Source organism: Hordeum vulgare, chromosome 6H (assembly GCF_904849725.1).
Source record: "Hordeum vulgare subsp. vulgare chromosome 6H, MorexV3_pseudomolecules_assembly, whole genome shotgun sequence".
Lineage (NCBI taxonomy): Eukaryota > Viridiplantae > Streptophyta > Magnoliopsida > Poales > Poaceae > Hordeum > Hordeum vulgare.
In genome coordinates, this window is record NC_058523.1 from 386,448,495 (window position 1) to 386,592,673 (window position 144,179).

General features: G+C 43.9%; 1 protein-coding gene across 1 annotated transcript; it reads right to left on the minus strand.

Annotated features, from left to right (window-relative positions):
• Nucleotides 1–45,099: 45,099 nt before the first annotated feature.
• LOC123401696 lies at nt 45,100–46,899 on the minus strand. The gene has a single exon (XM_045095547.1). The coding sequence runs from the start codon at nt 46,211–46,213 to the stop codon at nt 45,569–45,571; it is 645 nt and encodes a 214-aa protein (XP_044951482.1). The 5' UTR covers nt 46,214–46,899; the 3' UTR covers nt 45,100–45,568.
• Between the last annotated feature and the right edge of the window lie 97,280 nt (nt 46,900–144,179).

Sequence of the window (144,179 nt, forward strand, 5' to 3'; positions counted from 1 at the left end):
TCATGTAACAGCTATAACACGGAGAGATATGTAACTAGCTCCCGTTCATCAATCTAATGTAGGCATGTATTCCGTATGTAGTCATACGTGCTTAGGGAAAAGAACTTGCATGACATCTATTGTCCATACTCCCGTGGCAGCGGGGTCCTAATGGAAACTATGGGATATTAAGGTTCTCCTTTTAATAAAGAACCGGACCAACGCATTAACACGCGGTGAATACATGAACTCCTCATATTATGGTCATCTCCGGGAGTGGTACCGGCTATTATCACTCCGGGGTTGCCGGGTCATAACACATAGTAGGTGACTACAACTTGCAAGATAGGATCTAAAACACACATATATTGGCGACAACATAATAGGTTCAGATCTGAAATCATGGCACTCGGGCCCTACTGACAAGCATTAAGAGCATCTCCAACAGGCGCGCTATACAAGCGCCCCGCCGAAAAAAGGCTGTTTTTAGCGCGCGCGCGACGCGGCGGCAGCTCCAGCGGGCGCGCAAAAACGGCGCGCGCGCCATTTCCAATTGAGCGCGCTGGCCAAAATGCAATACCGCGCCCATTATTTGCTGCGCCGGCTCCCGCGCGCGCGACTCTCCCGCGCTCGCTCCTGCTTTCTTCTGCGCTCTCTCCTGCGATGTCTGTGCACTCTCTGCGCTCGCTCTGCACTCTCGCGACCGCCCCCATCCGACCGCGCCGCCGCCGCCGCTCGCGCCACCGTTCGGTGCTGCCCAGGCCTATCCCCGAGCCGCCGTCGCCGCCCGCGCCCGCCGGCGCTTCCCCCGCCTGTCTCCGCTGCGGCCGCTGCCCGCGCCCCCCGTTCAGGCGCTTCCCCGGCCTCCCCGCGCCGCCGCGCTTCCGCCCCACCCCTCCTAGTCCGGCCGGCCCTCGCACGCCTCCGACGTTCGAGGAACAGCGCCCGAGCGCTCGCGGCCGTGCCGCGCCCGCAAGGTGTTCGACAAAACGCCTACAAGGTATGTATTGCTTCAAATTTATGAATTTGGTGCATGTTTTGAATTGTAGTTTTTATAGTATAGTATTGAACATTGTAGATGAGTTCGTCGTATGATTCTTCCGAAGAAGAATTTGATATGGAAGAGGAGGAGGATCTTGCAATGATCATAGCTATGCATATCAATAAAAAACCGAAGCACGGTGGTTCGGTTATGGGTCGGGAAATTTTTTGGAGAGATAGGATTGATGCCCATAACAGATTGATGAAGAACTATTTCGTGGAGAATCCCACATACCCGGAGTCGTATTTTCGTCGCCGGTTTAGGATGAGCACAGACTTGTTCAAGCGCATTGCAGAGAAACTAGCGAGCCATGACCGGTTTTTCCAGCAAAGGAGGAATGCCGCCGGAGAGCTCGGGCATAGCACCTTTCTGAAGGTGACAGCCGCTTTGCGTATGTTGTCATACGGTATCCCGGCTGATTTAGTTGATGATCACTTGGCTATGGGTGAGAGCCAAGCCATCATGTGTGTCAAGCGCTTTGCAGTGGGAATTGTGCAAGTGTTTGGCGAGGAGTATTTGAGATCTCCCACTGCTGAAGACGACGCAAGTCTATTGGCGATGAACAAATCTCGCGGCTTTCCTGGCATGCTTGGCTCAATAGATTGCATGCATTGGAGTTGGAAGAATTGTCCAAAGGCATGGCATGGGCAATTCCACGGCCAAAAAAAGGGTTCCACTATAATCCTAGAAGCGGTGGCCGATCATGAGACTTGGATTTGGCATGCATTCTTTGGAATGCCTGGATCTTTGAATGACATCAATGTTGTCAACCGGTCACCACTGATGAATAAGATTGCGAATGGTGAGTTGCCACCGGTGTAGTTTGTAGCAAACGGCTGTACGTACAACTATGGCTATTATCTAGTGGATGGCATCTATCCAAAGTGGCAAACTTTCGTGAAGACGTTGAAAAAGCCAGAAGGTAAGAAAAATATTGATTTTCACAATGCTCAGGCGGCTGCTAGAAAAGATGTGGAGAGAGCATTTGGGATTTTACAAGCCCAATTTGCTATTGTGAGAGGACCGGCTAGATTTTGGGATCAAAAAATGCTTTGGTACATCATGCACGCTTGTGTGATCATGCACAACATGATCATCGAGAATGAGCGTGGCCAAGATGTAGACTACTCACAGTATGAGCTCTTGGGACATCCCGTGCGAGTGCGACGGAGGGCTGAAAGGGTTGCCCGTTTTGTTGCCTCGTATCATGCCATTCGGCGTCCCGCAACACACAATGATCTTCAGAAGGATCTGATTGAAGAGTGGTGGGCATGGCATGGACGACAAAGAGCATGATTTGATTGCATTATTTGTATTGTATTGTTCATGAACTATTGGTTGTGTTTATTGCATTATTTGTTGTACTGAACGATAAACTATTTGTTTGAGTTGTAATAACTATTTATTGTTGATTTATTTTGTTTGTTTGATCGTTTTTCTCACTATTTTTTGAAATGTATATGTGGTTTGTGCCTGCTGCGCGCGCTGCATTTTTGGGCACTGCTGGAGCGCGGCGCGCGTGCTGCATTATAGCGCGGCTGTTGGAGCCAGCGCCTATCCCTGCACTAAACCAGCCGGCGCGCGCGCTGTAGAAACATTTTTTGGGCGCGGCGCGAAGCGCGGCTGTTGGAGATGTTCTAAGCATAGCCAAGGAGTAGCAACATCAATCTAGAACATAGTGGATACTAGGGATCAATCCCCATCAAGAACTAACTCGATTACATGATAGATCTCATCCCACTCATCGCCGTCCAGCAAGCCTACGATGAGATTACTCACGAACGATGAAGAGCATCATGGAATTGTTGATGGAGAAAGGTTGATGATGACGATGACAACGATTTCCCCTCTCCGGAGCCCGAAACGGACTCCAGATCTGCCCTCCAGATGAAGAACAGGATGTGGCAGCGCCTCCGTATTGCAAAACGCGATGAAACCTTCTCTCTGATTTTTTTCCAAGCGAAACGGAAGATATAGGACTGAGATTGGGGGCGGTGGTGCCGCGTGGGCCCCACACGCCCTCATGGCGCGGCCATAGGGGGTGGTCGTGGCCCAGGGGCTTGTGGCCCACTGGCACGCCCCCTCACGTGGAACTTTGCGCAGGTATTTTTCTTTTATTCGAGAAAAAATCTCCGTAAATTTTCAGGACGTTTTGAGAACTTTCATTTCTACACAAAAACAACACCATGGCAATTCTGCTGAAAACAGCGTCAGTCCGGGTTAGTTCCATTCAAATCATGCAAATTAGAGTCCAAAACAAGGGCAAAAGTGTTCGGAAAAGTAGATACGACGGAGACGTATCAAATCCCCCAAGCTTAAAGCCTTTCTTGTCCTCAAGCAACTCACTTGACAAACTAAGAGAGACAAAAGAAAAACTTTGACGAACTCTGTTTGATCTTGTTGTTACAACCATGTCTAACTCATAACCAGAATTTCAGCAACATCACAATCAAACCACATAAGCAAATGACATCTAAATCTCACGTGAACCCATATCAATGGCATAATCAACTAGCGAGCAAATAATAATAAGCTTCAAGTGTCAACACTTCAATCAAAACAACATGAAGCAGTACGAATAGATGGTATCTCGCTAGCTCTTTCTAAGACCGCAAAACATAAATGCAGAGCACGTTAAAATACAAGGGCAAAAGAGTTCGGAAAAGTAGATACGACGGAGACGTATCAGTTCTCTCTTTGATATCATCCACGGGGTAGCGAGCCAGCGGTGCATCATTGGCCCGGACCCTCGTGTTACCCATGGTGCTTTTCCGCATAGATGGGACGACACTATCATCCAATGCTGGATCTGCTTGCTCCTATCACGGAGATGCCCTTTGCTGGCTAATTGTGTCTAGTTGCTCCTGTTGTCGCTTTACTATGCGGTACAACTCCTTGTTATTTATTTCTACCCTCTGAATACGGTCTGCATACTGCTTCTTTTTTCTCTGGCGGCTTCGATAAGTGTCGTTCCACTCCAAAACCCCTTGAACCCACGGAACAACGCCTTTGCCTCGTGTTCGCCCTCCATGTTCAGGATTCTTGAGGGCGCATGTAAGCTCGTCGTTCTCTCTCTCGAGGTGGAACACCCCATTTCAAGCATCTTCTATTGCGTGAATTATAGCGTCCGAGGCTGTTTTAAGATCTGCCTTTGCAATAATTTTCCATGTCAACGGTCCAACTTTCTCCCATGCGCATAAAACCAATTCTTGGACCTCTTGGGCCAATTTGTTGTAGCTGGAATAACCCCTTCTGCAACCATCTTGGCCTCAACTACTTCCCACTTAGCCAGGGCTCTCTTGTAGCCACATGTCTCGAGAACATGGTGATACTCCTTTTTCTCAGCATTTATCTTATTTTTTTCTTGACCTTTTCAGAGCTTCATACGATTCCTTGTACTCCACGAATTCATCACAGTGATATTTTATCTTTTCTAGTGCTCTAGTGAATTCTGGAGTCTTCTTTTTTGCCCTGATGTAGTCATTGTATAATCTTTTCTTCCAGCTCTGGAATTGTGTGGCCCTCTTCTTAAGAGCCCATTTCTTGATTTTCAATAGTTTGCTATCTGTGAGACCCGGTGGTAGGTTGAAATGTGACATGATTGTATCCCAAAGCAAATCTTTCAATCTTCCATCAACGTAAATAACTCCTCGATCTACCTTTGGCTGATTCCATTCTCGAACGGTGATCGGGATTTGGTCCCTAACAATAACTCCGCATTGAGTTATAAATTTACGGGCATTCTCATGATGAGCAATCGGTTTGCCATCTTCTGCGACTTCATCGATGTTTAACTTTATGTCATCACCCAACTTTTTGGCCCGGCCTCGTACCCTTCTAGAAGATTTGCTCAGTCCGGAGGGCTAAAAGAGGAAAGATTCGTTAATATATATACATAAATCAATTAATACAACTAATGATCACCAGGCTTAATATATATATACCTCGTCGGACTTTGTTAATTGTCTACCATTTTCTTGGCCATCATTTTCTTCGTCTCTTGGTTCTTGCGCAAGTCCCTCACCGGATTCGTTCAATAACTCTGAGTCATCGTGTCGTTCATTCTCTTGGTTTGGGGAGGAGTGTATGATGTCGAACATGTCATCTTCATGGTATCTCCCACTATCGTCCGTAGCTTAACTAATCTAGAAGAAATATAAAACAATTTAGTATTTAAATTAGAATGCATTTAATAAGCAAAAACTGAATCATAGTAGTCAGTTGGCGGCGAGGTTCAATCTGAGGGGCTTGAGATGGTGAGGAGGATTAAATTTTACTAATACATCTCAAATAATCCAGTTAATGCAATAATAATATCACTAATAAATCTCGAATAATCCAGTTAATGCAATAATAATATCACATATTATCACTAATACATCTCACCTAATCAAACTGATCACCCAAAGAGTTGTCGCTTTACTCAGCCGCGGGCGGTGAACACCCAAAGAGAAGGAACCATCACAGGATCAAAGCTCAAGTGAGATTCCTGAAGAAACTGCCAGGTATTGGAGAACCTGACATCTAGCGCAACCATGTAGCAACGGACGTTCTCGTCCTCCTCCCTCACACGGTGATGTACCACCTCCTCAGGGGCCAACTCCCTCTGCCGCGATAGTGTCCCACGCGACCGCCACCAAAGAAGCTCCACATCAACGACGAGACCCTGATTCTTCACCAAGTTGTGCACCCCGGAAGATTGCACCTCCCAGTGCCAGCTCGGCGGAGCCCAGTCCCGGACATGGGGCCTCTCAAACTATTTGTCGTTGCCGAGTCGATGACGAGGATGCGGGACGGACATCATCGTCGAGAACAAATTCCTATGAAAACAAATTCCTATGCAAGAATTTTCATTTTATTATGCTACTCATATTTAAACTTTTACAACTACTCATATTTATACAAACACTCTTCACGGGCGATCGTCGGTGACTCCTCCGGTAATCTTGAGGGACTCCTCACCGACGATCGTCGAGGACTCCTCCGGTGATCGTTGGGGACTCGTCACCAGCAATCGCCGGGGTCTTCTCACCGGCATCAGCGATTGCCGGCGACTCCTCACCGACGATCATCCGGGACTCGATCCTCACCGGCGATCGTCGGGGACTCGATCCTCACCGACGATCGTTGGGGACTCCTCACCGGCGATCGTCGGGGACTCCACACCGGCGATCGTCAGGGACTCCTCGGTTCAACGTTTTGTACGTGTTTTATTCCTATCGGACCAGCATGACGTGTCGAATGGTAGTAGCGGGGTAGCCAGAGGGCGCCTGATATGTCTCAAACGTACCTATAATTTTTGATGGTTTCACACTGTTATCTTGTCTTCTTTGGTTGTTTTATGTACCTTTTATATCTTTTTTGGGACTAACTTATTAGTTCAGTGCCAAGTGCCAGTTCCTATTTTTTCCGTGTTTTTGACTCTTTTCAGATCTGAATTTGGTACGGACTCCAAACGGAAGAAAAACCCCAAAATGATTTTTTCCCGGACAGAAGAAGAACAAGGGGCCTTTGGGCCAAGCCAGGTGGGCTCCAGGGAGCGCACAAGCCCCCACTCCGCCACCAGGGGAGGCGGCGGTGGGCAGGCTTGTGGCCTACCTGGTCGCCCCCTGACCTAGATCTTTGGCCTATAAATTCCCAAATATTCCGCAAAAAATGAGGGGAGCCTTGAAAATACTTTTCCGCCGCCGCAAGCTTCCGTTTCTGCGAGATCACATCTCGAGACCCTTCCCAGCACCCCGTCGGAGGGGACTTTGGAGTTGGAGGGCTTCTTCATCATCGTCATCGCCCCTCCAATGACTCGTGAGTAGTTCACTTCAGACCTACGGGTCCGTAGTTAGTAGCTAGATGGCTTCTTCTCTCTCTTGGATCTTCAATACAAAGTTCTCCATGATCTTCATGGAGATCTATCCAATGTAATCTTCTTTGGCAGTGTGTTTGTCGAGATCCGATGAATTGTGGATTTGTGATCAGATTATCTATAATATATATTTGGGTCTTTGCTGATTTCTTATATGCATGATTTGATATCCTTTTAAGTCCCTCCGAGTCTTGGGTTTTGTTTGGCCAACTAGATCTATGATTCTTGCAATGGGAGAAGTGCTTGGTTTTGGGTTCTGCCATGTGGTGACCTTTCGCAGTGACAGTAGGGGCAGCAAGGCACACATCAAGTAGTTGCCATCAAGGGTAAAAAGATGGGGTTTTTATCGTTGGTTTGAGATTATCCCTCTACATCATGTCATCTTGCTTAAGGCGTTACTCTGTTCTTATGGACTTAATACACTAGATGCATGCTGGATAGCGGTCGACGTGTGGAGTAATAGTAGTAGATGCAGACAGTATCGGTCTACTTGTTTTGGACGTGATGCCTATAGAAATAATCATTGCATTGATATCGTCACGACTTTGCGCGGTTCTATCAATTGCTCGACAGTAATTTGTTCACCCACCGTCTACTTGCTTTCATGAGAGAAGCCACTAGTAAACACTACGGCCCCCGGGTCTATTCACATCCATCGTTTACATCTCCGCTTTTACTTTGCTTTGTTCTTTGTTGCTTTCAGTTCTCACTTGGCAAACAATCTATAAGGGATTGACAACCCCCTCATAGCGTTGGGAGCAAGCTTTTGTGTTTGTGCAGGATCTTGTGATACTCCTCCACTGGATTGATACCTTGGTTCTCAAACTGAGGGAAATACTTACCACCGCTGTGCTACATCACCCTTTCCGCTTCGAGGGAACACCAACGCAAGGCTCCAAGGCCACGGGGGAAATCCTTTGCATACTTGCCTAGGAAGTCCCTTAAGGCGTAGCCACAACTGAAGGATTCCTGGTGCCGTCGACACGACTATTCTTGGCGTCGTTGCAAGGGAAGCACAGCTGACATCAGAAGTATTTCTGGCGCCGTTGACGGGGAGGAGGATCGCTTGCCGAGGAAATCAAGACAAGACTAATCTCCCGTCAACACGCCTATTTCTGGCGCCATTGTCGGGGAGGAGAAATCAAGATCTATCCAAGTAGGTCTCACAAAGTCTTCTCTTGCATTTACTTTTTTTGCCAGTTGCCTCTCATTTTCCTCTCCCCCACTTCACATTCGACGTTTTGATTTGCCTTTCTCCTTCGCCATTTTCTTTTGCCTTTTTGCTGTTTTCTTTTGCTCGTTTCACTCTCTCTTCCTGCTCGTTTGTGTGTGAGATAGTCCATCAATGGCTAGACCCACCACTCCAAACGACACCCCTGAAAATGAAGTTCTCAATTTCAGGCAGAATGAGGAAGAAAATTTGAAGGGCGCTTGGTACAGGATTTGCAATGCTCAAAGTAGATCTACTCGTAAGCAATCCACTACCGTCCTCCTTCGCGGTTTCTATGTTGGAATTTCTCCTTGGAATAGGTATATCCTTGATACCATTGTAGGCGGGAACTTTTTGGGGAGCCATACTGTTGACTCCTATAGATCTATCATTAATTTGGTAGGCTCACCCCTGCTCATGGTTAATGGAACTATCTTGACCTTGCAACACGTGATGCAAAGGCTTGATGCTATTGAAAACAAAATTGCCACAATTGAACTTATTGAGGGTTTGGATAGAAAGATCCACAATCAAATTTCTCAGTACGGATCCAAAAGTGGGAGACTTTTTGAAAAATTTAAAGGAGAAGGAACTTATAGTTAATGATTCTTCTAGAATTGGCAAATTAGAAGATGTCATAACCAACTTGGGTTCCGCTTTTGCCGCTGTGCAAAATACTCCAAATCTTACTCTCAAAAAGACCGTCAAACCTGTTTTTGTTCCTAAATCTAGTGGTGAGTCATCTAATAAAGATGAAAACCTTAAGATGATAAATGATCACACTACCTATGGTCTGAGCACCAAAGATGACTATACGTGATTCCATCACTTTCACCTAGCTAAGGGCGTTAAACAAAAGCGCTTGTTGGGAGGCAACCCAACGAATTTATCCTTTTTCTTTCTGTTTTGTGTTTTGCACACTTCCATAATTCTGTTATGATTGTGTTTTTTGTGTTTCTTTTTGCGTTTGTGCCAAGCAAAACCATTATGATTAGTCTTGGGGATGATCGTTTGGTCATGCTGCAAAAGACAGAAACTTTCTGCTCACGAAAAGAATTTTCATTTTTTTTATGTAAGAGCTTTTGAGTTTATTATTTTTTCTGCTGATTGCTACGCAAATTCTTCAGACTTTCGTAATTTTTTAGAATTTTTGAAGTACCAGAGGTATACAAAATATACAGATTGCTACAGACTGGTCTGCTGTTAACAGATTCTGTTTTTGTTGTGTTGGTTGCTTATTTTGATGAAACTATGGATAGTATAGAGGGGTATTAGCCATGGAAGATTGAAAGTACAGTAACCCAACATCAGCACAAGTAGAATATAAGTTTTCTACAGTACCTAAGGAAGTGGTGGTTTGCTTTCTTGTACTAATGTTATGACGAGTTTCTGGTTAAGTTTCGTGTTGTGAAGTTTTGAAGTTTTGGGTGAAGTTCTTGTGGACAAAGAGATAAAGAGTGGAAAGAGCTCAATCTTGGGGATGCCCAAGTCACCCCAACAGATTCATGGATGTCGTCAAAGCCTAAGCTTGGGGATGCCCCGGGAAGGCATCCCGTCTCTCGTCTTCAATCCATCGGAAACGTTAATTGGGGCTATATTTTTATTCACCACATGTTATGTGTTTTTTCTTGGAGCGTCTTGTATTGTAGGAGTCTTTTATTTTTGTTGTGTCACATTCATCCTTGATTCACACCTAGAGAGAGAGACATGCACACACCATGATTTTGTCGAGCTTCACTTATATCTTTTGGTAGACAATTCAGCTCACATGTGCTTCACTTATATCTTTTGAGCTAGGCACTTTTGCTCTATGTGCTTCACTTATATGTTTTATAGCACAGAGGTGTGTGGCTTGGTAGTTGATCTATGCTTTGAAAGTAGTCTCAAAAGGGGTAGTTATCCAAAGGGATACGAAAACTTCCACCTTCATGTGCATTGAATAGTTAGAGAAGTTTGATTCATCTCAATTAGTTTTGAGTTGTGGTTATGGTAATATTAAAGTCATGCTAGTAAGGTGTTGTGGATCTAGAAATACTTGTGTTGAAGTTAGTGATTCCCGTAGCATGCACGTATGGTGAACCGCTATGTGATGAAATCTAAGCATGATTAGTCTATTGATTGTCATCCTTTGCGTGGCGGTCGGGATCGCGCGATGGTTTATACCTACCAACCCTTCCCCTAGGAGTATGCGTTGAATGCTTTGTTTCGATTACTAATAGAACTTTTGCAACAAGTATATGAGTTCTTCATGACTAATGTTGAGTCCATGGTTTAGATGCACTTTCACCTTCCACCATCACTATCTTCTTAGTGTCGTGCAACTTTCGCCGGTGCACAAAACCCACCATTAGCCTCCCTCAAAACAGCCACCATTCCTACCTACTATGGCTTTTTCAAAGTCATTCCGAGATATATTGACATGCAACTACTACCATGACATGTGCCACCACATCTACATTGCCATTGCATGATTGTAAGATAGCTAGCATGATGCTTCCATTGATGTCTATGCCATGCTAGATCATTGCCATGGTACACTACCGAAGGCATTCCATATAGAGTCATAGTTGCTCTAAGTTTTGAGTTGAAAGTGTGATAATCATCATTAATGGAGCATTGTCCCATGTGAGGACATAAAAGAGGCCAAATAAGCCCACCAAAATAAATAAAAAGAGGCCAAAGAGCCCACCAAAAAAAAATATAAAAAAATGAGAGAAAAAGATAGAAGGGACAATGCTACCACTTTTTTTCCACACTTGTGCATATTAAGCACCATGATCTTCATGATTGAGAGTCTCTCGTTTTGTCACCACCATATAGCTAGTGGGAAAATCTTCATTATGTAACTTGGCTTGTATATTCCAATGATAGGCTTCCTCAAAATTGCCTTAGGTCTTTGTGAGCAAGCAAGTTGGATGCACACCATCTAGTTTTCTTTAAGAGCTTCCACATACTCGTAGCTCTAGTGCATCATTTGTATGGCAATCCCTACTCATTCACATTGATATCTATTGATGAGCATCTCCATAGCTCATTGATATGCCTAGTTAATGTGACTATCTTCTCCTTTTTGTCTTGCAACCTCCACTACATTCCACACCATCTATAGTGCCATAACCATGGCTCACGCTCATGTATTGTGTGAGAGTTGGAAAGGTTTGAGAATGTAAAGGTGTGAAACAATTACTTGGCCAATACCGGGGTTGTGCATGATTTAAATTCATTGTGCAATGATGATAGAGCATAGCCAGACTATATGCTTTTGTAGGGATAACTTACTTTTTGGCCTTATTATTTTGAAAGTTCATGATTACTTTGCTACTTTGCTTGAATTATTATTGTTTCCACGTCAATAGCAAACTATTGTTTTGAATCTAATGGATCTGAACATTCACGTCACATCAGAGGAATTACAAAGGACACCTATGCTAGGTAGCATGAAAGCATCAAAAATTCATTCTTATCACTTCCCTACTCGAGGACGAGCAGGAGTTAAGCTTGGGGATGCTTGATACGTCTCAAACGTATCTATAATTTTTGATGGTTTCACGCTGTTAACTTGTCTTCTTTGGTTGTTTTATGTACCTTTTATATCTTTTTTGGGACTAACTTATTAATTCAGTGCCAAGTGCGAGTTCCTGTTTTTTCCGTGTTTTTGACTCTTTTCAGATCTGATTTTGGAATGGAGTCCAAACGCAAGAAAAACCCCGAAATGATTTTTTCCCGAACGGAAGAAGATCAAGGGGCCTTTGGGCCAAGCCAGGTGGGCTCCAGGGAGCCCACAAGCCCCCACTCCGCCACCAGGGGGAGGCGGCGATGGGCAGGCTTGTGGCCTCCCTGGCCGCCCCCTGGCCTAGATCTTTGGCCTATAAATTCCCAAATATTCCGCAAAAAATTAGAGGAGCCTCGAAAATACTTTTCTGCCGCCGCAAGCTTCCGTTTCCGCGAGATATCATCTGGAGACCCTTCCCGGCACCCTGCCGGAGGGGACTTTGGAGTTGGAGGGCTTCTTCATCATCATCATCGCCCCTCCAATGACTCGTGAGTAGTTCACTTCAGACCTACGGGTCCGTAGTTAGTAGCTAGATGGCTTCTTCTCTCTCTTGGATCTTCAATACAAAGTTCTCCATGATCTTCATGGAGATCTATCCAATGTAATCTTCTTTGGCAGTGTGTTTGTCGAGATCCGATGAATTGTGGATTTGTGATCAGATTATCTATGATGTATATTTGAGTCTTTGCTGATTTCTTATATGCATGATTTGATATCCTTTTAAGTCCCTCCGAGTCTTGGGTTTTGTTTGGCCAACTAGATCTATGATTCTTGCAATGGGAGAAGTGCTTGGTTTTGGGTTCTGCCATGTGGTGACCTTTCGCAGTGACAGTAGGGACAGCAAGGCACACATCAAGTAGTTGCCATCAAGGGTAAAAAGATGGGGTTTTTATCATTGGTTTGAGATTATCCCTCTACATCATGTCATCTTGCTTAAGGCGTTACTCTGTTCTTATGGACTTAATACACTAGATGCATGCTGGATAGCGGTCAACGTGTGGAGTAATAGTAGTAGATGCAGACAGTATCGGTCTACTTGTTTTGGACGTGATGCCTATAGAAATAATCATTGCATACATATCATCACAACTTTGCGCGGTTCTATCAATTGCTCGACAGTAATTTGTTCACCCATCGTCTACTTGCTTTCATGAGAGAAGCCACTAGTAAACACTACGGCCCCCGGGTCTATTCACATCCATCGTTTACATCTCCGCTTTTAGTTTGCTTTGTTCTTTGTTGCTTTCAGTTCTCACTTGGCAAACAATCTATAAGGGATTGACAACCCCTTCATAGCGTTGGGAGCAAGCTTTTGTGTTTGTGCAGGATGTTGTGATACTCCTCCACTGGATTGATACCTTGGTTCTCAAACTGAGGGAAATACTTACCACCGCTGTGCTACATCGCCCTTTCCGCTTCTAGGGAACACCAACGCAAGGCTCCAAGGCCACGGGGGAAATCCTTTGTATACTTGCCTAGGAAGTCCCTTAAGGCGTAGCCGCAGCTGAAGGATTCCTGGTGCCATCGACACGACTATTCTTGGCACCGTTGCAAGGGAAGCACAGCTAACATAAGCACCATAGCGACATCGGTGGCGAGCGGGATCACGATGCGTGGTGGCAACAACGATCGTCGGCAGAGTAGTAGAGGCAAGTGGAGCAGCAGCAGGCAGGCAACAGCAGCCGCGGCAGTCAGTGTGGGCGGCAGGGCAGCACGACCATGGTGAGGGTAAGGGGCGGATCACGAGGGTATAGAGGGAGGGGAGGCCTGGGCCTTACTGGCGTTGCCTAGGAGAGGGGCGGCAAAGCTCGGAGGAGACTCGCGAGGAGGGGTACAGAGCAGCGGCGACAGGGTCGGGAAGTCTGGCGACATCAATTTGAAACTTCTCCGGGGCAGTGGCTTGCATCAGAACATTGGACACCTTATATACAAAATGCCTTTATTCCCGGTTCCAGCCACCAACCGGTACTAAAGGTCCTTTAGTCCCCATTGGTATCACCAACCAGGGCTGAAGGTCCACCTGTTCGGCGGCCCAAATTCCGTGCGAGAAGGTGGACCTTTAGTCCCGGTTGGTGATACCAACCCAGGCTAAAGGGTTCCTTTTCTTTTTTATTTCTTTTTTCATTTGTTTTTCTAGACATAACAGTTTCTATTTTTAGATTTTGAATAACTTTTAGAACATTTAGAGTTTTTTGTGAATCTTTTTGGGTTTAGGTCACAAATATTATAAACTTTCTGTTAGTGCAAGTAATTTTCAAATTTGAATGCTTTGAAATTGGTGTATATCATTAGTTTGTGGATAACTTTAGTTTAAAAATAGATTTTCGAGTGATTCTTTTTTGCTCATGTTTAATATTAGTGTGTTTTATGAGTATGTTCAATTTGGGAGTTTGTAGGATATGTTGAATAGGTGTTTTAACCAAAAACATATTCTTTTTAGCTCTTTTAGTTTTATACCTTTTTCCGTTGTTTTAATTATTTTAGTTTCTGTTTTCTTGTCATTCTTTTGCCAAACTATATTATGTTCATGTTAGTCAACATGAGGATTTTTAATTTTCATTGTGAAGAAAATATTTGACACATTCAATTTTACAGATTGAAATTAGTTCTTGTAAAATGCATAACAATTTGAAAAATAAACCAAATCGTTATGTAACCTTGGTAGGATTTCTGGGTCGATTACCTTCTGAGAACCTGCATTAAGGAATGCACATAGCTTCACAATGGGTACTCGAACATTTTTGGTAGAATCCCCCTCAATGCAAGCAAAAGTAATTGTGTCGTAATCACGTGGCAGTCATATTTAGGTTTTGGATTTTTTTTTCTCTGCCATATTTATTATTCCCTTTATATTCTAGGAGAAGCCAGACGTGACCTTCATACTTCTCAGACATTCTAAAAAGATTTCCTTCTCTTCTTTGGTAAGTGCGTAGCTAGGAGGACCTTGATACTGCTTTGGATGCATGTCGTCTTTTTCGTTCAAACGTTGTTGGTCCTCCCATGCCTCCGGTGTATATTTTGTCTTCTCATACACATCCAAGAAGCCTAGCAGGTTCACACAAAGATTCTTCGTCACCTGCATCATGTCGATTGCATTGCGGACCTCTAGGACTTTCCAATAGGGTAGGTCCCAAAATATAGATTTCTTCTTCCACATGGGTGTGTGTCTGTTACCATCATTCGGAACAGATTGTCCGCCGGGACCCGTCCCAAAGTTTACTTTTAAATCCTTGATCATATCAAATATATCATCACCAATACGGTGGTCACGCTTCTTCCGGTGATTTGCCTCACCTTTTAAAATGCTTGACTTTCTTTGTTAAGAGATGTCTGATCAGAAGAAATCGACGATGTCTCGGTACACATTCTTCCTACACTTATCCAAATGTATACTTTTAATCTCATGTACATAGTGCGTGCATGCATTGTATCCCTTGTTTGTCTGTCATGAGAGGTTAATAAGAGTAGACTAATCATTAATGGTTACAAACAGCAACGCTCGTAGATCAAAATCCTCCTGTTTGTGCTCATCCCACACAAGTAAACCTTTTTTATCCCACAACTATAAAGTTATTCAACTAATAGCCTTAGGTACACATCAATATCGTTGTCGGGTAGCTTAGGGCCTTGGATGAGCACTCACATCATAATATACTTCCGCTTCATGCACAACCAAGAAGGAAGGTTATAGATACATAGAGTCACACGCTAGATGCTATGACTGCAGCTCTGCTCCCCAAAACGATTCATGAGATCTGTACTTAGAGCAAACCCTAAGTTCCTTGCATCAACTGCAAAGTTCGGGAACTCTCTCTCGATTTTTATTCACTGTGACCCGTCAACGGGTACTCTCAAAATCTCATCTTTCTTATGGTCTTCTTTGTGCCATTGCAACTTGGCATGCTCTTTGCTTTGGAACAAACGTTTCAACCATTGTATTATAGGAGCATACCACATCACCTTGGCAGGAACCATCTTCCTGGGGCGCTCTCCCTCCACATCACCAGGGTCATCACGAGTGATCTTATAGCGCAATGCACCGCATACCGGGCATGCATTCAAATTATCGTACTCCTCATCCCGATATAGGATGCAGTCATTAGGGCATGCATGCATTTTATAAACCTCTAATCCTAGAGGGCAGACAACCTTTTTGCTTCGTACGTAATGGCGGGCAATTCGTTATCCTTTGGAAGCATCTTCTTTATCATTTTTGGAAACTTTAAAAATCCCTTGTCACATACACCATTCTCTGCCTTCCATTGCAGCAATTCCATTGTGGCACCCATCTTTTTCTTGTCATCTTCGCAATTTGGGTACAACATTTTTTGTGAACCTCTAACATGTGCTCCAACTTCAACCTCTCCTTTTTACTTTTGTAGTTTCTGTGTGCATCAACAATGGCCCGACCAAGATCATCAACGGGCTCATCTGATGCCTATTGATCTTCAGCTTCCCCCATTGCAGTATCACCATATTCAGGGAACATATGGTAGTTGTTGTCATCATCTTCTTCTTCATTGTCTTCCATCATAACCCCTATTTCTCCGTTGGTCCAACAATTATAGCCGGACATGAAGCCGGACTGAAGCAGGTGGATGTGAAGGATTTTTGAGGTAGAGTAATCCTTATTATTTTTATAGACAACACATAAAACTATGCCACTTGTTTGCCTCGGACACAAGTATAAACTTATGCAAGCCATTAATGAACTCGGGAGAGCGTCGGTCATCGTATATCCGGTGTCGGCTCATCTTCATTACACTACATCGAAGTGACCAAACTAGTACAAGTTCGTCACATGAAAACCAAAGTAGAGTCCTGACCAAATGTTATTACTGCAAAAATATATACATAAAGTTCATATATACTTCTCATAAAACAACATACAACTATCTAAAGCATTTAAATTCAACAACAAATGCGATCAAAATCGCAACTAAGATAATAATTGATCCAACAGCATAATGATAACAAGTCTCTTTATTAATGACATATTTTTTTAATATTTCTAATCTTCAAGCACATCGCATCCATCTTGATCTTCTGATCATCAACGGCATCGGAAACATACAACTCCACTTTCATCTTCTCTTCTTCAATTCTTTTCAATTTTTCTTTCAAATAATCATTTTATTTTTCAACTAAATTTAATTTCTCGACAAAAGGGTAAGTTGTAATTTCTATTTCACATACCTCCTAGATAAAAATATCTATATCAACTTGATGGACATAATTGTCATAAACATGAAATGAAACAAATAGTTGTAAAAGATAATATACCACATCTGAATTATAAATCTGACGAGGGCCGACGGGAACGGATATCAAAACCATGGCACTATATATATAGCAAAAAATTATACACGTAAGAAAATTATACAAGTAACTATCTAAATCATACAAATTAAATTTTTTTACAAAAATGATAACAACAAGAGGTTCACCGCGGTGATACCGGCGACGGGACGAGACGGACGATCGACAGTGGTGAAGACGCAGAGGGAAAGACACTAAGTAAACTACATCTACAATATGCAAATTAAGAAGTTAATTTAAGCTCAAATTGCATATAAATCAAATAAAACTCTCTCATAATTACCCCCAAAATAAAACCCACAAATTACTCTGCTTATAGAGCATGAAACAATTTAAACTAGCAACGAGAGATGAAGGACGAAGTTGCTAACATTTTAGAACACTTGGATAGATGTGGTGCCTTCAATCTTGACAAATCTTAGCAAAAATGAAGGATGAAATCGAGCTTGAGGAAGAAAATAGAGAAGAGAGAAAGCTTGGATTCGAGCTGGAAGAAGCGGAGCTTTATATAGGAATAACTTTAGTCCCGGTCTGTATCACCCACCAGGACTAAAGGTCTATCTTGAGTCCCATTTGATGATACCAACCGGGACCAAAAGGGATCGCATGGGCACCAGCTTGCCGCAACCCCTTTTGTCTCGGCTGGTATCATCAACCGCGACTAAAGGTCACATTCCAACCGGGACTAGCGATGATTGTGCCCCTGTCCGTTCCTAGCCGTTGAAACCGGGACTAATGCTCACATTAGTTTTGGGCCCAAACCCGACCGGGTCTTAAACTCCGGACGAAAGATTTGTTTTTCACTAGTGGTTCTCACGCTATTATCTAGGCATACAACGAAAAGACTTAGCTTCCGTCGTCGCCTAGAATCTATCTTCAGTGTGCTCCATTGCGTGCTTGCTAGCCGCTTGCGCCGTCATCACCTAGAATCGACCTACGGACTGCTCCATTGCATGCTTGCTGCCTGCTTGCGGCTTGCCGCCGTCGTCATTGTGCTGCCAGCCATGGATTATGCCTTTGTTCCAACTTCCAAGTCTTTGGATCTCTGTATTTTCTCCTCATTCCCGAAGGTATACTATTGTTTTCCGTGGATAACATTCAACTAGAATGATTTATATGAACCATAGTATTTACTGGACTGGTTAATTAGTATATTTGCATGAACATGCAATGGATTAATTTCTGGCAAAATTAATTTGCTTATACACAATTAAGTTGGATGTTTTTTTTGGATTGCAGCTAACTAGTACAGTATGAATTATTTTTTCTATGGATTATAGCCCACTAGTGAGATTATACTATTTCACTCGCATATGAAGTGCAACGAATTAACCTACTATCCGGCATATATTTAATTTGGTTTGATCTTTTTGACAGCCATAGATCTAAATTTAATCTAAGAGAAATATAGTACTTTTAGTTGTCCATATATTGTTATGACTTGAAATCACGATGTTGCATCTGAAATTGGCACAACGGGGAAAATACGGACAGAACACGCGGAGCCGGCTTTTTTGGTGCTAGCGCCGTTTGATTTTCCTACTGTTGCATCAAATGACGATGTTCATATGAAGGTTACATAGACAACACCGTATGTAAACCTAAAAATGGTTTCATACTTAAACCATATTTGAACCATACCCGTTCATTTATCCCTCAAAACCATACTTGAACCATACCCATTTAATGTCATTTTTAGCCCAACCAAAACCTAACCTATTATTTTTTTCATCCAAACCAATTTAAACCCGATACATAACCGTGGGTTTAAACCCAGTACATAACTATGGGTTTGCTTTAATATACATATGATTGCACAAATTGACATGTTAAGAAGCAAATGAGGTAGAAAAGGCATAAGTGCATCTACAACAGTTTGAAAACAAAGTTATCCTTGAGATACAGTCAGCACACAGTAAGAGGCAAAAAGAACATGCCCATGGCTGAAATGTTCACTAACAAGTGTATTAAAACCAAATTTCTTAGCGAAAGCACAAACAAGCACTTCCGATTTTCATGTGGTGTTTCCACATAATACATAATTACATATTGCATTATAGCATGTACGCGGATCAAAGATACTCGTTCTCGATCGTCGTTGATTATTGCATATAACCAATGCCTAGAAACCGGTTTGGACCCATAGTTTATAACCGGTAATAACCAAACCGATTAAATCCATAACCAACTATATCCAAACTGGTTTCTCCACATAGCCAAACCAAAACCAAACTAAAAAAATCCCAGCCCAATAAAACCTGAACCAATCAAACCCAAAGTAAGAACCGAACCGTTACACCCGGTTTTTTAATAACCATTCCCAGGTTTAACCGCATGAGTGCACCATAGGCCAGACCATATTAGACTTTTCCCCTCTTTAGCTACTATTATTATCTTCTTTGCCCCCTCGTACTCAAATCCTAGCTCCGCCCTAGTTGTTGGTATGATGATTTTGTTTCCCATGCCCAAAAATATCATTCAATGTAACTCTGTATACCACATGGCAAGTACGCATACATCACGGCAAAACTATAATATCCTGAGAACTTTGAAAAATATGTTCTCTAATTCAGGACTTCATGCTTGGATCACCAATTAATCAATAATACTTGGATTATCTTAGTACATTTTAACATAATTTAATTAGTACTTATTTGTTGTAGAAAACTCTTTACACACTTCAACACCCCCTCTCAAGAGGCCTATACATGGACAGATAGGGGGCGGCAGTAATTTTTGAACAAACTGGGAAAGCTAGGACTTGAACTCAAGACCTTAGGCTCTCATAACATGTTAAGCTTCATGCACTAGCCAACGCAACCAAAAGTCTGAACTGATGGAAATGGCTAGGCAACCCACATACACACTTCAAACCGGAGATCTATATGCTGCAGTTCTGAAGATCAATTGCTATTGCGGTTGGCAACATGAGTTCATCTAGAAATAGTACTACTACTACCTATCTGGCCACAGTAGTGGCCATTTACTGCAGTGGCGGTGATAGCGAGTGTGGTGGTTGCCTCATGTTGTCTCCATCACAGGCCGTTGCTGCCGGTATGCGGCCGCCGCCCATGAGGATCTTCGTTTCAGGCTCCTAACTTTATGCTCTATCGCACGCTCCATGTCGCATGCTTCGTCACACGTTGTTGATGTGACGACCATTGACATGGATCTCCGTCCGAGGCTAATGTCATAGGTTGCCGTTGTGATGGTTAACCACACGACCCATCACTAGTACTCTCGCCGGCTATCGTCCATGTCATGGCTCGTCGTCGTCTGCCGTCCACGTCATGCCTCCCAAAATCTCATTGTCCCTCCTCCAAGCCATCCACGAGTCAATCTCATGGGGAGGTGGGGGGCAAATGATCAAACCGGGGAAAATAATCCATTTTCCCGAACCGGAATTGGGGGAGCTGAACATATTGTAGTTCTTCTTCTTCTCCGACAATCATATGACAAGTTCTCGGTTGGCAGACTACAGGGTGGATGTCGCTTTCTTTTATTTGGATCCTCTTAGGTAATTTTGCTTCTTGCCCATGCTAAGACCATGTATTATTGTATGATGATTATCATATATTGTTGGATTGTATTACATATGTTATAGCTACCTTTGTTGTGGGGAGTGTAGGCCATTTTAAACACCCATATCTCATCTCTTCTTGTATGGTATTATGTTGTGATGTCCTCTTGTTACTGACATGTGACACGTCACATGTTGGGGGACACTGATGACCGACAAATATAGGAGATCAATCATAGTTATTTGATAAGTAAGAGTGTCGAACCTAACAAGGAGCGGAAGGAATTGATAAGCAGTTTTCAACAAGGTATTCTCTGCAAGTGTTGTAAGTAACCATACTAGATAGTTCTGTAGCAAGCTAATTCATAACGAGTGACAAGTAGCAAAGGTAACAAGAGAAAAGTAGCCCAGTATTTTTTATTGCAAAGGACATGCCAAATAATTATCTTATATGAAGTAAAGCGCTCTCGAGAACACATGGGAATTTCTATCTAGTCATGTTCATCATGTTGAGTTGATTCGCGTTCATTACTTTGATAATTTGATATGTGGGTGGACCGGTGCTAAGGTGATGTTCTTACTTGAACAAGCAACCCACTTATGATTACCCTCTCTCGCGAGCATCCACAACTACGAAAGAATAATTAGGATAAATCTAACCATGACATGAAACATGTGGATCCAAATCAGCCTCTTATGAAGTAACACATAAACTAGGGTTTAAGCTTCTATCACTCTAGCAACCCATCATCTACTTATTAATCCACAGTGTCTTTCCTTAGGCCCAAGATATGGTGAAGTGTCATGTAGCCGACGTTCACATGACACTACTAAAGATATGGTGAAGTGTCATGTTGCCGATGATCACATGACACTACTAAAGGAAGCATCAACATATATACCCATCATCTACTTATTAATCCACAATGTCTTCCCTTAGGCCCAAGATATGGTGATATATCATCAAAATATCGAATGAATACCAACTTCACATGATTACTTATAACAAGACTTCTCACATGTCTTAGAGAACAAAAGTAACTACTCACAAATCATCACCATATTCAATATCAGAGGTGTAATAAGTATGATAAAGGATATGAACATATTATCTTTCACCAAACAAACCAACAAACATCAACTACAAGACATAATCAACACTAGTAATAACCCACACGTACCAATATGAGGTTTTGAGACAAAGATTGAATACAAAAGATGAACCAGGGTTTGAGATGAGATGGTGTTGATGAAGATTAATCCTCACATGAAGGAGGAAGCATTGGTGATGACGATGGCTTCGATCCCCCCCCCCCCCCCCCCCTCCCAGAGGGAAGTTTCCCGGGTAGAATCTCTCTCCACGAGAGCAAAAGGGTCTTTGTTGACATTTCGCCTTGAGACGGCGACGCTTCGCCCTGAAAGTATTCTCTTGATTTTTGCTAGGTCAGAACACATCATATAGCAGAAGGGGGGTTGGAGGCCGCCTGTGGGCCTGCCAAGCCATCAGGGCGCGCCTATGGGAGTGGGTGCGCCTTGTTGGATTGGCACCAACAAGTGCCCCCTCTGGCACTTCTTTGCTCCATAAATTCAGATATATTTCAAAAAAAAATCCTCGTGAAGTTTCATGTCATTTGGAGTCCAAAGAATTTTCAACCTTTTTTATTTTCAGGTCCAGTATTCCAGTTTCCGACAATTTTTCTCTTGATTGTGTACCTTGTAAATTAAGAGAGAAAATACATTAAAACAGTATAATAAAATGGAATAGTGACCAAGAGTAATATAAATAGCAATAAGAAATCAGGATGCAAAATAAATGTATCAAACTTTGATATGCGCTTCTATCCTTAAAAGGGATCACAAGTTTTTATGAGGCTAAGATTGCATGTTTGGCACTACAAGAGGAGGGGAATACGTGAAAATTTTATATGGTTGACTTGGGCTGGTGCGGCGATTTTTTGAAAAATGATGGTAGACACACGACAAGCACGAGATTTTGATCCAATGGCCAGCGATGAGTTGATGCGGCGATTCACGAGGGATGCTGGATTCACAAGATACGACGCCGTATTTTAGACGGCAAGCACTAGGTTTTGCACTCTGGCTATTCCATATTACATGTGTTGGGAGTTTTTGGTATGATGGTTTTATTTCCCGTGGTATAAAGATTACCATTGAATATACCGGTGTATACCCCATGACAAGTACTAATACATCATGGCAAGACTATAATATCCTAACAACTTTGAAAAAAAAGGTCTCTAATTCAGGACAAGTTCATGCTTGGGCCACCAATTAATCGACAATACTTGTATTATCTTGGTACAGTTGTAACACAGTTTAGTTAGTACTCAAAATCCTATCTCTATGTTTGATATTTATTGTAAAAAGTTCTTACTGGTTCTTCGTGCCAAACAACAATACCAACAGACAACTACCCAGCGTAGCACGTATCCTTCTAGTCTCCCCAAATAATAAAGCGCGGAGCGCTTCTGTCGTCCGTCGTTGGCAATTTTGCAAAAACACCACTCTGTTTTTTCATAATCAACCCGCGGTCCTTCATTAAGTGGAAAAAATGTTTCGTTTTTTCAAAAAAAAAACTGCATCGGGGCGGGCCAAGGCAGCAGCCAGCCACCGACTCCTCCCGAGCCCCTGATCTGCTCACCGCGCCGCCGCCCCGCTCTTCTCGCCGGTCGCCGCCTCGCTCCTCCCGCCGGTCGCTGGCCCCGATCCACGCCGGATCCCGCCGCCGGCAAGCTTCCGAAGCCTTCGCCCCCAGCCCTGCCTCCTCTGTAGCTCCGCCCAGATCCGTAGCGCAGGCGGAGCATCTGGCGGTGGAGGAGATCCTCACTGACGAGGGTCACCGGCATCGAGGTGGGTCTCTCCCGGCCATGTATCAGGGGGAGGAGAGAGAGAGGGACTGTCGTGCCATGCCATGATGGCCGGTGTGACATCATCGTAGGCGGTTAAAGGGAGAACACGGCTAGCTCCTTCGGAAAGAAGCTGACGGCTCTACTTTGCGACCTCTCGCTTTCTTCCCTTTCTTTCCTTCCTTCCTTCCTTCCTTCGGTGGCCGCTTTTCGATCCGTCTTTTCTCCGTCGGCTTTGGGGTGGGGGGAAAGAAATGATGCGAGGTCCCGTCCATGCCTGCCTAGATGCTGCACCCGCTCCTCTTTAGTAGTAGTAGTACTACTACTACTACTGCGTGCGGTTTGAGCTGCGGTGGCGGGGAAAGGGCGGGGTGAAGGGAGGTGCTCCTCCTGGCGATTCGCTCGGTGCCTCTGATAGTCCTGAGATTTTGAGGCGATTCTGCTCTCGTTGTGCTCCGTGGTCTCCGGGGAGGTGCTGATTTGGTGGAGGATTGGGGGGCGTCTGCGCGTGATCGGAGCCGAGGAGGATTGCGAGCAGGAGAGGTATGTGTTACGCACTTACACTCGTGATTATCTTCATTTTGCTGCTTGTTAACCTCAAATTGGTCTCCCACAGTCGCCAACCACGGAAGAGTTTAGGTCGATTTGGTAGTTTCTGATTTGGCGACTTTGCTCCAATTTGCTCAAGATTGAGCAAATATGTAGCCAGGATCTAGAAATGTCTGGACTCTGTCCGGTAGTCCATGTGTGTTTACAGGGCAGTATGTTTCATCATGAATCTTCATAGCATTTGATGTCTGGGCTTCAGAGGTCTGTCCTAATTCATACAAGTTTTGAAATGAAAAAATAGAGAGATCTACTCCGTAGGTGTGAATTATTAACTAGGAGGTGTACATAAAGAAGGCATTGTAAACTGTCTTGGTGAATTTGTCCCAATTTGCTCAAGATTGAGTAGTCAGGTTCTAGAAATGTCTCGAGTTGGTTTGGTAGTTTGATTATGAAATTTTCGATAATTTGTTGCTGGTTCAAATTTCTTATTGGGCTTGAGAGACGGGTCAGAAGTTTGTACCGCTTTCGAAAGGAAGAAGAAAGAGAGATATAGGTTGTGAGGTATGGACTAGGAGGTGTCCTCACACTGCACATAGAGAATCTACTGTAAACTGTTTTCTCTTTACTTTTTGATGAAATCTTCTCATCTTTACTTGCAGAGCAAAATATTCACACTATTAGTTCCAGCTTCAGTTCATCACTCTAACTCTTGTCTGCTACTTTCTGTCAGGTGTCTAGGTGTATGAATTCATTTCCTAAAAGATACAGTGTGGCCATTGCAGTAGAAGTTGGCTCAAGTTATTGTTGTTTGTCTCAGGGTAGAAATAAAGAGGTTTGCAGTTTGATCCTACAGTACCGTTATTAAGTTACTATGTGACGTGCTTTTATCATACGAATGAATCAGTCAATTGATATCATACCATTTTGAAACAAACTCTTCTGCGTTCGATATGATAGCAAACTTGCTCTTTCTGTACTGTGTGATACATTCTGAATATATGTTATCTTGGTATCCGTCAGTAGCATTTTGCATCACCATCTTGGCACACTGCAATGGGGATATTTAAACCAGTACAGTTCAAAATTGTAGTTAATCTACATTTTTGAAATGGTGAATATGGAAGCCCATATTTCTCATACATGAAGAGCACCAGGTGAACTATAGTCCTACGATTAAATTAATGAAATGAGAGTCTTGGCCTGTGTTGGCCTGAAGCTTTTGCTTCTTCATTCATATGATTCATCAAGGTGTCAAGTGAATGTCCAGTCTTCTTGCCTATTTGCTTTTCAGGTGTTAGGCATTTTGTCCTGAATATAACAAGGTCACTATCGTTGAATTAAACAACTGACATCATATACATGTGACGCAAAGCCAGTGTGCATCTAGCAAAGACAAGGGAGTGTCCTACATGATCCACACAAAATAGGCTTCAGGACAAAGCATTGTAAGTATTGTATTTGCTTCTGCTTGTTTGCTATGTTTGACAAGTTGCTGGCAGAAGGGATGGTTATCTATCTTCAGGGCTTCAGCAACCAAAAGTACATTATATAGTCTATAGTTCTGCTTTGGTTAGCTTTGGGTGCTGAGACAATGATCTTAAATTATTCCAGTTCAGGGCATCCTTCGTTTGTAAGTATGGTGCTCAATGACTTATAACCTGCACCATGAATTCATATGTAGTGTATATATATCTTCAGGCTTCAGCAGCCAAAAGTCTATTATATAGTCTAAAATTCTACTCTGATTAGCTTTGGGTGCCGAGACAATGATCTTAAAATATTCCACTTCAGGCTATCCTTCGTTTGTAAGTATGGTGCTCATTGACTTGTAACCTGCACCATGAATTCATATGCAATGTAATTCAAGGCTGTTTTGACCATCTCATGGTTGCTAACTTGCTAAGTTAATAAATTCCAGTTTCCTGTGTATTTGGAGAGAAAACATTGCTTGCTGGTCTGAGTCATTCATGTACGATATGCTTAGAATTTTTTAGATGAACGATGGATAAGCAAAACAATGGTAGTCCTTCAACTGATCGTTGTTCTTAAAATTTCTTATTATGCACAAATATTTACCTTTTAATCCAAACTCAAAATGCAAATTGAGACAAGATCCTTCGGCCAGCTAGAATATTTCTCTACTATGTTCGACTATGATAGGAAACTTGTCAATGGAGATATTTAAACCACTACAGTTCTGAATTGTAGTTAATCTACATAGTTGAAATGGCGAATATGTTAGCCCATATTTCTCATACATGAAGAGCATGAGTTGAACTGTAGTCCTCGTATTAAATGAATAAAATGGGTGTTAGCCTATGTAGGCCTGAAGATTTCGCTTGTTCATTTGTATGATTCATCAAGGTTTCCAGTGAACTGTCCATTACTCTTGCCTATTTTCTTTTCAGGTATTAGGCATGTTGTCCTTTAGTATAACAAAGTCACTATCCTTGAATTAAACAATTGATATCATATAGATGTGACGCAAAGCCAGTGTGCCTCTAACAAAGACAAGAGAGTCTCCTACATGATCCACACAAAATAGGCTTCAGGACAAAGTATTGTAAGTATTGTATTTGCTCTGGTGGCCAGAGGTGGGTCACCGCCGGGCACGCGCCGCCGCTGGCATCCACGATGTAGGATCCAAGGAAGGGGTGATGCATCGTGGCGGGCGTCTGCGCCGCCCGAGCCCAAGAATGGCCCGAGCCGTCATGGTGGGTGTGCTTTTGCGTCGCCCGAGCGCAGGAATGGAGAATGGCGTTGCTGCGCCTCTCCATTAATTACACATTTAACATTATTATACATATTTATTACAATTAATGCCGCATAATGGCATAACAAGCAGGTTGGATACTTTTTTCTTACCCAATGCAACGCACAGGCATTTGTACTTGATCCAAATAAATAGTTGGTTGTAAATGACATTCAGTTTCTAGCTTACAACGGAATCTAGACATGTATTCTTTAACAATATTATGTGCTTGATTATGGTCCTATGTATTGGTTGAGATTGTTATGTTGTTTACTACCAACATTTTTTTCTTGCCCGGTGCAACGCACGACATTTGTACTAGTCTTACCTAAACATCAACTAAATCAAAAAAAACTCACCTTGCCCTACCCATACCCAAATCCAATCTTACCAAAGCCTCAGCTAAATCAAGCATTTACTTGCCCTCGCCTACCCATACTCAAATAAAATCAAATCAAATATTACCAATATCTAGAATATGATGGGTGTAACGTACATGTTAGACATGATTGGTATTAAATGTTGAAATTAGTAGTACGCCTTAGACCCATAAGAGAATTTTAGAAAATCTTCAAGGGTCCATGTAGGTGGTGGCATGACAAGGTGGTGGTGGAAAGTTTAGTCCCACCCCGCTATTGGAAGAAGTTGGGCCTTTTTATAAGGGTATTTCTTCTACATGCTATTGGAGAGTGAAAAGAGAAGGAGCCCTTGCGCACTCCTTCGCCGTCCGCCACGTCCCGACGCGCCGCGGGTTGTGGGAATGAGCCGAGCCGAGCTCATACCTATGCGCTGATTTTTGTCGGTCAGGAACGGAGAATACGTAACGGACACGACACGATCCGACGGACGTGGGTTTGGCCCACGTCTCTCCGCCCAGCCGCCTATATAAGCAGGCTAACGCCTACCCTAGCCATAATGAGAATCAGATCACATCTGCCTCACGCGCTCGTTCCCTTGCTGCTGCTGCTACCGCCGACGACTCCATCCCGTCTGCTGCGTACATGGTCGACGGGAGAGCAGGCCTCTGAAACCCCGCCTCTCCAAACCCCGCCTCTCCGGTTCCTGTACGGGGAAGAGGGGCGATTAGGTTTTTGGGGAGCGATCACGTGACTGCTCGCCTCCGTCCATCTACTTCCTCTACGTCCGCGTCGTCTCCGTCATCACCATGTCCACCGACGCCGACCGTGCTGCCGTCGAGAAGGTCGAGGTTGACAAGAAGGACGCCGCTGCTGCTGCCACCACCGCGGGGGCTTCTGCATGGCCTACTGGAGGGTATAACGCGCTTATCCCTCTCCTGATTACTTCCGTCTTAGCAGTACTAGCATCATGTGTAGATTTGTCTACTGTCTGTGTAGTACGTGCCTGTTTAGATCAATATCAGTATGTGCTCAATTCTGTCAATGCCATGCTAGGTATCTATTTATGGATTAAATTAGTCGAAAAAATTGCCTATTTTCTCAACAATCCAAAAACTTAATCTGTGTACGAATTTTTCGGCAAGTGGCTTTGCTGCCGCACTAAAACCGGATAAGTTTACCGGTACGTACTTTAAGCGTTGGCAGACAAAGACCACTTTATGGTTCACGGCTATGAACGTGTTCTGGGTCATCGGTGTCTCCACGGGAACGATTGCTCCTGAACAGGAGAAGGCATTCAGAGAGGCCACCGATGTGTTTTCTCGGAGCAGTGCTTAGCGTGATCGGTGATAAACTGGTCGACGCATATTTACATGTGTGTGTCGCCAAGGACTTGTGGGAGGCACTCGAATCTAAGTTCGGGGCCACCGATGCTGGGAGCGAGATGTATGTTATGGAGCAGTTCCATGATTACAAAATGGTCGAGAACCGTTCTGTATTGGAACAAGCTCATGAGATAATATGCATTGCTAAAGAACTTGAGGTTCTGAAGTGCGATTTACCGGGAAAGTTTGTCGCGGGGTGTATAATCGCTAAGCTCCCTAATTCCTGGAGGAACTTTGCTACTACTCTGAAACATCAGAGGGTGAATTCTCAGTAGAGGACATCATTGGCCATCTGAGTGTTGAACAGAACTCGAGAGCAAAGGACTCGCATGGAAAAACGGTGGAAGGTTCTTCTGTTGCCAATGTGGTACATCAGAGGAATTTCAATTCCCACAAGCCTAAGGGGTAGAATTCTATCGAACAGAATACCGACTTTAAGAAGAAGGGTAAGAAGCCTTTCAAGAAGAACAAGAAGGGATATAGCTGCTTCAATTGTGGTTCTGAGGAACATTGGGCCAACAAGTGCCCAAGCAAGTACAAGAAGCCAGGGCAGGACTCCAAGTCTGCCAATATGATTGTGAGCAACAATGAAAGTGGTGCATCTGGGTATGATAATTTGTTTACTGTATTTTTGGTTTGTCAATCTACCGATTGGTGGGTGGACACAGGTGCAAATATTCATGTGTGTGCTGACATCTCATTGTTCTCTTCTTACCAGGTCACAGGTCGAGGGTCCGTATTGATGGGGAATGAAGCAAGTGCCTCTATTCTTGGTGTTGGCACGGTCGATCTGAAGTTTACTTTGGGAAAGATCGTGCAGCATGTCCCTGCCATCAAGAAGAATCTCGTTAGTGGCTCCCTTCTGTGTAGAGAAGGGTTTAAGTTGGTCTTTGAGTCTAATAAAGTAGTTGTTACGAAATATGGACTTTTTGTTGGAAAAGGTTATGAGTGCGAAGGTCTGTTCCGCCTTTCCCTCGCAGATTTTTGTAATAAAGTCGTGAACAATATTCATTCGAGTGTTAATAAATCTGAAGTTTGGCACTCGTGTCTTTGTCACATAAGTTTCGGTGTTATGTCGCCGCTAGCAAAACTGAATTTAATCCCGACTTTCACTTTAGCCAAAGGTTCTAAGTGCCATTCGTGTGTGCAAGCAAAGCAACCTCGCAAGCCTCACAAGGCTGCAGAGGAGAGACACTTCGCACAATTAGAACTCATACATTCTGATCTTTGTGAGATGAATGGTGTGTTGACTAAAGGTGAAAATAAATATTTCATGACATTGATAGATGATTCCACTAGATATTGCTATGTATATCTGTTAAATACTAAAGATGAGGCTCTATACTACTTTAAAATCTATAAGGCAGAAGTTGAGAATCAACTTGAAAAGAAAATTAAACGAGTCTGGTTTGATCGTGGTGGAGAGTACTTCTCAAACGAATTTGATTCATTTTGTGCGGAACACGACATTATTCATGAGAGGACGCCTCCCTATTCACCCCAGTCAAACGGGGTTGCCGAGCGGAAAACCCGTACTCTAACTGATTTGGTTAACGCCATGTTAGATACATCGGGTTTATCCAAGGCATGGTGGGGGGAGGCTATATTGACCGCGTGTCATGTCCTGAATAAGGTTCCTACAAAAGATAATGAGGTCACTCCCTACGAGGAGTGGTCGAAGAGAAGAATGACGCTCTCATACTTACGCACTTGGGGCTGCTTGGCGAAAGTCAATGTACCGATCCCCAAGAAGCGTAAGCTTGGACCAAAGACTGTGGACTGCATTAATTTGGGATACGCTAAGAATAGTGTAGGCTATAGATTTCTAGTAGTGAAATCTGAGGTACCTGACGTGAAGGTCGGTACAATAATGGAGTCGAGGGATGCTACATTCTTTGAGGATATATTTACCATGAGAGATATGCAAAGCACTTCTAGACAGGAATCTGAGATAACTCCCGAGCCTGCCATTCCTATGGAATATTATGAACAAACACATGATGATAATCCTGAGGAGGATGACGAGGAAACCCTTGGTAGGGGAAGAGACAAAGGACTGCAAAGACCTTTGGTGATGATTTCTTCGTATACCTCGTGGATGATAATCCCACTTCTATTTCAGAAGCGTATGCTTCTCCAGATGCTGATTACTAGAAAGCTGCAGTCCGTAGCGAGATGGACTCCATCATGGCTAATGGGACATGGGAAATTACTGATAGTCCATATGGTTGCAAACCATTGGGATGCAAGTGCGTGTTCAAAAGGAAGCTTAGGCCCAATGGTACGATTGAAAAGTACAAGGCTAGCTTGTGGCCAAGGGCTATGCCCAGAAAGAAGAAGATTTCTTCGATACTTATTCACCTGTGGCTAGACTGACCACCATTCGAGTACTACTCTCATTGGCGGCCTCTCATGGTCTTCTCGTTCATCAAATGGACGTTAAGATGTCTTTCCTGAATGAAGAGCTAAATGAGGAAATCTATATGCAACAGCCAGATGGCTTTGTGATAGAAGGTCAGGAAGGAAAGGTGTGTACGTTGCTGAAATCTTTATATGGTCTCAGACAAGCACCTAAGCAATGGCATGAGAAGTTTAATACAACTCTGACATCTGTTGGCTTCGTTGTTAATGAAGCTGACAAATGTGTATACTATCGCCATGGTGGGGGCGAAGGAGTTATATTGTGCTTGTATGTTGATGACATACTCATATTTGGAACCAACCTCAAAGTAATTGAGGAGGCTAAGTCTTTTCTGTCTCAAAACTTTGAGATGAAGGACCTTGGGGTGGCTGATGTTATCTTGAACAACAAGCTTTTGAGAGATGATGAGGGTGGGATTACACATCTGCAATCCCACTATGTTGAGAAGATTTTGAGTCGCTTTGGATATTCAGACTGCAAAAAATTTCAAACACCATATGATCCTAGTGTGCTTATTCGAAAGTTTAAAGGCACAGCTATAGATCAATTGAGATTCTCTCAAATTATCGGTTCGCTCATGTAACTAGCTAGCGCAACGAGGCCTGACATCGCGTTTGTTGTGAGCAAACTTAGTCGGTTTGTTGCAAACCCGGGCGATATTCATTGGCGTGTTGTTGGAAGAATTATGCGCTACTTGAAAGGTACTGTCAACCACGGACTTCACTATACGGGATACCCATCGGTACTTGAAGGGTATAGTGATGCGAATTGGATCCCTGATGCTGATGAGATGAAGGCCACTACTGGGTATATGTTTACTCTTGGGGGTGGTGCTGTTTCCTGGAAGTCTTGCAAGCAAACGATCTTAACGAGATCGACGATGGAAGCGGAATTAACAGCATTAGACACATCTGGTGTCGAAGCAGAATTTCTTCGAGATCTCTTGATGGACTTACCTGTGGTTGAGAAGCCGGTTCCGACTATCCTTATTAACTACGATAATCAAACTGTTATTGTTAAAGTGAAGAGTTCAAAGGATAATATGAAGTCCAATAAACATATAAGAATGAGATTGAAGTCTGTTAGACGTTTGAGAAACTCCGGAGTGATAGCATTGGCTTACATCCAAACGGCTAAGAATCTGGCAGATCCCTTTACTAAAGGGCTATCACGTGTTGTGATAGATAGTGCATCGAGGGAGATGGGTATGAGACCCACATGAGTTGCCATGGCAGTAACCCAACCTATATGATCAGAGATCCCGTAAAGTAGGACCTGGGAAAACAAGTCAGTGGTGAACTGAGGAGAGTAACTTTACTAACCCACTCCGTTGGAGATGCAATACTCTCGGATACTGTATGATAGGATGACTATTGTCTTAATGTGTTCTAAAGTTTATGTGTAAGCAAGATGCTGTCCTACAGAGCAATCTTTGGAGGAACACACCTATATGAGTCTGACTGCTGGTCACAGTCTATGAGATTGGGGTGATCTCTAGTAAACTCATGAATAGGCCAGGAGTATGACCTATATGCTCCACCCGAGGGGTCAGTCTTCTGTAGCCTAGTACTAGTAAGACTTGTGGTGAAGCTTCTTTACGCCAAACTGACAATTCAAGGCATAGTCCATTGTTCAGTTGTAAAGGGGTGTAGCTACTTGCTCTACGTGAAGCTCAACCTTAACACGTCTTCACTGAAATGCTGGTATATTAAAACAGTGATTGGAACGAAGGAACACGATGTGCCCTTGAGATCTGGTGGGGGATTGTTGAAATTAGTAGTGGGCCTTAGGTCCATAAGAGAATTTCAGAAAATCTCCAAGGGCCCATGTAGGTAGTGGCATGACAAGGTGGTGGTGGGAAGTTTAGTCCCACCCCGCTAGTGGAGAAGAAGTTGGACCCCTTTATAAGGGTCTCTCTTCTACATGCTATTGGAGAGTGAGAAGAGAAGGAGCCCTCGCGCACTCCTCCTCCGCCGAGCTCATACCTACGCGCTTATTTTTGTCGTCTCTCCGCCCAGCCGCCTATATAAGCAGGCTAATGCCTACCCTAGCCCTAACAAGAATCAGATCACATCTGCCTCACGCGGTCGTTGCCTTGCTGTTGCTGCTACCGCCGGCGACTCCATCCCGTCCGTTGCGTACACGGTCGACGGGAGTGCAGGCCTCTGAAACCCCGCCTCCCCGGTTCCTGTACGGGGAAGAGGGGCGATTAGGTTTTTGGGGAGCGATCATGCGACTGCTCGCCTCCGTCCGTCTACTTCCTCTACGTCCGCGTCGTCTCCGTCATCACCATGTCCACCGACACCGACCGTGCTGCCGCCGAGAAGGTCGAGGCTGACAAGAAGGACGCTGCTGCTGCTGCCACCGCCGTGGGGGCTTCTGCATGGCCTACTGGAGGGTATAACGTGTTTATCCCTCTCCTGATTACTTCCGTCTTAGCAGTACTAGCATCATGTGTAGATTTGTCTATTGTTTCCTGTTTAGATCAATATCAGTATGTGCTCAATTCTGTCAATGCCATTCTAGTCATCTATTTCTAGATTAAATTAGTCGAAAAATTGTCTATTTTCTCAGCATTAAACAACTAAAATATGATTGCTCTTGTAAGAGCACACTTGGGGCCTAGGGACTTGGTGGTGAGTTCACGGTGATACGTCTGACCAGGGTCCTTTCTATGAAATGCAAGGACCATATTGTAATTCTCTTGAACTTTGGTATCATTTTGCTTGTTGTATTGTCATGTTTAATATATAATGCAGCTCTAGATCCTTCGGAACCTGCTACGATGTATCCCCTTCGTCTCATAATGTAAGACGTTAACTGCCATCCAACGTGCCATATGTTATGGCTCACCTACAAAAAAATCAAATTGAGAAGAAAATAAATCAACACAGATGTTCTGCTATGATCCGTTGTTCCTATACCAGAAGAGGTAGAAACGAGTGTGCATGTAGATTAGTGAGAATTCTTTGCTCTGAGTATCAATCAATTGGTTAAAGGCCTAGAAGTAAGTTGTACACCGTTCATACAAAAGGAGTTATAGATGCTGTGAGGCCTTACACGTACAGGGGTACAGAGAAGGGCACGTAAGGAAACTCTGTCCATTCACATTGTTTTAGACATCACCGTGGTATAATTCAGAGCATGTCCTTTTCGAAAACATAACTCAGAGCATGCAGATTGCAGAAGCATATAACTGCAGCACCTGTTCCCTAAAAATAGTTAATTATCTATTCCTCATGTCACAACATATCAAGGCTCTCAAGTCACAAGGTCGTCGTTCAGTTATGATACCTACATATATATATATGCCGGGTTCTGGATGAAAATCTTAAGATAAGACTTTCAGTTGGCTAGCTATGCCACCTGGGTTGGCATACCATTCTTGTTTTTTGCCGGGTACTGCCGCTGCCGTACCATTCAACAAGTAGTTTATATCTGTGAACTTGCCGGAAAAAAAGAAGCCATTGATCAATGCTGGAAATAAATCTTGCGGCTTCAGAAACTTCAGTTCAGTAGGTTCAGTTCCAGGTTACATTTTCTTCAGTTTCGTCATTTAGCTGATTAGTAAATTACTTAGCAGGTTTAGCTCGCAGGCTTAACAGCCCGCACCGTGTTTCACACCTCTTTGATATGTTCGTGGGATGGCACGAACGTTGTAGATAATGATGACGCATAGTCCGGGCCATGAGCCCCGTCTTTTTTTCTGTAATTTGAATAAATAGAAGAGAAGAAAGAGCAGAAAAGCCGCGGAAGTTTGAGCAGCCCAAAACCTCTTCTTCCACCTCTCATAGTTTTGCTTTGAAACCGACTTGCATCCTGACCCCGCTCAATAAGATACCATGCCAACTGATATCCCAAAGAGTACATGGTCATTAGTTAACGGTAGAAGTAAAAGACATTTAAGCCACTGAAACTGAATTCCCTCAAAAAAATAAAATAGAAGCCACTGAAACTGAAGCACTCCCCCAGAAAAGAAACATTTCCAATCCTGAGGAGCAAAGACCAACAGTGATGGATGACATATTCTCCCTGTAAGGATGTTGTAATTTCCCGTTCGTGTCATATTTGTAGACATACTAGAGCACTAGCGGGTTCACCCGGCGCATAGCTGACAGGCTCGACTTGATTTTTGTATAGTTTTTGTATTTTGTTTGTTAATTTGATTTTCGTATAGTTTTTGTATTTTGTGTGTCTGATCTTTTTTTTGTGTTTGGCCGTGGAAGCTACTGACAAAAAATTCACCTGAAATAAATCAAATGCAATCAGCAGTAGTTTATATAGTTCAGTTCGCAAAAAGCAGATCTATTATTGTCAACAAATAACAGGTAATGGCAGAGTTAATTTTAAGAAAAATTTCTAGCAGTTGTACAGAGACCCCTTGGCAGATCATTTGGCAAAATACTTATCAATAATACACAATTTCCACAATCTCCATTTCACAAAATACTTGACAATAATGTTAAGAAGAGTACACCTTATCATCCTCGACTCGGTACCATATCAAAATACACATAGTCAAAAAGGTTCGCTAGTGACAACTAATCCAGGCATCATAGTTTGCAGGCCAAGAGAGCAATATTTTTGTCCAAGACTTGCCCCACTTCATAATAAAGGATAGGATGGTCATATTCACGTATATCATGTATTTTTTTCATACGTACACGCCCTCACCATCTAGGCAACAAGACCTCATGTGCTATAATTGTTTTCTACTTTAATAAAAAAACTCCAGGAACGCGGTATTCTCCGTTTTGTTTTCTTTTTCTCTTTATTATTTCCTTTTTCTTTTTTTGATTTCCTTTCTAAATGCGTTAGCTTTTTAAACCTCCCACCATTTGTTTTTTAAAATGATGATTTTTTTTAAGTTCGTCAATTTTTCTTCAAAATAGATGATTTTTTCATAAATTGGTAAAGTTTTTTTCTAAATTCGTGAACTATTCCTCAAATAGGCGAACTTTTCTTGAAAGTTAATAAACTTTTTATAAAGTTGATGATCTGTTATTTTAAAAATTGATGAACTATTACTTAAACCGTAATTTTGGTATTCTAAACCCTAAATTGTTGGGAAGTTGTTAACAACTTTGGAAAATGTGCAGAACTTTATAGAAAAATCATACATAATTTGAAATTCCAAAATTGTGCACAAACTAAAATTGGGTCCATTTCATGACTCGGAGTAACATCATCGCATTATAACACCCCTTTCGCCCTTACCAACATCTGTGTGTTTCACATGATGTACATGCATACGTTTATCAAATCTATCCAACTTTTGCCAGCAAGTGAGAATGAACATACAAATAACCCATGCAAAATTTGAACTATTACTTAAATCGTAATTTTGGTATTCTAAACTATTTTTCAATTTATTGTATAAGTTTTAAAAGAATAATAAATATCAAAAAGGAGAAAATGAACTTAAGAAAAGTTCAAGATATTTAAAAATCATGAATTTTAAAAATGAAAAATAGGGTGAAAAAGAAATACAAAAGAAAAAGGAGCTGACATGCAAAATTTAAACCAAAAATTACGAAACGTGGTACAGATATAGGGAAACCGCTGTGGTTTTATATAAGAGAAATATCATACTTGGATTTGTCACATCTAGTAATGTGTCCTGTTGGTTGCTGCCTCTTGCATGGTGGCTACTGGTCTGGAGTTCTCGGCGAGCCAAGGGCATATATGTAGTGGATCTATCGTACATGCGAAAATTAATGTGAAAGGTTCATATTATCCTTTATACGGTTTGTAAGGGGGATGTAGCGAAGCGGAGCTCGGTAGTGAATACGGACGTGTGAGGGCATCACCTTGTCGAAATTATAGCTAAGCGAAGACGTCTCCTTGAATGTCCATTCCTGAAGCGAGTACACACCTTATCCTCCTCGACTCGGTACCATCTCAAAATACACATAATTAAAAAGGTTCAGTGGCAACTAATCCATGAATCATACAACAGTTTCTGTAAACTGCAGCTTGCACTGCAAGAGCATTATTTGGGAAGACTTGCCCTAAACTTGGGAAGTGAACCCTCACGGTCGAGGGAATCTCCTTGCTGAATTCGTAGCTAAGCCAAGACGTCTCCTCAAATGTCCACTCCTGAAGCATGTGCTTTGTCACGTCCAAGATGCGACACTATCCTCAATTTGGCACGGGGGTCTCGTCAGGGATAGAAGCGCATCTCGTCGTGTCGCAAGAATGGATATCGTTACAAGTACATGTACTGAAAAGAAGATATATATATATATATATATATATATATATATATATATATATAATTTGGCTTACACTCGCCACAAGCTACATCAGAGTCACAACAGTACAATACATAAACATCATGTAGAAGAGCAGGGTCCGACTACGGACGAAAACAAACGAGAAAAGAAGAACGACGTCCATCCTTGCTATCCCAGGCTGCCGGCCTGGAACCCATCCTAGACCGATGAAGAAGAAGAAGAAGCAACTCCAAATGAACAATCAACGCGCTCGCGTCAAGTAACCTTTACCTGTACCTGCAACTGGTGTTGTAGTAATCTGTGAGCCACAGGGGACTCAGCAATCTCATTTCCAAAGGTATCAAGACTAGCAAAGCTTAATGGGTGAGGTATGGTTAAGTGGTGAGGTTGCAGCAGCGGCTAAGCATATATTTGGTGGCTAAACTTATGAGTACAAGAAATAAGAGGGGGAAGATCTACGCATAGCGGATGTGAACTACTGTTGATCAAACAAATGATCCTGAACACCTACCTATGTCAGACATAACCCCACCGTGTCCTCGATCAGAGAAGGAACTCACGAAAGAGACAGTCACGGTTACGCACACAGTTGGCATATATATTTTAATTAAGTTATCTTCAAGTTATCTAGAACCGGTGTTAAACAAAGTTTCAACGTTGTCACATAACCGTGGGCACGGCTTTCGGAAAGATTTAACCCTGTAGGGATGCTCCAACTAATCCATCACAAATTACCACAAGCCGCATAGAAATCCTCGATCACGACACTCTCAATCTCATCGGATTCCTTAGTGGAAAGCCTCAACTCTGAGATTACCCAAAGCATCACCAGAATCCCGATGCACAAGATGTCTCATCAAAGGTAAAACTAATCCACAAAGGGCGTCCGGCGTGTCGACGATCCCGATAGGAGCCGCGTATCTCGTTCTCAGGACACGACGGATGAGCGACGCGTACGGTGGCCTGATAGAAATCACCCAAGTTTCTTTGGGTTGGCCCCGCACAGTGCACTGTTTTTGGACCAACACCGGCCCTCCCTGTATTATGTAGGATTACTCCTCGGGTAGCGCTAACTCCCTATGCATTTCAGTATTATCAAAATTATTATGTTGGGCAAATGTAAAACCAATGTTGGGCCTTGCCAGACCAACTTTAATCTAAAACGAATTATCAAGGGGGTCCCCATAACAACCCCGATCGTGTTAGGAGCGCTCAATTATGGAACATAACACCGGTAGCCGAAACTAAGGGGGCAAAGGTGGAACAAAAGCACCAGGCTAGAAAGGGCGAGCCTTCCACCTTTTACCAAGTATATATGTGCATTAAATTAAATAGCATAATATGGTGATATAACAAGGAACCCATGTATCACATGAAAACAACTACACCTGCAACTAGCAACGCTAACACATGGTTAAGCAAGCGGTAACATAGCCAATCAGTGGTTTGCTAGGTTGAACAGGTTGAAGGTTTTCATGGCATTGTTGAGAGGCTGATATTTAACATGTGGTAGGCAATGAGACATAATCGATAGAAGCGATGAAAATAGCATGGCAACGATAGTAATGGTATCTGGGGAAATGGTCATCTTCCCTGAGATCCCGCTTGGAAGAAGAATGACTCCGTGAAGCAGACGAACCGACGTAGTCGAACGGGTCCTCACAAGTCGACACGCTTGCGGAACTCTATCGAGACGAAGGAAACCGGAAACAAGAATCAACACACGATATTCACCACACGATGCACAACACAAATGATGCATGAGCAGCTGAGCACATGCAAGTCACGCCATGACAATACACAACACTCAAACACTACACACTAAGTGAAGTTCAATATGCAACGAGTTGCATATTGACGAAACTCCACTTTTATTTATTTAGTTCTATCCCGATTAGGTACACGACAATATTAAATGTGGTTAAACATGGCAAGAGGTGAAGCGTAATTTAATCTACCTATCTAGGCATTTTAAATGAGGTCAAAAATGACATATAGCATCTCCGAGACGACCTCACATGTTAATTTACAATTCTGTCCAGATCTGAACTAACACATTTAATTAGTTGTTAAATAGCAAAACAAATAGGTTCACGTGATTCTACGCGTCGTTACAAGCAATTTACACATAGAGAACATCTCCAACGGAGCTACGGATCAAAAGATACGGACAACGCAAGGTATGATGGCATGAATGCAACATGTGTGCAACGACGGTCACGAGCACCTCAAAACATACAACCAGAAAGAGAAAAAGAAACTACACGAGATTCTAAGAAAGTTTCATATAGGACACAGTCAAATCGGAGCTACGGTTCAACAACTACGAGCAAAACAAGATATCACTACAATTTACCAAAATCAGCCACATAGCATTTTCTACACCCCACAACTACGAGCTACTCAACTCCAATATGCTCAACCAAGGCATGAGACGATAGAGGGCAAGAGGCACTACAACAAACAACTAACAACAACTGGCATGGCATCATGGAACACTAGGAAAAAAAGTCACAAAATGGCTTCTCACACACAGTTTCAGACTTAGTGAAAATAATAGTTTATGAAGCTGCAGTTTTTGATCTGAAGGCATATTGACAGCAGCAAAACCATAAGCTACAGGACTCCAAATGACATGAAAATTCACAGTATGCTAGAGAATCACAAAGTCTACAACTAATTACATTGCACCAACCTCAAAAGAGCTACAGATCACAAGATAGAAGCAAGACAAGACAGCAACAAAATATAACAGATTCAGACTTAGAAATATTTCAGCATCTCTAAAACATCACTATTTCCTAGCAAGTAAAGATCAACCAAAGCACACCTAAACATGGATTTCTATTGCAACTAAAAATATCAGGGGCTAGACTAAACATCAAAGGGCAAATCTCTAGTTGATAACTCCTTCAAATGAAGCACGGAATAAATCCTACAAAATAGACAAGAGGGCAACATGACAAAATATCGCGCGAACTAACTTACTCAAAAGCTAAAACTAAATGCACAGTAAACATATAAAACATGTGGGGTTGCAACACAAAAAATTTGCCACACGTAAATGCGAGATAATGTCCTAAACACGGAAAACAAACTAGCGGCAAATCCCTACACGCAAAAATACCAATGACTATTCTAAAGTACATGGCAAAGGTGTTCCTAAAACATGGACATTTTATCTAAGTCATTCGGGTAATTCGGACACGCACGAGAAATTACTACGGAACAAATCCTATTGGAACAACACGTAAATCTAGGCATATGGCGGCTCAAACTATGTCAAACAATTATGCAAGTTATAAAATCATAATCTACGCGCAAAACTACACAAGATACACATCTAATTCATCGCGATCCGACTTACGGTTAAAAAGTTACACGCGTTCTAATATACGGTTTATTTTCTGAAATTTAATTAAATTCCGAAAAACCTAAATATCTAACGGGCCAGACAGGGGGCACATGATAATAGAAAAATGCCTAGGCGGGGAAAAAAGGGGGGATCTCATCAGAGGCCTCCGGGCCGGTTGGGAGGGGAGGCCGAAGCTTGGGCCTGGGGGGCCACCTGAGGTGGGCCTCGCCTGACCAGGCCGGCCCACGGGGCGAGGGGGCAGGCAGGCGCTGCCTGAGTCGTCTCCTCCCTCGTTCCCGAGAAGGAGCGGCGCTGGCGAGGGGCCCTGGATCGGCGGAAAGGCCGGGAAACGGAGGGGGAAGGCAGATCCATGGCGGGGATCCCCGGATCCGGCCGCCGGAGGCCGGCGGGTGGCGAGCACGGGAGGAGGAGGCCCAGGGCGCGGAGGCTTCGTGCGGATGCCAGGGGAGGCGGCAACAAGCTTGGCAGGCGAGCGATGGTGAGGCAGCGGCCGTGGCCAGCGGCGAAGGGCGAGCTCCGGGGCGGCGCGGGAGGCGAGCAGGCGGGGCGGCGGGGAACCGGGCAGGGCACGGGAGCTCGGGAGCGAGGGGCTGCTGCCCTCGGGCACGGACGCGGTCGAGCGGCTGGCGAGCCAGCGGCGGATCTGGGCTCAGCCGGGCCCAATCTTGGCCTGGTGGGCCCGGCGGCTGCGCAGAGGAGGGAGGGAGGAGAGAGAGTGGGTGGATTAGGGTTTCGGGGGCATGGTTTTCGAGGAGAGAGAGGAGAGGAGGTTGTCTACAAATACTCGGGGGTCTATTTATAGACAAATGGGGGGCTAGGTTAACCGGAATTTCGTTCCGGATCAAACCGTGCGGTCGGAATCGGACGATTCCGCACGCGGGAACGGGTAAGTGGATGTGTAGTGTAGTTATCCGGAGACGAGAGGGAAAACGGGCGACGCTGCAACGATTTTTAAAACACCGACAACCGTCCGACGGTAGACCGAATACGGTGCCGCTACGGTCGACCGTTCGGGTACCAGACGGACTCCGACCGCGACGAAATTCGAGAGGCGGCCTAGCTATATTAAATTAAGACCGCACGTCAAATCTCAACCCAATCAGACAAAGTTTTACACACACTTTTTAAAACAAGATTTAAACGATGCCGCGGGCGCGTGCGAGTGCGGTCGGGCTCAGAACGGACAGCGACGAGAACCGACAACTAACAATGGATGCAAGTTTTGAAAACTGGCGGCAGCGAAGATGTCGATGCAATGCAGATGATGCGCATAATGCGATGATGAATGCGACAGACAAACATACCACACGACGAAAACGGAATAAAAATAGAATCTTCTGGGACGTCGGCATCGGGCTGTCACATGCTTGCACCTCATAAACACTGGACTCTTAAATAGTCTTATGTCCTCCAGATTCACCGCTACTTCCACGACATTTCTGGCAAAGCGCACAAGTTTGTCTACTGCATGAAACCTCCCATAGATACTGAGCTCAGCCAGGTTGTGGTGCTTGAAATCAGATGCAGATGGTTCCCACTCTAGTCCCTTGTCCTTCTCCTTGCAAACCACATGCAACTCCCTCCGTTTTCCCGTTACCATTTCACATAAATGATTCCGCACCTGCATTTGGTCAGGTAAAAAATTCCTAACTGGCCAGAGGATGTTTGAACATCGAAAATGAGAATTGAAGAATCGGTACAAGAGTTCACCAAGACGAGTAGTTCCTTAAGGTTAGGTGCACCATGGAGTAAGAACATTGTCCAAGTCATATCAGAAATGCCAATTAAATTCACAATCCTGAGTTTGTGGAACACCGGTAACAATCGTCTTCGACCTTCCGGTTTGACCCAAATCTGCAAAAGATATAATAGTGCAGAATTATGTTAACCAAAAATAATGGTTGCAACCTCCCGACGACATGGCCAAGAAAACATGGACACGTCACTGACAAGATTGTAAACTCAGGTGAAGCAACCCTTTGAGTTGCTATGCTGACAGCAACAGTCTGGCCAATTAAAGTGAACTCATCTCCCAAGTACTTCCTTCGTTTCAAAATATAAGACATTTTAGAGATTTTACTAGAAAACTATATACGGAGCAAAATGAATGAATGTACATTCTAAAATATGTCTATATACATCCGTATGTAGTTTATAATGCAATCTTTAAAAGGTCTTATATTTTGGAACGGAGGGAGTAGAATTGCATGAGCAACAGGTGAATGGGGTATAAACTTCCAACCCTCCTTCCCAGTAAGCTCCTGGTTGCTTGCAGCACGGTGGTGTTGTCCCGAATTATATCGTCTGAGGTTAACTTGCTCCAATCTTTGTGTTTGGGCTCAAAATAACCAGCCGTTATAACAAGTTTTGAGAGCATAGCAGGGATCTGCTTCCAACGTCTGGAGAGGATGGTGGTTCGCGCGGCGTCGGCGATATCAAGTCGCTCGACAATGTTGAGCAAAACGTCATCAGGCAACCTGCTGAGCCAATCATCTTGCCTGTCCTACATTTGATATATATGGAAACAAATCAAGTTGATTTCTTATATTAGACTCACCATAGATGCCCGTGAAGCACTGATACGGACAAATCTGCCGGAATAATAATAACTAGAGCTCAAAGGGTGACAACACCAACAACGACACAGTAATTGGTAGATCATCTCTAACAGATTAAGGGTCCAATTTAGCTACGTCCAAACATAAATTATAAAAAAAACTGTAAAACTATGGTAAATAACTCCTTCCTCCAGCTGGTCGTGCCGGTCACGTCGGTCCCCATCGCCCGTCGGCCGCGGCCGTCTCCGTCGACCGTGCCCAACCTCGCCGGCCACGCCTTGTCGCCCACTGGCCATGCCCCGTCGACTCTGTCGTCAGCGACTTGCTCTGTTGCCAGCCGCGTCGACCGAGCCGTGCCCCTTTACTGTTGCGCTGGGAGGATTCCGGCGGTCAGGCTGAGGTCATGGGAGGTCATGGCGAGGTCTAGCTCGTCCAATTCAAACTGGCGACGATCGATTGCGGCGTCCAGTGGCCTTTTTGGGCGTGCTGTGATCAATTCCGGCAAGTTTAGGACAGATTTCGGCAAACTCCACGACGGCGTGTTTGCTCAGATAAGGTTTGATCGGCTCCTAAAATCGGCATTTCAACCTTCAAATTAAGGGTTTCGGTGTGACTTTACTGTGTCCTTTAATAATTTTACGTGTTGAATCATTTTTATGGTTTCTGTTCTGCATATCTTTTACAAAAAAAATTCTAAAACGCAAAAAATACGAGTTTGATCACTTATATATGCTCTAAGTATAAATAAAAATCCGTATAGCAGTTTTGGACGCCATAGCCGGAGTCCGGAGAGGTGTCGCAATGTGTCGACAGTTGCTGGCCTCGGGCGAATCTGGTGACTGCCTACCAGGGGTATCTCTCGGGAAGATATACGGCGCCTTGGATCTCGCCTCCAGTGGCGATTCGGAGATTGGAGTTGAAGACGGCGGCGGCGGCGACGGTGGGGAGCTTGGCACACGGCAGGCGTCGGGGCAACCGGCACACAACCGACCGGTGTGAGGCCTGCCATGATGAAACGGATGGGCTAAAGCCACCGGTTGTGGGCATCGACCATTCCTTTAGATTTTCAGTCAGTTTTTTAATAAAAACGCAAAACATTTTTGAAAATCATGAACATTTTCTTATATTCATAACTTTTTTGCAAATTTTAGGTTTTTCTTATTAAACGTGGACATTTTTTGAATTTGTGAAATATTTAAAAATTTGTTGAAAACATATGAAGAATTTCTAAATAGAGTATATTTTTTGATTTTTCAATTTTGTTTTTGAAAAATTCTGAACACTTTAGTTGAATTTCCGAACACTTTATTAAAACAAGCAAATAAATTAAATATATAAACATTTTTTAAAGTGTGGTTTTTAAAAATTTGTGAACCGTATCCGAACATTTTTTTTGAAAGAAAAAATCTTTTAAAATGTAAAATTTAAGGGCCTTTTTTGTTTGCAAGATTTTAGAAACACAGGAATATAAAAAGTAGAGGGTTGGACCGTTGGAGTGACATGTTCATTTGAATCCTATAGGAATGAGTGTTTGATGTCACGGGAAAATATGAAATTGTAAAAAGAGGTTGGAGTGGATGTTATATTTCTATGAAATGTAGTATAAAAGATTTCACAGAAAAAATTTCTATGGAATCCAATCCAATGAATTAAAGGACCAATGTAGGAAAAATACCTAAGGATTTTAATCCTCCAAAAGTTCTATAGAATTTCTTTGAATCAAAGGAGCCCTAAAAAGAAACGAGCTAAATTTTGAAATAAAACAAAATTACCGAGAAATTTTAAAAATACGGAACTTTCCGCATTTCCGCACAATTTCTGAAAAAGAAATAGACGAGTAAAATATGGATAATCTTTTTTATGTTTTTAAAAAGTGAAGTTAAGTTTAAATGTGAGATCGGAACAAGTTTGAATTGTTTTAAGTTTATATTAATGTTTAATTTAGTTTATTGTATCTTTTTAAATGTGTGGACGGCTCTTTTTTCAAATTAAAAGTCGGACAAGTTGCAATGCGGATTGCACGGACGTTGCCATAGGTGGGTTGACGAACAAGTGTCATAGCGCTAGATTTGTTTTTTGAAAGGCGGTCCCTTAGGGTTCGATCCATTAAAAAAGTAGAAAAGAGTTGCCCGGTTAATTAATTAAAACCCGAACGAAAACCGTTACAACACGTCCTCAATAGGGCACCAACAACAAACCGACCCTCGGAGCCGCGCATCCAGTGAGCCGCCGGTTTCGTCACCCAAGCAATCCGTAACCGACACCTTACAACCAAAATCGAAGTTGCCGCTCCGGCATCCATGCCGACCCCGAAGCCGCGCACCAGGCGAGCCGTCTGCCCTGCTTCCCAAGCAACCGGAGCCGACACCCTACAAGTATCTCCGGAGCCGCCGCTCTGACGCACAAACCATGACCATACACGCCGACCTCGAGGTTGTGCATCAGGCTAGCCGTTCGCTTCATCACTCGAACCACCAAAGCCGACACCACACAACCAAATCTGAAGCCGCCGCTCCAGCATCCACGCTGACCCCAAGGCCGCGTACCAGGCTGGCCAACAACACCGTCACCCACGTGACAAATGCTACACCCCTTCATGATGACTAGATTTGGAACCGTTGTTCCGAGCTCCACGTCGGCCCCAAGGTCGTGCACCACCGAGGCCGATGACAGTCACATGCCAAGACCACTCCAAAGCGAAGCCTCCAAGAAGGAATGCCACCAGAGCGCCGCCATCGTCCGTTCCAGGAACCAGGAATAGGGGTTTCCTCCGGAGTGCGAGAGAAGAGGTCTTAGGCCCTCGAACGAAGACGCCTCCAAAGAGGTAAGCGGCGCCCACAAGCGTCGCCGTCGTCGGCTCCGGACAAGGCCACAACAAGGCTTTCACCCCGAGGAGCCAAAAGAAGTCTTCCCCTCGAACCGGCATATGAGAGCCACCGCCTGCGTGAACCACCACCCACCACCAAAGCCCGGAGTCATCAATCAGAAGAGCCCCGCCATCGTTGCCTGCACCACACAGAGCCGCTGACCACGCAAGCCCATCACCATCGCACGAGCCAGAACCAGCCACGTCTGGCCACATCCGGCACCCCGCACCACAGCCACAGCGAACCCACCGACCAACACCAAGCGTCCCCTGGGAAGACCGAGGACCACCGCAATGCAGCATAGTCATGATGCACCCGAGCTCCAGCCATGGCGCTGCCCACACAGCCACCACGACCGCCATTATCGAATAAGAGATCCGAGGCCGCCGCCCCGGCGACCGACCACCACCCGCTCACCAGATCCGCCTCGAAGGAGCGTCACCCACGCCCCCCGTTGAGCAGCAGCACAACCCGTCGATCCAGCCCGAGGGGAACGACAACCGCATCTACATGCCAGAGCGAACTGCCGCTCCTCCATACGCTGGAGCTGGCCGCCGGCGCACCCGCCGAGCTCCGCGCCGGACGCACAAGCAGCAGGCCCTGCGTGACCCAGATCGGGCCCGCATCGCTGCCATCCACACCCCGTGCCTCACCCTGCCTCGTCCCTGCACGACCGCGCCACGCGCCGCACCACGCGCCGCACCACACCGCCGCGCCGACCGCCACCTTTGCACCGACGACCATCCACGACCTCGCCGCCGTCGACGCGCCAGCCGCAGCCGCCCAACTCCGAGGTCGGCCTCCAGATCCAATCGCCCCTCCTCGACAATGGGATGGCCGCGAAGGCGAGAGAACGCCCGGCCGCCACCTTCCTCGGAGCGCGCACGGGATTCTCCGACGGCCCCCTCAGGTGGCGGCAAGGCTGGGGGGAGGGCAGAGGGACCCGGCGGCGCGGTGGGAGCGTTCCCCCTTGTCGCCATAGGAGCGACGCGGGGGGGAGGGGGGGGGGGGTCATGGTTTATCAATCCCCATTTCAAGTTTGATGAAATTAGACATTATGCATGGATGGTCACTCAAGCAACTATTTACACACAATTCTAGGGCTGTAATTCCCATTCCCCCCCCCCCCCCCCCCCCCCCCCCCCCCCGAATGACTAGGATCCAATAATATCTTTTTCAATGAATTCAAAATGGCCTTTAGAAAAAGTCCATGATATTTTATTAAGGGGGAAACCTCTGGCAAAAATGATGCACGCAATTATTGTACATTTTTAGATATTTGATTTAACTCATACTATATTTGAATTGGAGCCATTTAAATGCTATATATATTTTTGGATGCTCCAATAATTCTGAAACTCTACATGGGACTCTCAAATAATTCATAAGGCATCCATAAAAAGTTTCAGGATTTATTTAAAATGATTTAGTATTTTTCTAAATCAAAATAGATTGAAAAATACATAGAAACACAATCAAAGAGAGAGAGGGTGAGAGAAATCTTACCTCGTGCAGCCCCGCCCACTAGGGGCACAAGCGTCTTCTTCCTCTAGCCAGAAGGCACAAGAGAAGCTCGTCACGGTGCTCGCCGCACGCCCGCATGCACCTGCGTGTGTGGCTTCTCCCAGCTAGCGCGACAAGTCGTATAATGTCGCCGCAACCGTGTTGACCCCGCTGACCATCTCATTCTTCCCCTCACCCTCTCTCTCGCCTGCTCCTAGTCATGCCCGAGAGCGCTATGGTCATGTCATCGTCGCCTGCATGGTATCGGCAACCCCTTGCCGCGCCACCATGTCCTATAGAACCCCCGTGCTCCGGTTCCTTTTCGTGCCCAAGGAAGGAAGCCGGGAAGCCCTGAAATGTCGGCATCGAGCTCCTCGTCCCTGCCATGGTCGCCGACCCTCATCGTCAAATTCGTCGGCTTCACAGCTTCCTCGACCTCGCCATCACCTCCAGAAGAACCCCGATGAGCCTCTAATTCGTTTCCCAGTGACGTTGTTCTTGATTTCGAGCTCTAGCTAGCCTAGCCGTCGCACCCGAGGATCCCTAGCCACCGGCCATGTCGCCGACGTTTCAACTGCTTCCGCTCACGTCCAAGCACATAGGCGTGCTGAGCGCCCCTAGGGTGCCGAAATACGCGCCCGTTTCCCTTTTCGAGTACCGTTGCTTTGGTTCGGTTGAACCCGAGATCCGGCCGCCACATTTGTGGTCGTCACCCTCAACTCCAAAATTACAGCCCTAGAATTGTAATTAGTTGCTTGAGTGTAACAAAATGTGGAGGGTAACAAAATGTGGGGGGGGGGGGGGCGGAGGGTAACAAAATTACAGCCCTAGAATTGTGTGTAAATAGTTGCTTGAGTGACCATCCATGCATAATGTCTAATTTCATCAAACTTGAAATGGGGATTGATAAACCATTGACCCCCCCCCTTTGAATGACTAGGATCCAATAATATCTTTTTCAATGAATTCAAAATGGCCTTTAGAAAAAGTCCATGATATTTTATTAAGGGGGAAACCTGTGCCAAAAATGATGCACGCAATTATTGTACATTTTTAGATATTTGATTTAACTCATACTATATTTGAATTGGAGCCATTTAAATGCTATATATATTTTTGGATGCTCCAATAATTCTGAAACTCTACATGGGACTCTCAAATAATTCATAAGGCATCCATAAAAAGTTTCAGGATTTATTTAAAATGATTTAGTATTTTTCTAAATCAAAATAGATTGAAAAATACATAGAAACACAATCAAAGAGAGAGAGGGTGAGAGAAATCTTACCTCGTGCAGCCCACCTAGCAGGCCCAGCCCACTAGGGGCACAAGCGTCTTCTTCCTCTAGCCAGAAGGCACAAGAGAAGCTCGTCACGGTGCTCGCCGCACGCCCGCATGCACCTGCGTGTGTGGCTTCTCCCAGCTAGCGCGACAAGTCGTATAATGTCGCCGCAACCGTGTTGACCCCGCTGACCATCTCATTCTTCCCCTCACCCTCTCTCTCGCCTGCTCCTAGTCATGCCCGAGAGCGCTATGGTCATGTCATCGTCGCCTGCATGGTATCGGCAACCCCTTGCCGCGCCACCATGTCCTATAGAACCCCCGTGCTCCGGTTCCTTTTCGTGCCCAAGGAAGGAAGCCGGGAAGCCCTGAAATGTCGGCATCGAGCTCCTCGTCCCTGCCATGGTCGCCGACCCTCATCGTCAAATTCGTCGGCTTCACAGCTTCCTCGACCTCGCCATCACCTCCAGAAGAACCCCGATGAGCCTCTAATTCGTTTCCCAGTGACGTTGTTCTTGATTTCGAGCTCTAGCTAGCCTAGCCGTCGCACCCGAGGATCCCTAGCCACCGGCCATGTCGCCGACGTTTCAACTGCTTCCGCTCACGTCCAAGCACATAGGCGTGCTGAGCGCCCCTAGGGTGCCGAAATACGCGCCCGTTTCCCTTTTCGAGTACCGTTGCTTTGGTTCGGTTGAACCCGAGATCCGGCCGCCACATTTGTGGTCGTCACCCTCAGCTCCAAAATTACAGCCTTAGAATTGTAATTAGTTGCTTGAGTGTAACAAAATGTGGAGGGTAACAAAATGTGGGGGGGGGGGCGGAGGGTAACAAAATTACAGCCCTAGAATTGTGTGTAAATAGTTGCTTGAGTGACCATCCATGCATAATGTCTAATTTCATCAAACTTGAAATGGGGATTGCTAAACCATGACCCCCCCCCTTTGAATGACTAGGATCCAATAATATCTTTTTCAATGAATTCAAAATGGCCTTTAGAAAAAGTCCATGATATTTTATTAAGGGGGAAACCTTTGCCAAAAATGATGCACGCAATTATTGTACATTTTTAGATATTTGATTTAACTCATACTATATTTGAATTGGAGCCATTTAAATGCTATTTATATTTTTGGATGCTCCAATAATTCTGAAACTCTACATGGGACTCTCAAATAATTCATAAGGCATCCATAAAAAGTTTCAGGATTTATTTAAAATGATTTAGTATTTTTCTAAATCAAAATAGATTGAAAAATACATAGAAACACAATCAAAGAGAGAGAGGGTGAGAGAAATCTTACCTCGTGCAGCCCACCTAGCAGGCCCAGCCCACTAGGGGCACAAGCGTCTTCTTCCTCTAGCCAGAAGGCACAAGAGAAGCTCGTCACGGTGCTCGCCGCACGCCCGCATGCACCTGCGTGTGTGGCTTCTCCCAGCTAGCGCGACAAGTTGGATAATGTCGCCGCAACCGTGTTGACCCCGCTGACCATCTCATTCTTCCCCTCACCCTCTCTCTCTCGCCTGCTCCTAGTCATGCCCGAGAGCGCTATGGTCATGTCATCGTCGCCTGCATGGTATCGGCAACCCCTTGCCGCGCCACCATGTCCTATAGAACCCCCGTGCTCCGGTTCCTTTTCGTGCCCAAGGAAGGAAGCCGGGAAGCCCTGAAATGTCGGCATCGAGCTCCTCGTCCCTGCCATGGTCGCCGACCCTCATCGTCAAATTCGTCGGCTTCACAGCTTCCTCGACCTCGCCATCAGCTCCAGAAGAACCCCGATGAGCCTCTAATTCGTTTCCCAGTGACGTTGTTCTTGATTTCGAGCTCTAGCTAGCCTAGCCGTCGCACCCGAGGATCCCTAGCCACCGGCCATGTCACCGACGTTTCAACTGCTTCCGCTCACGTCCAAGCACATAGGCGTGCTGAGCACCCCTAGGGTGCCGAAATATGCGCCCGTTTCCCTTTTCGAGTACCGTTGCTTTGGTTCGGTTGAACCCGAGATCCGGCCGCCACATTTGTGGTCGTCACCCTCAGCTCCAGCCTCCCCACAGCCCCCCGCCACCACTATTGGATGCGCACGAGTAAGGCATACCTCATGCCGGCCTCAGCTCATCGTTTCATCGCTCGTAGCTCAATCCTGAGTGGGCTCCCTCGCGCTTTGTGGTCACCGGCGACAACCTCGTCGGCCTGAGCCACTGCTCGATGAGCCCCGCTTGTTAGGTAATTAGGTTAGCACCAATTACTAATTATTAGTTGACACCTTGACCCACTGATAGGTGGGTCTAGCGTTTCTTAAATACTGCCTCTGTAAACTAATACTCCCTCCGTCCCAAAATATAAGACTACATACGGAGTAAAATGATTGAATCTATACTCTAAAATATGTCTATGTATATCTGTATGTAGTTTATAGTGTAATCTCTAAAAAGTCTTATATTTAGGAACGGATGGAGTATAAGAGCGTTTAATGATTAAACACTCTTATATAAGTTTACAAAGGGAATGGTTAGTTAGATTTGAGTAACCCTGGTTAACCTCCCGTGCCACTAACGTGTGACCCCACACATTAGGTTTGACGTAGACCAGCATGTTGACATGCTCACATCACAGTGACCTCACGCCAACGCAATAACTCAATTCTGGAATTTATATAAATCTTAAATGATTTATTTACTTTAGAAAATGTTTAAAACTTCTAAAATTTATATAAAATCATCTATAACTCGGGTGAAAATAAATTATATATAAAAAATGATCAAAAAAATATGAAGAATCCGTTTATGCCATGTTAATGCATGTTTTAACAAGCTAACATCACCAATTTAATATATATTGGAGTTGGAATAATGATCAGAAAAAATATGAAGAAAAAAGTGATGGTTAGGACAATTTGATAAATAATGTGGGAGTTGGAATTTAATATATATTTGCATTCACTTGACTTAATATGATTATCTATTGCATTAGGTTAATTCAATGCTTTAACATGACATATCATCGAGCTGATTGTGCATTGCATGAATTGAATGTCTTCCCTCTTGTTTGTCGGTGGTTGTTCTCCCTCGATAGATGGTTCCGACGTTGTGATTCTTGTCACCGATGAAGACTCACTGTTATCTTTAAAAGTGACACACAAGCAACCCCCCTTGAGCATACTCGTATAAACCCACTCTCTCGCTCCTGCTCTCTTTTACTGCATTAGGACAACAACGATTCAACTGTTACATGTTACCGGTAGTTGAACCCATTCCTTTGCATGACATGTATTTGCCACAATAAATAGTTGAAACCACTCAGCCTGAGTAGTAAGTGTCTACCCATCCATGCTTGCTTACTGTGTGGGCTATGCTTAGAGTCGTGTCGGGTCTGATCCATCCGGGCGATGAGTCAGAATGGTTATGAACATGTCCTGCTGTGTGAGAGCTAAGTGTGTGAATCCAATTTGGTAAAGGTAGCAATGAGAGGCCATGTAGGAGTACATGGTGGGTTGTCTTATTGGGACCGTCCTTAAGAACCGAGTTTCCTGAATGTTATCCAAGACAAGATACTACCATACATTGGGATCCTTAAGAACCGAGTTTCATGTATGTTATCCAAGACAAGATACTACCTTATCGAGGAGTTGCAACTAGTTTATCTATTTTGTAGCATGTGTTGGCGGTCGTGCATCGCGCTGACAAGAGGGCTAGGCTATGGCGCGGTAGATGCACCGTGGCTCGGTGTACCAAGCATAGAACCATCCGTCGAGGTGGGCTTGGGAACCGTGTACACATCATTTGGGGTTGTAATGGAAACTTCGACCAGACTTCCTTGCGGGTTCAGTCTCAAATAGGCAATAAACCTGGACTAGAGTCTTGTGTGGTTAGTTTGGTCGTGGCCGATGCCCATGCCAGTGCTTCCGCTTGAAGGTGGACAAAATGCATAACGTGCATATGGTGATAAGTGGTGAGAGCGTGTTTGAAGAAGTATACACCTGCATGGTTAATTCATCCTTTCGAATAGTCGCGTCCGTGGATATGCACTACTTGGAAAATTATATGGTACATAGAAAACATGAACTCGATACTCTAAAATGTGTAAGATAAGTGTGAGTACTATGGATGGCCTTCTCGTAGGGAGATGTGTGCGCTATCCCATAATGGTGTATTGATGTGGTGAATATGTCGACTCTGTGTGCTATCTCGCCTCAAAGAAAGTACTTGTGGTCCTAGTACAGGTTAACCAAGAGTCAAGGTTGGCTTGTTGCAATAAAATCCACGACCCCCTTTGTTGAAAATGATGCATATGTAGATAGTTCTGATGTAAGTCTTGCCGAGTACCTTTGTACTCACGGTTGCTTAATTATATTTTTGCAGAGGAGACTTCGGTCTCACTATTGGTTTTCTATGCAAAGTTCGATGTTGACCGGGTTAGCTTGGGAATCCCACATAGAGGTATGGTTCCTTTGGGAGGGTTGTTATAGATTTTCAGGCTCCTCCAGTCACTTTTAGTAGATGTATGTACTTAGATATGTTGTGTTTCCGCTTGTTGCTTGTATTACTTGAGTGTTGGGTCATGTGAACCCTATTTGTAATATCACACTATGTTGGCTCTTATGGGTCTTTAATAACACTTTCAGTCGTAGAGTTGTGTTGTGATGCCATGTTGTATCTACACATATCATGCATATTGCGTGTATGTTTTGAAATGCATTGTATGTGTGCGATTCGACACCTAGTTGTGTACCTTTTGTAACCCTCTTTACAGGGAAATACCTCTTTGTGCTTCCACCGAGCCATGATAGCTTGCTACTGCTCCGGACACATTGATTGACTAGCGTGTATCCTTCTTTGTTATTATGGCTATCCCTACGGGGAAATGTCACAAGATGTAATGGAGTCTGTGTAGCCTGCTATGACTTGTCTACACGGAGTTGATGACATAAATGCCTCACGGTGTAATGGAGTCCATGTAGTTTGCTATAACTCGTCTACACGTAGTTGCTGACCCACACCTGCATTGCTTGGTTATGTATGCATGTCCCTGTATGGATGTGCCACTTGGGTTTATAACTAGTCATGTCAACCAGGATTCTCTGACATATGATTGCTAATGACATATTCATATACGTGAGCCAAATGACGCAAACGTTCACGGCAAATGTAAGGTGATAGCCGTGGAGTTTACCATGCGTGAGGCCGCAAAGTGATATCTAGATTTGTATGGCTTAGGATCGGGGTCCCGACAACAAGTCCCCGCATTCGAACAAGTGGCATACTAGTACTCTTCCTAGTGAGATCCCGCAACCCAAACGGCGCTGGTGGACGTGAGGTCGATGATGGAGGAGTCGACGTCCATCACGATGAGATTGCGGCGTCCGCATTGATTCACCATAGCAATGTGAGAGAATGCGACTCTGCCTCGCCAACGTCCACCATCGTGAGTGCTTCCTACATCTCCCATGCTTGCTGCCTCACTCGGGGATCACGACACGCCATGCTTGTTTCCAAGGACGCCCATGGGCCATGGTATGTCCTCTAGCTTGGCACGCCAATGGAAAGGTTGCACGTTTGTTACTGCATTCGGATGCTAAACAGACTACACCGCCTTCGGTGTGGTAGTGATGACAGATACATGCACCGATTGGGCGGGTGCAATGGATTTCCTACAGAAGGAGTCCAAGCGCTGTCATCGGATGGCCACCTCCCGGGAGCAACGAAGCACATGCCATACGTCCATCTCCTCCTCGGGTCTGCAAGGGATGAGCTCATGATTGACGGATCTGAAGTTGTAGGACACAAATCCGCTGCCCGCCGTGCCGAAGAAGGCGAGAGATCGCTAGACGGGAGTTTGGGTGGCCGAGGGTAGTGTAGTGGAGTTGCTAGGGCTTGATCTGACGAGGGGGTCAGAACGAATATATATGGGGTCGGGAGATTGCCAAACGAGAGTTTGGGTGGCGGAGTGGAATGTAGTGGAGTTGCTAGGGCATGATCCAAGGAGGGGGTTAGACCTAGGATTGGATGACTTCCTAGACGAGAAACCAAGGGCTAAAACCTACCCATAAAAACACTAGTTTCAAGGCATACAAAAGGCAATCTAAGTTGCATAACAAATAAGATATCAAACATAATATTTAATGACAGAATTTGTTCCATGATGGGTCAACTAATAAACCAAGACAAATCAAAAGACAATATGTAAAATAGATAGATGATACAAATGATTGATACCAAATCAAAGTATTGATTGATCTCTGCCTCCCATGACTACGTCTTCAATAGCAGAAGAAGCTAAACCTTCAATCATCAATTTTTAAACGCAAATGAGTGCATAATATAGCAGGTAAAACTAGTTAATAATAGATGTAAAATGTGAAAACTTACGTCTAGGACGAGGCAAAATGCCTTGACGTGTGCGATAACCTTGAAATCGCTCGATTATCTTTGATTCTCCAATACTAACAAATACATCTCGCTCAATGTAACATATGATTCTATGATGCATCTAATCATCACCCATTTTGTTCCTCGATCCAGTCTTGATAATGCTCACTGCTAAGAATGCTCTTTCCACTGTTGCGGTTGCAACATGTAAAATGAATGCTAACTCAACAAGATGGTAAAACAAGGGACAAGTTGTGTGCATATCAGTTTTAACCATATTAATGGCAAGATGACCAAGATCATTGCAATTCATCAAATATGGTTCAACTCTTGCTTACCGAATGAATGAGTCTAGTTGGTTTATAAGGACAAAAGTAACTTCATATGTAGAGAAGTCATCAACATACATATTAGCAAGATCTACTGGCTTGTGTTCACTATAATAGGCAAATGAATTCTTTGGATCAAGACAAGCAATGCATCTCAGCAACTGAGTAGACCTTTTGGCAAAGCGGATAACTCCACAATAAGTTGATCATGCAACACATTGAATGTTTCAATTTTCAAGTGATGGATGTGAGTTACTGACTCCTTGCGAGTGCGTTGGTTTCCCTCCAAGCTTAAAGGGTGATGTAGCACAACGACGACAAGTATTTCCCTCAATTAAGAAACCAATGTATCAATCGAGTAGGAAGATCCACAAGACTATGTAAGGAGAACATGCACACAGATAGCAAATCCCCACAACCCAACGCGTAGAGGGGTTGTCAATCCCTCGTGGGTAAAGTAAGGATGGATTGATAGATGGAAAAAAGAGTCATAGCAAATAGAATGCAACCAGGTATCTTTGGTTTTTTTGATAATATAGATCTGAAAACAAAAGCGCAAATAAAGTAGAAAAGCAAATAGCAAATTAGAGATTGCAAATAGATGATGTGAAGTAGAATCGGGGGCTATAGGTTTTACTAGTGGCTTCTCTCAAGAAAATAGCAAGCGGTGGGTAGACAAAGTACTGTTGGGCAACTGATAGAGAAGGAAATAATTATGACTATATTCAAGACAATGATCATGTATATAGGCATCATGTCAAAAATAAATAGACCGACTTTTGCGTGCATCTAGTTCTGTTACTCCACACATCGATCGCTATCCAGCATGCATCTAGTGTATTGAGTTCATGGAGAAATGGAGTAATTCCTTAAGAATGACGACATGATGTAGACAAGAACTATTCATGTAGGAATAGACCCCCATCGTTTTATCCTTAATGACAACAATACATGCGTGTCATGTCTCTTTCTATCACCGAGATTGAGCACTGCAAGATCGAACTCATCACAAAGCACCTCTTCCCATTGCAAGATAAAGGATCAAGTTGGCTAGACAAAAACCAAATATCGGAAAAGAAATACGAGGCTATAATAATCAAGCATGAATATGTTTTCATACATGTGATCATAAGCTCAAAATTCATCGGATCCCAACAAACACACCGCGAAAGAAAGAGTTACATCATATGGATCTCCAAGAGACCATTGTATTGAGAAACAAAACGAGAGAGAAAGCCATCTAGCTACTGCCTACGGACCCGTAGGTCTGATATGAACTAATCACACATCATGGGAGGAACACCAATGAAGATGTTGAACCCATCCATGATCGTGTTCTTCTCTACAAAAGGCTCTAGATTGGTTTTCGTGCCTCTGGAACTTGCGGCGGTTGAAACGATTTTTCGTCGAATCCTCTAGGGTTTCTAGAATATTGGTGTATTTATAGAGCTCAGAGGTGGTGGAAAAGCTTCTAGAGGTCCCTGCTAGACACCATGCCGCACGAGGGGCCTTTGGCGCACCGTGGTGTCTACTGCCGCCCTGGGCATCGGCTGCTGCTCAATCGTAGCCCCCAAGTTTCCTTTTTGTCCAAAAAACTCCATAAAGTTTGGTGGCAATTGGACCTCATCTCATATGGATTTTCTATGAATTAAAAAACAACAACTAGCACTAGGCACTATATCAATAGTTTAGTCCCAAAAACTGATATAAAATTGCTATAAAATGATTATAAAACATCCAAGAATGATAACATAACAGCATAGAACAATAAAAAATTATAGATACGTTGGAGACGTATCAGTTACCAATTGCCCACGCCAAGTCCTTGAAGCCCCATTAGTAGCTCTTGTATCTTCCATATTTGGCACTATAATGTTGTATTTGAGATAGAAGTCTGTTACCTCTTTAAAGAGCTCATCCACACCATTTTTCCTTATCTCTTGAATATCCTCCAACGTGGTTTTAATCAATCCAACATCACGTACAATATGCTGATTTTTCATTTGCAAGCATTGTGACACATTGTTAGTCTTGTCGAATAATCTAATCATAAGATGCAATATGAGAACAAATTCAAAGGACTCCATGTGTTTTATCAACCCCGTGGCTATGTTTCTTTGGGAAACATTATCTGCGTCGATCATTTTTGTTGACAAGCTACTGTAGGGAAACACCCCACAACTTTTCTTTTATTCCATTAACAGATTATATGTACATGAGAGAGGGTTGGGATGTACAAATGAGGAGGGGGTGGGAAGGGTACAAACCTCAAGGAGGTAAAAAAGATATCCACGGAAGTAGATCATACCTAAATCTAGCCTTAATCCTGTGAGCTAAAAGGGATATATTGTGAATGAAACCAGTTTTCCATTTACTAAAACGTGGTCTCTCATTGTTGAAGATTCTCGCATTTCGAACTGTCCGAATATTCCAGTAGGCAGTAAACACAACTTCAGCGAAAAAAGGATGATGAAACTCCTTTCTCGCTGACAGTGAAGTGGTCCACATAGAATGACCCTGCCATGAGATCTGGACATAAGTCCATACCCTGTTGGTGAAGAGGCAGTTAAAGAAGAGATGATCTCTATCCTCTTTGATTCTAGGATGACAAAGAATACAGAGATTTGACTCAGACATCTTCCAGTGCCTTCTTTCCAGCATGTCTTGTGTGTTGAGCCTGTCCATGATGAGCATCCAGACAAACATCTTGATTTTCATTGTGCAACAACTTTTCCATATCCACCCAAGAACTGGGTTGGGAATAATGGTCAGGTGCACATGAACATAATATTTCTTGGCAGTATAAGATTTACCATCACTATTCCACAACCAAATATCATTGTAGGTTGGATCATTATCAAGATTATGAAGTAAAGAGGTGACTGAATCCTACTCTTGATGGGCCTTGTCAGATAGAGGCAGGTGGAACATGTTGATCAAAGTGCCAGCTTGGTGAGCCTGGAGCACTTCCTCAGCAGTGTAGAATGTGTCAATGACAAAGGAGAACAATCTTTGGAACCGAACAGCTAGAGGCATTGTAGAATCTCCTACTGCCCAGGAATCTGACCAAAAGAGAAAAGTGTCTCCCCTGTTGGGTTGTACATATGTGACAGCTTTGTAGTTATCCAATTTTTTCCAGATATCCGTCCACCAAAAGGAGCCACAGAGGGTGGTACCCTGAGGAACTGTGGTATGATAATATGTGTTCCAAATTAAATGCACCGAGGGTATATAAGCCTTGTTCAAGAACTTGTCTGCATGTTTAAGCAACATGTTTTCATTCTGGACAGACAGATTTATAATGCCCAAACCCCCCTTCATTTTTGGTCTGCATACTAAATTCCAAGCAGCAAGGGAAGGGGCATGGTCTTGTCCATTTTTCCTCCACAAACACTGTCTCTGTATCCTTTCCAACTGTTTAAGAATCCCTGGTGGTATATCCAAACTGCAGAGGAAAAAGATGGGAACAGAGGACAAGGCAGAATTTAGGTATTGCAATCTCCCCCCTGAGCCAGGAAGCAGGAGCTAGCAGAAATTCTCCTTCCATATTGTCAACCAAGGGCATTAGATCAATAATTCTTGGTCTTGTTGTCCCAAGAGGCAAACCGAGATAGGTGAAAGGTAAAGATCCAACCTTACAACCAATAGAGGCAGCAAGTGTCTGAAGCTGTCCTTGATCAATGTTAATGGGCAACAAAGCAGACTTGTGATAGTTTACTTGAAGACCTGTGGATTGGGAAAAAAGCAGGAGCATCTTTTTGAATTCTAGTAGGTGAGACTCGACAACAGGCAAAATAATGAGTGTGTCATCTGCATATTGAACAATTGGAAAGTCTTTGTCATCGCAGGGTATTGGCAGCTGGATGAGGCCATCCTGCAACAACTGATTGACCGATGTTTGGAGAAAATCAGCAGCAATGGCAAAAAGGAGAGGGGACATGGGATCTCCCTGCCTGACCCCTTTTTTGCACATAATTTTTTTACCAGGGACTCCATTGAGAAGGACAAAGGAGGAACCAGAACTGAGCAACTGCTGTGTCCATAAAATCCACTTAGCATTGATACCTTTGTGCTTGAGGATCTGAAAGATGAATTCATGTTCCACAGAGTCAAAAGCCTTTTCAAAATCAAGCTTGAGGATGACAATTGGTTGTTTGGATTGGTGACATTGATGCAAATATTCCAGGGTCCATCCAACACAATCTTGTATGGTTCTCGACTTGATGAAACCATACTGATTTTTATGGATACATTTCATGATATGCAACTGCAACCTGTTGGCAACCATCTTGGAGAGGAATTTAATACCCATACTAGTGAGTGGGATAGGTCTGAAATCACCAACTTGTTCAGAGGATATCTTTTTGGGTATCAAAGTGATATAAGAGGAGTTCATATTTTCCAACTTGGCTATCCCTGCATGAAAGTCAGGTGCAAGCTGATAGAAATCAGAACGAATAATATGCCAACATTTCTTAAAAAAAGACCATTGAAACCATCTGGACTAGGTGCCTTATCAGTGGGCATTTCTTTGACAGCCCTATCCATTTCATCATTAGTGAAAGGCAGTGTCAAAACATCAAGCCCATCCACTCTTGGAATGAGAGATAGTAGATCAAATGCCAAGTTGATTCCTTGAGAAGAACCCATTCTGTTTTTGAAGGAAGACCAAAAGCATCCAGCAATCTGCTCATGATCAGTGATAACAAATCCATCTTCCAACTTAAGAGATGATATGGAGTTTCTTCTGTATCTTTCAGTAGCCATGGCATGAAAAAAATTAGTATTTTTCCTCCCCCACCTGGATGAACCTGATGGTAGCTCTCTTTTTCCAGTACAAGAATTGCAAATGCAGCAGATGATCTAGATGAAGTTTGACAATCAGTGTGAAATTAGCTTCAGGTCTAAAAAGGGGTCTTAGCTCCTCAAGGTCATCCAGACATAGCACCACCTGATTGCACTTATTAATAAGTGTTTTTAGTTTGGAAAGACCAGTCTGCCATCTCTTCAGGGCCTGTCTCAGGTGTTTAAACTTATCCATGATGATGGTAGAGATGTGACCTTTCCTGGAAGGGGTCTGCCAAGACTGTTGTACACATTCCAGAAAACCATCCATCTCAACGCAATAATTTTCAAACCTGAAAAGGTTACATTTAGGGATGGAGGTGTTGACTGTCACCGCACATGGAACATGATCAGATGCAGACTTTGCTAAAGGCAGGACTTGAGTCAGGGGATAGGATGATATCCAATTAGCAGAAGTGAAGAACCAATCCAGCTGCTCCAGGAGGGGTGAGTCTTGCATGTTGGACCAAGTGAAAGACCTACCTATGAGGGGCAATTCCAGAAGACCCAGGTGGCCGATGATCTCATTAAAAATGAACATGTCATTCACATCAGCACCAGGGAGATTTCTATTGGAAGGGGATCGAATAAAATTGAAATCTCCAAGCAGCATCCAATCATCATTCGCAGGAATATTAAGATGGTATAGCCAGCTGACAAATTGGTCTCGAGCTTCTCCCTGACAAGGGACATATACATTTACCACAGTCTAGGCCTCAGATGTGTTATTGGAGATGAATGACACAATTAAACCAAAATTCTGCATTTGAACCAGAGTGCCAGTTAAAACTGAGGAGTTCCAAAGGGTGATCAATCCACCAGAGGCGCCACGCGAGGGGATGTAAGCAAATTGATCAAATCTTTTGGGGCAAAACCTCCTAACAGTCTGAAAGTCAATATGTTGCATTTTGGTTTCTTGAAGACAAACAACCATAGCCATGCTTTCATCAATTTTGTTTCTAACCGCTCTTTTCGCGAATCAGAATTTAATCCACGCACATTCCAGCAAAGAACACGCCAGCTTCTCGTAGATCGACTATCCATAGCAAGTATGTAAAGAAGTAAAAGCGGAGTTACATAATAACCCACGCATCCAAAGTTCTGACGGCTGTGAAACACAACCATAGGTAGCAAAATAAACCGGACAACAATAAGAACATAGATACATAAGTCGTAGTTTAATCATCAACAGGTGCAGGCTTGGGAACATCAGGATCCTCCATAAGACGATCCTTTGACAGCTTCTCTGGTGCAATGCCAAGGCTGTGGACCACCGCCTGAATTACACGCACAAGAGTCTCAGGCGGGAGAGCCTCCTCCTGTGATGAAGACGGTGTTGCCTGAACCTCCAGGGTGTCCAGGGGTTTTGCTCTTGGCTTCCTCTTCTTGTTCACATGCATTGGGAGCTCCTGCAGCACCGGCTTGAAACCATCTCCCTTGATTGACCCCCTTGTACAACGACGTACCGAGGAGTCCACAATGGGCATGACCTTCTTGCGTGGCCCTGATACGTCTCCAATGTATCTATAATTTTTGATTGTTCCATGCTATTATATTATCAACTTGGGATGTTTTATATGCATTTATATGCTATTTTATATCATTTTTGGGACTAGCCTATTAACTCACTGCCTAGTGACAGTTTCAGTTTTTTCCGTGTTTTTGGCCTTTTTCAGATAAGAATATTAAACGGAGTCCAAACGTAATAAAACCTTTGGGATGATTTTTTCCATAACAGAAGGGATTCAGAAGACTTGAGAACCAAGGTAGAGGGCCACGGAGGAGGCCACGAGCCCCCTAGGCGCGCCCCAGGGGGGCGCCTAGCAGGCTCGTGGGCCCCTTGTGCCTCCTTTGCCCTACGTCTTTGGCCTATAAATTCCCTAAAATCCCCAAACCAACGAAGAGAGCCACGAAAATACTTTTTCGCCGCCGCAAGCTTCTGTTTCCGCGAGATCCCATCTAGGGACCGTTCTGGTGCCCTACCGGAGGGGGATTCATACACGGAGGGCTTCTTCATCAACACCATTGCCTCTCTCATGATGAGTGAGTAGTTCACCATAGACCTTCGGGTCCATAGCTAGTAGCTAGATGGATTCTTCTCTCTCTTGGATCTTCAATACAAAGTTCTCCATGATCTTCATGGAGATCTATCCGATGCAACTTTCTTTTGCGGTGTGTTTGTCGAGATCCGATGAATTGTGGATTTACAATCAGATTATCTATGAATATTATTTGAGTCTCCTCTGATTTCTTATATGCATGATTTCGTATCCTTGTAATTCTCTTCGAGTTATGGGTTTTGTTTGGCCAACTTGATTTGTAATTCTTGCAATGGGATAAGTGCTTGGTTTTGGGTTCATACCGTGCAGTGTCCTCACCTAGTGACAGAAGGGGTAGCGAGGCACACATCATGTTGTTGCCATCAAGGGTTAAAAGATGGGGTTTATATCATATTGCATGAATTTATCCCTCTAGATCATGTCATCTTGCATAAGGCGTTACTCTGTTTGTTATGAACTTAATACACTAGATGCATGCTGGATAGCGGTCGATGTGGGGAGTAATAGTAGTAGATGCAGAAAGTATCGGTCGACTTTTCTCGGACATGATGCCTATATGTGTGATCATTGCCTTAGATATCGTCATGACTTTGCATGATTCTATCAATTGCTCGACAGTAATTCGTTCACCCACCATAATACTTGCTATCATGAGAGAAGCCTCTAGTGAACACTATGGCCCCCGGGTCTATTTTACACATTATATATTCAGATTTACATACAAAAATACCAAAAATACCTTGCTGCACTTTTATTTATTTATTTATATTTACCTATTATCACTATCAGATCTCACCTTGCAAGTAATCGTAAAGGGATTGACAACCCCTTTATCGTGTTGGGTGCAAGTTTGTTTGTTTTTGCGCAGGTGCCTTGTTGCCTCATCTTGATACTCCTACTGGATTGCTACCTTGGTTCTCAAACTGAGGGAAATACTTATCACTACTTTGCTACATCACCCTTTCCCCTTCAAGGGAAAAACCAATGCAAGCTCCAGAAGTAGCAGGCCCCCGCTTCGGGACAGTCGGAGTCACAAAGGAGAACAATTCACGTGATGGAGCACAAATGCTATCGGATGAAGCCGTTACCTCAGGAGCAGGAACACAGGTGTTGTCGTGGTAGACGATGCGAGGTTCAGTGCTATCTTCATCAAAAGCCAATGACCAGGAGCGCTTGGGAAGCACAATTGGCATGGCTGCAGGCATGGCGAGGTGACTAGGAACATCCTTGGAGGTGAAAAACCCCATTAGCGCTTGAAAGGAGCGTGTCCAATATACAACCGGCGGTAGCGAATGTCCATAGGCAACCTGAACTGCTCCGATCATCAGCTGATCAGATCGGAACAGGGGCTGCTGGTAAGGAACAATCGCGAGAGGATTCAAATCCTCAACTTCCTCCTCAGCATCCTCCTCGTCAGGGGCCATGTCTTTGGCAGCCTCCTCCGCAGCAGCATTGCCCCCATTAGGAGAGCCAGGAGCGTCCACAACATCATCATCAGCCGCCTCCTCACCTGCCGCATCATCCTCTGCAGCGGCGTCAACATCGGCCGGTTGAGGATCAACCACCACAATCTCCTGAACAGAGTCAGAAGAAGTTGGCTGATCAATGACCATGGACTCCTGGTCGTGTTCCGGGGCAACGGGTTCCTCCATAGGAGCTTCAGGGGGCCAGACCCAACCGCCATCATCGTGTTGAGCCAGTGGCTCAGGCATTGGGGGTGGTGGTGGCGGCAACACAACATTCCAGCCCAGCGCTGGGTATGGCAGAAGAGCGAACATCATGTTGTTCTGCTCCAACTGTCCTGGCAGTGGATGGGGATTGCCATCGAGGGGCATAGGGTCCTCATCATTCGACATTTGCTCAGCAAAACCCGCACCCAAGATGAACAGAGGTGCAAACTAAGAAACCCTCGCCCCACCCCAAGCAGCATATTCTGAAAAAGTGACACTGCGGGGCACCAGATTATCATCTGGGAAAGATGCAAAGACGATGGAGCGGACAAGATATGGATCATCACTGACCCAATGATGAAATTCCCCAAAAGTACTAACCGCAGCCCGAAGATCATTAGTATTGCGGTAATCCAAAGGAACACCTAAAATATCAAACAACCCTGACAAAAGCCGGCAGCCCCTCTAAATCCTACTCCCTCATTGTGCCGCATGCATCTGACAAAAGTGTCATCCCCCATAGCTTGGGGAACCATCCGAGCAGCAGAAAAGCTCTCTCCAACATCCCTAAGTTCAAATAAACCTACCCCCTCAATCCATGGTTGAGAAGAGCGGACATGAAAGCCGAGGTTGTGTAGAAGATCAACAACCTCCTGCCGTACCTGAGCGACTTGATCAGCAGGGGGCAGGCATGACCTTGGCGATGACATACTATTCATGTCTGTAGGCAATGGGGTTTACCGACCTGATGAACGTCCACGGGAGGCGGTCAGGGCCTCCATTGATGATGTTATGGCCCGGAGGCACAAACCGCTCAGGGTCGAGCTCGAAGTTGGCCATGTCAGGGAGAGTTGCAGGTGGAGGAGGCGTCAATGGCGGTGTCTCTGATGGAGTCCTGGGAGGCGATGAGTGTGATAGGACAGGCAGGAACTATTCGGCAGGCTGTGCGGCTTCCCCAAGAACAACAGAGGTTCTCGAGAAATTGGCGACACGGGAGGTGGTGGGGCTCTTACGTTTCCAAGTAAGACAATTATCATGCATAAAAGAAGCACAGTTAGATTTGGAATGGCACACATAGCCACAGGAGGAGCATATCAGCGACGTGCAATTGGGGGCTAGATACCCATGTTCAGAGCAGATCGTGCAGGAAAATATCCCATGAACCATGCCGTTGATCAGCTCGTCAAATTGCTGGTGGGCTTCTTGTGAGGAAGGAAATTCTGGACCCATCAAAGGAGAGCTCACCGATGGCCCATTAGGTTTAGCAGAAGCAGGCCCGGAGTTAAAATTATCCATCCTTGAGAAATCCACATATTTTGAAATCCCGCTTGAGGGTGGGGGTGTCACCCGATGAGCGCAATGAGAGGGAGAAATCCCATCAATCACGGTGATATTTTCTCCTTTGCCGTACAACCCGGGAGATGACGTCGGCTGACAAACTGTGCCAAAAGTAATATGAGGTGTCGCCGTCGTCCACTGGAGTTCAACCGGCGGTGGTGCACTGATGATGACACGCTCCTGTAGTGGAACAGAATAACCAGCAGTTTGTAAAGTCAACAATTCATCCTGCGTGATAGGACATCGATAACCCTTGCAAACCTCATATTGTTGGAGGGTTGCAAAAGAGAGCTTCTTACATGTAGATGATCCAGATTTTAAACATGATTTTCCTGGCTTGGAACGCATTGCCATTAGACCTCGTGTAGCTCGTCGCTTAGAGGGGCTGACCAAAACCCATTCATCATCACATTGTTTCTTCCATAGAGAAAATTCCCGGTTCCAATTCGGGCCACCATTACCCCATAAATGAAAGAAACATGTAACACTGGAGCACTTGTAAGAACGTAAATCCAAGATATGTAAACCAACTTGTTTGCAAGAAACCAGGAAGGAGAAAACCGAGTCTGTGATCTTCGTCACCATAAGATCAATGGCGGAGCCCCCAATGGCACACTCCAGCGCCATAGCTAGTGAATCCTCGGTGAGACAAATAGTATGATGACCAAAATATACCACCATGATGAAAGGTCGACGACGATGCATCGGGTGTACAGAGAAGCCATAGGAGTAGAAAACTTTATCCGCAAAAGTTGCACCAGGGGAGAAATCCAGATCCAACATGGAGCCACCCATGCAAGCCATGAGAAAGCACGTACGTGATTGTGGCGGTGCACCTGAGATGATGCACTGAGCGATGGAGGAGTACGCCGTCTAGAAGTCCAGATCGCCATGGAGTCGCCAGTGCAGGAGGCAGGAGGTGGGAGTCGCCATCGTCGTCTTTATCTGCATCGATCATTGTGTAAATTTTGTAATACTTTTAAAACTAGATTCCAAATCTCAATAAGACGACACAATGTTTTATGATGTGATCCTGATCGTGTGTCACCGGGTCTTGCAAGGTTAGTTAGTTTTTCCCTCTTCCCTCAAGAAGATCCTCAACCTCTATTTGGCGCACTATTTCATCATGTTGCTTGATCTGCGTTGGGTTTTTGTGAAGAGGGATGGGTAATTGCAGCACAATACGGGTAAGTATTTCCTCAATTAAGAAACCAAGGTTTATCGAGCCAATAGGACTATCAATCTCTAACCGTCTTTAGTGGATGCACACAAAAGAGCAAACAACTTCCACCAAATGCGGGCAAGAGGGTTGTCAATCCCTTGGTCTCGTTATGTGCAATCAAATGAGGTGTGTAGATAATTGTTGAGAATTGTAAATTGCAAAATAAAATAAAATACAAATAAGAACATAGAGGAAAATGTAAGTTTTTAGAATATATAAGTGAATAGACCCGGGGGCCATAGTGTTCTCTAGTGGCATCTCTCATGAAATCAACATACGACGGGTAAACAAATTAGTGATTTGTAGTTGACAGAAAAGCGGATAGTTATGTCATTTTCAGAGCAATAATCATGTCTATATAGGCATCTCGTCCATAAGCAAATAGGCCGACTCTTGCCTACACCTACTAGTATTACTCCACTTCAAGATCGCTTCTACGCTTGCCTCTCTACGTATTAAGTTCATGACAAACAGAGTAATGCTTGGAGAACGATGACTTGATGTAGACAAAGTAAAATCAACCAATATGAATAAACCCCTTCGTTTTATCCTTAGTGGCAACAACACAAATATGGAACTTGTCCCTGTTGGGTAACGTAGGATAAATTCAAAATTTTCCTACGCCATATTCAGATCTTCCTATGGAGAGACCAGCAACGAGAGAGGGTGAGTGGATTTTCATACCTTTGAAGATCGCTAAGCGGAAGCGTTGCTAGAACGTGGTTGATGGAGTCATACTCGCGGCGATTCAGATCGCGGTGTGATTCCGATCTAGTGCCGAACCACGGCACCTCCGTGTTCAACACACGTGCAGCCCGGTGACGTCTCCCGCACCTTGATCCAGCAAGGAGAAGGGAGAGGTTGGGGAAGATCTCCGGCAACACGACGGCGTGATGTCGATGGAGAGACGAGGTCTCCTGGCACGGCTTCGCCAAGCACCATGGGAGAGGAGGAAGAAGAAGAGCACGGCTGCGCCGAGAGAGAGATGGAAAACTATGTCTCCAATGGCCAAAACCCCCGCTATATATAGGGGGAAGGGAGGGTGGTGCCCCCTTTAGGGTTTCCATCCCTAAGTGGGGGGGGGGCAGCCCTAGATGGGGAAGGGTGTGGCGGGAGGAGGGGAGGAGGGGGTGGCGCACCCCTTGGTGGGCCTTAGGCCCACCTGCGCTAAGGTTCCCCCTTTCCCCCTTTTAGGCGCCACGGGCTGGGTGTGGGGGGCGCACCAGCCCACCCATGGGCTGGTTCCCTCTCACACTTGGCCCATGTAGCCTCCTGGGGCTGGTGGCCTCTCCCGGTGGGCCTCCGGAACCCTTCCGATGGTCCCGACACTTTGCCGGTGGTGCCCGAAACATTTCCGGCGTCCAAACCAATCCATGCTATATATCAAACTTTACCTCCAGACCATTCCGGAGCTCCTCGTGACGTTCGGGATCTCCTACGGGGCTTCGAACAACCTTTGGTAACCTCGTATAACAATTCCCTATAACCCTAGCGTCATCGGACCTTAAGTGTGTAGACCCTATGGGTTCGGGAGGCATGCAAACATGACCGAGACATCTCTCCGACCAATAACCATCAGTGGGGTCTGGATACCCATGGTGGCTCCCACATGTTCTACGATGATCTCATCGGATGAACCACGATGTAAAGGATTCAATCAATCCCGTATACAATTCCCTTTGTCTGTCGGTATAGAACTTGCCCGAGATTCGATCGTCGGTATACCAATACCTTGTTCAATCTCGTTACAGGTAAGTCTCTTTACTCGTTCCGTAGCACGTCATCCTGTGACTAACTCCTTAGTCACATTGAGCTCATGATGATGTTCTACCGAGTGGGCCCAAAGATACCTCTCCGTCACACGGAGTGACAAATCCTGATCTCGATTCGTACCAACCCAACAGACACTTTCGGAGATAACCGTAGTGCATCTTTATAGTCACCCAGTTACGTTGTGACGTTTCATACACCCATAGCACTCCTACGGTATCCAGGAGTTGCACAATCTCACGGTCGAAGGAAAAGACACTTGACATTAGAAAAGCTTTAGCATACGAACAACACGATCTAGTGCTACGCTTAGGATTGGGTCTTGTCCATCACATCATTCTCCTAATGATGTGATCCTGTTATCAATGACATCCAATGTCCATGATCAGGAAACCATGATCATCTATTGATCAACGAGCTAGCCAACTAGAGGCTTGCTAGGGACACATTGTGATCTATTTATTCACATATGTATTATTGTTTCGTGTTAATACAATTATAGCATGAACAAGGAAATATGATGATAGCCATTTTATTATTGCCTCTAGGGCATATTTCTAACAGTCTCCCACTTGCACTATAGTCAATAATCTAGTTACATTGTGATGAATCGAACACCCATAGCATTGTGGTGTTAATCATGCTTTGCTCTAGGAAGAGGTTTAGTCAACGGGTCTGCAATGTTCAGATCCGTGTGTACTTTACAAATATCTATTACTCCTCTCTCGACCTGGTCCTGGATGGAGTTGTAGCGGTGTTGGATGTGCTTGGTCTTCTGGTGAAATCTGGGCTCCTTGGCTAGGGCAATGGCTCCAGTGTTATCACAGAAGAGTGTCATTGGACCTGACGTGCTTTGAACCACTCCAAGGTCGGTGATGAACTCCTTCATCCAAATCCCTTCATGAGCCGCTTCTGAAGCAGCTATGTACTCCGCTTCACATGTAGATGCTGCCATGACGCTTGCTTGCTGCTGCACCAACTCACTGCCCCACCATTGAAAACATACATGTATCCGGTTTGTGACTTAGAGTCATCCGGATCTGTGTCGAAGCTAGCATCGGCGTAACCCTTTACGATGAGTTCTTCATCACCTCCATAAACGATAAACATCTCCTTAGTCCTTTTCATGTACTTAAGGTATTCTTGACCGCTGTCCAGTGTTCCATACCGGGATCACTTTGGTACCTCCCTACCAAACTTATGGAAAGGTTTATATCAGGTCTGATACACATCATGGCATACATTAGAGAGCCCACGCTGAAGCGTATGGGACAATACTCATCTTCTCTCTATCTGCTGCCGCGGTCGGTGACTGAGTCTTAGTCAATCTCACACCTTGCAAAACTGGTAAGAACCCCTTCTTTGAGTTTTCCATGTTGAACTTCTCCAATATCTTGTCAAGGTATGTACTTTGTGAAAGACCTATGAGGCGTCTCGATCTATCTCTATAGATCTTGATGCCTAATATGTATGTAGCTTCTCCAAGGTCCTTCATTGAAAAACTCTTGTTCAAGTAGGCCTTCATGCTCTCCAATAACTCTATATTATTCCCCATCAATAGTATGTCATCCACATACAGTATGAGGAAAGCTACAGAGCTCCCACTCACTTTCTTGTACAGACAGGCTTCTCCATAGACCTGTATGAACCCAAACGCTTTAATCACCTCATTAAAGCGAATGTTCCAACTCCGAGATGCTTGCACCAACCCATATATGGAGCGTTGGAGCTTGCATACTTTGTTAGCACTCTTAGGATCGACAAAACCTTCTGGTTGCATCATATACAACTCTTCCTTAAGATACCCGTTAAGGAACGCTGTTTTGACGTCCATTTGGCAAATTTCATAATCATGAAAAGCGGCAATTGCTAACATGATTCAGACTGACTTCAGCTTCGCTACGGGTGAGAAATTCTCATCGTAGTCAACTCCTTGAATTTGTCGAAAACCCTTTGCGACAAGTCGAGCTTTGTAAACGATCACATTACCGTTTGCATCAGTCTTCTTCTTGAATATCCATTTATTTTCTATGGCTCGCCGATTATCGGGCGAGTCCACCAAAGTCCATACTTTGTTCTCATACATGGATCCTATCTCGAATTGCATGGTCTCAAGCCATTTGTTGGAATCCGGGCCCGTAATTGCTTCTTCATAGTTCGAAGGTTCACCGTTGTCTAACAACATGATTTCCATCACAGGGTTGCCGTACCACTCTAGTGCGGAACATACCCTTGTGGACCTTCGTGGTTCAGTAGTAACTTGATCTGAAGCTTCATGATCATTATCATTAACTTCCTCTTCAGTTGGCGTAGGCGCCACAGGAACAATTTCCCGCGCTGCGCTGCTCTCCGGTTCGAGAGGGGGTGTAATTACCTCATCAAGTTCTACTTTCCTCCCACTTACTTCTTTTGAGAGAAACTCTTTCTCTAGAAAGGATCCATTCTTGGCAACAAAGGTTTTACCTTAGGATCTAAGATAGAAGGTATACCCAATAGTTTCCTTAGGGTATCCTATGAATACGCATTTCTCCGCTCTGGTTCGAGTTTCTCTGGTTGAAGTTTCTTCACATAAGCATCACAGCCCCAAACTTTAAGAAACGACAGCTTAGGTTTCTTGCCAAACCATAGTTCATATCGTGTCGTCTCAATGGATTTAGACTGTGCCCGATTTAAAGTGAATGCTGCAGTTTCCAATGCGTATCCCCAAAATGATAGCGGTAAGTCAGTAAGAGACATCATAGATCGTACCATATCTAATAAAGTGCGATTACGACGTTCAGATACTCCATTACATTGCGGTGTGCCAGGAGGCGTCAGTTGTGAAACAATTCCACACTTCCTTAGGTGTGTGCCAAACTCGTGACTCAAATATTCTCCTCCACGATCAGATTGTAGACACTTTAATTTTCTGTGACGTTGATTCTCAACCTCATTCTCAAAGTCCTTGAACTTTTCAACCGTTTCAGATTTTTGCTTCATCAAGTAGATATACCCATACCTACTCAAATCATCGGTGAGAGTGAGAACATATTGATAGCCACTGCGAGCGTCAATGTTCATTGGACCACACACATCAGTATGTATTATTTCCAATAAGTCGGTTGCTCTCTCCATTATTCCTGAGAATGGAGTCTTAGTCATCTTGCCCATGAGGCACGGTTCGCATGTGTCAAATGATTCAAAGTCAAGAGACTATAACAGTCCATCAATATGGTGCTTTTTCATGCGCTTAACACCGATATGACCAAGGCGGCAGTGCCACAAGTATGTGGGACTATCATTATCAACTTTGCATCTTTTGGTATTCACACTATGAATATGTGTAACATCACGATCGAGATTCATGAAGAATAAACCATTCACCAGCGGAGCATGACCATAAAACATATCACTCATATAAATAGAACAACCATTATTCTCTGACTTAAATGAGTAGCCGTCTCGCATTAAGCAAGACCCTGATACAATGTTCATGATCAAAGCTGGAACTAAATAACAATTATTAAGGTTTAAAACTAATCCCGACGGTAGATGTAGAGGTAGCGTGCCGATGGCGATCACATCGACCTTGGAGCCATTCCCGACGCGCATCGTCACCTCGTCCTTGGCCAGCCTCTGCTTATTCCGCAGTTCCTGCTTTGAGTTGCAAATGTGAGCAACAACACCGGTATCAAATACCCAGGAGCTACTACGAGCGCTGGTAAGGTACACGTCAGTAACATGTATATCATATATACCTTTAACGTTGCCGGCCTTCTTGTCCGCTAAGTACTTGGGGCAGTTCTGCTTCCAGTGACCTTTTCCCTTGGAGTAGAAGCACTCAGTCTCAGGCATGGGTCTATTCTTTTTCTTCTTCCCGGCATCTGGCTTACCGGGCGCGGCAAAGGCTTTGCCTTCTCTCTTGAAGTTCTTCTTACCCTTGCCCTTCTTGAAACTGGTGGTCTTATTGACCATCAACACTTGATTGTAACATCCCAAATTTTGGAATGTTAATAAAATTATTAGATTGATTGTTTGTTCGCTTGAGTGATTGAAATCTTGAGTGAAATTTGAAATTTTTTCAAAAACTTTTGAATGAGAGGGAATAAAATGGCTTTCCCCTTTTTCCTGTGAATTCAAATTCATCTTTTTTTTTAAAATCAGCGAGAGGAGATAGCATGACTTCTTCAACTGTAAAGAATTTGAATCAAGGTGGCGTTGGAATTCCTCTCGATTTTGCTTTGCATTTTGTTTCTTCCTCACTCACGGAATGCCGGAACCATATCTTGTCAAGCAAGAAAAAGAGAGGAGAAACATGACCCTCCAAAACCCGGGGATATTCTTTGAAATATTTGAGCTATGAAACCCAAGATTTATTTGAGAAAATATTTGCAAAAAGAAATAAAGCATTTAGGGATTTTCTAAAAAACATTTTTTGAAGTATTTATTTTGGTAGTGGAAAAATGCCCACCTTTTTGGATTTATTTTTCTGAAAATTTTAATATATATTACCCCTATATTCCGAGGAATATTCCATTTACTTTTAATAGTTTTAATTCCGTTTTAATAAATATGGAAAGAGATCTTTGTTTTAGGAAAGTCCCTGGGCCACTTTAGGAAACAAATCAGGCCCATAACTCACCTTCTTCTTCCTCCCCTCGTTCTTTCTTTCTCTGCCATGGCCACGCACCAGGAAGCTTCCTCCCAAATTTTTTCTCCGGGATTCGCGAAGCTCCTTCCCTCCCAGCACCTCCCTCGCCCCTATAAAGGATCCCCTCGTCCTCCTCGTTCCATTCCCCTCGAGAAATGCCCCGTTCCCCTGCCCGTAGCATCTCTCCACCACCTCCCCTTTTCCCTGTCAAGAACACACCACAGAGCTCTCCCCTGTCGCCCCTGCGCCACCTCCAGCCCCCCTTGCACCACCTCCCGCGACTTCCCTAGCTCGCCGCCACCCTCCTCCATCGCACCCCCACCCCTGCCGGCGACCTCCCCACCTAGCCGGAGCCGCTACCTCGCCGGAGTTCTTCCTCTCTGTCACCCATGGTGAGATTCACGAAATCCCGTATTGCAGTTTTTTCAGAAAATTGCAATCTTAGAAAATTCATATCTATTAGTCTATAACTCCGAATTAGGTGATTCTTTTTGAGTTGGATCAAAAATGTTATGTAGTTTCTGTAGATATATAATTTGTCTATGTTTGGATTTATAAAAATTGAGTTAGATCAGATTTGAATTAAAGCTTATTTTGCTTATACCGGGAGTTTAAAAATAGCTTTTAAATTAATTCTTTTTGCTACTGTTTCCTATTGATCATATCTTTCTGTAGTTTAAGTTTCAATTTTTTTATATATTTTTACTTAGGGTTTTAAGCAAAACAGTTTCTGTTTTAGCCTTTTTTGTTTTCTTGCTATTTCTTTTGTATTAATTGTTCTTAATTTGTTTTTTTTGTAATTTTGACAAGTTATTTTTTTTTTGATATTTACCAGTAACTTTTCAACAACAACAAAATTTTATTTTATTTATTCTTATTTGTTTGCATGGAATCAATTCTAGTTCTATACTAACTTGCGAATTGATTGCATTGCTAGTTTGATTTCCCATTTTGAAAATATTTATAAAATAATATTGTTTTGTAAATTTAATTCTGTTATCTTAGTTATTTTATATTTTGTTTTCTGTTATTCTTTCTATTTTAGTGTTTTATTTTCAGTTAGAACAAAAACTATATAGTGTTTGATGTAGTAGAAGGCTTCCTAGCTTCTTTGAAGTTTCCTTTGGATTTTTATCCGCTCTCTCTTATTGATTTTTGATTGCATCAACTTTTATTGCCGTTTGTTAATTGATTGCTAGAATGATTGCTAGTGCGAGTGCTTATGTGAATACTATGTTTGATTATATAGATTTCATCGGAGAGTGACGAATAGTTCTATCACGTATTTCCCGAGAACGAAAATTCTTCTTCGTCAACATCACCAGGCAAGTCATTTGATCATGTATCACCTATGTCTTATGCATCGTAGTTCTACCATCCTATGCCCAATTGCATGCTGACTAGGTACTTGCAAATTATGGTTACATATTGTAGTATCATGTGGTAGGCACCCAACAACCCCGTTACTAGGCCCGGGACGACAAATTTCATATTGCTATGCTTGAGTAGACGGGATTCTGGTTGAGAGTTTATCACGAGTGATGCGAGGATACTTTAATAACCAAGACCGGTTAAGTCAAGACTTTTCAAGACCTCGTGATGCAATGCAACTCTGGGTGAAGGACGGTTGACCGGCTCCCTTGAGAAACCAGTGGATGACCCGGGATGCTGGAGACGGCCATGACATCTTGCGGAAAGCTTCACCCAGCCTTAAAGAGACGAACGGATATTTTCAAGACCCAAGGCTTACCTGCACAGCCACAAGTCATTATGGGCTCTGGCTTGGTTGGACAACGCGGCGACTCTGGACAGGCGGTGCTAGCAGATGTAGAAGAACGGTAGGATTGGATGGGCACCGACAGGGATTCAGAGGGACCCGTTGAAAGACCATGTTTTGATCATCCGGTCTTCAAACACCTTGAAGTGCAAGGACATACTCGGAGGCGATCAAATCTTGTGGGGAACGTGTGCAAAACTCTGCAGAGTACTCAAACCTAATCAATTAGCCGTGTCCACGATCGTGGAGAACTTGAGACAAAGGAACTGAAGTTATCTGAAATTCTCAACACAAATAATAATATTGATGTGGGTATTATTGACAACATGGGTACGAGAATTGGTTGGTGGAACCATCTCGTTAACAACCAACAATGTAGTAACATTTTGCTTTTAGCCCTCTCTTGATGTAGGAGAAAACTTGCTTTTCGCTAAAAACTTATAGCCCCACCTGCCATATATGCATATAGTATAGATGATTACTTTTCACCCCTCTCTTATGTGACTTGCCGGCATATTCAATATGCTGACCTACACGGCTGCAACGTCTTATGTTGCAGATATTTTTCTTCGACGAGTAAGAGTACGATTCAGGGTTACGGTCTACACTCAACTTGCCTTTGGTGTTTATTGGGACTCCACTCCCTTGACTGCTTCCGCTGAAATATTTAAGGTATATATCAGTTTTACGCTATTTCCATGTGATCGCACTTTGATATATACATTGATGTACTGTGTGTGCCAGCATACTGATCCAGGGATGGCACAGATACACAGAGGCTTGACTCGTTTTGAGTCGGGTCGCTACAGAAATGGTATCAGAGCACATGTTGACTGTAGGACGTGACCCTAGAAACTGGAAATATCTTAGGAAAGGATCTCTCTAAAATTTTATCTCCAAGAACATTCTTTACCTCTCATCTCTTCTGACTTCATCAAATGTTCTCTCTCACCTCCAATAGTTAGACAATACCCTTACCCGTTTGACCTCATGAAGAATCAACGGAGTTCTACTTCAAAGTAAAGAGGATTTCACCATGCATTTGAAGAATTGAAGCTACACCCATTGAAGACTCTCAAGACCCGAAGAATTCAAAGACCCTGAAGCGTTCAAATATTTATATGACCATTAGAAGTCCAAACCCCTGTTATATACCCACGTTAGTTACGATGATCTGTGAGCCGTCATTGGCGTGTGTTTTCCGACAGCCACAAATAAAACCTATTCTCAAAAATATTGCTTTTATTGTGTGTATCTTTCTCCATCTCTCTCTCTTACCCGTCTCATCCCAAAAACCTTGGACCCAATAGATGGCGTATGAAGTTGGACTTGTAGTCTGTGGACCAATGACCCAGCTGGAGGCTGAAATATGGATTCGGAACATGGAGAACCACTTCGGGAGCAATTTGATTTCAAGGAAGTATGAAGTGGCACACACTCTTCAGTACTTTACACAAAGTGCTGCTATCTGGTGGAAAATGCACCATGCCATACAAGGATTTAGTGGGGCAAAAAGTTGGGACGAATTCAAGAACACTCTGTTAAGATCCCGACTTATTGAGAAGTGCTATGATAATCTGAAGGAGAGGACTTGTGCATGCAAGATCTATGGAGAAATAGGACACACCCAGGAAGAACACAAGGATGGATGCACTCGTTGTGAAGAAAATCACCCAGCTGAGGAGTGCCCAAGTAGTCAGGTGACTTGTTTCCTTTGTGAAGTAACCATCCACTACCCAGCTCAGTGTCACATTTACCCCAAGGTGCAACAAGTTGTCAAGCAGCAGAAAGATGTAGTGAAGGAAACACTCAAGAAGAAGATTCTAGAAGAACCGGTGATGAACGAAAATATTGAAGACCCTGATGGACAAGGTCTGACCAGATTTTTCTCCAATGCATGCTACTCATGTGGAGAAGAAGGACATTATTCACAGGATTGCACGAAGGGAAGCCAAGAGTATCTGGGAAACTTCCCGACGGAAAAAGTGGAGTTTGATCCACTTGAAATGGAAGAACTGGCCAAAATAAAGGAGTCCAAAAAGAAAAAAAGGTACCCTTGGAAGAGTCAAATCTCTGCAGATATAGACCTGAGTCATGTCAGATGTTACAAGTGTATGGAATTTGGCCACCACAAATACATGTGCTCAGGAAGGAAGCCAGAAACCCAAGGAGCAAAAGCAAACACTAAGACGCCTCGAGACTTGTCAGAACTCATTTGCTTCCGTTGCGAGGAAGCAGGACATTTTGCTAGCGATTGTCCACAAAGGAAGAAAGCTAAAAAGGAGTAGTTAAGTTTTGACCGCGGCAATTAGTGTAATCTGAAGAACTCTTGTTTTTCATGAGATCACGGAGTGAAAATTTTTGTAACAGAAGTCCCTGAGATTGTAATAACATCATGAATAAATGGAATATATTGTCTCATGATTGCCTATGTTGAAACTGTATGCGTTGTTTTCTTCGAACAAAGATCTCTGAACATTATGAGGATATGAGAAAATATGGTCTATGCAGGCATGAGTATGTCTCATTTTAAGTGTGGTAGTAATCAGTGAACCCACAGGATCCAATGAGTACAAATGTACCATGCATTACCAAGGAGACAGATACACTCCTCTGAGTACCTATTTACTGACACCTGCAGATGACAACTCTCTACGAGTCATTGCTCAAGGGCCCAGAAACGATCATGACCCTGACCAGTGAGCATGATTACCCGAAAATCCTGAAGGACATGATGAAGCACATTCGTCTTGAAGGAGATGCAGTCTACAAAGGCTACCCATTCATGGAAAGTGGAGTAGAACTTTGGTACGTGGAAGTACACCTCCACCATGTGAAAGGAGTTTGTCCAAAGACTATGGGGCAATACTTTTTCATTTCACGTGTATCACGAGCAACCTTCTTTGATGCTGTTCGTGAAGCTGCCATAGAAGCCATACGTCAGATTGGAGAAATACTTGAAGCAAGACTCCGCCATACCCAGGAATACCTGAGTGAGGTACGTGCGGAGATGATGGAGATGAAGCTCATGACCACCATGATGAAGCAAAAGATGAACGATTTCAAGGAGCACCTCAGAAAGTTCGAGTGGAACTAAAGTACCCCAAGAGAGGCAGATGAATAAAGTTGGCAGAAATGTTTGACCATACCGAACAATGTGGATGGCAGCATTTGTAATAGAGCACTTTTGAATTGGAGTTTTTGAGAAGAAATTAAGGATGTAATAAAGGATTGATTATGAAATGTATATGATTTATGGATGAACCAATACATTTTCATGGTAAACACACCAGCGGAAAGCATCCCACAGAGTAGAGTGTGTACCAAAAATAAGTTCGAGGATTATTATTATATGATGGTTACCCCAAGAATATGATGGATTGAAACACTATGGAATTTAAAGGCATAGTAATTCCAAGTATGTCTGCAACCCACATACCCCGAGACTAATAAGGATCAAGCACTACCTAATTGGAGAAGGAAACTTGGAAAAGCTAAGATGGATCAGCAAACGTTTTCTTAGGAGCATACGAAAACCTGAGAGCTGTGAAGATACGATAGATGTTTTGTTCAGCTTGCAGAATCATTGGATTTATCCGAACTTCGTTCATGTACAAGAGAAATTCTGCAACGCTTGTGAGGATGCCCAAGTGTTAGAATACGAGATTCACTAAGCCTTATACAAGGTAATGATTTCAGTGCGACATGGCTAGGCCACCATGACGACTTACTATTCTCATTCTCTTTCTATTCGGAATGGTAAATCTGAGAGACTTACCCATAGTGAGAGACGACGTTCTTTGAAGCTTTTGTTTAAGCCTTAGAATGGTATGATGAAAGCCCCATGTACATGGCATTTGTGTCATGCGTAAGAAATTTTACGGTGAGGATAGAACCAAGACCCCTCTCTCTGCAGGATAACCACAAATGGTAGACCACCATGAGAGCCATCGATATGTTATTTAGAATTGACCACGAGACTGTCAGTTAAGAAGACCCAGTAAAGGAAGAAGCTTATATCAACAGAAGGACCCTCGTTTTAATGGAAACGTTATGAATATAGCAGAAGATATGAAGACTGTGAGAAGTCAGTTGCCAAAACCCAGAGGATCGTTAAAACATTTTGAGGGACCAGTAGTTCTCATTTTAAGTGTGGTAGCATCCCACCTTGCCAGAGATTGGATTTGTTAGAAGACCCCCAAACCCTAACCTTTCTTTCTAGCCTCTTCGAATCTCGAGGACGAGATTCATTTTAAGTGTGGTAGGTTTGTAACATCCCAAATTTTGGAATGTTAATAAAATTATTAGATTGATTGTTTGTTCGCTTGAGTGATTGAAATCTTGAGTGAAATATGAAAACCTTTCAAAACTTTTGAATGAGAGGGAATAAAATGGCTTTCCCCTTTTTCCTGTGAATTCAAATTCATCTTTTTTTTAAAATCAGCGAGAGGAGATAGCATGACTTCTTCAACTATAAAGAATTTGAATCAAGGTGGCATTGGAATTCCTTTCGATTTTGCTTTGCATTTTGTTTCTTCCTCACTCACGGAATGCCGGAACCATATCTAGTCAAGCAGGACAAAGAGAGGAGAAACATGACCCTCCAAAACCCGGGGATATTCTTTGAAATATTTGAGCTATGAAACCCAAGATTTATTTGAGAAAATATTTGCAAAAAGAAATAAAGCATTTAGGGATTTTCTAAAAAACATTTTTTTGAAGTATTTATTTTGGTAGTGGAAAAATGCCCATCTTTTTGGATTTATTTTTCTGAAAATTTTAATATATATTACCCCTATATTCTGAGGAATATTCCATTTACTTTTAATAGTTTTAATTCCGTTTTAATAAATATGGAAAGAGATCTTTGTTTTAGGAAAGTCCCTGGGCCACTTTAGGAAACAAATCAGGCCCATAACTCACCTTCTTCTTCCTCCCCTCGTTCTTTCTTTCTCTGCCATGGCCACGCACCAGGAAGCTTCCTCCCAAATTTTTTTCTCCGGGATTCGCGAAGCTCCTTCCCTCCCAGCACCTCCCTCGCCCCTATAAAGGATCCCCTCGTCCTCCTCGTTCAATTCCCCTCGATAAACGCCCCCGTTCCCCTGCCCGTAACATCTCTCCACCACCTCCCCTTTTCCCTGTTAAGAACGCACCAGGGAGCTCTCCCCTGTCGCCCCTGCGCCACCTCCAGCCCCCCTGTACCACCTCCCGAGACTTCCCTACCTCGCCGCCACCCTCCTCCATCGCACCCCACCCCCGCCGGCGACCTCCCCACCTGGCCGGAGCAGCTACCTCGCCGGAGTTCTTCCTCTCTGTCACCCATGGTGAGATTCACGAAATCCCGTATTGCAGTTTTTTTAGAAAATTGCAATCTTAGAAAATTCATATCTATTAGTCTATAACTCCGAATTAGGTGATTCGTTTTGCGTTGGATCACAAATTTTATGTAGTTTATGTAGATATAATTTGTCTATGTTTGGATTTATAAAAGTTGAGTTAGATCAGATTTGAATTAAAGCTTGTTTTGCTTATACCGGGAGTTTAAAAATAGATTTTAAATTAATTCTTTTTGCTACTGTTTCCTATTGATCATATCTTTCTGTAGTTCAAGTTTAGATTTTTTAATATATTTTTACTTAGGGTTTTAAGCAAAACAGTTTCTTTTTTAGCCTTTTTTGTTTTCTTGCTATTTCTTTTGTATTAATTGTTCTTAATATTTTTTTTGTAATTGTGACAAGTTATATTTTGTTTTTGATATTTACCAGTAACTTTTCAACAACAACAAAATTTTATTTTATTTATTCTTATTTGTTTGCATGGAATCAATTCTAGTTCTATACTAACTTGCGAATTGATTGCATTGCTAGTTTGATTTCCCATTTTGAAAATACTTATAAAATAATATTGTTTTGTAAATTTTACTTCTGTTATCTTAGTTATTTTATATTTTGTTTTCTGTTATTTTTTCTATTTTAGTGTTTTATTTTCAGTTAGAACAAAAACTATATAGTGTTTGATGTAGTAGAAGGCTTCCTAGCTTCTTTGAAGTTTCCTTTGGATTTTTATCCGCTCTCTCTTATTGATTTTTGATTGCATCAAATTTTATTGCTGTTTGTTAATTGATTGCTAGAATGATTGCTAGTGTGAGTGCTTATGTGAATACTATGTTTGATTATATAGATTTCATCAGAGAGTGACGAATAGTTCTATCACATATTTCCCGAGAACGAAAATTCTTCTTCGTCAACATCACCAGGCAAGTCATTTGATCATGTATCACCTATGTTTTATGCATCATAGTTCTACCATCCTATGCCCAATTGCATGCTGACTAGGTACTTGGAAATTATGGTTACATATTGTAGTATCATGTGGTAGGCACCCAACAACCCCGTTACTAGGCCCGGGATGACAAATTTCATATTGCTATGCTTGAGTAGACGGGATTCTGGTTGAGAGTTTATCACGAGTGATGCGAGGATACTTTAATAACCAAGACCGGTTAAATCAAGACTTTTCAAGACCTCGTGATGCAATGCAACTCTGGGTGAAGGACGGTTGATCGGCTCCCTTGAGAAACCAGTGGATGACCCGGGATGCTGGAGACGGCCATGACATCTTGCAGAAAGCTTCACCCAGGCTCAAAGAGACGGACGGATATTTTCAAGACCCAAGGCTTACCTGCACAGCCACAAGTCATTATGGGCTCTGGCTTGGTTGGACAACGTGGCGACTCTGGACAGGCGGTGCTAGCAGATGTAGAAGAACGGTAGGATTGGATGGGCACCGACAGGGATTCAGAGGGACCCGTTGAAAGACCATGTTTTGATCATCCGGTCTTCAAACACCCTGAAGTGCGAGGACATACTCGGAGGCGATCAAATCTTGTGGGGAACGTGTGCAAAACTCTGCAGAGTACTCAAACCTAATCGATTAGCCGTGTCCACGGTCATGGACAACTTGAGCCAAAGGAACTGAAGTTATCTGAAATTCTCAACACAAATAATAATATTGATGTTGGTATTATTGACAACATGGGTACAAGAATTGGTTGGTGGAACCATCTCGTTAACAACCAACAATGTAGTAACATTTTGCTTTTAGCCCTCTCTTGATGTAGGAGAAAACTTGCTTTTCGCTAAAAACTTATAGCCCTACCTGCCATATATGCATATAGTATAGATGATTACTTTTCACCCCTCTCTTATGTGACTTGCCGGCATATTCAATATGCTGACCTACACGGCTGCAACGTCTTATGTTGCAGATATTTTTCTTCGACGAGTAAGAGTACGATTCAGGGTTACGGTCTACACTCAACTTGCCGTTGGTGTTTATTGGGACTCCAATCCCTTGACTGCTTCAGCTGAAATATTTAAGGTATATATGAGTTTTACACTATTTCCATGTGATTGCACTTTGATATATACATTGATGTACTGTGTGTGCCAGCATACTGATCCAAGGATGGCACAGATACACAGAGGCTTGACTCGTTTTGAGTCGGGTCGCTACATTGATGCTCTTTCTTGACTTCTACTTCTGCAGATTTCAGCATCGAGTACAACTCGGGAATGGTCTTCTCCATCCCTTGCATGTTGTAGTTCAGCACAAAACCCTTGTAGCTTGGTGGGAGAGACTGGAGGATTTTGTCAATTACAGCGTAGTCCGGAAGTTTGACTCCAAGCTGAGTCACACGATCGTGTAACCCATACATTCTGAGAATATGCTCACCAACATTACTGTTCTCCTCTATCTTGCAGCTAAAAAACTTGTCGGATACTTCATATCTCTCGACCCGGGCATGATCTTGAAAAACTAGCTTCAGCTGCTCGAACATCTCATATGCTCTATGTTTCTCAAAACGCCTTTGGAGCCCCGGTTCTAAACTGTATAACATGCCACACCTAACCAGAGAGTAGTCATCACTCCGCGCTTGCCAATCGTTCTGAACATCTTGGGCTGCTGCGGGAACAGGGGGGTCACCTAGCGGCGGATCAAGGACATAAGCCTTGTTGGATGCAATGAGGATGAGCTTCAAGTTGCGGACCCAGTCCGCATAGTTGCTACCATCATATTTCAGCTTGTTTTTCTCTAGGAACGCGTTGAAATTGAGGATGATAGGTGCGTTGGCCATTGGATCTACAATATTTGTAAAGACAACTTTTAGACTAAGTTCATGATAATTAATTTCATTTAATAAAATTAACTATGAACTCCCACTTAAATCGACATCCCTCTAGTCATCTAAGTGATACATGATCCATGTCGACTAACCCGTGTCCGATCATCACGTGAGACGGACTAGTCGTAATGGTGAGCAACTTCATGCTGATCGTATTCAACCATACAACTCATCTTCGACCTTTCGGTCTCTCGTATTCGAGGTCATGTCTATACATGCTAAGTTCTTCGAGTCAACCTAAGTGTTTCGCGTGTGTAAATCTGGCTTACACACGTTGTATGCGAACGTTAGAATCTATCACACCCGATCATCACGTGGTGCTTCGAGACAACGATCCTTCACAACGGTGCACACTTAGGGGAATACGTTCTCGAAATTTTATGAGGGATCATCTTATTATGCTACCTTCGTTCTAAGAAATAAGATGAAAAACATGATAAACATCACATGCAATCATATAGTGACATGATATGGCCATTATCATCTTTGCTCCTTCGATCTCCATCTTCGGGCATCGCATGATCATCATTGTCACCGGCGTGACACCATGATCTCCATCATCGTGTCTCCGTGAAGTCGTCACGCCAACTACTACTACTACTACTACTATAGCTAACCGTTCGCAATGAAGTAGAAGTAGTAAACACATGGTGTTGCATCTCGTACAATAAATTAAGACAACTCCTATGGCTCCTGCCGGTTGTCATACTCATCGACATGCAAGTCGTGAATCCTATTACAAGAACATGATTATCTCATACATCACACATGTAACATCACAACCTTTGGCCATATCACATCACATGTCAAACCGTGCAAAAACAAGTTAGACGTCCTCTAATTGTTGTTGCAATTTTTACGTGGCTGATTTGTGTTTCTAGCAAGAACGCCTTCTTACCTACGTGAGAACCACAAATATGACATGTCAAAGCTACTTACCCTTTGTAAGGACCCTTTTCATCAAATCCAATCCGACTAGAGTGGGAGAGACAGACACCCGCTAGCCACCTTATGCACCTAGTGCATGTTGGTAGGAGGAACCTATCTCGCGTAAGCATACGTGTAAGGTCGGTCTGGGCCGCTTCATCCCACAATACCGCCGGAAAAGAATAAGACTTGTAGCGGCAAGCAATTGACAAAAACATTGCCCACAACCTTTTTTGTATTCTACTCGTGCATAGAATCTACGCATAGAAAACCTGGCTCGAATGCCATTGTTGGGTAACATAGCATAAATTCAAAATTTTCCTACGCTATATTCAGATCTTCCTATGGAGAGACCAACAACGAGAGAGGGGTGAGTGGATCTTCATACCTTTGCAGATCGCAAAGCGGAAGCGTTGCTAGAACGCGGTTGATGGAGTCGTACTCGTGGCGATTCAGATCGCGGTGTGATTCCGATCTAGTGCCGAACCACAACACCTCCGCGTTCAACACACGTGCAGCCCGGTGATGTCTCCTGCACCTTGATCCAGCAAGGAGGAGGGAGAGGTTGGGGAAGATCTCCGGCAGCACGACGGCGTGGTGTCGATGGAGAGATGAGGTCTCCCGGCAGGGCTTCGCCAAGCACCGTGGGAGAGGAGGAAGAAGAAGAGCAGGGCTGCGCCGAGAGAGAGATGGAAAACTGTGTCTCCAATGGCCAAAACCCCCGCTATATATAGGGGGAAGGGAGGGTGGCGCCCCCTTTAGGGTTTCCATCCCTAAGGGGGGCCGGCAGCCCTATATGGGGAAGGGGGTGGCGGCCAGGAGGGGAGGAGGGGGTGGCGCACCCCTGATACGTCTCGAACGTATCTATACTTTTTGATGGTTCCATGCTATTATCTTGTCAAACTTTGGATGTTTTGTATGCCATTTATATATTTTTTGGGACTAACTTATTAATTCAGTGCCAATTGCGAGTTCTTGTTTTTTACGTGTTTTTGACCTTTTTCAGAGGAGAATATTAAACGGAGTCCAAATGGAATAAAACTTCCGAAAAGATTTTTTCCAAAACAGAAGATACGCAGGGGGCGTGAGAACCAAGGCAGAAGCCACCAGGGGAGGCCACAAGCCCCCTAGGCGCGGCCAGGGGGGCCCGCGCCGAGCAGGCTTGTGGGCCCCCTGTGATTTGTCTACCCTACTTCTTCCGCCTTTAAATCTCCGAAAAATAAAAAACCACGAGAGAGTTCCACGAAAATACTTTTCCGCCGCCGTAAGCTTTTGTCTCCGCAAGATCCCATCTGGGGCACGTTTTTGTGCCCTGTCGGAGGGGGGATTCGGATACGGAGGGCTTCTTCATCAACACCATTTCCCATCCGATGATGCGTGAGTAGTTCACCATAGACCTTCGGGTCCATAGCTAGTAGCTAGATGACTTCTTCTCTCTCTTGGATCTTCAATATAAAGTTCTCCATGATCTTCATGGAGATCTATCCGATGTAAACTTCATTTGCGGTGTGTTTGTTGAGATCCGATGAATTCTGGCTTTATGATCAGATTCTTTATGAATGTTATTTGAGTTTCTTCTGATCTCTTATATGCATGATTTCATATCCTTGTAATTCTCTTCGAGTTGTGGGTTTTGTTTGGCCAACTTGATCTATGATTCTTGCAATGGGAGAAGTGGTTGGTTTTGGGTTCATACCATGCGGTGACCTCACCCAGTGAGAGAAGGGGTAGCGAGGCATGCATCGTGTTGTTTCCATCAAGGGTAAAAAGATGGGGTTTATATCTATTGCATGAATTTATCCCTCTACATCATGTCATCTTGCTTAAGGCTCTTACTCTGTTCATCATGAACTCAATACACTAGATGCATGCTGGATAGCGGTCGATGTGTGGAGTAATAGTAGTAGATGCAGATAGTACTGGTCTACTTGTGTTGGACGTGATGCCTATATGTATGATCATTGCCTTAGATATCATCATGACTTTGCGCGGTTCTATCAATTGCTCGACAGTAATTTGTTCACCCACCGTAATATTTGCTATCTTGAGAGAAGCCTCTAGTGAATACTATGGCCCCCGGGTCTACTTCACATCATATTTTCAGCCTTACACTTTTACTTTGTTTCACTTTCCACCTTCAGATCTCACCTTGCAATCAATCATGAAGGGATTGACAACCCCTTTATAACGTTGGGTGCAAGTTTGCTGTTTTTGCGCAGGTACTTTGGAAACTTGGCTTGATACTCCTACTGGATTGATACCTTGGTTCTTGAAACTGAGGGAAATACTTACTGCTATTGTGCTGCATCACCCTTTCCTCTTCAAGGGAAAAACCAACGCAAGCTGAAAAGGTAGCAAGAAGAATTTCAGGCGTCGTTGCCGGGGAGGATCAAGTCAAAATAGTCTCCCGTCAACGTGTCAATTTCTGGCACTGGGGATTATTCTAAGTGAAGGTTAACCAAGTAAGTGTCACAAACTCATCTCTTGCATTTACTTTTTTTCCTCTCGTTTTCCTCTCCCCCACTTCTGAAAAACAAAAATTTACAAAAACATTTGCCTTTTTTGTTCGCCCTTTTCTTTCGCTTGCTTTCTGCCTGCTTGAGCGGGATAGTCTACCTGTCCTCATGGCTAGACCCACCGCTTCGAACGATACTCCCGAGAGTGAATTTCTCAATTTTAAACAAATTGAGAAAGAAAATTTAAAGGATGCTTGGTATAGGATTTGCAATGCTCAGAATAGATGTACTCGTAAGCAATCCACTACCGTCCTGCTTCGCAACTTTTATGTGGGTATTTCCCCTTGGAATAGGTATTTTCTTGACACCATCGTAGGCGGAGACTTCTTGGGTAGACATACAGTTTATTCTTATGGTGCTTTGATAAATTTGGTAGGCTCACCCCCGCTCATGGTTAATGTAACCACCTTAACTTTGGAACATGTGATGCGTAGGCTGGATATCATTGAAAATAAAGTTGCTATGATTGAACTCACTGAGAATTTGGATAAAAAGATCCACAATCAAATCACTCAGTACGGATCCAAGGTGGGAATGACTTTGAAAAATCTAAAGGAGAAGGAACCCACAGTTAACGAAAAACTAGGTCATGGTTCTACTAGGATTGGCAAACTAGAGGATGTTATAACCAACTTGGGTTCCGCTTTTGCCGCTGTGCAGAACACTCCAATTTTTGCCCACAATAAGGCCACCAAGTCTATTTTTGTTCCTCAAAATAGTGGTGAACCATCTAGTAAGAGAGATGAAGACCTTAAGATGATGAGGGCTACTTATGGTTTGAGCACCAAAGACAACGATATGTGATTCTATCACCTTGTGCCTAGCTAAGGGCGTTAAACAATAGCGCTTGTTGGGAGGCAACCCAATGAATTTATCTTTGCTTTTTTGCTTTATGTTTTGTTGCATCCACACCATCATAATTCTGTTATGATTGTGTCTTTTGTGTTTCTTTTTTGTGTTTGAGCCAAGTAAAACCTTTATGACTAGTTTGGTGATGGTTGTTTGATCCTGCTGGAAAAAGATAGAAACTTTTCGCTCACAAAATTAATTTTCATTTTTATCCAGAAAGAGCATTTGAGTTGATTCTCTTTCCTGTTGGTTATATGCCAATTTCTCAAACTGTCGTAATTTTCAGAATTTTTGAGATACCAGAAGTATACGAAGTATACATATTGCTACAGACTGGTCTGTTTTTGACAAATTCTGTTTTTGTTGTGTTGGTTGCTTGTTTTGATGAAACTATGGATAGTATCGGGGGTACTAGTCATCGAGAAGTGATAATACAGTAATCTAACACCAATATAAATAGAAATCAAGTTTGCTACAGTACCTAAAGAGGTGGTAGTTTGTTTTCTTGTGCTAATGATATCACGAGTTTCTGTTTAAGTTTTGTGTTGTGAAGTTTTCAAGTTTTGGGTGATGTTCTCATGGACAAAGGGATAAAGAGTGGAAAGAGCTCAAGCTTGGGGATGCCCAAGGCATCCCAAGCCAAATTCAAGGACACCAAAAAGCCTAAGCTTGGGGATACCCCAGGAAGGCATCCCCTCTTTCGTCTTCAATCCATCGGTAACATTACTTGGAGCTATATTTTTATTCACCACATGATATGTGTTTTGCTTGGAGCGTCTTGTATCATAGAAGCCTTTTCTTTTGGTTGTGTCACAATCATCCTTGCTGCACACCTTTTGAGAGAGACATGCCCTCATCGTGAATTTGCTAGAATACTCTTTGAGCTTCGCTTATATCTTTTGAGTTAGGCAATTTAGCTCACATGTGCTTCACTTAGATCTTTTAGAGCACGACGGTGTTATATTTTGGAGAAATAAGAACTCTCGATCTTCACTTATATCTTGTTGAGAGTGATCTCTCTAAGTAACTTGGTAGTTGGCTTGTGCTATGAAAGTAGTCCCAAAGGTGATAGGCACCCTAAGAGGATACAATGAAACTTCCATCTTCTTGTGCATTGATTAGAAAGAGAAGTTTGATTCCTATCAATTAGTTTTGAGACAGGGATTTGGTAATATTAAGAGTTATGTTAGTAGGGTGTTGTGAATCTAGAAATACTTGTGTTGAAGTTAGTGATTCCCGTAACATGCATGTATGGTGAACCGCTATGTTAGGAAGTAGGGGCATAATTGATCTATTGATTGTCATCCTTTGTGTTGCGGTCGGGATCACGCGATGGTTAACACCTACCAACCCTTCCCCTAGGAGTATGCGTTTAGCACTTTGTTTTGACTGCTAATAAAAACTTTCGCAATAAGTATGTGAGTTCTTCATGACTAATGTGAGTCCATGGTATAGATGCACTTTCACCTTCTACCATTGCTAGTCTCTCTAGTGCCGCGCGACTTTCGTCGGTGCACAAACCCACCATATACCTTCCTCAAAACAGCCACCATACCTACCTACTATGGCATTTCCATAGCCATTCCGAGATATATTGCCATGCAACTCCCACCGTTCCGTCTCATGACTTGTGCAGTCACTTACATATTGCCATTGCATGATCGTAAGAGAGCTAGCGAGATGTTTTCAACGTCATACGCCAAGCTAGATCGTTGCACATCCTGGTACACTACCGGAGGCATTTCCTATAGAGTCATCATTGCTCTAAGCATTGAGCTTTGAGTAAATTAAAATGTGATGATCATCATTATTAGAGCATTGTCCCATGTGAGGAAATAAAAAAAGAGGCCAAAGTCGCCCACAAAAAAAGAGATATGGAAAGAGGCCAAAGAGCCCAAACAAAAAAAGAGAGAAAAAGAGAGAAGGGACAATGCTACTATCTTTTCCACACTTGTGCTTCATAATAGCACCATGTTCTTCATGATTGAGAGTCTCTTGTTTTGTCACCACCATATGCTAGTGGGAATCTTCATTATATAACTTGGCTTGTGTATTCCAATGATGGGCTTCCTCAAAATTGCCCTAGGTCTTCGTGAGCAAGCACGTTGGATGCACACCCACTAGTTCTCCTTTTGAGCTTTCACATACTTATAGCTCGAAGTGCATCCATTGCATTGTAATCCCTACTCTTTCACATTGATATCTATTGATGGGCATCTCCATAGCCCTTTGATACACCGAGTCGATGTGACCATCTCCTCCTTTTTGTCTCACAACCTCCACCACACTCTGTTCCACCTATAGTGCTATATCCATGGCTCACGCTCATGTATTGCATGAAAGTTGAAAAAGGCTTGAGAAAGTAAGAGTGCGAAAACAAATACTTGGCCAATACCGAGGTTGTGCATGAATTAAATTAGTTGTGTGGGGATGATGGAGCACAGCCAGACTATATGATTTTGTAGGGATAACTTTCTTTGGCCTTGTTATTTCGAAAGTTCATGATTACCTTGCTAGTTTGCTTGAAGTATTATTGTTTTTATGTCAATAGAAAACTATTGTAATTCCGTCTTTATCACTTCCCTACTCGAGGACGAGCAGGAGTTAAGCTTGGGGATGCTTGATACGTCTCCAACGTATCTATAATTTTTGATGGTTCCATGCTATTATCTTGTCAAACTTTGGATGTTTTGTATTCGTTTTATATATTTTTTGGGACTAACTTATTAACTCAATGCTAAGTGGCAGTTCCTATTTTTTCCGTGTTTTTGACCCTTTTTAGAGGAGAATATTAAATGGAGTCCAAATGGAATAAAACTTCCGAAAAGATTTTTTCCGGAACAGAAGATACGCAGGGGGCGTGAGAACCAAGGCAGAGGGCACCAGGGGAGGCCACAAGCACCCTAAGCGCGGCAAGGGGGCCCGCGCCTAGCAGGCTTGTGGGCCCCCTCTGGCTCGTGTGCCCTACTTCTTCTGCCTTTAAATCTCCGAAAAATCAAAAACCACAAGAGATATCCACAAAAATACTTTTCCGCCGCCGCAAGCTTCTGTCTCTGCAAGATCCCATCTAGGGCACGTTCTGGTGCCCTGCCGGAGGGGGGATTCAGATACGGAGGGCTTCTTCATCAATACCATTGCCTCTCCGATGACGCGTGAGTAGTTCACCATAGACCTTCGGGTCCATAGCTAGTAGCTAGATGGCTTCTTCTCTCTCTTGGATCTTCAATACAAAGTTCTCCATGATCTTCATGGAGATCTATCCGATGTAATCTTCTTTTGCGGTGTGTTTGTCGAGATCCAATGAATTGTGGATTCACGATCAGATTATCTATGAATCTTATTTGAGTTTCTTCTGATCTCTTATATGCATGATTTCATATCCTTGTTATCCTCTTCGAGTTGTGGGTTTTGTTTGGCCAACTTGATCTATGATTCTTGCAATGGGATAAGTGTTTGGTTTTGGGTTCATACCGTGCGGTGACCTCACCCAGTGACAAAAGGGGTAGCGAGGCACGCATCGTGTTGTTGCCATCAAGGGTAAAAAGATGGGGTTTATATCTATTGCATGAATTTATCCCTCTACATCATGTCATCTTGCTTAAGGCGTTACTCTGTTCGTCATAAACTCAATACACTAGATGCATGCTGGATACCGGTCGGTGTGTGGATTAATAGTAGTATATGCACATAGTATTAGTCTACTTGTCTCGGGCATGATGCCTATATGTATGATCATTGCCTTAGATATCGTCATGACTTTGCGCGGTTCTATCAATTGCTCGACAGTAATTCGTTCACCCACCGTAATATTTGCTATCTTGAGAGAAGCCTCTAGTGAGCACTATGGCCCCTGGGTCTACTTCACATCATATTTTCAGCCTTACACTTTTACTTTGTTGCATTTTCCACCTTCAGATCTCACCTTGCAATCAATCGTGAAGGGATTGACAACCCCTTTGTAGCGTTGGGTGCAAGTTTGCTGTTTTTGCGGAGGTACTTTGGAAACTTGGCTTGATACTCCTACTGGATTGATACCTTGGTTCTCAAAACTGAGGGAAATACTTACTTCTACTGTACCGCATCACCCTTTCCTCTTCAAGGGAAAAACCAATGCAACCTCAAGAGGTAGCAACCCCCTGGTGGGCCTTAGGCCCACCTGCGTTAGGGTTCCCCCCTTTCCCCCTTTTAGGCGGCATGGGATGGGTGTGGGGGGTGCACCAGCCCACCCAGGGGCTGGTTCCCTCTCACACTTGGACCATGTAGCCTCCTGGGGCTGGTGGCCTCTCCCGGTGTGCCTCCGGAACCCTTCCTGTGGTCCCGACACTTTGCCGGTGGTGCCCAAAACATTTCTGACGTCTAAACCCATCCATCCTATATATCAATATTTACCTCCGGACCATTCCGGAGCTCCTCGTGACGTATGGGATCTCATATGGGACTCCGAACAACCTTCAGTAACCTCGTATAACAATTCGCTATAACCCTAGCATCATCGGACCTTAAGTGTGTAGACCCTACGAGTTCGGGAGGCATGCAGACATGCCCGAGACATCTCTCCGGCAAATAACCATCAGCGGGGTCTTGATACCCATGGTGGCTCCCACATGTTCTACGATGATCTCATCGGATGAACCACGATGTCAAGGATTCAATCAATCCCGTATACAATTCCCTTTGTCTGTCGGTATAGAACTTGCCCGAGATTCGATCGTCGGTATACCTATACCTTGTTCAATCTCGTTACTGGTAAGTCTCTTTACTCGTTCCGTAGCACGTCATCCTGTGACTAACTCCTTAGTCACATTAAGCTCATGATGATGTTCTACCGAGTGGGCCCAGAGATACCTCTCCGTCACACGGAGTGACAAATCCCGATCTCGATTCGTACCAACCCAACAGACACTTTCGGAGATACCCGTAGTGCACCTTTATAGTCACCCAGTTACATTGTGACGTTTGATACACCCAAAGCACTCCTACGGTATCCGGGAGTTGCACAATCTCACGGTCGAAGGAAAAGACACTAGACATTAGAAAAGCTTTAGCATACGAACAACACGATCTAGTGCTATGCTTAGGATTGGGATATGAAAGTTGTCGAATATTGGCATGAAACAATCAAAAATGATAGATACCACGGAGACGTATGAGCATCCCCAAGCTTAATTCCTTCTCGTCCTCGAGTAGGTAAATGATAAAAAAGATAATTTTTCATGTGGAATGCTACCTAGCGTAATCTTGATCATATAATCTAATCATGGCATGAATACTAAAACACGAGTGATTCGAAGCAATAGTCTATCATTTGACATAAAGACAATAATATTTCAAGCATACCAACAAAGCAATCATGTCTTCTCAAAATATCATGGCCAAAGAAAGTTATCCCCACAAAATCATATAGTCTGGCTATGCTCCATCTTCGCCACACAACGTATTTAAATCATGCACAACTCCGGTTTTAGCCAAGCAATTGTTTCATACTTTAGTGTTCTCAAACTTTTTCAACTTTCACGCAATACATGAGCGTGAGCCTTGGACATAGCACTATAGGTGGAATAGAATATGGTGGTTGTGGAGAAGACAAAAAGGAGGAGATAGTCTCACATCAACTAGGCGTCTCAATGGGCTATGGAGATGTCTATCAATAGATATCAATGTGAGTGAGTAGGGATTGCCATGCAACAGATGCACAAGAGCTATAAGTGTATGAGAGCTCAAAAAGAAACTAGTGGGTGTGCATCCAACTTGCTTGCTCACGAAGACCTAGGGAAATTTGAGGAAGCCCATCATTGTAATATACAAGCCAAGTTCTATAATGAAAATTTCCCACTAGTATATGAAAGTGGCAACATAGGAGACTCTCTATCATGAAGATCATGGTGCTACTTTGAAGCAGAAGTATGGTAAAGGAAAGTAGCATTGTCCCTTCTCTATTTTCTCTCATTTTTGGTGGGCTTATTTGGCCTCTTTTTTTATTTGGGCTTCATTGGCCTCTTTTATTACTTCCTCACATGGTACAATGCTCTAATAATGATGATCATCACACTTTTATTTACTTACAACTCGATATTTAGAACAAAGTATGACTCTATATGAATGCCTCCGGCGGTGTACCGGGATGTGCAATGATCTAGCGTAGCAATGACATCAAAAAATGGACAAGCCATGAAAACATCATGCTAGCTATCTTACGATCATGCAAAGCAATATGACAATGATGGTGCGTGTCATAATAAATGGAACGATGGAAGTTGCATGGCAATATATCTCGGAATGGCTATGGAAATGCCATAATAGGTAGGTATGGTGGCTGTTTTGAGGAAGGGTATATGGTGGGTGTAATGCACCGGCGAAAGTTGCGCGGTACTAGAGAGGCTAGCAATGGTGGAAGGGTGAGAGTGCGTATAATCCATGGACTGAACATTAGTCATAAAGAACTCACATACTTATTGCAAAAGTCTATTAGTCATTTAAACAAGGTACTACATGCATGCTCCTAGGGGAATGGTTGGTAGGAGTTAACCATCGCGCGATCCCGACCTCCACACAAAGGATGACAATCAATAAATAAATCATGCTCCGACTTCGTCACATAACGGTTCACCATACGTCCATGCTACGGGAATCACAAACCTTAACACAAGTATTTCTACGAATACACAATTACTCACTAGCATGACTCTAATATCACATCTCCATGTTGCAAAACTATGGCAAGGAATCAAACATATCATATTCAGTGATGTACAAGTTTATGTAGGATTTTATGACTAACCATGTGAATGACCAACTCCTGTTAACTCTCTAAATAGGTATAAGTGAAGCATGAGAGTTTAATTCTTTCTACAAAAGATATGCCCCGCTCTAACAAATATAAGTGAAGCAAAAGAGCATTCTACAAATGGCGGTTTTCTATGTGTAGGGAAACATGCAATCCAAGCTTCAAATGATATAAGTGAAGCACATGAAGCATTCTATAAATCCATACTCAAAAGATATAAGTGAAGTGCAAAGAGCATTCTATAAATCAACCAAGGTCTATCTCATACCAGCATGGTGCATAAAAGAAAAAGGAAAAATAAACACAAAATACGCTCCAAGCATTTGCACATATCATGTGACGAATAAAAATATAGCTGCGAGTAAAATTACCGATAGATTGTAGACGAAAGAGGGGATGCATTCTGGGGCATCCCCAAGCTTAGACGCTTGAGCCTTCCTTGAATATTACCTTGGGGTGCCTTGGGGAACCCCAAGATTAGGCTCTTGCCTCTCCTTATTCCTTCATCCATCGTGGTCTCACCCAAAACTTGAAAACTTCAATCACACAAAACTCATCAAAACCTTCGTGAGATCCGTTAGTATAATAAAGTAAATCACCACTTTAAGTACTGTTGTGAACTCATTCCAAATTCATATTAGCATTATATCTACTGTAATCCAACTTCACCATGGTTCATACGCCCCGATACTACCCATAGATTCATCAAAATAAGAGAACAATGCATAGAAAACAGAATCTGTCAAAAATAGAACAGTCTTTAGTAATCTGAACATCTACCATACTTATGATACTCCAAAAATTCTGAACAATTATGAAAATTAGGGAAATTTGCATATCAATCATCAGCAAAAAGAATCAACTCAAAATCTCTTTATGGATAAGAATTAGAAATAATTTCGTGAGCACAAAGTTTCTGTCTTTTTCAGCATGATCAAACAACTATCACCCAAACTAATCATAAAGGCTTTACTTGGCACATTATTTTTATAATACAATGGAATTGTACAAGGGGATAATTATTTTTGCGAGAAACTTCCATGAAAAATTCTACATTGTTTCCATGAGCATGAACACAAGTGTTCAAGGTCGACCCTTAGTTCCGCAATTCATCACCTTTCAATCGCTTCTCTTTTTGAAAAAGTTTTAAGTTCCCCTCTATATTTGTTTTTGTTTTTAAACTATATAAAATCACTCAACAGAAAAAATGACTCTCTAAAACTTCTGGGTTGTCTCCCAGGCAGCGCTTTCTTTAAAGCTATCAAGCTAGGCATAAAGTGCTCAAGTAATGGATCCACCTGGATCTCAAGGTATATCAAAGCCAATTTTAATTAACAATGGTTTGTAATTTAGTAGTGAGCACAAGGTAACATATACTTCCTCCGTCCCAAAATAAGTGACTCAAAAATGACTCAGTTTTGTACTAACTTTAGTACAAAGTAGAGTCACTTTTGAGTCACTTATTTTGGGACGGAGGGAGTATCATGCAATGACGAAGTCTAACTCTCTTCCTATGCATTGGCATGTCATAAAAGAACAATTCATGCACAACAAGTAAAGGCCAATACATAGCATAAGCAGTTTCTTACAATTTTATCGTATTGGAAACATAGAGAGGTGGAGATGTAGTTCCTCTCTCATAATAATTGCAAGTAGGAGCAGCAAGCACATGCATATTATATTCATCAAAATCATCATGTGTAATAGTAGAAGGCAACCCATCTATGTAATCCCTAATAAGAGTAAACTTTTCCGATATAGTGTAGTTGGGAGAGTTCAAAAAGATAATAGGACTATCATAAGTGGGTGCGATAGCAACAATTTCATGTTTAACATAAGGAACTATAGCAAGTTCATCTTCATAAGCATCATTCATATTGGCATCATGGCCAGAAGCATAGCAAGCATCAATTTCATCAAAAAGGGATATCTCAAACGAATCCAAGGGATCATAGCAATCAACATAGCATTCATCCTTCGGTAAGAACGAAGGGAAATTAAACAATGTATGAGTTGAAGAGTTACTCTCATTAGAAGGTGGGCACGGGTAGCTAGTCCGTGCTTCCTCCTTTTGTTCTTCGCTCTCCTCATCATCTTTTTCATCTAATGAGCTCACAGTTTCAGCATTTTCTTCTTCCGTAGTTTCCTGCAAAATATTAGTCTCTTCTTGGGCAGCGTGGAATTTCTCCATAAATTGATAAATATGGGCATTATATTCATAATTAGTATAACAATAACGAAGCATAACCAAATTTTCAGATCGGTAAGCAGCATCATCATTATCATTACACCTTTTAAACAGAGCTTCAATTTCATAAGCACCCATAAAAGCGACAAACTCTTCTATTTGTTCCACATCATAGTAATACGAGGAGCATACGAACAACACGATCTAGTGCTATGCTTAGGATTGGGTCTTTGATAACCCACAAGTATAGGGGATCAATTGTAGCCTTTCTCGATAAGTAAGAGTGTCGAACCCAATGAGGAGCTAAAGGTAGGACAAATATTCCCTCAAGTTCTATCGACCACCGATACAACTCTACGTACACTTTACGTTCGCTTTACCTAGAACAAGTATGAAACTAGAAGTACTTTGTAGGAGTGATAGGATAGGCTTGCAAGAAAATAAAGAACACGTAAATAAAAACTAGGGGCTGGTTAGAAACAAGTACGTTAGTTTAACGAGTGTGGAAAAGTGGTGGTAGGAGTTGCGGAATTATCCCTAAGCAATTGACTACGTTACTAGACCGATAGCAAGTTTTATGTGGGAGAGGCCACTGCTAGCATGTCATCCCTTAATTGGGATTCTATGCACTTATGATTGGAACTATTAGCAAGCATCCGCAACTACTAACGTTCATTAAGGTAAAAACCAACCATAGCAATAAGATATATTGGTCCCCCTTCAATGCCATATGCATCAATTTCTATGGTAGGCTGAAGCTTCTGTCACCCTTGCCCTCCAATACACATTCCTATCAACATACTACTAACCCTATGGTGTCATCCACGCGCGCGCTCATATGATGGGCACCAAAGGACAACAACATAACCACAAGCCAATTAAACCAATCATAACAATTCATCAATCACCGATAGGACAACGAAAATCTACTCAGACATCATAGGATGGCAACACATCATTGGATAATAATATGAAGCATAAAGAACTATGTTCAAGTAGAGGGTACAGCGGGATGCGGGACAGTGGACCGCTGAATATAGATGCGGGAAGGTGATGGAGGTGTTGGTGAAGATGACAGAGGTGTTGGTGTAGATCGCCGTGACAGAATGATGTCCCGCGCGGCGTTCCGGCGCCGCCTGGAGAGAGGGGGAGAGAGCCCCCCTTCTTCTTATTCTTCTTCCTTGACCTCCTCCCTAGATGGGAGAAGGGTTTCCCCTCTGGTCCATGGTCTCCATGGTGGCGGAGGGGCGAGAGCCCCTCCGAGATTGGATCTCTCTCTGTGTCCTTCTGTTTCTGCGCTCCCAAATTCTGCCTTTCACCGTTTCTTAAATTACCGGAGATCCGTAACTCCGATTGGGTTGAAATTTTAACACGATTTTCTGCCGGATATTATATTTCTTGCGGCGAAAGAAGGGCCCCAACAGCCTTAGGGATTGGTCACAAGTCTGCCAGGCGCGGCCCCACCCCCAGGCCGCGGCTAGGGGGCTCGTGACCTCCCCGGGCATCGTTTCACGTTGATTCTTCTTCCCAAAAATCATAAATATTCCAAAAAAATCCCCGTAGGTTATTATTACGTTTGGACTTCGTCTGGTATGGATAATCCGTGAAACAAAAAACATGCAACAGATAGGAACTGACACTGGGCACTGGATCAATATGCTAGTCCCAAAAATAGTATAAAAATTTGCCAAAAATATATGAAAGTTGTAGAATATTGGCATGAAACAATAAAAAATTATAGATACCATGGAGATGTATCAATCTTATCCATCACATCATTCTCCTAATGATGTGATCCCGTTATCAATGACCTCCAATGTCCATGATCGGGAAACCATGATCATCTATTGATCAACGAGCTAGCCAACTAGAGGCTTGCTAGGGACACATTGTGATCTATTTATTCACACATGTATTACTGTTTACTGTTAATACAATTATAGCATGAACAATAGACAATTATCTTGAACAAGGAAATATGATAATAACCATTTTATTATTACCTCTAGGGCATATTTCCAACAGTCCCGTTCTATCACTGGTATATATAAGCCCATCTCATTGAAGCCACTACAACGCACCCCTCTCAATGAAGAAATACCAAACTACTTGATCAAAGCAATTCAATAGATAGGAGAGAATTACGAAGCTATGATGATTATGCAAATAAGAGTCGTAACAATTTCAGAGAAGACTAAAATAATTTTCCGAATAATCTGAACATAAACCCATAATTCATCGGATCTCAACAAACACACCATACAAAATAATTACATCGGATAGATCAAAGCAAAGATGCTATGATCATTGTATTGAATATCAAGAGAGAGAGAGAGAGAGATGGAGAGAGAGGGAGAGAGAGATAGCCATCTAGGTACTAACTACGGACCCGTAGGTGTGTGGTGAACTACTCACGCATCATCACGAGGGCAACAAGGTTGATGAAGAGGCTCTCCGTGATCGACCCCCCTCCGGCAGGGTGCCAGAACGGAGCTCCAGATGGAATCACCGTGGAACAGAGACTTGCACGGGCAGAAAAAGTGTCTCGATCTGATATTTAGGGTTTTTGGAATATATGTGAATTGATAGGTGAGAGAACCGAGGTAGTGGGGCGAATAGGGAGGGGTAAGCAATCAGGGCGCGCCGACACCCTCCTGGCCGCACCCTGTTGGATTGTGCCTCTCTCATGTGGCTTCTAGCTTTCTTCCAAAGGTTTCCGGTCTTATTTTGGTCCAAAAAACTTAAAAAAGTTTTGGGGCAATTGGACTTCGTTTGGTACTGTAGACCTGAAAAGTAAAAAAAAACGCAAAAAACAACAACTGGCACATGGAACTAGGTCAATAGGTTAGTGCCCAAAAATAATATAAATTGGTAAATTATGACCCAAAAAGTATCCTAGGATGATAACAAATCAGTATGGAACAATAAAAAATTATAGATAGGTTGGAGACGTATGAAGCAGCCCCAAGCTTAATTCCTGCTCGTCCTCGAGTAGGTAAATGATAAAAATAGAATTTTTGATGTGACATGCTACCCAATATGTAATATTTTGCATGTATGCTCATTGAGAAAAGTTGAATAAACAAACATCAACATAGTAATAATTATAAGAACAAGCAACAAAACCATCAATATTGCAAAGTATACGATCCTAAAAGAATGTTCACCCCCATTCAGTTTATCATATTAGCAAGGCACGGCTCTGTCTTCATCACATTAATAGAAATGCCAAGCACCACGGTGTCCAAGTGAGGCAATTGGACCATACTTTTTCAATGTGAATCAACTTTTTATTCGTCACGCCATACATGAGCATGAACCATGGACATATCATAAGGGCGGAATAGATACCATGGACATAACATAGAGTGGTAGATATTAAAGGGGCAAAAAGTGGAGAAGATAGTCTCACATCAACTAAGCGTACTGACAGTTTATGGAGATGCCCATCGGTAGATGTCAATGCAAGGAGTAGGGATTGCCATGCAAATGATGCACTAGAGCTATAAGTGTATGAAAGCTCAACTGAAGCTAAGGGGGGGGGTCCATCCATCTTGCTTGATCATGAAGACCTCGGGTATTTGAGAAAGCTCGTCATCAGAATATGCAAGTCGAGTTTATAATAATGAAAATATGATTCCCACTAGCATATGAAAGTGACATATCATGAGACTCTATATGAAGAAGAAGGTGTCACTTTGACGCACAAGTGTGGTAAAGGATAGTAGAAAAGTCCCTTCTCTGTTTTTCTCTCATTCATTTTCTCATTTTTCATTATTTTTGTTTTTTATTATGGTGGGCTCATTTGGCCTCCCCCATTTTTATTTTTCGTCAGGATTCTCATCTCGACTTGTGGGGGAATCATAGTCTCCATCATCCTTTCCTCACCAGGAAAATGCTCTAATAACGATGATCGTCACACTTTTATTTACTCACAACTCATGAAAGCTCAATATGAAGAACTATGAAGTGATATGACTCAATATGAATGCCTCTGGCAGTGTACCATGATGTCCAATGATCTAGCGTGACATGTTTTAGCAATATAATGAATGATGGCTTTGCACAAATGCTATGTCATCTCTATATGATCATGCAAAGAAATATGATGATAAACGAACTAGTCATATGATGTAACGGTGTAATTTGCATGGCACTATATCTCAGAATGGCTATGGAAATGCCATGATAGGTAGGTATGATGGCTATTTTGAGGAAGATATAGGAAGGCTTATGTGTCAGAGAGCATATCATGCCATGGGGTTTGGATACACTGGCCAAGTTTGCACCGATCCTCAAGGTCAGATTGGGAATGCACGGTACCGGAGAGGATAGCAAAATATGAGGAGGTGAGATTATGTATGTCCATTGTTTCACATGAGTCATGAAGAACTCATATACTTATTGCAAAGTTTTATTAGTTTTGTCACAAATCAAAGCACTACTGCCACACCCCGAGGGAGGGTGTTGGGAGGACTTAACCATCGCGCGTCCCCGACCCAAAATAACACTAGGATTTCAATGAGGAAAAGAAATGCTCACACATCCCCGCCATGCATTTTTAATATTCAGACAAACAAGAAATTAACACCTCTTAATACCGGTACTTCTATGAATCAACAATGATGCACTCATACCTTTTTCATATTACCACATCAATATCATTAACCCACAATTTCTCTTTATGTGCTACATGATGGTTTTGATTATCATTCATTGAATGCCTGTTATTTTTGGACTAGCCTTATGACCCATGCAAATTACCATTATTGTAAATTAACTCTCAAACAAATATAAGTGAATAATGAGAGTGCAAATATTCTAAAATCTATACGCCACTATGCTCAAAAAGATATAAGTGAAGTACTAGAGCAACTGCTAAGCTCAAAAGATATAAGTGAAGCACATAGAGTATCCTAATAAATCATGATGAATGTGTGTGTCTCTCAAGTTGGTGTGTCCAACAAATGATGATTGTGGAAAACTAAAAATAAAAAGAAAAGTAAATCAAACGACACTGCAAGCAAAACTCATATCATGTGACGAAAAAAAGTAGCTCCAAGTGACATACCGATGGATTGAGATGAAAGAGGGGGGCATCCCCAAGCTTAGACGCTTGATTGTTCCTAGAATATTACCTTGGGGTACTTGGGCATACCCAAGTTCAGGCTCTTGCCGCTCCTTATTACTTTTTTCCATCGTGATAACACCCAAAACTTGAAAACTTCAATCACACAAAACTCAAAAAAACTTCCTGAGATCCGTTAATATAAGCAGCATATCAAATACTTACTGAAAGGACGTGTATGTCGCCTAGAGGGGGCGAATAGGCACTTTAAAATAATTATGGTTTAGGCTTGAACAAGTTTGGAATAAAACTAACTTTAATTTGTCAAGCACAAACCTAAAACAACTAGGCTCACCTATGTGCACCAACAACTTATGCTAAAGAATATAAACAACTAAGTGATAGCAAGATACATAACAAGAAACAATATGGTTATCACAAAGTAAAGTGCATAAGTAAAGGGCCCGGGTAAGAGATAACCGAGGCACGTGGAGACGATGATGATCCCAAAGTTCACACCCTTGCGGATGTTAATATCCATTTGGAGCGGTGCTGTAACGACTAAGATGCGGTCCTTTCCGATTTGGGGAACGAGTCTCCGAATTGGAAAGAAGCGCATCTAAGCATTTCGCAAACATGGTAACATAGCACATACATAATATCAACAGAATGATAATAAGGGATTCAATTTTCATCTCATAAATATATCAGAGTACATCACGCATACAAACAAGGTAGTTCCGCTACGGACTACAAAACATGAGAAAAGACTATGCTACCCTGCCTGCTGCCCCACGATCACGAGCAAGCCTCAATCTTCTGGATAGTTCACGTACATGCGGTCGTTCTCCTCATCGTACTGCCACGCCAGCTGCGTGCCGTCGGGATCACCTGTCTCAGGGGTACCTGAACCTGTTGGTGTTGTGAAGGAATATGTGAGCCACGGGGACTCAGCAATCTATGACCTCGGTGCCAGAACTAGTCAAGTTATTAGGTTGGAAAGGTGGAGTATTTAGGTTGCAGCATCCTATGCTTTATATGGTGTCTAGCTTACGTAGAACTTGTATGAAGGTGGTCTATACTAGAGGTCAATGATAGATGTTCACTAAGTGATCCTGAACACCTACCTACGTCAAACATAACCCCACCGTGTTCCCGATCGAAGAGAGATCTCCGAACGGGACAATCACGGTTATGCACACAGTTGGCAATTTTATTAGCTTATGTTTAAGTTATCTAATATTGGATGTTAACAAAATATTCCAAGTTGCCACATAACCGCGGGCACGACTTTCCGAAAGATTAAACCCTGCAGGGGTGCTCCAACTAGTCCATCACAAACGTACACGGGCCGCAAAGTAATCCTCTATCACGAATCTCGTGATCTCGTCGGATTCCTTAGAGTAAAACCTCAACTCTGGGGAGAACCAAAGCTTCACCAGGATTCCTATACGCAAAATATATCTCTAAGGTAAGATACGACTAGAGGACCGACCCACGTGTCGACGACCCTGATAAGAGCCGCGTATCTCAGTCTCAGGACACGCCGGATGAGCGATGGTTACCACGCAAAAACACCGAGTTGCCCCGGGGAGCGTAATAAGCTGCTCTGGGTTGGACCAACACTCATGAGGAGCACTAGCCCGGTTGTTGATTAAATTCTTCGGGGTAGCTATTCCCTATGCAGATTATTATTAAGTGATTAGAAAATTAACACCAATGTTGGGTCCTGCCGGACAAGTCTTAACACTACGCCATTTATCGAGGGGGTCCCCATAACAACCCCGAACGTGTTAGGAGCGATCAATATGGAATCAAACACCGGTAGCCGGTAACTATGGCGGCAATAATGGAAAAAGCACCTGGCAAAAGGCTAGGCCTTCCGTTATTTACCAAGTATATAGGTGCATTAATTAAATAACAGATTTAACATAATGATATCAAACTCATGTTATCACATGAGACATATGCACCTGCAACTAGCAACGCTAACATTAGGAGCTGAGCAAGCCTACTTAGCCATTCAAGATTTGCTAGGAAGGGATAAGTGTTTTGTTGCATGGCATACCAGGAGGCAATGTATTTCAGTGGTAGGCAGCGATATAAGACAAAGGAAACGTAATCTAGCATAACAAGTCTAGAGATGGAATCAAGGTCATATCATCTTGCCTGTGATATCCTCAGCTTGGAACTGTTCTTGTTCGTCCTGCACGTACTCTCCCGAATACACATACTCGTTCTCCGATCCTGGTGCTACCAAACGTAAGAATAACATACAATGAACAACAACACCTCAAGATGCAACAAGCACATGATGCATGAGATGAATATGAGCATGCATCACTATTTCTATCACTAGCACAAGCATGAGAAGTAAATACACGTTCCTGGACAGAAATGCATCCTAAGCTATCTTGACATGCATGATAATGACATGATCAGATGCGTCTCGTGAAAACGATGCAAAAGCATATAAAGAACATTACAATCGGAGCTACGGATCAACAGGAAACAACGAAACAAGAAATGAAGCCCTACGTGTCAAATTCATCACCACACACTCCAATGGCTCAACTCTGGTATTTCCAGGTAGCCAAGACATAAATCAAACCAAGATGGATGGGGTGGAGAAAAGAAGAACACAACACCATCATCCAAGCACACACAAACATAAAAAATACCAAAACTACACAATCTGCCATAAACTACATCATATCACTTAGTGAGCTATATGCAAAGCACCTACAACCACCTAAACATGCCAAATAACATATGTGGCTGTAGCTATCCAAGAGTATTACAAGCACAAGCAAAAATATCACACAAAGGAGATAAACACAGAAATTTACACAGCTGCAAAGTTGCCCAAAAATATTAGATTTCAGGGACTTAGTGAAAACTCCAGATTCTCACTATCTGTTTATGCTCTGAAGCATTTTGACAGCAGCCAAACCAATATCTAACGGACTCCAAATGGAATGAAAATTTACAGGGAGCTAGAAAAACATATAAGCTTCAACTTTCCAGTTGAAAGCTAAGGTTGAATCACAACACATTGACGTGCACAAGCTCATCAACAGGAGAAGAAAATATAAACAGATTCTCAGACTTAGTGAAAATCTCAGATTTTCACTAATCTAGAATTTCGGCCACATGCCTACTTTGATTGGGCACAACTTGCACATAAGGATTCCTAAACTTGAAATGAAACCCACATGTGGTAGAGGGGGTCACCCTCTACTACCACAACCAAGAAACAAACCCTTGGGCTCACCATATCACATGGAACCAAGCTCTAAACATGGAACACAACTGAAATATGTCATCTCCATAAAAATTTCCAATGGCAAAAATGATTTCACCACTGGATTCCTGGGATGATTCTACCCCAAAAACATATATAAAACATATGCACTTGCTTGGAACAAATGAGCACAAACTAGGGAAGAAATACTACATAGAATCACATATAGTGAATAGTGCATCATCACATGTGCTATTCACTATAACAAAACCTACCTATGCATATGCACTCTCACACATGGACAATGGTGGCATGAGGGTGTAGACCCCATGCATGTGTGCCATATCACATCTCCATTCTCACACAAATAACACTTGCACAAGCAAAACACATCTACACATGCTATATGGAACTAATTCCCACATGGCACTCACATAAGCACTACAAGGGAACACTACCTAGGGCCATGACACCCACAAGGTACATGCCCACACATGGATCTACACATGCATACATACAACATAACCTACACGTGCTTCTCTACAATAGATCAACTACACAAGAAACTCAAAACATGCACTACTAGAGCAAACAATCACACACCAATGACTAACCATCTACACACACATACACCCCCACACACCAAGTGCACATGAACCCTAGACCATGTGTGTGAGATGCACACACACACATGCACCACAACCCACTTGTATGTGTGTCACCACACACACACCATCACAAACCTACACCATGCCTATAACATCACCACTTCTAAACTAGCCAGGAAAGGGGAAACAACAAGGAAGGGAAAAATAATAATACAATGCTACAATAAGCTGGGCAGCTTAGATAACAAATCAGCAAAAGAAAATAAAATAAAACAAAGGAAAATAAAAAGGGGAGGCACTGGGTTCGAACCCTGTACCCCCCTGGAACACTACAATGCACTCAACGACCCTGCTATCGAACTTGTGCTCGACAGAAAAGGGGCATAGAGCAGGGTAAGCTGCCCTGCTGCGCTACACTATTGCCAGAAATATAATGCAAAAAGGGGGGAGTGCATCCCCTGGGACTCGAACCCACGAGGTCAAGAGTACACACACACTGCTCCTGCCACTGCGCTATGATTCGGACGTCTGGCAGAGGAGGGCCTGAAACAAGGTAAAATAACATGAGCGCCTAGTGCTCTGCTTGGGCACGCAGAATCACCGGCGACAGGAGGAACGCCGTGCTGCCCTGCTGCGGCTGCACCACGAGGGGAAACACCCCTACTACTACTGCACGACTACTATGCCGCGCTAGCCTACACGCCGCCGCACTACTACACGAGCACGCACCCAAGCACACAGCAACACACATCATCACGCACGATCTACTTCTTGACAGAGAAAACTCCGGCGAGCCCTAGTCGATTCATGCGAGGAGAAGGAGGGAGGAAGGAAAGAGGAGATGGTCCTCACCTAGGGAAGGTAGAGGAGCAGCCGTTTGGTGGAGGAGACCAGATCGGAGGGGAAGAAGACGATCGGAGGAAGCCCCTGCTGCAGGTCGACGTAGTGGAAGGAGATCACCATGGCAGAGGCGATGGCGAGCTCCTGACCGTCAACGTGGGCGTTCCCCGGCCTCAACAAGGTCGGGAATGGGGCGTGGGGTGATCTACCATGCCCGTGGACATGGTGGCTGCGCTGCTCGACGGTGGATGCGGGGGTAGACGCCGGCGAGGCTTCTCTCTCTCTCTGCTGCAACTACAGAACTTATCGGGAGGGGAGAAAGAGAGATGGGGAATGGAGAGACATGGTGGCGGCGGATGGGAGAGAGGGGAAAACCTAGAAGAGGGGAGGCATGGACGTCCATAATATATGGGGGGACCTCGACGTTTGTGCTCACGGCGGCACGCATGCTCTCTCTGCTGGCCTGACGGAAAGGTGGCCGAGGAAGAAACGGCGTCTGAAGAAGAAGGAGGTCGTCGAGCTGGGCCACCGCGCGAGGAAGGGAAGGAGTGGGCCGCTAGGGAGGGAGAGGGCCCAGCTGAGGTGCCACTTAAAAGAAAAAAAAAATACTCTAGGGCCTTTTCTATTTACAGGAAAACCAGAGAAGAAAAATTAAAGCACAAATCAAACTACTGAGGATAAAAGAAAGCAAAAAATACCCCTGGCCAAGGAAAAATATGACCTATTTGAATAAAATGGAAAAGGAATATTAGAGGCAAATAAATATTTACAAATCAGCATTATAGGGGCGATTTTGTATTTTTTTGCTCCATTTAAACACCTATCCAAATCATCAACTTCACAACTCCACATCCATCTCAAAACAACCTAAATCATGGGCATTTTTAAAACAGGAGGACCAAGTGGAAAAATGAGCTAGAGATTAAAGGGAGAGGGAAGGGTTTTTTTTTAAAAACCTAAGCAAATCCCAAGGTTGTTCCTACTAGCACAAAACGTTCTCCACACAAGCTTCACATCTCACATCACCACATAAGATCACAAGCAACACATGAAATCATAGGACCACAAGGCAACAACACATGACACATGGAATGATATGATATGGCATGCATGCATGCAAGGGAAGAAATAATAAGGTGACAACACATGAAATCATAAACATGAACTCTCTCATAGCATCGACAAGTTGGACCCACATGAAGAAGGTTCCAAAAAGGGAAGGTTACACACTTGGGGCATTACAAACTCTCCCACACTACAAAAAGATCTCGCCCCGAGATCTACTCCTGAAAGAACTCCGGAAATTCAGAACGGAGGTGATCCTCGCGTTCCCAAGTAGCCTCTTTATCGGAATGGTGTGACCACTACACTTTGAGAAATTTGATAGTCTTGTTGCGGGTCTTGCGCTCAGTCGCCTCGAGAACCGCAACTAGATGCTCACGATAAGATAGGTTAGACTGAAGGTCGATGTCTTGAAGATGAAGAGTGCACTCGGGGGTCTTGAAGCACCTCCGGAGCTGAGAAACATGGAACACATCATGCACATTTGCGAAGTTTGACGGGAGCTCGAGCTGGTACGCAAGGTCGCCTCTCTTGCCAACCACTCTGAACGGGGCAACGAAACGAGGCCAAGCTTGCCTTTGATGCCAAAGCGCTGCATACCCTTCATAGACGACACCTTGAGATAGACGAAGTCATCAAGCTCATAAGACATGTCATGGTGCTTGCTATCATAATAGCTCTTCTGACGGGACTGAGCTGCTCTGAGGTTGTCGCGAATGACCCGACACATCTCCTCAGCTTCTTCTATCAAATCATACCCAAGGATTTGACGCTCGCCGGTCTTGGACCAGTTGAGCGGGGTACGACACTTCCTGCCATAGAGAATTTCAAACGGAGCCTTGCCAGAACTAGCTTGATAACTATTGTTATACGAGAACTCCGCAGAAGGCAGGCAATCCTCCCACTTCATGCCAAAAGAGATAACACAGGCTCTCAGCATATCCTCAAGAACTTGATTGACTCGCTCCACTTGACCACTAGTCCGAGGATGAAACGCTGTGCTGAAGCAGATCTTCGTGCCCATAGAAGACTGAAAAGAATCCCTGAACTTGGAAGTGAAGATACTTCCGCAATCCGAAGGGATCATCATAGGCATGCCGTGCAAGGACACAATCCTGGAGGTGTACAACTCTGCAAGCTGAGCTGCCGAAATAGATTCCTTGACTGGAAGAAAATGAGCCACTTTACTCAACTTGTCGATGACGACAAAGATGGCATCATTACCCTTCTTGGACTTCGGAAATCCGGTGACGAAATCCATCTCAATGTGATCGAACTTCCACTAGGGAATGGGCAATGGATGCAAAAGTCCTGCTAGACGTTGATTCTCTGCTTTCACCCTTCGACATAAATCACATTCGTTTACGAACTGAGCAATCTCACGCTTCATTCGAGTCCACCAGAAGGTCTGTTTCAAGTCGTGGTACATCTTGGAGCTTCCAGGATGAATAGAGAGCAGAGAGTTATGAGCTTCTTCCATGATTACCTTTCTGAGATCACCTTTCAGGATGACAAGACGATCCTCGAAGAACAACGTGTCTCTGGCATCAACGGTGAAGCACTTATACTTGGGAAGACTCTTTGCCACGCCAATCTTGACTTTCTTCACCATAACGTCAACAAGTTGTGCTGCTCGGACCTGATCTTCCAAGGTAGGAGAGATCTGAAGGTTTGCAAGAAATCCCTGAGGTACTAACTGAAGGTTGAGCTTCCTAAAAGACTCACAAAGACCAAGCTGGAGAGGTTGCAGAATCAGACTGTTGCAGTACGCCTTTCTGCTCAAGGCATCTGCCACGACATTAGCTTTGCCTGGCGTGTACTCAACACTCGGATTAAAATCCTGGAGCATTTCCACCCAACGTGTTTGCCGAAGATTCAGGTTAGGCTGAGTGAAGATGTACTTGAGACTCTTGTGATCGGTGAAAACTTCAACCTTATTTTCCAACAAGAGGTGTCTCCAAGTCATCAGAGCGTGTACCACAGCTGCTAGCTCAAGATCGTGCACATGATAGTTCCTATCCACTGGCTTCAACTGCCTGGAGGTATAAGCAACCACTTTCTTCTCTTGCATCAGAACTGCACCAAGACCCTGGAGAGAAGCTTCGCAGAACACCTAGTAAGACTTGGAATCATCCGGAGGAACCAAGACTGGAATGGAGGTAAGCTTCTATTTGAGTGTGTCGAAGGCCAACTGACATTCTGGAGACCAAGCATACTTCACACCTTTTTGAAGAAGACTTGAGAGCGGCTTGGCGATCTTGGAGAAGTTCTCAACGAATCTTCTGCAATAGCTTGCAAGCCCGAGAAAGCTTCGAAGCTGCTTCACATTCTGCGGAGGCTCCCATTCAACAATGGCCTGCACCTTGGACGGATCAACTTTAATGCCCTCGACAGAGATAATGTGCCCAAGATAAACCACTTCTTTCAGCCAGAACTCACACTTGGAAAACTTGGCATACAATTTGTACTCTCTCAGCTTATCAAGCACCAATCTGAGATGTTCTTCATGTTCTTCCTCAGTTTCAGAAAAGACCAGAATGTCGTCGAGATAGAGCAAGACAAAGTCATTCTTGAACGAAGAGAATATGTAGTTCATCAATTGACAGAATGTCGGAGGAGAATTAGCCAGACCAAAAGACAAGACCGTATACTCAGACGAGCCAAAACTAGTCCTGAAGGCAATCTTCGGAATATCTTCTTCGCGAATGCAAATTTGATGATAGCCCATTCTGAGATCGAGCTTGGAGAAGACCTTAGCACCTTTCAACTGTTCGAACAACTCAGTTATGTTCGCAAGTGGATATTTGTTCCTGATTGTCTTCTTGTTCAATGGACGGTAATCGACACATAGCCGGTCCGTGCCATCCTTCTTCTTGACAACAGAACACCACAGCCCCACGGAGACAAGCTCGGTCTGATGAAACCCAAACGCTCCTGCTCATCGAGTTGCCTCTTAAGTTCCTTCAACTCTTCTGGACCCAATTTGTACGGCCGTTTGCACACCGGCTCGGTGCCTGGCTCAAGCTCAATCACAAACTCGACTTCACTGTGCGGAGGCATGCCTGGCAGCTCTTCAGGAAACACATCTTCATACCGGCAGACCACTGGGACTTGCGAAATAGGATTAATCTCACCCTTTTCATTCAAAGAGAACACACGAATTGTATCATCGCGCGCCGCGAATATAATCACGTCCTCCGAAGAGTGGGTAAGCTTCACTTCTTTAGCTTCACAATCAATCGATGCCTTGTTCATGGCCAGCCAGTCCATACCAAGGATCAAGTCAATGTCGGAATTGCCCAAGACAATAGGAGACGCCAGAAAAGAATAATTGCCTATCTTGACAGAAGCATCCGGGACCAACATGTGAGAACTCATGGACATGCCCGGAGAAACCACACAGAAGGGACTATCCAAATGAATTGCAGGAATATCATGCTTAGCAATGAAAGGCTTGGAGATGAAGCAATGCGATGCACCAGAATCAAATAACACTTTAGCAGGAATATCATTGACGAGGAGGTTACCCATGATCACATCTGACGAGTTTTCTGCCTCAGTTGCATTCACCATGTTGACTCGAGCTGACTTGGGGTCGAACTTGACAAGAGCATTACTTGGAGGTTTGCCTGGAGGAGGAGGCGGCAGACGGAGCTGAGAAGTACACTTGTTGGCATAATGACCCTTCTGCCCACACTTGTGACAAGTAACCTGTGTTGGCTGCCGGTACTGAGTCTGAGGAGGCCCTTGCTTCTAATGCTGGAATCTCTGCTGAAAGACAGGGTTGGGTGGGTGGGAGGAACCACGGCCACCAGAGTGTTTGAGCTGCTGCGAGTGCCGAGGAGGAGGAGGAGACACCCAAAACTTCTGTTGCTTCTGAACCACCTGAGTAGAGGAAGAGCTGGAATCTCTGAAGTGCTTCTTAGAATTCTCCACCCTGAGCAAGGCTGCCTCTGCCCTGAGAGCTAAGTTGTAGAACTTGTCGAACTCATCAGGATCGTGCAAAGCAAGAGCTAACTGGAAATCTTCTTTCAAGCCACCTCTGAACTGATAAATCTTGCTCTTCTGATCAGGGATATCCTGCAAGGCGTATCGGGCTAGCTCGTGGAACTCAACGTTGTACTTGTACACGGAATTACCACCCTGCTTCAAACGCCTGAACTTCTCACGCATCTCCTCCACGAAGCTGGAAGGAATGTTGTGGGATCTGAAGTCACGGCAGAACTCATCCCAAGTGATCACTCTAGCGCCTCTGGAATCCTTCAACTGTTGCCACCAGATAGATGCTTGCCCCTTCAGCTGGAAAGTAGAAAATTTGACGAAATCCTCAGGAGGAACATTGCTACACTCGAAATGCTTGTTCATATCACGGATCCAACCCTCGCATCAAATGGCTGGTCACAGGAAGTGAAAGTCTTTGGCTGATTCGACAGGAACTGACTTAGATTAGCAAACTGATTGCCACCATGCTGGAAATTGCCTTGCTGCTGATTAGCCCTCTCTTGCAACAACTGTAGTAGCATCTGGGTGTTTGCATTAGTAGCAGCCATCACCGCTTGCCAGGCCTCTGCAGGAGGACGCGGCGGTGGAGGATTCTCCGGAGGAGGAGGTGGTGGTGACACATCCTCACGCCCTGGGTTTTGACGAGTTGGTGGAGCCATCCTGGAGACGGACAACACATTAGCCCACAGAATACATTGAAGATATAGCTGAATAATAATGACAGGAATATCTGAACAGGAATATAGCAATTGCACTCGAACAAAATAGTAAGAGTGCTTCCTCAAAGTGACGGTCGACAAAATTCTGATTAAGACCGCTGCAAACAAGTATGAGCTAGAACTGCTCGGAACAAACATATGATCGAGATTTCATCCGATATCTTCGTGGATAAGATCTCATGGGCTCGAATTTAGAGTAGCCATCCTGTGCAAGTAGTGCACACGACATACGAAGTATCCCCGAGTCGTAGCAACCTACAAGGACTCTTTAAGACACAACGAGAACCGCAGTAAGACGACCGCGAACAAACATACCCACTGAACATCGAATCCCAACCTCAATCATGCATCTGTAGGAAGATAGTCCTATAAGATACTACTTGATATCCCACCTATGAATTCCCGAAATAACTGGTCATGCAATCTGGTACACGGATACAAGGAGTAATATCACGCAACTCCTATACTAACCCGTCACCTGTAGCACATCCGTCAACACACAACCACCATCTCGGACCTTCATCTACTACAGATCCTCGTGATCACAACGATACCAAGTATGGCAGTACTCCCGAACAATATGCACCAGTACTGGGGACATCGGGGTTATCTCGCCACTACCGGTATTGAAGCAATAATGAACATCCTTCGTTCTTAGATACTCGGAAATCTGAATGATGGCGATGTGCGCAAGAATCTCCTGGAGCTCAACTCCCTGGAAGAAATCAAGGCAGAGAGGAGGCACCAAGACAGAACTCCGTCACATCGAAATCATATAGATTTCACAAATACCCGCGTGATCCTAAATTTTTTTTGAGCGAGAAGAGGAGTAGAATTAACATTTCCTAAGTCGGGAACCTCACCAGAGCATGGAAGAGGAGAAAAAAGAATCCTACTCTCCGCTATAACTAAGACTCAATATTTTTTACTAGACTCGACTCGGCCAAGTACGATCACACAAAGGCTCCTATGGTCGTAAGGCTCTGATTACCAACTTGTAACGACTAAGATGCGGTCCTTTCCGATTTGGGGAACGAGGCTCCGAATTGGAAAGAAGCGCATCTAAGCGTTTCGCAAACATGGTAACATAGCACATACATAATATCAACAGAATGACAATAAGGGATTCAATTGCCATCTCATAAATATATCAGAGTACATCACGCATACAAACAAGGTAGTTCCGCTACAGACTACAAAACATGAGAAATGACTATGCTACCCTGCCTGCTGGCCCAGGATCACGACCACGCCTCAATTTCTAGATAGTTCACGTACAGGCGGTCGTTCTCCTCATCATACTACCACACTAGCCGCGTGCCGTCGGGATCACCTGTCTCGGGGGTACCTAAACCTATTGGTGTTGTGAAGGAATCTGTGAGCCACGGGGACTCGGCAATCTATGACCTCGGTGCCAGAACTAGTCAAGTTATTAGGTTGGAAAGGTGGAGTATTTAGGTTGCAGCATCCTAAGCTTTATATGGTGGCTAGCTTACGTAGAACTTGTATGGAGGTGATCTATGCTGCTGGCTACACCTATAGGGATTTCCTTGGCAAATATGCAAAGGATTCCCCCGCGGCCTTGGAGCCTTGCGTTGGTGTTCCCTTGAAGAGGAAAGGGTGATGTAGCACAGCGACGATAAGTATTTCCCTCAGTTTGAGAACCAAGGTATCAATCCAGTAGGAGGATCGCGTCAAGTCACAAGTACGTGCACAAACACAAAGAGCTTGCACCCAACGCTATGAAGGGGTTGTCAATCCCTTATAGATTGTTTGCAAAGTGAGAACTGAAAGCAAAAAGTAAACAAAGCAAAGTAAAAGTAAAAGCTAAGATGATAATTGTGAGTAGACCCGGGGGCCGTAGTGTTCAGTAGTGGCTTCTCTCATGAAAGCAAGTAGACAGTGGGTGAACGAATTACTGTCGAGCAATTGATAGAACCGCGCAAAGTCATGACGTTATCTATGGCAATGATCATACATATAGGCATCACGTCCAAAACAAGTAGACCGATACTTTCTGCATCTAATACTATTACTCCACACGTCGACCGCTATCCAACATGCATCTAGTGTATTGAGTTCATAAGAACAGAGTAATGCCTTAAGCAAGATGACATGATGTAGATGGACAATCTCAAATCTATGATGAAAGCCCATCTTGTTACCCTTGATGGCAACAACATGATGCGTGCCTTGCTGCCCCTTCTGTCACAGGGAAAGGTCACCGCACGGTATGAACCCAAAACCAAGCACTTCTCCCATTGCAAGAATCATAGATCTAGTTGGCCAAACAAAACCCAAGACTCGGAGAGACTTACAAGGATATCAAATCATGCATATAATAAATCAACAAAGACTCAAATATAATTCACAGATAATCTGATCAAAAATCCACAATTCATCGGATCTTGACAAACACACCGCCAAAGAGGATTACATCGGATAGATCTCCATGAAGATCATGGAGAACTTTGTATTCAAGATCAAGGAGAGAGAAGAAGCCATCTAGCTACTAACTGCAGACCCGTAGGTCTGAAGTGGACTACTCACGAGTCATTGGAGAGGCAATGATGTTGATGTAGAAGCCCTCCAGCTCCAAAGTCCCCTCCGGCAGGGCACCGGGAAGGGTCTCCAGATGAGATCTCACGGAAACGGAAGCTTGCGGCGGTGGAAAATTGGTTTCGTGGACGCCCTGATTTTTTCTGGGATTTTAGGGAATATATAGGCCAAAGAGCTAGGGCAGGGGAGCTCGAGGGAGGCTACAAGACTGGTAGCCGCGGGCCCCCTGGCCACGGCTATAGGGCTTGTGGGCTCCCTGTGGGCCTCCTGGCTTGGCCCTCAAGTCCCCCGATCTTCTTCTGTTCTGGAAAAATTCATTTCGGGGATTTTATTCCGTTTAGACTCCGTTCCAAAATCATGTCTGAAAAGAGTCAAAAACACAGAAAAAACAGGAACTGGCACTTGGCACTGAATTAATAAGTTAGTCCCAAAAAAGATATAAAAGGTATATAAAACATCCAAAGTTGACAAGATAACAGCATGAAACCATCAAAAAATATAGATACGTTTGAGACGTATCAGTCTATACTAGCGTTCAATGATAGATGATCACTAAGTGATCCTGAACACCTACCTACGTCAAACATAACCCCACCGTGTTCCGGATCGAAGAGAGATCTCCGAATGGGACAATCACGGTTACACACACAATTGGCAATTTTATTAGCTTATGTTTAAGTTATCTAATACCGGATGTTAACAAAATATTCCAAGTTGCCACATAACCCCGGGCACGGCTTTCCAAAAAATTAAACCATGTAGGGGTGCTCCAACTAGTCCTTGTACACGGGCCGCAAAGTAATCCTCTATCACGAATCTCGTGATCTCGTCGGATTCCTTAGAGGAAAACTTGAACTCTGGGTAGAACCAAAGCTTCACCGGGATTCCTATACGCAAGATATATCGCTAAGGTAAGATAAGACTAGCAGGACCTCTCGACATGTCGACGACCCTGATAAGAGCCGCGTATCTTAGTGTTAGGACACGCCGGATGAGCGATGGTTACCACGCCAAAACATCGAGTTGCCCCGGGGAGCGTAATAAGCTGCTCTGGGTTGGACCAACACTCATGAGGAGCACTGGCCCGGGTTGTTGATTAAATTCCTCGGGATAGCTATTCCCTATGCAGAATATTATTAAGTGATTACAAATTAACACCAATTTTGGGTCCTGCCGGACAAGTCTTAACACTACGCGATTTATCGAGGGGGTCCCCATAACAACCCCGAACGTGTTAGGAGCGATCAATATGGAATCAAACACCGGTAGTCGGAAACTATGGCAGCAATAACGGAACAAAACGCCCGGCAAAAGGCTAGGCCTTCCGTTATTTACCAAGTATATAGGTGCATTAATTAAATAACAGATTTAACATAATGATATCAAACTCATGTTATCACACGAGACATATGCACCTGCAACTAGCAACGCTAACATTAGCAGCTGAGCAAGCCTGCTTAGCCATTCAAGATTTGATAGGAAGGGATAAGTGTTTGGTTGCATGGCATATCAGGAGGCAATGTATTTCAGTGGTAGGCAGCGATATAAGACAAAGGAAACGTAATCTAGCATAACAAGTCTAGAGATGGAATCAAGGTCATATCATCTTGCCTGTGATATCTTCAGCATGGAACTGTTCTTGTTCGTCCTGCACGTACTCTCCCGAATCCACGTACTCGTTCTACGATCCAGGTGCTACCCAACATAAGAATAACATACAATGAACAACAGCACCTCAAGATGCAACAAGCACATGATGCATGAGATGAATATGAGCATGCATCACTATTTCTATCACTAGCACAAGCATGAGAAGTAAATACATGTTCCTGGACGGAAATTCATCGTAAGCTATCTTTACATGCATGAGAATGACATGATCAGATGCGTCTCGTGAAAACGATGCAAAAGCATATAAAGAACATTACAATCGGAGCTACGGATCAACGGGAAACAACGAAACAAGAAATGAAGCCCTACGTGTCAAATTCATCACCACACACTCCAATGGCTCAACTCTGGTATTTCCAGGTAGCCAAGACATAAATCAAACCAACATGGATGGGTTGGAGCAAAGAAGAACACCACACCATCATCTAAGCACACACAAACATAAAAAATACCAAAACTACACAATCTGCCATAAACTGCATCATAGCACTTTGTGAGCTACATGCAAAGCACCTACAGCCACCTGAACATGCCAAATAAGATATGTGGCTGTAGCTATCCAAGAGTAATACAAGCACAAGCAAAAATATCACACAAAGGAGTTAAACACAGAAAGTTACGCAACTCCAAACTTGCCTAAAAATATCAGATTTCAGCGACTTAGTGAAAATTCCAGATTCTCACTATCTGTTTATGCTCTGAAGCATATTGAAAGCAGCCAAAACAATATCCACAAGACTCCAAATGGAATGAAAATTTATAGGGAGCTAGAAAAGCATATAAGCTTCAACTTTCCAGTTGAAAGCTAAGGCTGAATCACAACACATTTACGTGCACAAGCTCATCAACACGAGAAGAAAATATAAACAGATTCTCAGACAGTGAAAATCTCAGATTTTCACTAATCTGGAATTTCAGCCACATGCCTACTTTGATTGGGCACAACTTGCACATAAGGATTCCTAAACTTGAAATAAAACCCACATGTGGTAGAGGGGGTCACCCTCTACTACCACAACCAAGAAACAAACCCTTGGGCTCACCACATCACATGGAACCAAGCTCTAGACATGGAACAAAACTGAAATATGTCATCTCCATAAAAACTTCCAATGGAAATAATGATTTCAGCAATGTATTCCTGGGATGATTCTACCCCAAAAACATATATAAAACATATGCACTTGCTTGGAACAAATGAGCACAAACTAGGGAAGAAATACTACATAGAATCACATATAGTGAATAGTGCATCATCACATGTGCTATTCACTATAACAAAACCTACCTATGCATATGCACTCTCACACATGGCCAATGGTGGCATGAGGGTGTAGACCCCATGCATGTGTTCCATAGCACATCTCCATTCTCACACAACTAACACTAGAACAAGCTAAACACATCTACACATGCTATATGGAACTAATTCCCACATGGCACTCACATAAGCACTACAAGGGAACACCACCTAGTGCCATGACACCCACAAGGTACACCCCCACACATGGATCTACACATTCATACATACAACATAACCTACACATGCTTCTCTACAATAGATCAACTACACAAGAAACTCAAAACATGCACTACTAGAGCAAACAATCACACACCAATGACTAACCATCTACACACACATACACCCCCACACACCAAGTGCACATGAACCGTAGACTATGTGTGTGAGATGCACACACACACATGCACCACAACCCACTTGTATGTGTGTCACCACACACACACTCCATCACAAACCTACACCATGCCTATAACATCACCACTTCCAAACTAGGCAGGAAAGGGGAAACAACAAGGAAGGGGAAAAAATAATACAATGCTACAATAAGCTGGGGAGCTTAGATAACAAATCAGCAAAATAAAATAAAAGAAAACAAAGGAAAATAAAAGGGGAGGCACTGGGTTCGAACCCTGTACCCCCCTGGAACACTTCAATGCACTCAACCACCCTGCTATCGAACTTGTGCTCGACAGAACAGAGGCATAGAGTAGGGTAAGCTGCCCTGGTGCGCTACACTATTGCCAGAAATAGAATGCAAAAAGGGGGAGTGCATCCCCTGGGACTCGAACCCACGAGCTCACGAGTACACACACACTGCTCTTGCCATTGCGCTATGATTCGGACGTCTGGCAGAGGAGGGAACTGTAACAAGGTAAAATAACATGAGCGCCTGGTGCTCTGCTTGGGCACGCAGAGTCACCGACGACAGGACGAACGTCGTGCTGCCCTGCTGCTGCTGCACCACGAGGGGGAACACCCCTACTACTACTGCACGACTACTACGCCGCGCTAGCCTAAACGCTGCCGCGCTACTACACGAGCGCGCACCCAAGCACACATCAACACACATCATCACACACGATCTACTTCCTGACAGAGAAAACTCCGATGAGCCCTAGTCGATTTAGGCGAGGAGAAGGAGGGAGGAAGGAAGGAGGAGATGGTCCTCACCTAGGGAAGGTAGAGGAGAAGCCGTACGGTGGAGGAGACCGGATCGGAGGGGAAGAAGACGATCAGAGGAAGCCCCTGTTGCAGGTCGACGTAGTGGAAGGAGATCACCGTGGCCGAGGCGATGGCGAGCTCCTCGCCGTCGACGTGGGCGTTCCCCGGCCTCAGCGAGGTCGAGAATGGGGCGCGGGGTGATCTACCGTGCCCCTGGACATGGTGGCTGGGCCGCTCGATGGTGGATGCGGGGGTAGACGCCAGCGAGGCTTCTCTCTCTCTGCTGCAACTACAGAACTTACCGTGAGGGGAGAAAGAGATATGGGGAATGGAGAGAGGTGGCAGCGGCGGATGGGAGAGAGGGGAAAACCTAGAAGAGGGGAGGCACGGACGTCCACAATATATGGGGGGACCTCGACGTTTGTGCTCACGGCGGCACGCACACTCTCTCTGCTGGCCTAACGGAAAGGTGGCCGAGGAAGAAACGACGTCTGAAGAAGAAGGAGGCCGTGGAGCAGGGCCACCGCGCGAGGAAGGCAAGTAGTGGGCCGCCAGGGAGGGAGAGAGCCCGGCTGAGGCGCCACTTCAAAGAAAAAATAAATACTCTGGGCCCTTTTCTATTTACAGGAAAACCAGAGAAGAAAAATTAAAGCACATATGAAACTACTGAGGATAAAACAAAGCAAAAAATACCCCTGGCCAAGGAAAAATATGACCTAATTGCATAAAATGGAAAAGGAATATTGGAGGCAAATAAATATTTGCAAAACAGCATTATAGGGGCTGTTTTGTATTTGTTTGCTCCATTTAAACACCTATCCAAATCAGCAACTTCACAACTCCACATCCATCACAAAACAACCTAAATCATGGGCATTTTTAAAACATGATAGGAACAAGTGGAAAAATGAGCTAGAGATTAAAGGGAGAGGGAAGTGTTTTTTTAAAACCTAAGCAAATCCCAAGGTTGTTCCTACTAGCACAAAACATTCTCCACACAATCTTCACATCTCACATCACCACATAAGATCACAAGCAACACATGAAATCGTAGGACCACAAGGCAACAACACATGACACATCGAATGATATGATATGGCATGCATGCATGCAAGGGAAGAAATAATAAGGTGACAACACATGAAATCATAAGCATGAACTCTCTCATAGCATTGACAAGTTGGACCCACATGATGAAGGTTCCAAAAAGGGAAGGTTACACACTTGGGGCATTACATGTGTGGAGGGACAATGCTTCCCAAGATGCCACTAAGGCCACACTAATCTCCTCACGCACTCACACAATGCAAGATGGAGTGATTCCACTAAGGGAACTTTGAGGGCGATCTTCGAACCCGTACAAACAAGGTTGGGGAAATCTCCACAACTTAATTGGAGGCTCCCAACAACACAACGAAGCTTCACCACAATGGCACGTGGCTTCGAGGTGACCTCAAATGCTCGGGGCAATCTCCACAACTTAATTGGAGACCCCGACCCTTTCCCGGAGCTTTACACCACAATGATTGAGCTCCAAGGCAGCACAAAGCTTCTAGAATGCCAAATCGTCCACGAAGAACAATCTCTAGGGTACCAAGTACCAAAGGGTAATAAGCTTCTCAACTTTTCACTTCCACATATCATCGTGGAGAACTCAAACCGATGCAACTAATGCAATGGCAAGAACACACAAAGTGGTCAAGTCTCTCACACTCAAATCCCTCCACAACAACAAAAGCTATGGAGGAATAAGAGAGGAAGAACAAGGAGCTCACAAAGAACTCCAAGATCAAGATCCAAGGGGTTCCCCTCACATAGAGGAGAAGGTGATTGGTGGAGATCTGGATTTGGATCTCCTCTCTCTTTTCCCTCAAGAACTAGCAAGAATCATTGGAGGGATTGAGAGTTAGCAAGCTCTAAGAAGGTCAACAATGGGGGAAGAACACGAGCTCAACGGATAGATAACCATTGGGGAAGAAGACCCCCTTTATAGGGGGAAGGAATCTGCGTGTTACCTACCCCCTCAACCCGAGCCAGAGCGGTACTACCGCTCCTCGGAGCGGTACTACCGATGATAAGAGGTAGTACCGCTCAAGGCAGTGGTACTACCACTCAGGCAGAGGGAGGTCGAGCCATAGAAGGGACATGGCCGTTAGTACCGCTCGGAGAGGTAGTACCGCCCTGCAGGCGATACTACCGCCCAATAGTACCGCAAAGTCCAACCACAAAAGTGTTCACTTGGAGCAGCGGTACAGGCCAGCGGTACCAACAGAGCACAACCGCTATGAGTGGTACTACCGTTGGCCTAGGAGGTACTACCGGTGGTAAGAGGTGGAATAGAGAACCTACACAGAACTGCCATAGCTTTTGCATACGAGCTTCGAATTGAGCAAACTCAAGCTTGTTGGACTCGGGACTCCGAATTGAGAAATCTCAAGAACATGCAGTTATGAAAATGCAAATGATATAGAGATGTGAAACCTCTATGAATGAAAAACCGGAAAAACTCCAACATCGAAAACATCATAGAAGGTGCACATGAACTCCGTTTTTTATGAACTCGAGCTTGTCATAAAGATGACCATAAGTTCTAAAACTCACAAAGAGAAACACGAAACAAGAACCAAGAAATATGATGTAAGGATATAAATGGTTTGCGCTCTCAACGAACGATACGATCAAGCTACTCACTTGAGATACCCCCTTGGCAGTACGACAATCTATCCTAAAATAGAAAACCTATCAAGGACAAACCTATACCTTGCACATAGTCCACTTGAGCTAGATGATGAAGATCTTAAATTCCTCAAGATGGACCACCTTTCTTGATTGCGCTGGCTCGATGAAGACTTGTAAATTTCTCCCCCGTACTCCACTATGGGTGAGACACTCTTCAGCACATCTTCACCAGTCCATTGCCACCACAATGGATGGCAAGCTTCAAGCAAGATATCTTTGTGATGCTCCACTTGAACTTGCACACCACAATCTTGATGATGATCACCACTTGACTTCATCCTCCATGAGTTGTATGAGATCTTACTCTTGACTCAAGCCCTTGGAAACACACCTAACCCCACATAGAACTCTCACGAAGACCATGGGTTAGTACACAAAAATGCAATGGACAATGATTACCATACCATGGGATCAGTTGATCCCTCTTGGTACATCTTGTACGCCTTGTGTGTTGATCAACTTGATTTACTCTTTGACTTAGTCTTGATCAACCTTGTGTCTTTATGACCATTCTTTGGATAATACATTGAATACCGCCTTGATCATCGTATAAACTCCTTGAAACCAACATATGGACTTCAAGAAGTGCATATGGACAAATCCTGCGAATATAACTTAAGGCAACCATTAGTCCATAGGGATTGTCATCATTACGAAAACTACACATGGAGAAATATGCTCTAACACTTAGGTGCTATTGTAATTGATTCGTATTTCCTTATTGCATAAAAGTTACTGTATTCTAACTTCTCCATGTTTATACCCCCTATACAATCCATAACATCATCAAAACAAGCAGATTATGCAAGCAAAAACAGAATCTGTCTAAAACATAACAGTGTGAAATGATATGCAATGAAATTATACTTATGTAGCTCCAAAAATTATGAAACATTAGGATGACCTGAGTAATTTGTACAGGAATAGTATGTAAAAAATTCAGCTTAAAAAGAAGTTTGAGTAAAGTCAGAGAAATTCTGCACTCGACGTCAAAGTTCTTGTTTTTGCACCGTATCAATTCTACTTATCATACAAGTCACCCCAAAGTCTTTACTTGGCACAAACACCAATTTAATCATAAAAACACAATCATTACAGAGGCAATAATCAATTCATCAGACCAAAACAGAAAGTAGAATAAAAAATTAAGATAACTATTGGGTTGCCTCCCAACAACCGCTATTGTTTTATGCCCCTAGCTAGGCATAATGCATGTTGTGACACCATAGATTTTGGCCTTTTTTTCTTTCAAATTTCTTTAAGATTTTATTTGAAATTTATTTTCTCTGGCTCTCTGGTCTGGAAACTGGGGAAGATCATATCTTCCTAGTCTCCAAAGTGGCTTGTCATCCTCAAATCCTTCCCAAGACCATGTCATTTCCCTCTTATCCCTTAGCCATATTATTTTTCTTGGTAATATTCCTTTTTTATTAGAGGAATCACCCTAATTGCTCTAGGTTGTGAAGCAACCTATATTTTTGTCTCTCCAAAAATTCCCAAATGATTATCATAATTTTTTTGGGTCATATCTTCCTAAAATATGTCAAAATTCTTCCTTGTCTAGTTCAAAAATAATTCAAAGATATTTATTTACCTTCGCTTGAATGGCACTTTCTAAAGGAAGTGTCATTTCTATATTCTTGTTTTCCCTAAAAACATTTGTGGACTCTTTCTTATCCATATTGTGGCATCAAGCCAAAATTCAACTTCATTTGCCTAGTAAATGTTCATCAGCTAATTTTTAAAGTTTCTGTCCACAAAGAAACTTTGTGAAGGAGGTACTGGCTAGGAATATCCAAATAATTTGAAATTTTTACATGCCGTTCATATGCTCAAAGAAAGCTCTCCTACTAATTTGAGCATTTCCCCTCTATCCATGTGAGCCCAGCATCAAATCTTAGTTTTTGGTCAAATTTTTAGTTTCTGGAGCAACTATATTCACTACTGCTTCGTTTTTGCTGAACATTTACCTGGACCTTCTCCTTCCCATATATTCCGTGTCCTCAAAATTTGGGATTATTTTATTGAGACAATATTTCTATAGAATTTTTCTTAGTTTTTGTCCAGAGAGATCCATTGTGAAGCAAGTACCATTTTGGTGTAACTAGTTGGTATGAATATTTTGCAGTGTATCCATATTCCTAAATAATTCATATCCCCCAAATTCCAACTCAATCCAAGGAAGAATGTGAGTGTCTATTCCTAATTTGCATTTCTGTCAAGTGGGGTACATTGTACAACAAGTGTTATCTAGATTCATCCAATTGAGTTGAAAATTTGCATGGATGGTGTAGCGACCCGACTCAACGAGTCAAGCCTCTGGTGTTTCCGTACCATCCCAAGATCATGCTGGTACACACACAGTACATAATGTATATATTCAAGAGTGCAATCACATAGCTTTATTAATCGAAATCTCATAAAGAGTACTTTATTACAATAAAGGAGTAAAATAAAGTGGCTGAAGGCCATCTCATGAGATTATCTAGCGAAGACTAAGCGGAAGCATCAGGTAGACGAGTCCATCCGACTCCAAGGGCATGTCGCTGAGCGTAGAACCGTAGCCTCACTCCTGGTCGGGAAAGTACTCTACAACATGATACGTTGCAGCCGTGTAGGTCAGCATATTGAATATGCTGGCAAATCATCAAGAGAGGGAGTAAAATAATAATCAACTATCTCTACATGCATATTTGGCCGGTGGAGCTAAGTTTTGCATAAAGCCAGTTTTATCCTACAACAAAAGGGGTTGCAAGCAAAATATTACTACATAGTTTGTTGTTAACGAGATGGTTCCGCCAACCAGTTCTCGTATCCAAATAGTTGTTAACACCCACATCATTATTAAGTTGTGTCGAGAGTTCAGGGGAAATTCAATGCCTTCGGCTCAAGTTGTCCATGACCGTGGACACGGCTAATCGATTAGGTTGGGTACTCTGCAGAGTTTTGCACACGTTCCCCACAAGATTTGATCGCCTCCGTGTATGTCCTCGCACTTCAGGGTGTTTGAAGACCGGATGATCAAAACATGGTCTTTCAACGGGTCCCTCTGAATCCCTGTCGGTGCCCATCCATTCCTACCGTTCGTCTACATCTGCTAGCATTGCCTGTCCAGAGTCACCGCGTTGTCCAACCAAGCCAGAGCCCATAATGACTTGTGGCTGTGCAGGTAAGCCTTGAGTCTTGAAAATATCCGTCCGTCTCTTTGAGCCTGGGTGAAGCTTTCCGCAGGATGACATGGCCTCTCCAGCATCCCGGGCATCCACTGGGTTTTCTAGGGAGTCGGTCAACCGTCCTTCACCCAGTGTTGCATTGCGTCCGAGGTCTTGAAAGTCTTGTCTTAGTCCGGTCTTGATTATAATATCAATCTCGCATCACTCGTGGTATACACTCAACCGATAACCCGTCTACTCAAGCATAGCATTAAGAAATTGTCGTCCCGGGGCCAAGTGTCGGGGTTGTTGTGTTCCTACCACATGATACTACAACTTAAGTTAAAGTTTCCAAGCACCTAGGCAACATGCAATTGGGCAAAGAAGGTGATCTACTATGCATGGAAAACATAGGTAAAATAACATGATCAAAGTTGACTTGCCTTGATGATAGTTGTCCTGCTCGAGCGTCTCTAAGTAACACGCTTCGCACTCCGGATGATCTACCGATACAAACACAAAGCACACCATAAGCAATTCAATCATGCCACAAGAAAAAATAACATCACATGCAATGATTTGCAAAAGACTACGCAAAAGAATTTATCGCGGGCCGGTTAGGGCAGAAACTTGTTTCTGTTGAAAACACCAGTAAAAATACTAAAACAATTCCGACAATTCTACCACAGTAAGATTTTATCACTAGAAAACAGTAGCAAAAAGAATCAACTAAAAATCATTTTTCAAACTCCCGGAATAGGAAAAACAGTGTTTAAACTAAATCTGCTCTAACTTATATTTAAAAATTTCAAACATAGACAAATTATATATTTTTAAAAACTACAGGAAATTTCTGAGCTACTGGAAAACGAATCAATGTCATTGGACTTAGGGATAAACAGTTGTGGCCAAAACAAAACAGAAAGTTTCTGTTTTTGAAATCAGGACAGAAAAATGCAATACTACTAGTGCTAGAAGAGATGTACGCGTGGCAAGCTATTAGTGGCTGCGGGGCTGTTTGTTTCCTGACTTTGGGAAAACGACCTAAGGCTAGCAAAGTCGCCGGTTAATTCATAAGTGACTAGAAGAACCTACTGGTTTTCTGGAATAAACCGAAGGGGTACTAGGGATCTGATCTTGGCCGTTGCATGGAGATCTAAAGGCTAGAATCTAATGCATGCAAATAGAGAGAGAGGGGGAGGTAGCTACCTGCTGCAGAAGCTTGCACCGGCGAGGGACGTCGCTGCCGGCGAGGGAGGAGCTCCGGGGCGGGGTTGGAGGCTTCGGGGAGGCGGTGGCGGGGTGCTCCTCCGAGGGGGAGGCGGCAGTGGAGTGAAGGGGGGGTCGGGGGAGGCTCTCCCAGGCAAGGCCGAGAGGTGGCGCAGCCTCGGGCTGCTGCTGCACCGGCGAGGCTTCGGGCGGCGAGGGGGCATGGCGGCGGTGGCGGCTAGGGTTGAGAACGGGGTCTCCGGGGGGTGTGGCTTTATATAGGCTAGGTGGGGGGGTGGTAGCTAAGGAAGGAGAGGGAGAACGGGGAAGGAATCGCGAGCTTCTCGGCTCGGTTTCGGTCTCGCTGTAGAAGAAGGAAAGAGAGAAGAGAGAGGAAGGAAGAGATCAAGGGAGCTTGGGCAGGAGAGGGGGAGGCAAGGCAGGAGAGAAAGAAGGAGAGAATAGGGAGGAGAGGGAGTACTGGGAGGAAGGAGATCGCAGGAGAGAGGGAGTTGCTCGGTCTTGGCCTGCACTGGAAAAGGAAAGAGAGGAGAGGAGAGGAGAGAGAGGAAGGAAAGAAAGGAAACAGGGAGAGAGGAGAGGAAGAACTCGGTCTGGGCAGAGAAAGAAAAGAGAGGAGAGAAAGAAAAGGAAAGTGACGGGGGAGAGAGAGAAAGAAAGGAGAGAATAAGGGAGGAGAGGAAGGAAAGAAAACGTGGGGGAGAGAGAGTTCGGTGGGGCATGCTGTGTATGTGGATGCATGCCTCGTGCATGGGGCTTGTGTGCATGGCTGGGCTGAGCCTGGATCGGCCTGGCGAGTTCCCTTTTTTTGAAAAAAAGAACAAACAACAGCAAAAAAGAAAAAAAACAGTAAAATATATTTCCTAGCTAACAAATACTAGAAAATAGGTACTAATATATTTACACTAGAATACTTAGGAAAAAAACAGAATAATATATACAACTAATATATATAATATATATATATATATATATATATATATATATATATATATATATATACATACATACATATACATACAATATCTATGGGAACCCTAGTTCCACCTAATGCATACTTTTCGAAAATGAGTTTTATGCAATAGGTCACACAACTCGATTGAAAAACTCAAAAAAAATACTTCGGAGTTTAGAAAATTTGCAAAACCAAATTGGTGACTTTAACTCACAGGGGAGAAGTCATATTATCTCCACTCCAATAAATTGCCCATAGTCACATAACGATTAGAATTTTCAGAAGAACACAAATATGCATAAAATATGAGATGCATATGAATGATCTATTAACATACGAATTTAAGAAAATTGGAATGTTACAACCCTACCCACCTTAAGATGAATCTCGCCCTTGAGATTCGGGTTGGCTAGAAAATAGGTGCGGGTGGTCTCGACGAAGATCCTCTTCTCGTTCCGAGGTGGCTTCTTCCTCGGTGTGGTGGCTCCACAACACCTTGCAGAACTTGATGATCTTGCTGCGGGTAACTCTGTTGGCAGTCTCAAGAATCCGGACGGGTTTCTCTTCATACGTCAGATCACTGTCAAGCTGTATGGCCTCTAGGGGCACTGTATCTCTCAACGGAACATCGGCCATCTCAGCATGGCATTTCTTCAACTGGGAAACATGGAAGACATCATGAACTCCGGACAATCCTTCCGGCAGTTCCAGTTTGTATGCAACTTCGCCTCTACATTCAAGAATTTTGTAGGGGCCAATGAAACATGGGGCTAATTTTCCTTTCACACCGAATCTCTTGATTCCTCGAAGTGGAGACACCCGAAGATATGCTCGATCTCCCACTTCGTACGTTACTTCCTTGCATTTGCTGTCGGCATAACTCTTCTGCCTGGACTCAGCTATCTTGAGTCGGTCACGAATAAGCTTGACCTTCTCTTCAGAATCTCGGATGAGGTCGGGACCAAAAAGTTGTCGGTCTCCAACTCCATCCCACATCAACGGTGTTCTGCACCTCCTTCCGTATAGAGCTTCGAAAGGGGCCATCTTCAGACTGGTCTGGTAGCTGTTGTTGTATGAGAACTCGGCATACGGTAAATTGTCATCCCAACTAGACCCATAGTCTAGGGTGCAAGCTCTCAACATGTCTTCCAGAATCTGATTAACTCTCTCGGTCTGTCCATCTGTCTGCAGGTGAAATGCTGTGCTGAACTCCAATCTTGTTCCCAAGGTTTCGTGCAGTTGGTGCCAAAATTTCGATGTGAACTGAGTCCCTCTATCGGACACAATGCTCTTCGTTACTCCTTGCAGACATACGATCCTCGTCATATATATCTTGGCCAACTTGGCACTCGTGTAAGTAGTTTTCACCGGAATGAAGTGAGCTACCTTGGTCAAACGATCGACCACAACCCAAATAGAATCATAGCCAGAACGGGTCCGAGGTAATCCTGTGATGAAGTCCATACCAAGCTTTTCCCATTTCCATTCGGGTATCGGCAGAGGTTGGAGCAAACCTGCTGGCTTCTGATGCTCGGCTTTTACTTGTTGACAAGCATCGCATATAGCCACGTATTCAGCAATGTCTTTCTTCAATCCTGTCCACCAGAAACTTTCTTTCAGATCCAGATACATCTTGGTGTTACCGGGGTGTATCGAGTACGGGGAATCATGAGCTTCCTGAAGTATCAACTTCCTGAGTTCGGGATCATTGGGCACATAGATGCGATCCTCAAACCATAAAGTTCCATGTTCATCCTCACGAAAACCTTTAGCTTTCCCGTCTTCCATTTTTTGCTTAATCTCAGCTATCTCCTTGTCTGCTTTCTGTGCTTCGCGGATCTTTTCCGTCAAAGTAGACTGAATTTCCAGAGTGGCAACAAATCCTCTTGGAATTATCTCCAATTTGAGCTCTCGGAGGTCATCGACTAACTCCTGGGGTAATCCTCCCGCTGTGAGCGTGTTCACATAACTCTTGCGGCTCAACGCATCGGCTACAACATTTGCCTTGCCTGGGTGATAATGTAATCTCATGTCATAGTCTTTGATCAACTCTAGCCATCGCCTCTGTCTGAGGTTCAACTCCTTCTGCGTGAAGATATATTTCAGGCTCTTGTGATCAGTGTAAACATCACAACTATTTCCGATCAGGAAATGTCTCCAGGTCTTGAGAGCGTGCACTACGGCTGCTAGTTCCAAGTCATGTGTGGCATAATTCAACTCATGAGGTCTGAGCTGTCTGGATGCATAGGCTACCACTTTGCCTTCTTGCATGAGCACTCCTCCAAGTACTTGACGAGAAGCGTCACAGTAAACCTGGAAATCCTTCTGAATGTTAGGCAATATCAGCACTGGGGCTGTCACAAGACGTTTCTTCAGCTCTTGAAAACTGGTTTCACATTCCTCAGTCCAAATATACTTGGATTCCTTCTTCAATAACTCTGTCATGGGCTTGGCAATCTTTGAGAAATTCTCAATGAACCTCTGGTAATATCCGGCAAGTCCGAGGAAACTGCGGATCTCCTTGACTGAAGTGGGCGTTACCCATTCGGTGACTGCTGCGACCTTGGCAGGGTCCACTGCTATTCCTTCTCCTGAGATGACGTGTCCGAGAAATCCGACTTCCTTCAACCAAAACTCACATTTGCTGTACTTTGCATATAGTTTATGCTTTCGAAGCTTCTCCAGAACTAGACGCAGATGTTCCTTGTGTTCCTCTTCGTTCTTGGAGAATATTAGTATGTCATCGATGAACACCACAACAAACTTGTCCAAGTATTCCATGAATACCTTGTTCATCAGATTCATAAAATATGTCAGAGCATTAGTCAGTCCAAATGACATGACCGTGTACTCATACAAGCCGTACCGAGTGGTGAAGGCTGTCTTGGGTATATCCTGTTCACGAATTTTCAACTGATGATACCCGGATCGAAGATCGATCTTTGAGAATATGCGAGCTCCAACTAACTGATCAAACAGATCATTGATCATCGGCAAGGGGTACTTGTTCTTGATGGTCACATCGTTCAATGCACGATAATCGACAACCATTCTCAAGGACTTGTCCTTCTTTTCAACCAAGAGCACTGGGGCTCCCCAAGGTGAAGAACTTGGGCGAATATACCCTTTGTCCAATAACTCCTTAATTTGCTTCTTGATCTCTATCAAGTCATTTGCGGGCATCCGATAAGGTCTCTTGGATATCGGGGCTGTTCCGGGCAATAGTTCAATCAAGAACTCAATCTCTCTATCGGGTGGCATGCCCGGTAATTCCTCCAGAAATACATCTGGGTACTCCTGTACAATCGGTACTTCCTCCTGGACTACTCCCGTGAGAGAGTTTACTCGCTTACTCCGTGTCGGGCGCTGAGACACGTACTTAATCTGCTTCTGCTCGGGGGTGGTGAGCAAATTAGACTTAAGGGCACTATCGATATTCCCTTCATACTTGGCCAACCAATCCATGCCTAAGATTACATCCAATCCTAGGGACTCTAATACAATGAGGTCGGTGGGAAAATTATGGTTCCCGATGTTGAGACTCAAAGCATGGCATCCTATCCCGGCTATCATCATGCCTCCTGGGGAACTGACCTTAATAGGTTGGCTGAGGGTTCTAGTTGGCAAATTATACTTTTCCACAACTACCCTTGATATGAATGAATGCGTTGCACCAGAATCAAAAAGTACCAATACTGGATGTGAATTTAGCAAAAACTTACCAACCACAGTATCGGGGTGATCATAGACCTCTTCCACATCAATGTGGTTAACCTGATCTCGAGGAAAAGGATTGGGCTTCTTAGCTGCAGAGTTGCCGTTGCCGTTGCCGTTTCCATTTCCCTGCTTCTTCTCGGGACAATCAGTGGCATAGTGTCCCTTCTTCTGACACTTGAAGCAAGTGATGTGAGTCAGATCCTTCTGAGCTGGAGTTGAATGCTGCTGAGTGCCAGTACCGCCATTCTTGAAGTTGCTGTTCTTGCGGTGGTTCCCATTTCCTCCATGGTTGTGGCCTCCATGGTTGTGCACAGGGTGGTTATGCTGAACGTGTGCTCCAAACTTACCGGATCCCATCCCGGTATTCCCTGGATAAGGGGTGTAGCGAGGCTTCTGCTGAGTGCCGGAGTTGAACTTTCCAACCCCATACTTTCGCTTGCGGTTCTCCATCTGCTGATGTTTCCCCTCCAAGATGAGGGCCTTATCAACCAGCTCCTGGTAGTTGTTGAAGGTGGCTACCGTCAACTGAATGCTCAGCTCATCATTCAGTCCTTCCAAGAACTTTTCCTGCTTGGCCGCATCATCGGCCACATCTCCAGGTGCATAACGGGCGAGCATGCTGAATTCATCAACGTACTGGGCCACAGTGCGATTCCCCTGGCGTAAGTTGCGAAACTCACGCTTCTTCAGACTCATTGCACCAGCTGAGACATGCGCGGTGCGGAAGGCTTGCTTGAATTGCTCCCAAGTGAGTCCAGCAATGGGATAAGTGGTGGTGTAGTTCTCCCACCAAGCAGCTGCAGGGCCTTCAAGTTGGTGCGCGGCAAAACGCACCTTCTCAGCTTCAGTACAACCAGCGGTGATGAGTTCACGCTCCATCTTGCGAAGCCAATCATCTGCCACAATGGGCTCAATGCTGCTGGAGAAAGTTGGAGGGTTCAACCTCAGAAAACGGGTGAGATTGTCAGCCTGGGGTGGATGATGGTTGTTGTTGTTGTTCTGGTTCAGGATGATCAGCTGCATCAGGGTGTTTTGTTGCTGGATCAACTGGGTGAGTTCCGGCGGAAAGTTCGACTCAGGGGCGCATCTTGGAGGCATGTGATGTTTGTAGAGGGGTGAGATTAGCATAGAACAATGGTCTAGAGGGAATTACACTACCCATATGAATGCAACACACAAGTATCACACCACACATTTCATTCAATATCATCACAAAGGTTCACACGGGGATACAAAATTCGATAATCCTAAACATCGGCCTAAAACGTAAAACGATAAAGTAAATTTGGTGGTCTAGTCTAAGTGTCCTCCTCAGAATAGCATGGTGTCGGGTCCTTCGGTGGAGCTTTCTTCATAGTCCTCTTCGTTGCTGATCACGGGGGCTACGTCTCCTTCGGGATGAAGGTTCTCGCCCATGTCCAGTTCCTCCTCCAGGTATGCAACTCGAGTCTTCAGCTTCTCGATCCGCTCCAGAAAGTCCTTCACTTCCAGTTCATGTTCATAGTGGGCTTCCCGGGCTGCATCTTCAAGTTCAAGCTCGCGGAGTGACAGTTGCTTGATCTTCCTGGCGTCCTTGATCGCGTGATACTCCAGAGTTCCGCTGTGCTTCTCCAAGGTCTGGGCATAAGACAAGAGAGCGTCATTGGTCTTGCTTGAGATGATATCTCCATCTTCATTTCTCCGGGATACGGCGAATAAGTCTGGAGAAATAGGGCAGCCTTTGTATTCATCCTTGATACGTCCGAGCGCACAATGGATCGCCATGTCCCTTCCGAGAATCCAGTTGGGTGCGATGAACTTGAAATCCATCGGCTCAGTGCGCGGCTCGAATGTCCTTCCGGGAATATGCACCTCGATCCTGTAGCGTGAATCCTCCGGGTAAGACGAAGTTGGCTTTGCTGTGATAGACGGCAGAGCAATCCTCAAATCCTTGGTGATCTGCACCAGCTCTTTTCTGAACGGCATAGTGGTGTCGGGCTGGCAAAACTCCGTGAACTTAGCACGGACGAAGGTGGCCATCTAAACATTGGAAAATCAGAGAGAAGTCAGAAATGATCAGAGGGGGAAATAGAAGATTTATAGATATAAGAGAAAATAGTTTTCTTCCTAAGGCTTTTCCATTCCTAGAGGTTACGTCCTAAGGTCAGCGTGTGCTCTGAATACCATTTCTGTAGCGACCCGACTCAACGAGTCAAGCCTCTGGTGTTTCCGTACCATCCCAAGATCATGCTGGTACACACACAGTACATAATGTATATATTCAAGAGTGCAATCACACAGCTTTATTAATCGAAATCTCAAAAAGAGTACTTTATTAAAATAAAGGAGTACAATAAAGTGGCTGAAGGCCATCTCATGAGATTATCTAGCGAAGACTAAGCGGAAGCATCAGGTAGACGAGTCCATCCGACTCCAAAGGCATGTCGCTGAGCGTAGAACCGTAGCCTCACTCCTGGTCGGAAAAGTACTATGCAACATGATACGTTGCAGCCGTGTAGGTCAGCATATTGAATATGCTGGCATATCATCAAGAGAGGGAGTAAAATAATAATCAACTATCTCTACATGCATATTTGGCCGGTGGAGCTAAGTTTTGCATAAAGCCAGTTTTATCCTACAACAAAATGGGTTATAAGCAAAATATTACTACATAGTTTGTTGTTAACGAGATGGTTCCGCCAACCAGTTCTCGTACCCGAATAGTTGTTAACACCCACATCATTATTAAGTTGTGTCGAGAGTTCAGGGGAAATTCAATGCCTTCGGCTCAAGTTTTCCATGACCGTGGACACGGCTAATCGATTAGGTTGGGTACTCTGCAGAGTTTTGCACACGTTCCCCACAAGATTTGATCGCCTCCGTGTATGTCCTCGCACTTCAGGGTGTTTGAAGACCGGATGATCAAAACATGGTCTTTCAACGGGTCCCTCTGAATCCCTGTCGGTGCCCATCCATTCCTACCGTTCGTCTACATCTGCTAGCACCGCCTGTCCAGAGTCGCCGCGTTGTCCAACCAAGCCAGAGCCCATAATGACTTGTGGCTGTGCAGGTAAGCCTTGAGTCTTGAAAATATCCGTCCGTCTCTTTGAGCCTGGGTGAAGCTTTCCGCAGGATGACATGGCCTCTCCAGCATCCCGGGCATCCACTGGGTTTTCCAGGGAGCCGGTCAACCGTCCTTCACCCAGTGTTGCATTGCGTCCGAGGTCTTGAAAGTCTTGTCTTAGTCCGGTCTTGATTATAATATCAATCTCGCATCACTCGTGGTATACACTCAACCGATAACCCGTCTACTCAAGCATAGCATTAAGAAATTGTCGTCCCGGGGCCAAGTGTCGGGGTTGTTGTGTTCCTACCACATGATACTACAACTTAAGCTAAAGTTTCCAAGTACCTAGGCAGCATGCAATTGGGCAAAGAAGGTGATCTACTATGCATGGAAAACATAGGTAAAATAACATGATCAAAGTTGACTTGCCTTGATGATAGTTGTCCTGCTCGAGCGTCTCTAAGTAACACGCTTCGCACTCCGGATGATCTACCGATACAAACACGAAGCACACCATAAGCAATTCAATCATGCCACAAGCAAAAATAACATCACATGCAATGATTTGCAAAAGACTACGCAAAAGAATTTATCGCGCGCCGGTTAGGGCAGAAACTTGTTTCTGTTGAAAACACCAGTAAAAATACTAAACAAATTCTGAAAATTCTAGCACACTAAGATTTTATCACTAGAAAACAGTAGCAAAAAGAATCAACTAAAAATCATTTTTCAAACTCCTGGAATAGGCAAAACAGTGTTTAAACTAAATCTGCTCTAACTTATATTTCAAATTTCAAATTATATATTTTTAAAACCTACAGGAAATTTGTGAGCTACTGGAAAAAGAATCAATGTTATTGGACTTATGGATAAAAAGTTGTGGCCAAAACAAAACAGAAAGTTTCTGTTTTTGAAATCAGGACAGAAAAATGCAATACTACTAGTGCTAGAAGAGATGTACGCGTGGCAAGCTATTAGTGGCTGCGGGGCTGTTTGTTTCGTGACTTCGGGCAAACGGCCTAAGGCTAGAAAAGTCGCCGGTTAATTCATAAGTGACTAAAAGAACCTACTGGTTTTCTGGAATAAACCGAAGGGGTACTAGGGATCTGATCTTGGCCGTTGCATGGAGATCTAAAGGCTAGAATCTAATGCATGCAAATAGAGAGAGAGAGGGAGGTAGCTACCTGCTGCAGAAGCTTGCACCGGCGAGGGACGTCGCTGCCGGCGAGGGAGGAGCTCTGGGGCGGGGTTGAAGGCTTCGGGGAGGCGGCGGCGGGGTGCTCCTCCGAGGGGGAGGCGGCGGTGGAGTGAAGGGGGGTCGGGGGAGGCTCTCCCAGGCGAGGCCGAGAGGTGGCGCAGCCTCGGGCTGCTGCTGCACCGGCGAGGCTTCGGGCGGCGAGGGGGCGTGGCGGCGGTGGCGGCTATGGTTGAGAACGGGGTCTCCGGGGGGTGGGGCTTTATATAGGCTAGGTGGGGGTGGTAGCTAAGGAAGGAGAGGGAGAACGGGGAAGGAATCGCGAGCTTCTCGGCTCAGTTTCGGTCTCGCTGTAGAGGAAGGAAAGATAGAAGAGAGAGGAAGGAAGAGATCAAGGGAGCTTGGCAGGAGAGGGGGAGGCAAGGCAGGAGAAAAAGAAGGAGAGAATAGGGAGGAGAGGGAGTACTGGGAGGAAGGAGATCGCAGGAGAGAGGGAGCTGCTCGGTCTTGGCCTGCACTGGGAAAGGAAAGAGAGGAGAGGAGAGGAGAGAGAGGAAGGAAAGAAAGGAAACAGGGAGAGAGGAGAGGAAGAACTCGGTCTGGGCAGAGAAAGAAAAGAGAGGAGAGAGAGAAAAGGAAAGTGACGGGGGAGAGAGAGAAAGAAAGGAGAGAATAAGGGAGGAGAGGAAGGAAAGAAAACGTGGGGGAGAGAGAGTTCGGTGGGGAATGCTGTGTACGTGGATGCATGCCTCGTGCATGGGGCTTGTGTGCATGGCTGGGCTGAGCCTGGCTCGGCCTGGCGAGTTCCCTTTTTTTTCTTTTTTTTTTGAAAAAAAGAACAAACAGGAGCAAAAAAGAAAAAAAAACAGTAAAATATATTTCCTAGCTAACAAATACTAGAAAATAGGTACTAATATATGTACACTAGAATACTTAGGAAAAAAATAGAATAATATATACAACTAATATATATATATATATATATATATATATATATATATATATATATATACATATACATACAATATCTATGGGAACCCTAGTTCCACCTAATGCAAACCTTTCGAAAATGAGTTTTATGCAATAGGTCACACAACTCGATTGAAAAACTCAAAAAAAAAATACTTTGGAGTTTAGAAAAATTGCAAAACCAAATTGGTGACTTTAACTCAGAGGGGAGAAGTCATATTATCTCCATTCCAATAAATTGCCCGTAGTCACATAACGATTAGAATTTTCAGAAGAACACAAATATGCATAAAATATGAGATGCATATGAATGATCTATTAACATCCGAATTTAAGAAAATTGGGATGTTACAGATGGTTATCCTAGTGATTTATCAAGCTCAACTAAAGCTCAGCATCATTCACCAGTTGTGGCTCCCCAGCAAGCAACGAACACTTTGTTATTCTGTTGTCTTGGAGCAAGTTGTGGTCATATACATAGTTCATGTGCTTGTTCATTGGCTCTTTGACACTTAGTGGTGAATGTCATATCGCCCAGACATTATTTGGCTGATGAGAGCACGGGTCATCGTCGAGTTCACGCGGTGACTATGTGCCCGACATGCGTGTCCGCATGCTCTGGCAGATGGACCCCCTTAGTTTCGTTCGTTCCCTCGAGCTCGTGCCACCCACCCATGTCTAGGAGCTCGCCCTTGTTGTTGCCTTTGCTCTGGACCCCTCACCCCCTCTCAAGTCACCTCCTACGCAGTGCTATGGCCGCGTCCGTGACCTAAATCTCTCTGGATCCGCCATGGCGTGTGCCCACATCGCCCCGTGTCTTCTTGAGCTCTCTTGGGTATTCTCTCTGTTGGGTAACGTAGCATAAATTCAAAATTTTCCTACGCCATATTCAGATCTTCCTATGGAGAGACCAGCAACGAGAGAGGGGTGCGTGCATCTTCATACCTTTGAAGATCGCTAAGCGGAAGCGTTGCTAGAACGTGGTTTATGGAGTCGTACTCACGGCGTTTCAGATCGCGGTGTGATTCTGATCTAGTGCCGAACCACGGCAACTCCGCGTTCAACACACGTGCAGCCCGGTGACGTCTCCCGCACCTTGATCCATCAAGGAGGAGGGAGAGGTTGGGGAAGATCTCCGCCAGCATGAAGGCGTGGTGTCGATGGAGAGACGAGGTCTGCCGACAGTGCTTCGTCAAACACCGTGGGAGGAGGAGGAAGGAGAGGAGCACAGCTGTGCCGAGGGAGAGAAGAAACGGTGTGCAAAACAGCCCCAAACCCCTAGGTATATATAGGAGGAGGGGAGGGGGGGTGCCACCCCTAGGATTCCCACCCTAGGTGGTGCGGCAGCCCCCCAGATGGGAGTTGCGGCGGCCAGGGCAGGGGGAGGGGGAGGAGCACCCCTAGGTGGGCCTTAGGCCCACCAGCGCCTAGGGTTCCCCCCCTCTCCACCTCCTGCGCCTTGGGCCCCTTTGTGGGAGGCGCACCAGCCCACTTTGGGCTGGTTGCCCTCCACCGTTTGGCCCATGCTACCTCTTGGGGCTGGTGGGCCCTCCCGGTGGACCCCCGGGACCATATCCGGTGGTCCCGGTACGCTACCGGTGATGCCCGAAACATTTCCGGCGTCCAAAACCGTCCATCCTATATATCAATCTTTACCTCCGGACCATTTCGGAGCTCCTCGTGAAGTCCAGTATCTCATCCGGGACTCCGAACAACTTTCGGTAACCTCGTATAACATTTCCCTATAACCCTAGCGTCACCGAACCTTAAGTGTGTAGACCCTACGGGTTCGGGAAACATGCAGACATGGCCGAGACGCTCTCCGGCCAATAACCATCAGCGGGATCTGGATACCCATGGTGGCTCCCACATGTTCCATGATGATCTCATCGGATGAACCATGATGTCAAGGATTCAATCAGTCCCGTATACAATTTCCTTTGTCTGATGGTATAAAACTTGCTCGAGATTCGATCATCGGTATACCTATACCTTGTTCAATCTCGTTACCGGTAAGTCTCTTCACTCGTTCCGTAGCACGTCATCCTGTGACTAACTCCTTAGTCACATTGAGCTCATGATGATGTTCTACCGAATGGGCCTAGAGATACCTCTCTGTCATACGGAGTGACAAATCCCGATCTTGATTCGTACCAACCCAACAGACACTTTCGGAAGTACCCGTAGTGCACCTTTATAGTCACCCAGTTACGTTGTGACGTTTGATACACCCAAAGCACTCCTACGGTGTCCGGGAGTTGCACAATCTCACGGTCGAAGGAAAAGACACTTCACATTAGAAAAGCTTTGGCATACGAACAATATGATCTAATGCTATGCTTAGGATTGGGTCTTGTCCATCACATCATTCTCCCAATGATGTGATCCCGTTATCAGTGACATCTAATGCCCATGATTAGGAAACCATGATCATCTATTGATTAATGAGCTAGCCAACTAGAGGCTTCTAGGGACACATTGTGATCTGTTTATTCACACATGTATTACTGTTTCCTATTCATACAATTATAGCATGAACAATAGACGATTATCATGAACAAGGAAATATGATAATAACCATTTTATTATTGCCTCTAGGGCATATTTCCAACAGTCTCCCACTTGCACTAGAGTCAATAATCTAGTTACATTGTGATATATCGAACACCCATAGCATTATGGTGTTGATCATGTTTTGCTCGAGGAAGAGGTTTAGTCAACGGGTCTGCAACATTCAGATCCGTGTGTACTTTACAAATATCTATTACTCCACTCTGGACATGGTCCTGGATGGAGTTGTAGCGGCGTTTGATGTGCTTGGTCTTCCGGTGAAACCTGGGCTCCTTGGCTATGGCAATGGCCCCAGTGTTATTACAGAAGAGTGTCATTGGACCCGACGGGCTTGGAACCACTACAAGGTCGGTGATGAGCTCCTTCATCCAAATTCCTTCATGAGCCGCTTCTAAAGCAGCTATGGACTCCGCTTCACATGTAGATGCTGCCACGAATTCTTGCTTGTTGCTACACCAGCTCACTGCCCCACTATTCAAAACATACACGTATCCGGTTTGTGACTTAGAGTCATCCGGATCTGTGTCGAAGCTAGCATCGACGTAACCCTTTATGACGAGCTCTTCGTCAACTCCATAAACGAGAAACATCTCCTTAGTCCTCTTCAGGTACTTCAGGATATTCTTGACCGATGTCCAGTGATCCATACCGGTATCACTTTGGTACCTCCCTACCAAACTTATGGCAAGGTTTATATCAGGTCTGGTACACAGCATGGCATACATTAGAGAGCCTACGGCTGAAGCGTAGGGGACAATACTTATCTTCTCTCTGTCTACTCCCGTGGTCGGTGACTGAGTCTTACTCAATCTCATACCTTGCAAAACTGGCAAGAACCCCTTCTTTGAGTTTTCCATATTGAACTTCTTCAATATCTTGTCAAGGTATGTGCTTTGCGAAAGACCTATGAGGCGTCTCGATCTATCTCTATAGATCTTGATGCCTAATATGTATGCAGCTTCTCCAAGGCACTTCATTGAAAAACTCTTGTTAAAATAGGCCTTTATGCTCTCCAACATCTCTATATTATTCCCCATCAATAATATGTGATCCATGTACAGTATGAGGAAATCTATAGAGCTCCCACTCACTTTCTTGTACAAACAGGATTCTCCATAAACCTGTATGAACCCAAATGCTTTAATCACCTCATTAAAGCGAATGTTCCAACTCCAAGATGCTTGCACCAGCCCATAGATGGAGCGCTGGAGCTTTCACACTTTGTTAGCACCCTTAGGGTCGACAAAACCTTCTGGTTGCATCATATACAACTCTTCCTTAAGATTCCCATTAAGGAATGTTGTTTTGACGTCCATTTGCCAAATTTCATAATCATAAAAGGCGGCAATTGCTAACATGATTCGGACTGACTTCAGCTTCGCTACGGGAGAGAAAGTCTCTTTGTAGTCAACTCCTTGAATTTGTCAAAAACCCTTTGTGACAAGTCGAGCTTTATAAACGGTCACATTACCGTTTGCATTAGTCTTCTTCTTGAAGATCCATTTATTTTCTATGGCTCACCAATCATTGGGCAAGTCCACCAAAGTCCATACTTTGTTCTCATACATGGATCCTATCTCGGGTTTCATAGCCTCAAGCCATTTGTTGGAATCCGGGCCCGCCATTTCTTCTTCATAGTTCGAAGGTTCACCGTTGTCTAACAACATGATTTCCATCACATGGTTGTCGTACCACTCTGGTGCGGAACGTACCCTTGTGGACCTTCGTGGTTCAGTAGCAACTTGATCTGAACCTTCATGATCATCATAATTAACTTCTTCTTCAGTTGGCGTAGGCACCACAGGAACAATTTCCCGCTCTGCGCTACTCTCCGGTTCGAGAGGGGGTGTAATTACCTCATCAAGTTCTACTTTCCTCCCACTTACTTCTTTCAAGAGAAACTCTTTCTCTAGAAAGGATCCATTCTTGGCAACAAAGGTTTTACCTTCGGATCTAAGATAAAAGGTATACCCAATAGTTTCCTTAGGGTATCCTATGAATACATATTTTTCCGCTTTGGGTTCAAGCTTCTCTGGTTGAAGTTTCTTCACATAAGCATCTGATACATCTCAAACGTATCTATAATTTTCGATGGTTTCACGGTGTTATCCTGTCTTCTTTGGTTGTTTTATGTACCTTTTACATCTTTTTTGGGACTAACTTATTAATTCAGTGCCAAGTGTCAGTTCCTGTTTTTTCCGTGTTTTTGACTCTTTTCAGATCTGATTTTGGAATGGAGCCCAAACGGAAGAAAAACCCCGAAATGATTTTTTCCCGAACGGAAGAATATCAGGGGGCCTTTGGGCCAAGCCAGGTGGGCTCCAGGGAACCCATAAGCCCCCACTCCGCCACCAGGGGGAGGCGGCGGTGGGCATGCTTCTGGCCTCCCTGGCCGCCCCTTGACCTAGGTTTTTGGCCTATAAATTCCCAAATATTCCGCAAAAAATCAGGGGAGCCTCGAAAATACTTTTCCGCCGCCGCAAGCTTCCGTTTCCGCGAGATCTCATATGGTGACCCTTCCCGACGCCCAGCCGGAGGGAACTTTGGACTTGGAGGGCTTCTTCATCATCATCATCGCCCCTCCAATGACTCGTGAGTAGTTCACTTCAGACCTACGGGTCCGTAGTTAGTAGCTAGATGGCTTCTTCTGTCTCTTGGATCTTCAATAAAAAGTTCTCCATGATCTTCATGGAGATCTATCCGATGTAATCTTCTTTGGCGGTGTGTTTGTTGAGATCCAATGAATTGTGGATTTGTGATCAGATTATCTATGATATATATTTGACTCTTTGCTGATTTCTTATATGCATGATTTGATATCCTTGTAAGTCTCTTCGAGTCTTGGGTTTTGTTTGGCCAACTATATCTATGATTCTTGCAATGGGAGAAGTGCTTGGTTTTGGGTTCTACCATGTGGTGACCTTTCCCAGTGACAGTAGGGGCAGTAAGTCACACATCAAGTAGTTGCCATGAAGGGTAAAAAGATGGGGTTTTTATCATTGGTTTGAGATTATCCCTCTACATCATGTCATCTTGCTTAAGGCGTTACTCTGTTCTTATGGACTTAATACACTAGATGCATGCTAGATAGCGGTCGACGTGTGGAGAAATAGTAGTAGATGCAGACAGTATCGGTCAACTTGTTTTGGACGTGATGCCTATAGAAATAATCATTGCATAGATATCGTCACGACTTTGCGTGGTTCTATCAATATCTCGACAGTAATTTCTTCACCCACCATCTACTTGCTTTCATGAGAGAAGCCACTAGTAAACACTACGGGCCCCGGGTCTATTCACATCCATCGTTTACACCTCCGCTTTTACTTTGCTTTGTTACTTTGTTGCTTTCAGTTATCACTTGGCAAACAATCTATAAGGAATTGACAACCCCTTCATAGCGTTGGGAGCAAGTTTTTGTGTTTGTGCAGGATCTTGAGATACTCCTCCACTGGATTGATAACTTGGTTCTCAAATTGAGGGAAATACTTACCACCGCTACGCTACATCACCCTTTCCGCTTCGAGGGAACACCAACGCAAGGCTCCAAGGCCACGGGGGAAATCCTTTGCATACTTGCCTAGGAAGTCCCTTAAGGCATAGCCGCAGCAGAAAGATCAAGCCAAGTATTCTCCCGTCGACGTGCCTATTTCTGGCGCCGTTGGAAGGTCTTTTGTTGCAGTAGCAGAAGTATTTCTGGCGCAGTTGCCGGGGAGGTTAGCGCTTGAAGGTATATCTTTAGATCTTGCAATCGAATCTTTTTGTTTCTTGTTCTTTCGCGGAAAACTACGAAAAAATGGAATTGAGGATGCCTCATATGCTCCACCTTTCAATGTCTTTCGTGAGCATGATGGGAAGGAAAATTGTGCTCTGGAAGAAGAATTACATAGAATGCTTGGCATAGAATATGTGAATGATGAGCATGATTGCAATGTTGTTAGCATGAATTCTATGAATACCCATGATGCTAATGATATGCAAAGCCACAAGCTTGGGGATGCTATATTTGATGAAGATGATCTTTTTAGTTCTTCCACTTTGAATGATCAACATCATTTTGATGAAAGCATGCCCCCTATCTATGATGATTATTGTGAGGATACTTATGCTTTAAAGAAGAGGGATGATAAAACTTGTCATACTCTCGAGAACCCCTTTGCTAAACCTTGCCTTTTCATTGTGGACACAATTTGTGGTGCTCAAGTCTTTTACAATACTCCCACTACTATTCTTGAGAATAGACTTCCTTATGTGGAGAGTAGTAAAATTTCTATGCTCGTAGATCATGAAAAGAATGCTTTAGGTGCTGGTTATATTGTTGACTTCATTCATGATGCTACTAAAAATTACTATGAGAGAGGATCATATGCTTCTACTTATTGCAATAGTATCAAGCTTCCTCTCCATATGTTGAAATTTTTGAAGCTATGCTTGTTTTGCCTTCCTATGCTAGTTGATTCTTGCTCCAATAAATTGTTTGATCACAAAATCCCTATGCATAGGAAGTGGGTTAGACTTAAATGTGCTAGCCATTTGCTCCATGATGCTCTCGTTGTGTTTCAATCCTTACCTTTAATGAGAGCATCATTGAAATCAATGCCTAGCTAAGGGCGTTAAACGATAGCGCTTGTTGGGAGGCAACACAATGAATATATTTTTTTTGCTTTTTGCTTCCTGTTTGTTTTTCTCCAAACCATCATAATTCTGTTATGATTGTGTCTTTTGTGTTTCTTTTTGTGTTTGTGCCAAGCAAAACCGTTATGATTAGTCTTGGTGATGATCGTTTGATCATGCCTGAAAAAGACAGAAACTTTATGCTCACAAAAAGAATTTTCATTTTTACTCTGTAAGATGTTTTGAGTTGATTCTTTTTGCCGCTGATTTATATGAAATTTCTTCAGACTGTCGTAATTTTTCAGATTTTTTGAAGTACCAGAAGTATACGAAGTATACAGATTTCTACACACTGGTCTGCTGTTAACATATTCTGTTTTTGTTGTGTTGGTTGCTTATTTTGATGAAACTATGGATAGTATCAGGGGGTATTAGCCATGGAAGATTGAAAATACAGTAACCCAACATCAGCATAAGTAGAATTTAAGTTTGCTACAGTACCTAAGGAAGTGGTGGTTTGCTTTCTCATACTAATGTTATCATGAGTTTCTGTTTAAGTTTCGTGTTGTGAAGTTTTCAAGTTTTGGGTGAAGTTCTTATGGACAAAGATATAAAGAGTGGCAAGATCTCAAGCTTGGGGATGCCCAAGGAACCCCAAGAGATTCAAGGATGCCGTAAAAGCCTGAGCTTGGGGATGCCCCGGGAAGGCATCCTCTCTTTCATCTTCAATCCATCGGTAACATTACTTGGGGCTATATTTTTATTCACCACATGTTATGTGTTTTTGCTTGGAGCGTCTTGTATCGTAGGAGTCTTTTATTTTTGTTGTGTCACAATCATCCTTGCTGCACACCTAGAGAGAGAGAGACATGCACTCACCGTGATTTTGTCGAGCTTCACTTATATCCTTTGGTAGACAATTCAGCTCACATGTGCTTCACTTATATCTTTTAGAGCACAACGGTGCGTGGCTTGGTAGTTGATCTATGCTTTGAAAGTAGTCTCAAAAGGGGTAGTTATCCAAATTGATACGAAAACTTCCACCTTCATGTGCATTGAATACTTAGAGAAGTTTGATTCCTCTCAATTAGTTTTGAGATATGGTTGTGGTAATATTGAAGTTATGCTAGTAAGGTGTTATGGATCTAGAAATACTTGTGTTGAAGTTAGTGATTCCCGTAGCATGCACGTATGGTGAACTGCTATGTGATGAAGTCTGAGCATGATTAGTCTTTTGATTCTCATCCTTTGTGTGGCGGTCGGGATCGCGCCATGGTTTATACCTACCAACCCTTCCCCTAGGAGTATGCGTTGAATGCTTTGTTTCGATTACTAATAAAACTTTTGCAACAAGTATATGAGTTCTTCATGACTAATGTTGAGTCCATAGTTTAGATGCACTTTCACCTTCCACCATCACTATCTTCTTAGTGCCGCGCAACTTTCGCCGGTGCACAAAACCCACCATTAGCCTCCCTCAAAACAGCCACCATACCTACCTACTATGGCTTTTTCAAAGTCATTCTGAGATATATTGCCATGCAACTACCACCATGACATGTGCCACCACGTCTACATTGCCATTGCATGATCGTAAGATAGCTAGCATGATATTTCCATTGATGTTTATGCCATGCTAGATTATTGCCACGGTACACTACCGAAGGCA

Bases quoted from the DNA above. Each gene is read 5' to 3' on its own strand.
- LOC123401696 (XM_045095547.1), bottom strand. From the start codon at position 46,213: ATGGCGGTCGTGGTGGCTGTGTGGGCAGCGCCATGGCTGGAGCTCGGG.